The 144,179-nt window shown below is 41.8% G+C and overlaps 5 protein-coding genes across 5 annotated transcripts in view; 4 read left to right on the forward strand and 1 right to left on the reverse strand.

The window, feature by feature from the left end:
* Nucleotides 1–10,129: 10,129 nt before the first annotated feature.
* Nucleotides 10,130–48,972, forward strand: arhgap5 (Rho GTPase activating protein 5). The gene is made up of 7 exons (XM_080413279.1): nt 10,130–10,373; nt 18,070–22,054; nt 23,982–24,135; nt 40,070–40,147; nt 41,645–41,776; nt 42,999–43,104; nt 44,028–48,972. Exons 2-7 carry the CDS (start codon nt 18,296–18,298, stop codon nt 44,344–44,346), a joined length of 4,548 nt encoding a protein of 1,515 aa, XP_080269405.1. The 5' UTR covers nt 10,130–10,373; nt 18,070–18,295; the 3' UTR covers nt 44,347–48,972.
* A 2,702-nt stretch (nt 48,973–51,674) lies between these two features.
* LOC308074879 (uncharacterized protein) lies at nt 51,675–65,121 on the reverse strand. Its single transcript, XM_080414387.1, has 19 exons — nt 64,984–65,121; nt 63,614–63,740; nt 63,124–63,260; nt 62,386–62,561; nt 62,028–62,223; nt 61,151–61,389; nt 60,723–60,808; nt 60,443–60,504; nt 59,474–59,712; nt 58,577–58,766; nt 57,600–57,662; nt 57,335–57,455; nt 56,886–57,027; nt 56,254–56,406; nt 55,817–55,970; nt 53,980–54,923; nt 53,407–53,539; nt 53,129–53,198; nt 51,675–52,911 (listed from the first exon to the last, which is right to left on the reverse strand). Exons 2-19 carry the CDS (start codon nt 63,738–63,740, stop codon nt 52,577–52,579), a joined length of 3,567 nt encoding a protein of 1,188 aa, XP_080270513.1. The 5' UTR covers nt 64,984–65,121; the 3' UTR covers nt 51,675–52,576.
* Nucleotides 65,122–67,245: 2,124 nt separating this feature from the next.
* On the forward strand, nt 67,246–93,150 carry traf3 (TNF receptor-associated factor 3). Its single transcript, XM_080413774.1, has 14 exons — nt 67,246–67,554; nt 78,936–79,098; nt 79,380–79,557; nt 80,149–80,200; nt 80,980–81,084; nt 81,490–81,654; nt 82,385–82,465; nt 82,813–82,887; nt 84,514–84,606; nt 84,841–84,981; nt 85,718–85,892; nt 86,080–86,423; nt 87,168–87,359; nt 89,616–93,150. The coding sequence occupies exons 2-14, from the start codon at nt 78,939–78,941 to the stop codon at nt 89,649–89,651; spliced, it is 1,797 nt and encodes a 598-aa protein (XP_080269900.1). The 5' UTR covers nt 67,246–67,554; nt 78,936–78,938; the 3' UTR covers nt 89,652–93,150.
* A 5,612-nt stretch (nt 93,151–98,762) lies between these two features.
* On the forward strand, nt 98,763–135,691 carry ehd4 (EH-domain containing 4). The gene is made up of 8 exons (XM_080414723.1): nt 98,763–99,302; nt 109,891–110,067; nt 112,946–113,043; nt 122,302–122,468; nt 122,770–122,903; nt 123,626–123,737; nt 130,313–130,477; nt 131,368–135,691. The coding sequence occupies exons 1-8, from the start codon at nt 99,073–99,075 to the stop codon at nt 131,923–131,925; spliced, it is 1,641 nt and encodes a 546-aa protein (XP_080270849.1). The 5' UTR covers nt 98,763–99,072; the 3' UTR covers nt 131,926–135,691.
* Nucleotides 135,692–142,852: 7,161 nt separating this feature from the next.
* The window catches only part of sptbn5 (spectrin, beta, non-erythrocytic 5), a gene marked incomplete at its 5' end in the record, with an annotated part of 81,477 nt that continues 80,150 nt past the window's right edge, over nt 142,853–144,179 (forward strand). Inside the window, one exon of the mRNA XM_080414292.1 lies at nt 142,853–142,966. Coding sequence (XP_080270418.1) covers nt 142,853–142,966 — 114 coding nt within the window. The remainder of the gene's footprint in view (nt 142,967–144,179) is intronic.

Consider the following 144,179-nt stretch of genomic DNA (forward strand, 5'->3'; position numbering starts at 1 on the left):
TGAACATTAGGCAAAAATAACAATTTACTGTACAAGCTCACAGAATGCTGTATTGTGACGTGTTGTGAGCTTGTAGATCACCTATTTTCACCATTGATGTACAACAAAGTATATGGATTTAAGTGGTTAAGCGTCACATGAAACATTTACTTTACAGGTGTGCATTCACACATGCCCAGAATTTGTCCTCTGCATTTATTCCATCTCAACGCTTATAGGAGCAGTGGGCAGCCATTCTCTGGTGCCCAGGGACCAGCAGCCCCAGATCTAAGGACAATGCCTTTGCTCAAGGGCACCGGCAGGAGTATGTATCTAACATGCAAGTATTTCGGTATATATCGTCGCTGTTGGGTGGAAACGTATGTCCAAAAATGTATTTTCAGGAAATGGAAAAAATAAACTGTGTGGGCCTATTTATAAATATTGTGAAACAGTTGCATCTAGAGCAGATGACCTATTCTGACTCCAAAAGAAAGATGGGGGAAATGGTTAGATTACCTAGATAACTAACCAGATCTCTAATAATTATTATTGTTTGCATCCTTTTTCCTGTACCTCAAAGTATTGTTTTGTTATTGATATATTGAATATCCCATGACCACTTTTGTTTATTATTTCAGTTTTTTGCTTGTTTGTTTTTAGCTTGTCTTGTTCCTTTTGTCTCTTTGTTATCTGTGTTTGTTGGTCTTGCAAAATTTGGCATTGGTCAGTTGGTGTCTGTATATTAACACTAGTTTCAGTTGTAATTTACTAGAAGTTCGGCCCTCACGTCTAGAGTTCGACACCTTCGTGCCACCGCCGATGTGACTGATATGCCCATATATGGAGATTTATGTGTCTGTCAGTCCGTGTCCCTTTTATGGCCATATATAGAGATCTCCGTATTTGTCAGTCCATGTCCCTTTTATTCCCATATATGGAGATCCCTGATGTCATCAGTATATGCCCAATTGCCCATATATGGGCATGCTGATATAACTATTCATAGGGGTGGGCAATATGGCAAAAACATCACAATTCTTTTGAGGCAGAATCACGATCAACGATCGTATCATAATTATTTTTTCATTGTGTGTGCAATTGTAATAATAGATATGGTGAGCTACTTGACTACCCATGACAGTTCAGACACACTTAAACCATAACCTCTAAATGAGTTCACAACATAATAACGTAACAATATATGTTAATAGTTGTTAATAGATTATTAATTAACTATTAACATATTTGTTATGTTATGTTGTGAACTCGTTATTTAGAGGTTATGGTTTAAGTGTGTCTGATCTGTCTTGTAGGCTATAGTATACTGTGTAGTCAATATGTGTGGGCCTAGTTAATATATTATTATAGCATTATTTATCCGTTAATTTTAGAGGAAACAGTAGGAGCCTGTGTGTGTGCGAGCGTGCATACATGTGTGTACGTGTACGTGTACGTGTTTTACAGACTTCTCCCAGAGGTGGCTGTGAGTAACCTACAGTTTGCAACAACAACAGCCTGAGGCAACAATTCCACTTCCTGGTTATGATGTGATTGACAGCTGGCAACGGTACAGGAATAGAACAGTGGGATCGTGTCTGGGCCCGCCCACTGGCTCTTCCCACACAGTGGGAAGACTGAACGACAGAGAGAGAAGGAGAGAGGAGAGAGAGCTATTTTACTGCCTTTGTCTAACTTTCCTCGTCTTCTGTCCCCCAACACACACACTTTGTCACCTGCCCAGCAGATGGAATGAAAGAGTGATGAAGAATGATAAAGAATTAGAGATTGACCGTCCCTTCACCCTTTCTCTCCTGACTTTCCCTACAGACAATCGTTCAACTGTATTCACATTAATCACTTGAACCGTACCGTCCCTATTCTGGGCATATCATAATAGGCCAACATTCGGAGATTTTGTGTTGTGGGAAAAAAGGAGGGGGCCAAGTATAGAGCCATAGGGAACCTCAATCAACAAAGTATATGGGTGTAAGTGGTTAAACTGAGCGAAACACTGCTGCATTAACATGTAGAACAAACAGCATTAACGACAGTAACAACTCCTAATTCAAGCCGAAAAGACAATTTCATTTTAAATGTTATCTTCATGGAATCTCTCCTTTTCACTGTGGAGTACATTGGAGCGAGACAGTGAAATAGGGAGGGCAGAGAAGCCACAGGTCTCCAGTCAGATTTATCATTGTGTACAATGTTGTATGTGTACTAACTAGTTGGAGCCACTGGGATTCGGCTAGGCCCGAAGTTATATCATTTTAATGGAGGATGATGGAACACAGGGACTGAGAATGGAAGGTCATTGGTTCAAATGCCCAGACCAGCTGAGAAAACCTGCTCAGTGGGAAGTACATTGGTACCAGTACCACCACTGCTTAATCCATTACTTGACTTAATGGCTTTATTTTTTCCCCCTCCTGAATAATGTCTTGATATACGTTTAAATGTATTTAACTGGGGGGTTTGGGGGCTATTTACCCCACCTTACTTGAGAAATACAAGTGAGGTCCATTTTACACTGAGTTAAACACTCTGCTGTGTGTGCAGTGAGTGAGGTCCACTGTCCTGACTTCACAAGTTCACAGCTCCTGTATTATGGATTTACCATAGGACAGGACGAGAGAGAGAGAGAGAGAGAGAGAGAGAGAGAGAGAGAGAGAGAGAGAGAGAGAGAGAGAGAGAGAGAGAGAGAGAGAGAGAGAGAGAGAGAGAGAGAGAGAAGGTATAAATACACAAGAGTCTGGCCTGTGAGAGAGGCCAGTTTCCTGCTTCTCCCTGGCGGCTCTCTGTGTAACAATCAGAGCTGGGTGGACAGCTGAGCACACACCCAGAGAACAGAGTACGGACCCACACAATACACCCTGACCTGTGGGACTTGATGGAAATCTGCTCAGAATAGGGGCCCTGCATGGAGGATTATCATGTAACAGACTGGACAAGCTTATTCAGACTCAGAGTGGGATATGGATACCAAACCATGTGTCATTTTCAGCACTTTCCGTATGTCTGTGTTTTAGGAACAATACACTTGAAATGTGCTGTAAGTGATTTTTTTGTTCATACTAAACTATACTTTTACTATTTTTGGTTTTGTTAAAACATTAAAGCTCTACTCTACTGTATATTCCAATAGTACTCATTGCTAGTGTTTGTTCAGTAACAGGAGTCTCCTCGTCTCTCCAGTTCTTTAGTAAACAGAAAATAAATGTTCTGGTGGGACACTGATTGAGTGATTTAATACTTTGTTAACGCGTTTCTTAACAGTATGTAGTGCAGTCAAACGTTATGCTAAAAGGCTAACACAAACATTTTACTCAATTGTGGTCCATTGTACTCAATTCATCAGTACTTTTCATTCAATCAGGAGAGAGCACCCATTTAATTTAAAATGTATAGTGTTCCAGTTCCAAATTAGTATGCATATTATTATTTTTTGTTTCATCAATTCCAATTTCACCTTTTTACCCTGTATCCTGTATGAGTTCTCTCTCCTGATTTGATTAAATTGATATCCTGACTTGAAAACGTATTTTCTGTTAACTAAAGAGCTGAATAGACAGGGACACCCATGTTACTGAACAAACTGTAGCTAGCTGAAAATTATGTCCATTTTAACAAATAAATATCACAACAACTTTAATGTCTAAATGTTCTCTTCATGTACTGTATAATTTACATAATCACTGTTCTTATGATACTGTGAGTCAGCATCTGAGTCTGTGCATTCTTTTTCATGTTAACCACTTAATACTTTGTCATATGATGAATAGTGAAAATATTATATAAACAAAATCACAAAATGACGCGAAGTGAGCTTGTAGACCTGAAAAAAATAATAATGATGCTTCTTTTTATTTTTTTTACTTTGAAAATGTTATGTACTGTACATTATGTTTTTTAATTTACTGTCATAGGTGAGAATGTTTACTTGGAACATTTTCACCCCGGTGTCCCTCAAAATAGGGACACCAAGTTGAAAGTGGTTAAAGATTCTGAAGATTGTTGAAGTATGTGTTGAAGTAATCGAGGATTATCAGCCAGGTTTGGACTGGGCAGACTGGACTGGACATCAGTGATGAACACTTCAACACACCCTTGTGTCATTTTTCGCTCTTTGAATCATGTTTGCATCTAGTGTCTGAGGTGATGTATGGTGTTTGTTCACAGCTCATACTGTCCCGCTGTACTGAGGCCCTGTTGTCAGTTTTAATTCATGATGATTTACACTTATTCATGTTGACATCTAAGTCTATGCTAAGTCTATGACAAGTCTCACTGTTGTCTTGTCTCTTCCCCTGGTCATAGTTTGATCCTTTCCAGAGGCTGGAATATAATGAATGCACTTTAGATATAGATTTTTTTAATAGCTTATCATTAGTGTATAATTATCAGTCTTAGAGGTAGCACTTGCTATGCATCCCATGTGTATAACGCATTATACACATACTTATAAGGCATTATAATCTGCTCATAACCCTGTATAATCACATTTATAAGAGCTCATAAATAATCATAATGCTTTATAACCATAACCATAACACATTATAAAGCTTATTATAATGACTTATAAGTTCAAGTATAAATGCATTGTATTATGCTTATAACACGTGATGATTACATTTATGAATATTCATAACGTATAATGCAATCATAACACATTATACAGCATGTTATAATGACTTATAATGTCAAGTATTATAATACTTCATAATTGCTACCCACTTGGTAACATTTGCTATGCAACCCAAAATGTATTTTCATAGTTATAATCCATTATAATCAATCCTTTATTATCACTACTATAATGCATTATAATGACAGTTATAATGCATTATAAGTGATAATAAGGCACTATAACAGTGATTAAAATGCGTTATAACTTATAACAGTATAATAATACAGCATTATTAAATGATCACAAAGTAACAAATGGCCACTTATAATAACTTATGATCATAGTGTAATGCATTATAACAGTAATTATAATGCATTAAAACAGTGATTTAAAGGCGATAAAAATGTAATAATAACACCTTATAAAATGATCATAATGTCACAAATGTTCACTTTATAATAACTTATAATCACTGTATAACGCCTTATAAGTGATAATAAGGCATTATAAACGTGATAATAAAGCCTTATAAAATGATCATAAAGTAACAAATGACCACTTATAATAACTTATAATCGTAGTACAATGCATTATAATTGTAATACAGATAATCGGCTGGTTGTTTGGAACTGGACTCAAGGGCCACTGTGAAGGCCTAGCTGGGTTGTAAGGCCAGCTAGTCGACATCCTGACTATGCAATCCGTGATTAACTGGGTTGTAAGGCCAGCCAATCTCCTGGTACTCTGGAGAGAGTTAAGATGCTCTTCAAGCGTCGCTGAGGACACTCCCTTAACCAGGGCATCCAGCCACCCTTATACTGCTGGCTGTGCCCCTGATGTCACCACGGTGATGTCAGATAGTGTCAGACATCTCCATACATGGAGCTGCCCATGTCAGTTATGCCCAAATATGGGACCATGACGTCAGTCCTGGACGTGACGGCCATCTCCATATATGGAGTCTCTGAGAAGGGTTCGCTGATGTCAGACCCTGTATCTATCGCACGTCTTGGGTCTCTATGACGACTTCGTAGGTCGATCGTCTCCATTTATGGGGATCTCCATATATAGGCCAGTGCTGGCAAGTATGCCCTGAACGTTCGCAACAATAATAATGCATTATAATGGTTATGACACATTATAACAGTGATAATAAAGCATTATCAATTGATTATAATGGATTATAACTATGATAATTAATTTGGGATGCATAGAAACTGTTACCAATTTGGCAGAAATTATGAAATATTATAACACTTGATACTTATAAGTCATTATAAAAGGCCTTATAATGTGTTATGGTTATAAAGCATTATGAGTATTTATGAGCTCTTATAAATCTGATTATACAGGGTTATGAGCAGATTATAATGCCTTATAAGTATGTTCATGATGCGTTATACACATAGGATGCATAGCAAGTGCTACCCCACAGGGTATATATATTTTGTTCAACAAACATCTAGTTGTCTGACAAAACAATCAGACTGACTGGTGTTTATGATATAACTACCAAGGTTACCTAACATAACATTGTCTATGTTGATATTGATAGGGGTTTAGACATGTAGCTATAAATTAATATATCGTTGTTGTCGGGCAGAAACATATTTAAACTTTTTATGTTTTTTTTGGTAAATTAATGCCCTACTTCGTCATACAAGAGTGTCACACAAAACTTGTGAAAATAGATGCGATGTGAGCTTGTAGATGGCTATTTTCTTTCACAATTTTATAATGTTTATGTTTAAAATAATAATAAAAAAGGAACGGTTTTGGACATACAAGGTTTCTGCCCAACAGCAACGATATGTATTTTGTTCTCATGGTTTTTCCATGATTTAGTGTATCCCATTGACCGAGGTCCACATCCTATATTAAAACTGGCTTAAGGGAGGACTGGCCGGCCGGCTGGTGAGAGGCCGGTGGACTTCTAACTTCACACTCATGTCACTATGACTCAGCCATAACCAATAAGGAGTTCCCAATGCAGCTACGCCCAAATATGAAGTGTGTTGTCTAACCTCAATGTGTCGTCATGGCATCAGGCGCAAACAAATCAGTCAGCTCCATATATGGGCACAAAAGGGGGAATGCCCATATATGGGCATATACTGATGACATCAGCAATCTCCATAAATGGGCATAAAAATGACTGACATACAGAGATTCGGTTCGGAGATCCGGCACGTGCAGCGGCAAGGACTCGAGGGAGTGTGGTGCCCGTCGCCGAATAGTTCAGATATCCAGTTGTCCAGAACCGCAGATCCAACCAATATGCCCAAATATGGACATTCCAGTATATGGACATATACCGATGACATCAGGGATCTCCATATATGGGCATAAAAGGGACATGGACTGACAGATACAGAGATCTCCATATGGACACAGACAGACGGGTATAACGGGTGCTGAGAAAGCCCCCTGACTCAGGAAAGGAAAGGAACCCTGAAGCGGATTCAGGAAATACAAGCATTGGTGCAATATGATGACTATAAAACAGGCCAATGACTCTCTGCATTCTCTTTCATCAAACTAAAAGTAAAGATGAACACACAGGGCAGCTTAAAAAACTTTCCTTGGGCAAATCTCCTTAAAACCCCTCACACGCCAAGTAAAGCCCCTTAAAGGCATGAGCTCAGACAGAGCTAGAGGACACCCTGTCCCCCTCAGACAACCAAGGATGTGCGCTGCTGTCATCAGGCAGCTGAAAGATACTTGTGGAGGTTTAGAGTTCCCTAAATTATACCAGTGTTTCTTAACCACTGAGTTGTGACCCACAAGTGGGTCATGAGAGGATCTGACAGGATTGTGGACCAAGAACAACTCTCATGGAAGGATTATTGTGTTATTTCATTGACTGGGTCCTGACTCCTGACTCCACGTCCCAGTGTGACACTAGTTGACATCCTGGACTGGAGTAGAGGGCAAAGCCCTTGCTTAAACATGTCCAATCAGAATAGACAGGGTTTGATTTATATTTAAAAAAAAAGAAAAAACAGAGGGTGGGACAATTTTTTTTTTTTTTTTTAAATTGTGATATTATCAAACATAAGTATCAAACATGTCAGTCTACATTTCCCAAAAGGAAATGCAGTATTTAATTCAATCTGTCCAGAAGCAGGGATAAAACATATCCCCTATACATAAATAAAAAGGATTGAACAGAGGGAGCTATATCAAAAGGCATGGATTTCCCTTGCGCAAGTCACTGAATCTCATCACTCAAAGAGATACATACATGTTAAGTAGGGGCAATATAGGGGAAAACTGTTTTACTTGCACTGCGAACTAACAAAGCGACTTTGAGGCCACTGCCCCTGATGTTGAGTCACTGAATTGTGCCATGACACCAAAGGTTCGAAACAGCACCGAAGTGCCATTTGGCTAGGCGCTAAACCTCAGAAGTGCTTCAGGGACAAACTGTATTGTAACCTTGTCTTCTGTCTCATCAAATTTATACATTTAAGAAGTTATGTGTGTGTCTGCAGAGCGGATATATGCCAAAAGAGAAAGTGTAAGTCGATAATAAAGACATCTCCTGGACCCCTCCTGCCCCTTATGTGGAGTCTCACTGATCTGTGTCGGGACACCAGAAGTTTTAGACCCACTGACAACTTGATGTTCTGGATTCACGCTGGGGGGGGGGGGGGGGGGGGGGGGGAATGCAATGTCAGTATTTTACAAACAAGAAAGGCATGGCACATGAAAGTCTGACAGAAAATGAAAAATTTGCAGATTCCACACTGAGCTGCTGATGGTGCACTGCTTGAATGCAGGAGGAGGTATTGCCGTTAGCAGTCACTGCCTGCCAATGGCAGCTTTCTCCAACACCTCAAACATGCTACAGAGAATTATTTAAGACCACTTTGCAGCAGTAATGTAGCTGACAGTACACATATTGAGTATTTCCACATCTTTTCTAGGCATTTAGAGGCGCCCTGATTTTTTTATCCCTGGACCCAAACTTTACACCCAACTGCTCAAGCAGCGCTGCTCAGCTGTCAGCAGTGGAAGAGAGGACTATGTTTGTACCAGTCGACTTAGAAAGAATGGAAGCACATGGGGGGCGTGACCCAGGTAGGATGCGTAAATTATGTCAGACTTCCGTGCTCTATTAGTGACTGGTCTGGGTAGCTCATTCGGTAGAGCTCTCACCTTTGGACCACAAGGTCATGGGGTTGATCCCGGGAACCGTCAACTCGGTGTATGAGCTTGGGTGTTGCGCTCCACCTCAGCAATCCATCTCCCAGGGGTCCGGTCTAGTGCATCGTCGAAAGGGGATAGACTCCCACATTCTCGGCTCATACTGACAATATAAGCCTCTCCAACCTCCGGTACTTACTTACGTAGTAGACAGTGACTTGACTACATGTGAGGGAAAATTTGCATAATGACTAAATTAGGAGATTTAATTATAACAATGAAGGTGATAATGACGTAACATTTTATTAAAAATTAAATCAAATACAATACAGGACATACTTACAGTACAAAGACATGCGAAGTCACAAACAGCATCATCAACAATACATGGCCCAGGGGTAGCCTACAGGCTAATAACCATGGACAACAACAAAGGTCTTCATTCAAACGTGTTCCAAGATGCTCCAATATAAGTCCTAGGAGCCGAGGTCACAATGATTTTGTATAACAGCACAGTCTTTTTGAGTTATTTAAATATTTTAAGGATGATATTCAGTTCAGTGAGTTCATTCTTATGAAAGTGATAATGATGATAATTTTAGAATGTATGTCACAATTATGCCAGACCTGCACCTCCATGCATGATACATCATGACAGTGGTGGAAAAAGTACTCAATTTTTTTACTTAAGTAAAAGTATAAATACTGCAATGTAGAAATACTGTCCGGAGTAAAAGTACAAAAGTATTGGTATCGAAATGTACTTAAAGTACCAAAAGTAGAAAGTACTCATTATGCAGAAAGTTGTCATATAAAATGTATACAAATCTTTTGAAAATAGCAGATCTACAAGCTCACAATGCATTGTGAACTTGTAGATCGGTTATTTTCAAATGGCCGAAATGTATATAGGGCTGAAGTGGTTAATGTATGTTTTGTAATAATAACCCAAATCTACAAAGTAACTAGTAACTAAAGTTTTCTAATTATTGTAGTGGAGTAAAAGTACAATATTTGACTACTGAGATGTGAGTAAAAGTAAAAGTAAAACAAATTGGAAATACTCCAGTAAAGTAAAAGTAACTTTTGTAATGAAGTACTAAGTATTAAGTATTAAGTACTTAAGTAAATGTACTTAGTTACTTTCCACCACTGCATAATGACACATTTCTGTAAAAAAAAAAAAAAAAGATCTCTGACATAATTACATCACACTGCTGTGTGCCCTCGAGCCCCTGGTGGAAAAGTTGCAGGAGAGAGAGAGAGAGAGAGAGAGAGAGAGAGAGGGGGGGAGAAAGGGAGAGAGGGCGAGAGAGGGAGGGGGGAGAGAGAGGTGTAGCCTATCAGTCGCCATTACTGCCTGGCTGGGATGCGAGGGGAGGGAGCAGCAAGAATCAGCAGCAGGATTCGGGTTACAAACGCATACCACTAATAAGACGAAATATAGGGAAGGGATCCGTCTTTTGGACTACCGAAAGGCTACGCTTTACCTTCATATTGCCTCGGACTACCTGTGGAGACGTGTGATCGCACGGGGTGGATTGTAATAGAAACAATTTGGTTGGGAATGCCTTCTTTTCTCCGTGGTATCTGGAGCTGGGAGCGACCATGTTAGGTGGGTTGTAGGGGAATGCATTTGGAGTCGCGTTACGGCGAAATTGGTGACTGGTCCGAATTCTGTGACTTCAGAGGTTCATGTCCTGGCTCTACATTGTTATTATTACATTTAAGTTAGCCTTGGATCAAGACTATCATTGATGTATTTGATCGATTTTGACATTTTTATATCTACGATATGAAAGTAAAAGTCAGACTATCAAATGATCTATTATAGTCTTGATCCTAGGCTACATTTAAGTGTAACTTTTTTTTATCGTAGCAATAGCAACATGCATTCTGTAAGGGAAAGGGTGACACTTGATTGGGCTTAATTACTTTTTATCGCCATCCTATGAGAAATGTCGAAACAAATCTCATCTCTGCGCACAACTGGCGAGTTAGAAAACATCAAATAGCACTAATAAAAACGGACCTTTTTAAGGCTTTCGTAACATGATGAGCTCGAAACAACAGCTATTTCCCATAAAAACTCATAAGATAATTTGACACCTGGCTGTACCTTTTTTATAACAACAAATTCGAAACATTTCACAGCAAACATAACTCTTGAGTCACACAATTCGGGGGGTGTCAGATCTCGGTGTAACAACTGAATGGGACTGCATCGACTTTTTTTTTTTTTTTTTACATTAGCTCAACACTGGGTAAAAATGTGCCTTTGCCAAAGTAACCCAGCCCGTTGGGTCATCAACGTACCGCATCCTTGAAAAGACAGATGCATAACGTGTTATAACTCTTTATGAGGCCGGGTTTGTTTTTCACTGCATATAAAAGGCATTGTTCTGTAAAGATACTGCTAGCTCTCCTTCAGTGTTGCCATGTCCGCTTATTATAAGCCACGTTGGGCTTATTTTAAAGTGTAAAGTTGCTTGTCAAATATTGGTGGTTGCGGTTTTTTGGGTCTTGTTTCTAAAGTATAGTTGCTTATTTGGGCTTGTTTCTTAATGTAATTTAAACCAGTGTTTCTCAAACATTTTCAAGTCAAGGACCCCCAAATTAATATGTATTTGTCTGCGGACCCCATCTGAAAATAGTTTAACGATCCCACTTCTGACACCAATGTAACGTTACGTTACAATATACCCCCCATAACATGTTTTCAAATGTTCTTCCAAGATTGTTTTGTCAATAGCTGATGTAATATGTTTAAAGGGCGAAGGACTCGTTTCTTTTGGGCTTGTTTTCAGTTGAGGTTTCACTCTCAAAACCTGGCAACACTGCTCTCCTCTTGGCATGCTATATGGGCTAGCCCGGTGCTAACGGCTAATCGCTGTGCGTGAACGCTTTTTTTGGCCGAGTAATGAGAGCCGTAGGTCGGTCTGGGTCTCTACTCCCTCTCCAGGAGAAATTATGAAATAATCAAAATTTGTAAACTGCCATGAGAAATGACGTCTTTGCCATGACTGTAACATGGTGCATTGACGCAGGTTTAACCAACGCCGTTAACGTTAGCTCAGTTATAAGTGCCCTTTGCTGCCAAAAACTCCCATTATTATGTCCCCTCCTGGAGTCTCCCTTTCCCTTTGAATTATGTCATTTCAATCCCTTTTCCTTTTGAATAATGTCATTTCAATCCATTTCCCCTTTGAATAATGTCATTTCAATCCCTTTTCCCTTGAATAATGTCATTTCAATCCCTTTTCCCTTTGAATAATGCCATTTCAATCACTTCCTTTTCCTTTTGAATAATATCATTTCAATCCCTTCCTTTTCATTTTGAATAATGCCATTTCAGATCCCCTTTATCTATGAATAATGTCATTTCAATCCCTTTTCCTTTTCAATTATGTCATTTCAATCAATTTTCCCTTTGAATAGTCATTTCAATTCCTTTTCCCTTTGAATAATGTCATTTCAACTCCCCTTTCCCTATGAATTATGTCATTTCAATCCATTTCCCTTTGAATAATGAAATTTCAATTCCTTTTCCCTTTGAATAATGTCATTTTAATCCCTTCCTTTCCTTTTAAATAATGCCATTTCAATCCCCTTTCCCTTTGAATAATACAATTTCAGTCCCTTTTCCCTTTGAATAATGTCATTTCAATCCCTTTTCCCTTTGAATAATGCCATTTCGATCCCTTTTCCCTTTGAATAATGTCATTTCAATCCCCTTTCCCTTTGAATAGTGTCATTTCAATGAGCCTAGTTTCTTTTTGGAATATTATTTGTGTTATAACTGCCATCCTTTTGCCAAAGGTTTCCAACATTAACTAAATTATAATTTGTCCAAATGGCCTTTCCCCTTACACATTAACGTTAAAGTATCACATATGTTATTGTTTAGCAGTTCAAAACACATTTCACTTATGTTTTTAATAATAAGATGAGAGTAGAGAGTAGAAGGGGTTCGTTGTGCTTGGTCAAACCAGTTTGGGATAGCTGTCGCTGGTGTCTTTAACACCATGGGTCAAGATATATTAGCCATGAAGAAAGACACATAACATTACACCATAAATCTGGGGTGTGAACGGGCATAAATAATGTTCATGACTATAATTAACATTGTTTGGTTGGAGGTCGAATCTAGCTTTCAGACCAAGACTGGATGTATTGATATTGACAGGTTTTTACCTCAGCTCACCCTGCTTCAAAATGTGACACGTGTGTCACGATTTGTATTGGACTTTGTCTTTAGGCTACTGACATCAGCCTTGTTCTGATAACAGTGGTGACCCGTCTTCAAAACTGTCTAATGGCATAGTCATGTTGAGTTAACCTTTTCCATTATGTGATTTTAAATAGGGGAGTTAGACAGACAGGAAGAATAGGGTAAGACATATGACACAAACCAGGGATGCTGAAATGATGTCAACGCACTATCTACCTGCTCACCCCACAAGCACTTTTTGAAACATTCATAGAGCCCTTGTCCTGTCCATAGTAAATAACCTTAAACTGCATCTTTCACACTACCAGCGTAAACAAATCCCTTTGAGAAACTTCTCCACCCATTAAGACCTGATAGGCCGATTCTACAAATGCCTTCTAAATCGGTAGTTCTCACACTTTCAAGATTTTTCAAACAAAAATAGCAGATGTACAAGCTCGCAGCACGGCATGAAGTGAGCTTGTATATCTGCTATTTTTGAAAAGCCAATGCTTCACTTTCAGTAGGTTAAAGGGATACTTCACTTTCGGGTCGGGGAAACATTTAAAAAATATATTAAAAATAAATGAAAAAAGTAATGGAAAATTCATGGCCCCCTCATGCATTAGAGTGTCCTACTAATGTGTGAGGGGGCCTTTATTTTGCCATAACTTCTTTCATTTTTTTTATATATTTTTTTTTAATGTTTATTTTATGTGAAAGTGAAGTATCCCTTTAAGGTAACACTATGATAATGTGCTACATCATTTTGAGGTATTGTTAGGCCAATTTTCCCATAAATGTATCAGTAGTAGTTGTCTGGGTGGGCTAATATACATAGGGGCTGAATTTCAGTACAATCAATATAACATGATAAACTAAAGGAAATAGAGCTGTACCATATCTACATTGTTACTTGCCCAGCACCTTGCCAGACAATGTTTGGAAGTTCCAGTTGGCATGTGAAATGGTTCTTGAATGATGTTTTTATCTTAGATTGTGTAGTCAAAACGTGTCTCAGTCAGCTTAACCTTTTCCATTACTTTTGCACTTTGTAGTACAGTTTATTGTCTACTTGATATACTGATTGACAGTCCTTGTTTTGACTAGTACTCACCTCTGTAATTTATCTTTATTGATTAAGAAAAAAGAAAAAAAAACCTTTGTATAGCCGACTGTGTCATCTGTTAGCGCTCCCTGTGTCCTTCCTTATTGTGATGCTGTAGTGATGAGGACAACATGTTGTCTGAGCACACTGTTCTATGGCTGTACTTTTTGTACGTTTTAAGTTTATTGGGACATGGGTGTCAGCTACAGTAAATAACCTTTAACAGTTAATTCAGTCAATTTCCAGTTAGACAGTTGTTGCATTATGAATACATTCATAATGATTAAGTCATCTTGTCTGGACCAAGCTTTATGTGAATGTTTGAGCATTTTCAAGAATTCTTGTAAGTTTAAGGAGCATCGTTTTTTTTGTGTATCTCACATCTGTTCTGAACAAAATTACATGTTTGTGCCAGCACATCTTAGTTTAATTGCACCAGGAATCCACTGATGAGCAGTTTAACATGAAACGGAAGAAACTATGTTTTTGACCCCCCCCCCCTCAACAAGATAGACTACACTGTTTGACAAAGGTGTATGTAATGTTGCCAACTAGGGCATCATGCACCTGACATTGAGTGACTAGTTACAGGGTAGGTTGACAAACCTGTTGAGATCTTCAGAGCTTTGTTTACAAACACAGAAAAGCCTCTGAGAATAGAAAGGAAAAATAGTCTCCCCTTTCTCTGTAATAACTCACATTTAACCACATTTTGTTACACTCTAATTGCACTATTGCAGTGTTATTTCCCAAGTAAGGTGACTGTACACAGTACTCAGTTTTAAATTAAAGTGTACAAATAGGTGTCCATTTTTTTTTGTTTCCATTTATACACACATCACAGAGTTAAATCAACATTAAGGATTTTACTGTGCAGGGTTGCCATTCTGAGTAGTGTTTCCACACTGTGTATGAGTGTTTCCTAGCATCCAATCCTTTGTAAAAGCCTATACCCAACTTGCCAAATGATACCTTAATCCTGATCACAATGCTGCTTTTAGCTACTGGTGTCATAGTAATGTGATCTAGAATTAGGTGAGGTCTTGGCTGTGTACAGTAGGGTCATTGAGGAAGTGGTCGAGGTCTAGGACCTAAGAAGACCACTTCCCCAAACAACACTGTCTAGACTTCATCCTATGGTTTAGGATGGGGAAATTGTACATTTAATATTTGAAAACTATAGCTATGTGACTCGCTTATTTACTGTGATTTGCTATTGGTTACTACTAGTATTAGTAAATATAATGGTAGAATAAGCATCAGTCACTTGATCTCCAACATTACAAGCAACCATTCGCTAGTTAGGAGTAACTGACTTTATTATCTTCAGTTTCTACATCACCAACAACAAACCAATATTAGCATTGACTTAAAGAGCACATGCTATTGACCCCTATCCATTTGACAGAAAGAACTTCATAATATATCCTATTAATGCTGAGGCTTAGTTCACTGTAGTGTCTATTATAGCCTATTTCTAGACAGACGGTCCACCAAAGTATACTTGCAGGACAATATATTGACAATAAACAATACACTTTTGATGTCTACAGGCAGTACTTGTTAAATGCTAAATATCATCAGCTGCTTTCATTAGTTTACCAGATTTATAGAATTGAATAAGGCTTCTAAATTATTGTTGGTTGGCTGCCAAAGTGGGTGATGGACAGATACAGCCTGGTTGATGGACAGATATAGCCTATAGCGTTTGGTTAACTTCAGGCTTGGTATTGTAGCGGTAGTTGCTTTCACTGTGGCTTTTGGGTGTATTTTCCCTTAACTGACTTTAGAATGCGCATTTTGCTTGGTTTTATCAAAGCGTTCACAGCCTTGTGATGCAAGTCCCCCCCCCCTCTCTTATTTCCAGTCATGACAGGCTGAGAGAGAAATACAAATGACAAATGACATGCTCATGTTTGGTTCACTGACAATCTGATGTGTGCAAACTGCAAGCCACTCAGTTCTGCTGCCTCACACTGTGTGTATAAATACTGTATAGGTCTTGTCCATATGCATACTACTCACTACTTTGATTACTCTACTCGTCTACTGTCTGTAAGCATATCATGGTAACGATACACCCTGTCTATTTTGCTCAGGTGTGGCGATTGCAAGAACTCCATAGCCATTGTAGTAGTTGGTGGTTAGGTTAGGCCCATAAACTTGACTGACCTGTTGGTGTGTTTGCTCTGTGACATCATGTCATGTCATGAGACCTGTAACCCTACCAGGTACTGATCCATCGGGGAAACATTTCCTGTTGAAAATAGACCAATAATGTGTGCAGTACTGCAAAGCAGTGCTACATAACTAAATTAAGATACATTTATGTTTTGTGTTCCTCAAGTCATTAAGACTAATAATCATAATCTTCAGTTGTGATTTGTGATCAGACTTGTGGTTTTAATATTAGGCAAAATAGCTGATCATTTCAGCTGTTATCAAACAGGCTAAGCTTTCTTTGTACCCCATTCCCTTATCTCCATGTTGACGCACCCGATTGCAATCACTTCAGTCAAAGTGAGTTTTGCATAATTTCCTAGCGAAGATACATTTAATGAGTTCTACTGCCTGCTCTTTCCTTGCTTGTGAATCAGTTGCAGCAGCTTTCAGGTAGTTCCTAAAGGCTTTTGTGTGCACTTTAGAAAGTCTTCAAGGTCCTTATCCCTGTGCCAAAACTACAACACTGGTGACATTATCACCTAAGCCCTTATAAAAGCCGGAGAAAACCCACTGATGCTCTATCTCTGGAAACAAATAGCATTCTCAGCGGCAGCTCTCAGACCTGAAGAGTGATTTATACCTTGCATGCAGGTGTCCTGCACTGATAATAGCGGATCTGCAACGCATTGTGAGCTTGGAGATCTAAGCAACTAAGTGTATATATCAGGGCAGGCATGACGCCTGATAACAATAATGTTATCTTGCTGAAACTAGCTGTTCCAACTCATTCAGGCACAATCGTTGGCCTTTTGCCATCATTCTTCAATATAAAAACAAGGGCCACAATTCACCAGGAGTTATTAACATTCATCTGAGCTGCTTTCAGTGAACCAGAGCTACCTTGGTGTCACACTTATGCCAACGGCGTTGATAAAAGACAAAACTATGAACTGTTTTATTTTCTCTGTTTCATTCTCACACAGTGAAGCAAATCATTTCTAGGTCAGTGACTGTCAAAGGGCCGGAGTTGCATGCCATTTTTATCCTGCCTCGGCACAAATTGGTTGAAAGCACTTCTTTTTCTCCGCCAGGGGAAAAATGACACTGCAGAGCCAGGTCCTTGATTGAATTACTGCTCTCTTGCACTTACATAAGTTTTACTGTCATACTTTGATTTTGGTCCTGGTCCTGTCAAAAACCCATTTGACTTAGAATTGTTTTTTTTGCTCCCATGTACAGTAGTTTAATAAAAACATATTTTGTTGAGATATATATATATATATATATATATATATATATATATATATATATATATATATAAATAAAAAATACAGACATTTTTTTCTATATTTATGTAATATTTATATATTACTAGGTTCCATCTAGAGTTCTTGCACCGTCGATCCGGGCGGATCTGGAAAATCTCTGTATCTGTCAGTCCTTGTCCCTTTTATGGCCCTATATGGAGATCCCTGATGTCATCAGTATAGGCCCATCCTATACTGCTCTCTTGCACTTATATAAGTTTTAAGTATACCCATATTTGGGCATTCCCCATTTTGTGCCCATATATGGAGCTGATGCTATAACGACACATTGAGTTTAGACTACATACACGCCATATTTGGGCGTAGCTGCATTGGGAACTCCTTATATGGTTATGGCTGAGTCATAGTGACTTGAGCGTGACGACGTGGTCTGCTCGCCCGCCTGCCGGCCGGTCTCCCATTACCCAATTTTTATATATAGGATACGATATATATTTATAACAGGTTACGATTTGTTCTCCTCTTTTAAGTTTTCCTAATTCAGATTTATTTTCTCTTGCAGGCAGGTGATAAGAGAAGTTACCCAGCTGCCCTATCCCAGCTTGAAGAAGACCCAGGATAGAGAAAAAAAAGTAAATAAAAGCTGAAAGGAGAAGGATTCACCATTACAAAAGGGAAGAGCCATGATGCACCTGACCCTGCAGCAGCCACACTGACCAATGGAACTGGAATGATCTCTTTAACTTTTCTCCTGGGGTTGACCAAGTAGCAATGAGCGGGGCGATATAATGGCCAAGAACAAGGATGCTCGCCCCCCAACGTTTGCAGTCAGCGTGGTTGGCCTCTCGGGGACGGAGAAGGAGAAGGGGAACTGTGGTGTGGGCAAGTCCTGCCTGTGCAACAGATATTTGCGCCCTGACGCGGACAGCTACTACCAGGAGCACACCTCGGTGCTGAGCACCATAGACTTTGGGGGCCGCGTGGTCAACAATGATCATTTCCTGTATTGGGGGGAAGTGCTCCACCGGGGCGACGATGGATTGGATTGCCGGATTCAGATCATCGAGCAGACAGAGTTTATTGATGACCAAACGTTCCTTCCACATCGGAGTACCAACTTGCAGCCATACACCAAACGTGCTGCGGCCTCTAAACTACAATCGGCGGAGAAGCTGATGTACATCTGCACTGACCAACTTGGCCTGGAGCAGGACTTCGACCAGAAGCAGATGCCCGACGGGAAGCTAAACATTGATGGCTTTTTACTGTGCATCGATGTCAGTAAGGGCTGCAACAGGAAGTTTGACGACCAGATGAAGTTTGTGAGCAGCCTGTATTCTCAAATGGCCAAGTCCAAGAAGCCCATTGTGGTCGCCGCCACCAAGTGCGACGAGGGCGTCGACCAGCACCTGAGGGACTTACAGTCATTTGCTGCCAGCAAGAAGAACCTCCTGGTCATAGAGACAGCGTCACGTTACAGTATCAATGTGGAGCTTTGCTTCAACGCACTGCTCCAGCAACTTGACAAGACGCGTGGGAAGCCCAAAACCATCGCTTTTCTGGATGCCTACAAGACCCACCGGCAGCAGGTGGCTGCTGTGACGGACAAGTATGAGAAGCTGGTAGTGCAAACGGTGAGGGACTACCACACTACGTGGAACAAGGTGGTAAACTCGTTGAAGGGCCACCCAGACTTTGTGGAGTTCATCTCGCTGGAGGGCTCCCGGAAGGCCCGCAACACTTACACCAAGCACATCACTCAGCTGAAGCAGGAGCACATCAAGAGAAGGAGGGAGGAGTACCTGACCACACTGCCCAAGACCCTCAACAACCTCCTAAACAACCTGGACGAGATTGAGCACCTGACCTGGCCTGAGGCACAGGAACTCATCCGCAACCGGCCTGACTTCCAGTACTGGTTCGTGATTCTGGAGAACACACCGTGGGACGAGACGGACCACATCAACAATAGTGACCGGCGCGTGCCCTTTGACCTCTTGAACACTCCTGATGGTGAGCGAATCTACCAGAACCACGTCCAGCACCTGCTGTCTGAGAAGCGGAGGGTGGAGATGAAGGACAGGTTCAAGAAGACGCTGGAAAGGGTTCACTTCATCAGTCCCGGACAGCCATGGGAGGAGGTCATGTGCTTCGTTATGGAGGACGAGGCCTACAAGTATATCACAGAATCTGATAGGAGAGACGTTTACAGCAGGCACCAACATGAAATAGTCGAAAGAGCCAAGGAGGAGTTTCAGGAAATGCTTTTCGAGCACGCAGAGCTGTTCTATGACCTGGATCTGAACGCTACACCAAGCTGTGACAAGATGAGTGAGATCCACTGTGTACTGAACGAGGAACCCAGATACAGGGCACTGCAGAAACTTGCTCCTGACCGGGAGTCACTCCTCCTCAAACACATCGGCTTTGTCTATCACCCCACAAAGGAGACGTGCCTGAGTGGTCAGAGCTGCGTGGATCTGAAAGTGGAGCAGGTTCTGGCCAACAGACTAGTTCAGCTAGACCATGGCCGCTCCAACCTCTATTACAACAGTGCCAACATCGATAAGATCAATCTCTGTCTGCTGGGGAGGGAGGGGCTTGCGCAGGAGCTGGCCAACGAGATCCGTGCTCAGTCCACAGATGACGAGTACACCCTGGATGGGAAAATCTATGAGCTGGAGCTTCTGCCGGTGGATGTTAACTCCACACTGCTCTTCAGCCACACATGGGTCTCAACTTTCAAGCCACATGGCTGCTTCTGCGTGTTCAACTCAATTGAATCACTTAACTGCATTGGCGACTGCATAGGTCGGATCAGAGCTGAGATATCACAGCACAGGAGAGATCGGTTCGCTCAGCCACTGCCCTTCATCCTAATACTAGCCAATCAGAGGGACAGTGTGTGTAAGAACATGCCCATTCTGAGGCACCAGGGCCAGCAGTTGGCCAACAAGCTGCAGTGCACCTTTGTTGACATACCCTCAGCCGCTTTCCCGCGGAAGTTCAATGAGTTCCAGGTCAAGCAGGCCCTGCGTGCTGTCCTGGAGGGCCTGAAGCACAACTTTGATGTGATGAGTCCGTTGCCCTCTATCAAGGACATGTCAGAGACTGACCTCAGGATAGTGATGTGTGCCATGTGTTGGGACCCCTTCAGCGTCGACCTTATCCTCTCACCATTCCTGGACTCACACTGCTGCAGTGCGGGTCAGCCTGGCCAGAGCAACACGCTCATTCTGGACAAGATCATTGGTGACAGCCGGCGGAGGATCCAGGTCACTGTACTCTCCTACCACACCTCCATCGGCATACGCAAAGATGAGCTGGTCCATGGGTACATCCTCGTTTATTCAGCTAAGCGCAAGGCGTCCATGGCAACATTGAGGGCATTTCTCGCTGAGGTACAAGATGTGATACCCGTCCAAATGGTGGCAATCACAGACAGCCAGGCGGACTTCTTCGAGAATGATGCAATCAAGGAGCTGATGACAGAGGGTGAGCACATCGCCACAGAGATCGCTGCCAAGTTCACAGCGCTGTACTCACTGTCGCAATACCACCGGCAAACAGAGGTCTTCACGCCCTTCTTCAACGAGGTGCTGGAGAAGAAGGCTAGCATTGAGAGCGCCTTCATGTTCGACAGCCCCAACAGTTGTGCCACCTTAGGGGGTGCCGGAGAGGATGTGTTTCCCACCTCTCCACATGGTGGCAGCCACTCCCCGGCTTACACCTATTACCCTGACTCCGAGGACGACACGGAGGCTCCACCCCCCTACAGCCCCATTGGAGATGACGTACAGTTGCTGCCAACTCCGAGTGAACGCGCCAAGTCATACCGGATTGACCTGGAAGGGAACGAGTACCCAGTGCATAGCACGCCTGTAGGTGAACACGAGCGCAACCACAAAGTGCCTCCGCCCGTACGACCCAAACCGGTGCTGCCCAAGCCCAACGTGAAGAAGCTGGACCCCAACCTGCTGAAGACCATCGAGGCTGGAATGAGGAGCAACCGCAGGGCACCGCGGGGAACCCTGACTCATTCCGTCGATGATGTGGAGGGATCAGACAACTATGCCGACCCTGTGGACACGCTGCTGAAATCCACAGGCTACACGGATGACATCTACGCCGTGCCCGACGACGCACACAGCCGCATCGTCAAGATGAGGAACTCCTTCGGTGGACGGCACGCGCTCCACGGAGGAGGAGGAACTCTGGGAGGTGGAGAGGAGGAAAACGGTTACGAGCGAAGGATGCAGGCCGGGCGGCGGCCGTCGAAATACAAACACCGCTCCAAGATCCTGTTCATGAAGACCAAGGCCTACCAGAGACGCTTCCACTCGGACAGCGATGGTGAGGAGACGGGACCCGCCACCCAGAATAAGAAGAAGAAGGGGAGGGCCCACCGTGGCAGTGAGGAGGACCCCTTGCTGTCCCCGGCAGATCCCTGGAAGGGAGGGATAGACAACCCTGCCATAACCTCTGACCCCGAGCAGGACGACAAGAAGATGAAGAAGAAGAAGAAGACGCCAAAGGAACCTAAGAAGGTGAGTCACTCTGTCACATGGCTTTACATACACACTAACTGATGACAGCAACAGGATAGGGTTAGGGATAATAACTTCATGAATAAACTAATGAGAAGTGGGGTTCACTATTCATATTGTGCTATTTGTGACAAACTGCTGTTTGTTACAAAACACTCTTTGTTACTGTACATCTAGTTTCTAAATAGTATTTATATCCAATCCTCTGTGAAATAATGCTTATTAAAACACTTGAATTGATGACCTGACCATTAAAACATAATAAACAACTCTATTTGTATTTTTGTGCTAATAGCACAATAAACGATTTTGTCTGCGATAAACACAGACAAAAATACTTACTTTATACTTTATGAAAATATAATATAGGATAAAGGCAGGAACAGTGCAGTGCATCTATTATAAAGTGGTGGAAAGAAGTGCTCAGAAACAATGTTTAGCGATCAGTTGGGTGCTGCGTACTAAAATATCTGCAAACACAAACATGATGTGTATTACACTGTGGCCGGTGTATATATAGTATTTGGCCGGCCAAAAGAATGCTTAGTAGAAACCCTGGACCAGAGCTTCAGCCTGCCTGTCTTGCAAATTAGATTCACTTCAAATTAGGTCAGGTTTATCTATTCGGCGGTTTTCACAAACACACAAAGTACATGACAGGAAACAAAGAATATACATACTTAAAAATACAAAATAAAGTTGTTTTATAATGTTTTAATGGTCAGGTCATCAATTAAATTATGTGTTGTGCTTTTAATAAGCAACATTTCACATAGGATTGGATATAAATACACATTAGAAAGTAGATGCACAGTAATAAAGAGTTTTTTGCAACAAATAGCATTTGACATAGACATAGATATTTGTGTGTGTGTGCGTGTGGGGGGGAGTTCATTCTTTTAAACAAGCCTGGGACCCTTGTCTAGACCAAATTAATTTAATTGAATTATGCTGATTGGTCACAGGATCAAAATGATTAAGATTTGCTGTCACACACACGCACGCGCGCGCACACACATACAATGACTGTGTGTTGAAAATGGCGAGGAACAAAGACAACACAACTTACATGTGTTTGGTGTGTGTATGTTTGTGCATGCATGTCATGAGAGTTTTCTTCCTCAACACCCAGCTTAGAAGCTACCGTGAAGAATCTTGAACACACACATACACTCATGCACATACACGCAGAGTGGCACAAATCAGATAGAGCTAGTGTGCAAATCTGTGCAAAAACAGCCCCTGGAGCCACAGAGCTGCCATGAATATGGGCATTGTTGTAACATTTAAAAACCGTCTTTGATAATGGAAGGAACGAAGTGCAGAGAGAAGCTTTGCTACAAAATGGAAATTATTTATCCTGTGTCTTGGCCAATTAGAGAGCCCAAACCGCTGTGGGCTCCACAGATACTTTGAAGAACTGAGAACTGTGGGAAAATCAAAGCAGCCACCTTGTTTGCTTGCTTCACTTTGAATAACGTTGCCTGTGTTCTCTTGTTTCTTCTCTCCACCTCCCTCTCTCTCACTCTTTCTCTCTTCATCCCACTGGCTCTCCCTTTATCTATCCCCTGTTCAATTTGCTGTCTTTATTACTTTTCTTTGTTCTCTGTCTGTTTTTCTGTTGTCTGACACTTTTTTCCTGCTTTTCTGCTTTCTACCTTATATACCCTCCTGCATGTCCTCTCTCTCTCTCTCTCTCTCTCTCTCTCTCTCTCTCTCTCTCTCTCTCTCTCTCTCTCTCTCTCTCTCTCTCTCTCTCTCTTTGTGTCTCTCTGTCTCTCTGTCTCTCTGTCTCTCTGTCTCTGTCTCTGTCTCTGTCTCTGTCTCTGTCTCTGTCTCTGTCTCTCTCTCTGTCTCTCTCTCTCTCTCTCTCTCTCTCTCTCTCTCTCTCTCTCTCTCTCTCTCTCTCTCTCTCCCCCCCCCCCAGCCAAAATCAGGCAAACCCCCCAAGCCTCTGTACCCTCCCACCAGGAGGAACTGGGAGAGTAACTATTTTGGGGTCCCCCTGCAGAACCTGGTGACCCACGAACGACCTATTCCCCTCTTCATCGAGAAATGTGTTGACTATATTGAACGCACCGGTGAGTCATTAAAAAAACAAAACTTGTATTCATTCATTTTATTTTATTAGCTATTCCTGTTTTGTTTGCTTCCCTCAAAGTGTTCCTTAGTTAGTCTGATTTGCTTCGATTGTTTTTCAGCTAGGATAGTTGCAATTGAATTTTGCGGTTTTGTGTTCTTGGCAGGTACAGGTCTGCTAATGCTCTGATTCCAGGTACCTTTTTATTGGTGCTGTGTGTGTGTGTGCGGCTGTGCACGCACGTGCTTGTGTGTGATGGGTACAGTGTGTGTTAGTGTGTGTTTTATGGGTAAAGTGTGTGTGTGTGATTTAAAGGTACTGGTGTTTGAGGTTATGCAGTCAGTGTGAAATCGGGGCATCGTGTTCTGCAGGAGTTCTTGACCCGAGTGAATGAGGGAAGGAGGGAGCAGAATAAAGGTTGGATGAATGAAGGAGTAAATGCTGCTGTGGTCAGCCACTCAGTCAGTCATTCAGTGAGCGAGTCAAGTCAACCAGCTGGTCACTCGTACATTAAAGAGTTGTTAGTTTGCAAACTCTGGTCTGTCACTAAAGAAATCATATTATTTGTCAGGCAGTCTCACTTGCATGCAGACAAACATCCATCCAGTCAACCAGCCAACCGGATGGCTAGTCCTTCAGCGATGCCCAATAGTCAGTCACAGCCAGCCAGTCAGTCACTTAGCCATTCTTTCTTCCATCCATACTTTCTTCCATCCATCCAGTCAGTCAGCCAACCTTTTAGCCAGCCTCTGTGTGTGTGTGTGTGTGTGTGTGTGTGTGTGTGTGTGTGTGTGTGTGTGTGTGTGTGTGTGTGTGTGTGTGTGTGTGTGTGTGTGTGTGTGTGTGTGTGTGTGTGTGTGTGTGTGTGTGTGTGTGTGTGTGTGTGTAAGTAATGTTTATGTGTGTAATATGTGAGGCAGACTGGAAATGCAGTTGGCCTCCTGCCCAGCTGTCACTGAGGAATGTCTCTGCCACAGTCTGAGGAGTTCCCCACTGATGTCATGGCTCAGTCTGACACTTGGCAGCTGGTACACTATCCTACCTTACGCTATCTAGAGTGCATATCGTCGTTGTCAGGCAGAAACCTTGTATCTCCATATTTCATCTTTTAAAGGAGAATTCCGGACAAATTAAGTGTTATCTTTCATGTCTCGTTACTCACCTAGCGACGTAAAAAGTGGCGTTCTTTTTTTCCATATATTCCCCTGTCGTCATTTTTTAAACACCCTCCGTTGTTATAATGGGAGCGCGAGGGTTAGTGAAGTTCGTCTATTATAACCGACGCAATGTTATTTTTTTCTCTACTACGATTCATTGTAGAGTCTCATGATAGTCAAACATGCGCTGAAAATTCCTGCGAGCCTGCCGTTAATGGCGAACGATTTAACACTGAATGCTTGTTTCTTTCCAGAACCTGGCAACTCGTGTTTCAGAGAACCGGCAGGGGCGGGCAGTTCCGCGAATTGTATCCGAATAAAGTAACCTATATTCGGCATGGCCCGTTTAGAAGACTCCTTACTCTATGGAAGTCCTCCGTGCGTCACCCCCTGGTGGTCGGGGAAACGAACTGCTGGATTTTTTTTCTTTGTTTATCTCTGAATCGCCTACAATCCCTTTAACCCAATAAGACCTGAGGCCGATTCTACAAATGCTTAAAATCACTTAATTTTTTTTCAAAAATAGCAGATGCACAAGCTTGCAGCGCGGCATGAAGTGAGCTTGTATATCTGCCATTTTTGAAAAGCCAACGCTAAAATCTAAAATGGCAGATGCTTTCCCGGTTTTAATGGGTTAACCCATTAAAAACGGGAAAGCATCTATGTCATTTTAGACTTTTAAGTGTTGGCTATTCCAAAATAGCAGATAAGCTTGTACATCTGCTATTTTTGAAATGTTTTTAAAATACGAGAACTTCTGGTCTAGAAGGCATTTGTAGAATCGGCCTCAGGTCTTAAACCAATCGAAACCGGGAAAGCGTCTGTGTCATTTTAGCGTTGGCTATTCAACAATATACAAGCTCACAGCACGTCACTTCGCGCCGCGATGTGAGCTTGTACATCTGCTATTTTTGAAAAATCTTGAAAGGGTCCTTGGCACGAAAAAGTTTGAGAACTACTGATTTTAGAAGGCGTTTGTAGAAACGGCCTCAGGTCTTAATGGGTTAAGCATCTGAAGGCCAGGCCAGGCTTTGCAGTCCGTGTATCTGGCCTCTCGCCTGACTGACACCAAAGAATGCTCCTCTCATAGTTAGAGGGATTTACCACTGATGTCATCATGGACAGCGTGTCCAGAAACACACTATGTTGGTGTGAGAACATGGAAGATACACTGTTGAGTTGATGCAACGGTGGAAATGTATAGAAAACATGACATTATATCGACAATGATCGACCCCAACCCTCCCCTGGATAAATCAGAACGGTGTGTAGCGGCCATTATTTGACCTTTTTGACAACATCATATCTGCAATGTGCAGATGATGATGTGTCCCAATCATTATAGGCGAAGATTTTCAAACAGATAGAGAAGTGTGGATGTTGACTAGTAGTGTTGAGTGTAGTGTTGGTGTTTCTAGTATGTTCAGTCAGTGAAGTGTTGACTAGTAGTGTTCATTCAGACTGTGTTTAAATCCTCTCTCCATAGGCTTTGAAACCCTGTTGGATCTCCATGAGCCTCTTTGCGCCGTGAACAAAATGCAGAACTTCACTTGAGGCTCTGTGTGTGTGTGTGTATTTTGTATGTCAATACTGTATGTGACTATGTGTGTCTGCGTGTGTGCACGGATGTGTTGCTGTGTACGTTTGTGTGTATATAATGTGTGCATATGCCTATGGACTACACATGTGCGCATCCATGCACACTCACTTGTGTGCACGTGAGTGTGCCAGCCATCTGACAATGTTGTGTTGGAGATTTCATGGTCTGCACTGTGAAAGCCTGTTTAAGTCCCTGTACTGTGTTTGTTGGATTTAACGTCTTCCTACTTTCCTCAGAAACATGATTTGTAAGCAGCCGAGGGAATATCAGCCTTTTTACTACTAATATGTGCTCTTGGACTGACTTGAAAACTAAGATACTGAACACAAAAGAACCCAGGTGGTGATGGTACTTATTCTGGTAGTACAGATGTTAGGTGACCGACGTGTTATATAGAAACGTAACCACTTAAACCCTATATACTTTGTTGTACGAGAAAATGCAAAAATAGCCAATCTACAAATTCACATGCGTCACGTTGCGTCACGTTTTGAGCTTGGATGTCACCAAATGTTTTCCTATTTTCACCAAATGTTTGCCTGATTTGACATTCCCAGAATAGAGACGCTAGAGTTCATGCGTTCATGTTGTTTTTAGACTGGCCATTCATACTATTTTATTCTGTCTGCTACTGGCAGCTTTCATCAGCATCGCATGAAATCTAGCGAATGTATCCAGATGATCCAATGGGATGTTCATTCCAACATTATAACACCAATAACAATGTTACGTCCAAGTGAGAGAAGGCTAGTGGACTAGCATGCATGTTTGTTTGAGAGGAAAACGTTCCCTATTTATATACGTAGGCTATTTAGGTGGATTCAAGCCAGTTAGTCAGATAATTGATCATTAATTTAGTTAACTGTTAGCTTTTTCAATTGCACAGGGAAGCCAAGCCGTTATTAAACTCTGTGTTGTTCTGTGACAATACTACAAAATTGTAATTATCCATTTTGTATAAAATTCTACATGAAATGTATATTATGTGAGAACATTAGATTTAGACAACTCTCCATTCATAGAGCAATGAGTACTGTCTACTTAGTCAGAACTTTCCTGCCTGAAGCATTTCCAAAATGGCGCCCGAAAGAGACTGGCTGGCTTCATGACAAACCTGGTTGTTTTCTTGTCATTCTAAATGAACACTTTTCTCTTTGTCAGCTGGACAGGAGCTTAAATCTAACCTAGATGTGTGTAGTTTAGGGTTGCGTTGCCATTGTTCAAACGGTACAGTAGAGTTGTGAGCTGAATGTGTATGAGCATAATAGTTGTGATCTAATAGTTGTAAGGACTTCAGACAGCTTCCCTCCCTCACCAGCAGCTCTTTAATGTGGCTCCCTCCTCCTCTTCCTCTGTCGTTGTGAAGTCAAGGCAGCAGTCTCGATGTGGCATTTGGAAGTAGCTGATAATTAGGATGTGTGTGTGTACCTTAAGTGTGTGGTGTATAGCTAACACTATATCATTACAAAGAAGTAAAAGTTTGGCAAGTGGAGAAAGAAGGCTCTGTCGTTGAATTGGAGTCAAGTTCTGTCTTATCGCCTGTCGCCTTTGGATGTACTTCAGTGTTCAAACTCATCTCTGTGTTTGCTGTCGTTTGCTCAAATCTGGATGGGACCCGAATGAGAGCTGTGTGTGCGACTGCGTCTGTGTAAGTGTAAAGAAAGGTGTTGCAATGGTGGAAAATCCCTAGTTTAACCAACCCGATCTCCAGAGATTACCGTAACATTGCACGGAACGAGTGCACTTCATTCCGTGGATAGCCGCCTCGGAACTCCCGAATTGGGTGCATATGGTACGGCGCTGCCTTTGTGACAAAACCATTTCGGAGGCGCGCAGTCACAGGCGAATTGTCCCCCCGTGAAGGACCACCGAGGGAGCTAAGGCGACCGAGTTGCCGTCCTGAACGGTGGGACATTCGCCTGTGCCTACTCAGCGCCGTTTGAGTTATGTACCCATAGGCACAGAATCGTAAATTTTATTGTGCGGACTGCTCTGCTTCCGGGTTTTTCCGTGTTGCGACTGGTTACGCCCACCGTGGGACTCGCCGTACATATGCACGCAATTTGGGAGTTCCGAGGCGACTATCCACGGAATGAAGTGCACTCGTTCCGTGCAATGTTACGGTATTCTCTGGAGATCAGGCTGGTTTAACAGTTAATAATCAGTCCTTTTCTATTCTACAGATGTATGCTGTCTACTGGTTATATCAAAGGCTATAGAAGTACTGTTAGTGTTAATAGTACTGTTATTAGTGTTAGTGTTACTGTTAGTAGCAAGTGATGTTATATAAATACATTCTGTATTGAAATTGTAGTATCTTATGGCTGTGTCTGTACATAGAACTTTAACTCTGACATGACACAGACACACACAGCATGTTCTTAGCCTAAGGGCACCAACACACTGTGTGTGTGTGTGTGTGTGTGTGTGTGTGTGTGTGTGTGTGTGTGTGTGTGTGTGTGTCTTTTCATGCGTGCAAACATGTGACACTGCGTGTCGTGTCTGCCCTTTGAAGTGCAACGATAGATTCTGACCTTCCTCCATTTGTCCAGAGAGTCGTGACCACTAATCAATTATGATGTGTTCTTCCATCTTCTAATTGCTCACCTCAAGAAACTACAGTATTTTATACACAGATACTGTCTCAAACACTGTATATGGTTCATTAGTTTGGATATTATTTCAAAGGAGAGTAGGCAGTGCAATCTCCTTTTGTATTTTTGTCTTTTAATGAGATGGGAAATGCCTATTCTTGAAAGTCTCCTTTTCACGACCTCTAGGATCTCAGGAGTAATGAGTGTCCACTGTCTCTCTGGTTCTTGTGCTCTTTTTGCTGGTTGGTTGTAGCAGTGATCTAGGAACTGAAGCTTATGCTAATTGTGTTTATTTTAAGTTACTCTGTATGAGAGGCTCAGCTAAATAACATTACATGCTGGTCTATCATGAATACAAGTCGTTCCATCGTGGAGAAGACGACTTCCTTCAGTCTGGCAGAAAACTAACAGCCGCATGATGACTGTTAACAGTCTCTCTGTTAGAGAGGCTTTATTAAATGATTTCTGCTCCCCAGAGAGGTCAAATGGCGTCTGGAATGAAGGATGGGAGACAGGAGGAGAGGCAGAGAGAGAGAAGGAGGGAGATATGGGAGAGGAGTGATTAAATGGTCATTTGATGTGGATGTGTTGAGAGCTCCCACTGGCAGTTACCTATTGCCCACTTACAGTAATGTGAGGAGCGGGAGATGGAGAGATAGATGGAAAGAGAGACATGGGCTGTGGTTACACTATTCAATGCGACTCTGCAGTCTGTAAACTACAAGATCGGATCTGGCTGGCACTGTAATCCTATGAAATTGGAGAAGAAAAAACAGAGTCTGCTCACTGGATGAGGCTCCTATAGTTGATTTAATAAATGACCCCCAAGGTGGGTGACATTTGGAGCGTTTTGGCTCTTCCTCAGACCAAACAGACTGCTATCCGGTGAGCCAGACCACAAGCCAAGATGGCCTAGCTTGCATTGAGGTCAGAGTGGACAGCTATGTGGACACATTCCAGATCTTTTTTTCAGATTTTTTACTGTAATCCTTGTGACATCTTCCAACCACATGCAAATTCCTCTCCCACCTGTGTAGATTAGTGTTTTATTCATGTAGACCCAGATTGGGTCATTCCAGCACCGAGGAGCATAATAGCGGTGTAAATTCTCATCTCTGCTGCTCTGTACTCATCAACAAAGTGTCTGTTATGGGGTCTAGCTTCGTTAATTGAAATGTAAGGATTAGTTTGTAAGGATCTCTTTCTTGCACCAACTGACATTTTTCTGGATGTGTTGTGGAGGAACTTGACATCCGATCATAAATCCAAACACATACATGTGTGTATGTGTGCATACTTGTGCATGTGCGACACAGCTGAGCTTTGATCTGGTGCATCCAATCAACTTCAGAAAAGACTAAACGTAGGGGCATGGTGGCGCATTCGGTAGCGCTGTCGCCTCAAAGCTAGAAGGTCCTGGGGCACTGTGGGCGTGTCTTCTCCTCCGCGTCATCAGCGCCCATACCCTGGGTGGGGTTGGCGAAAGGGCCTACTCTGTGTGGAGTTTGCATGTTCTCCCTGTGTCTCCTAGGGTAGTTAATACCCTCACAAAAACATGTTTTTAAGGCTCATGGGAAAATGAAAGCCTTAAACATCTGTGCGTATTCTAGTGTTGAGTTTTCAATAATATCGATATTTCGGTACGCTCCCCTATCTCTCCCACTGAGTTGAGGGCGGTTGAGAGACAGTCAGTGTGTGCTTGTTCCATAGGCTAATAGCCCCGCCCTCCCCTGTCTCTCTTCTCCCCCTCTCTCATTCACTCAGCTGGAGCTGACGAGCGTGTCTCGTTGCCCGGCCGTCAGCGCTGCTTAATCCGTTTTTTGATTGATTGATTGAATACTTTATTTCGAAAAGACATGGAAACAGTACATGGAAGTGCAATTCACAATACAAGGTCCTCTAAACTGGATCGCTCATAAAAGCACAATGGCTTATTTAAAATTATAAAAACTCAAATCATCATGACATTAAGAAGACAGACAAATATACACTACTATAAGCATGTTGCTCGTTCATTTATTTGCTCCAGGTGTGTAAGCTCAAAAGCTCATTTAAATGGGCATTGGGCAAATGCAGAGCCTCCGTGACCGTTTTGGTTGACAAAGATATCAGTAGTTGAGCGCTGTTTGGCAATACTTGATGCTACAGAACATGCTAGTGATTGCTAAGTGCGAACAACACATGTATGCTATAGAACAGATGTCACTGGTTACAATGTGGAATAAAAACGAGGGACGCTTCCCTTTCAGCCATCATCAGGCAACAGAGTTTCAAGTGATAGGAAAGAAATTTGACTGATCAGAAGTAAATCAACTTGGATGCTGTTGTGCTTACACACGCACACACAGAGTGTGTAAGACAGTGGTTCTCAAAGTGGGGTCCGGGGACCCTCAAGGGTCCTTGAGGGATTTCCAGGGGGTCCCCAGCTAAATGATAGATAGTTAGGAACCAAATTGACCCTTATGGGTCTGTAACTCTTAAAGTTGTACAAATGTAACCAAATGTGGTTCCATTTGTACAGTTGAATTAACATTGATTTCGTGCATAAAAAATGGCAGATGTACAAGCTCACAACACGTCCATCCGAAAGGCATTGTAAATTTGTAGGTCTACCTCCCATCATCATGTTTTACCATAAACAGCAGCATGACTACTGATTGAAGACTTTGAATTCATATCACATCAACATTACATCTTACATTGCTCTAGTGGTTTCGCACTTTCACCACGCACATGTCGGGTGGTTAGTTATGAGAGAGAGAGGGAGGGGGAGGTAGAGAGAGAGAGATTAGTGTTTCACTGATTTAGTTTTTCACTGATTAATTTACAAAAGTTGTGCGTAGCAATTATGTATTGGTAACCCTATCCCATATGGGTTGGGGTTCGCTATGGGTATTCCTAACCTTACTCCTTATCTTCGATGCCAAGTGTAAACCTCATGCCGAAAGCGTTCCTTTTTATTACGATAAAACAAAAATTAGAGCTGGAGACATTTGCGCTTGAACACACGCTTGACCTGACACACATCATTTGGTATTAGGTTGAGTTATGAGAAATCACCTTCCTAGTTCCACAATCAATTTCTGATGAATGGACATGACAAACCTTTAGACACATATCAATCAAAAGACAATGATGTGTAGTAGAATAACGAGTCCTTCCGTTTTATATCGTATTTTAACCATTATTTGTTACTACTTCTAACTCCTAGCATTTACCCTGTCTGAAGCAGTAAATGTAATAATCATAATGTCATGAAAAGAAAGATTTAATGTAGGAAAATCTGTGTCCACATGGAATCGTGGATTAAATGGATGTGTTCAAATGTACACACATCATTATTAAGTTGTTGTATGTTAAAGACTTTGGCTTTTTTTTAAATGAACATGACCTGTTTTTTTCCTGTGGGTTTATTGTTTCCATGTCCTGTTGTTTACTGTGTTGTCCAGATCACTTCCTAGTTGTTTACTGACGTTTGTTTCCTGTTCACTGACTCTGAGCACACCAACATATCGTCTCTGTCGGGTGGAAGTCTCATATGTCCAAAACTGTTACTTTTCAGGATTCAAATGACAAAGTATCCAAAGTAGCAGATCTACAAGCTAAAAACGTGTCGCTTCACGCCACGTTTTGAGCTTGTGGATCTGCTACTTTTGATACTTTCGTGTGACGCTGTAGTATGAACAAGTAGGACGTTAATTTACGAAAAAACAACATTTTTGAATATGGAGATAAGAGGTTTCTGCCTGACAGCAACGATATAAATCGTGTGTGTGTGAGCACGTGCGGCCATGTCAGAAACACTTGTCGCCTATGGCTGCACATGAGCATCTGTCCACCTTCCATTAGCCTGTCTTGGAAAGAATCCTATCTCTCTCTTTCTCTCGGTTCTTTCTTTTCTTTGCCCTTAAGCCCTGGAGAAAGAGACTGAAAGAGAGAGAGAGAGGAGAGAAGACCGGATGAAGAGAGGTTTATGTGTTGCCGTTTTGGCGAGTGTGTTCTGTCCTCATTCTCCCTCTCTCTCTGACTCTCTCTCCATCCTTCCCTCTTTCCCTCTATCTCTCCATCTCTCTGTGCCATGTCTCTTCTCTCTGATATCTCCCTCTCTTTCACTGCCTTTGTCGTTGGGTTCTCTCTCTCTCTCCCTCTCTCTCTCTTTCTCTCTCTCTGTTATTTTGATAGCAGAGGGCCAATAGAGGGATTAGATTGTTCAGTGGATTGGTTACGGCCCCTTGTGTGTGTGTGTGTGTGTGTGTGTGTGTGTGTGTGTGTGTGAGTGAGAGAGAGAGTGTATGAGTGAGTGTGTGCTAGTTGCTGGAACGGTATTAGTCACGTCCTTTCCAATAGTGAATACCCTCAAGGCAGGGAACCAGTGTTGGGGGTAACTCGTTACAGTAACGAGTCGTTACTGTAATATATTACCAAATTGCGGTAACGGGTAATATAACGCGTTACCGAAAAGCCAATCAGTAATAAATTAGAATTACTATTATAATTAGCGAAGTTACTTGCCGCATTACCGACCAGGGTCCCATCGTCCCGTCCCGACGTAATTTGTTCCGTATTTTCATAAACATCCCCCCACTGTCCATCAACACTGAATTTAACAGTAATGAACAAAATAAAACACAAGGAGAAGGCTAGTAAGTTTGTCGTAGGACCCAGGTTGGACCTCCTGGTGCCTTCCACTCTGTGCCATATGTTCAGTCTGCGCCGCTCTGTGCTGCTGCCCGCACTGTCGGGTGGAAACGGTAAACAGAAGACTCGTCACCCCTATTTCTTTCGCAGACAAGCGGTTCTTGTATTCCAAGGGGCCAGCTTCCTGCTTTGAAATTGAGTCGACATAGGAAGAGAGTTCAAGTGACAGTTCATATGAATGGCCTATAGTTTCGCTGTTTTACCCCTGCTGGTGTCAGAAAGAATTTCTCTTAATGCAAGCGGATGGGTTTTTGACGAACTTGCTGGTAGGTGGTAGTGCTTGTTGGTTAGGTCAGGTGTATTTGTGTGTGTTGTGTCTTGATAAGAAATGCATACTGTCCTGGGCCAAAATGTGTGTGTACGCGCACGCACGCACATGTCACTAGGGGCCATGCTGTGTTGACTGTAGCCAGAGCCACCTGGCTCCAAGGCAGTCAGCTGGTCTAATTGTGTGTGTGTGTGAGAGAGGGGTTTTGCTCAGGCTATGAGTCACTTCCTCCTGACTGCCCTTTCTGTGTGTGTATTTGTGTTCAGGGCATATGTACTGTATTATGCGTGTATGTGTGTATGGTATCCATTCTACTCTTCCATTAGCCTGTCTTAGAAAGCCCTTCTGTTGCTCTCTCTCTCGCTCGCTCGCTCTCTTCTGCTGCTCTCTTTATGCTCTTTCCTTCTTATTTTGTATCTCTCCTCCTCCCACCATCCTGTGATCTTGTGAAATGTATTGAGCTGTCTAGGTTGTTAGAGAACTTTCAACTTATCTACCCATACTTTGCTCTCTCTCACTCTCTCTTCTGATGGTCAGAATAGCATATCATCTTCGCACGCACGCACACACACAAGTTACCATACATGACACTCTTACGGTCAACCATGCATACGTCTGTTATCTCTGATATCATTAATACATATTCTGTCACTATATAGAGTATACGTTCTAATTCTGACTCGTTTTATGCATGCACACATTCACATTCTAACACATGTTCTGTCACTATATATAAGTTCTAATTCTGACTTTTATACACGTGCACACACACACACACACTCCCTCTCTCTGTATGTCTCTCGATCTATCTATCTCTCTTTCTCTCTCCAGGTATTAATTCCTGGCAGCTCAGAGTGTCTGAATGAAGGGATCAGTGTTAAGCTTTTAACGTCCCACGGCCATTATCCTGTGTTTGTGTGTGAGTGTGAGAGAGCGAGAGAGAGAGAGCATTTAACAGTGAGACAAATAATAAGTGTGAGTTGAAAGTATTGTGTGTGTGTGTGTGTGTGTGTGTGTGTGTGTGTGTGTGTGTGTGTGTGTGTGTGTGTGTGTGTGTGTGTGTGTAGTTTGATGGCTGTAATGTTAATGTTTATCAGTAGTGCTGACTGAAATTTGACACAGCAATTGTTATAGATGGTGCTGCTAACTGCTAAGTGTCCGATGCAGCAGTGCTACTGTATGTTGTGCCAAAATCCCAGCCGGTCCATTAGAAAGGTCAACGAGGAGTCAAGTACAAGAGAAATGTGGGGGGAAAAACATTTCCAGTGTGATTTCATATGTCTTTGAGGAGGAAGGCTCTCTCATGGAAACAGGTTGCGTGCCGGTGTCGTGCCTAGTAAATAGCAGCTTTACAAGCTCACAACGCGTCACCAATGTGATTCGTTGTGAGCTTGTACATCTGCTATTTACTGCATGCAACACCAGCGTGCAACTAAATATAAATCGGGCTTTAGCGGGCATACCAGGTTTAGGTAACTATCTGCAACTATCCATCATAATCGGTTACTTTTTCGATTAATCGAATAATCAAAAGGCATGTTTTTTTCCTTGAGCAAGACGCTGAACCCCTAATTGCTCCCGATGAGCAGGTTGGTGCCTTGCATGGTTTCCTCCGCCATCGGTGTATGAATGTGTGTGTGAATGGGTGAATGTAATGCTCAATCTATGTAAAGCGCTTTGGATAAAAGCGCTATATAAATGCACCATTTACGATTCACCGTTTACTGCAAATTGCGTGGCCATCCACCCAGTAGCTTTGGAGATATATTGTCTGGGACCAAAGTGTTGGACAGACGGTCGTCCTGAGAGCCCCTCTGCTAGCAAGGCCGAAAAGCATCACATTGATGAAGTGTGCGTCCAGTATGTAGGTAACTGCAGACCGATGACTCTATTTATAAAGACAGCCCATCTGTCCCCTGAACACCTGACACACACAACTTCACCTTATCTAAGCTCCATTTACCACAGCAACAGCTCTGATCAAAAATCTCTACTATAGCTCCAGTTTGTGATGTTACTTGTTACCAGGGCACACAACAGATTTGTTGCGTTGTGTGTCAGAGGGGACAGACACAGAGATACCAGTGTGGGTTTTGGAGAAATTATAACCCATGCAGCGAGAGATTTCTCTCCTCGGCTCTCTTCTCCAACTCCTTTCCTCACCTCTCTTACTAGACCATTGATCATTCTCCTTCTATCCTTCTCTCTTAAGGGGTTCCAGGGGGGTCCCCATCAAAATCGGTATAACCACTGTGACCACTGACCATATATACAATGGCTTTTTGAAAATAGCCGATCTACAAGCGTGTGGACCTGATTGGAAGCAGATGCTGCTTTACTCCGACCTGCTGGAGTATAGACTGTGTGTGTGTGTGTGTGTGTGTGTGTGTGTGTGTGTGCATGGATGTAGTTACTTTAGCTGCCGGGACATTAAATCATGCGCACACACACACACCCCCTCCCAAACACATACACACACATTCTTTGTTTTAAGGCACACACATTTTTCAGCATTCACCTACCACACACACAGGTTTGTATTGATTTATTTCATTGACCCAGGGTTGCAGTGGAGGAAGGTCATTAAATTAACACACTAGCTCACAAACTGATGACTTGGCCAGACACACTGTGTGTGTGTGTGTGTGTGTGTGTGTGTGTGTGGGTGGGGTGCAACCATTTAGTCATATACATACAGCACCTTCCAGGTACACACACACACACACGTCTGGTGCTCACAGTAGGGGTTTGTCTGTGAGCGTGCGTACTATATGTGTATTAAATTCAGCCACACACACCCTAGGAATTATCAGCAGCAACATGGCATTATTTTTTTAAAACAATATTTTTTACAATATGATATATCAAAATCATCTCTCTCCATTGCTTCTCAAATATAATTTAGTGAGAGTTATTATAATGCCTTTAGTGTAAACAACATGTACAGTATGTTCAATGAAGAATGATGTCTTTAAACCAGGTATTGACCCTGAAGACAACATATTAAACTGATCTGAACACACACACACACACACACACACACACACACACACACACACACACACACACACACACACACACACACACACACACACACACACACACACACACACACACACACACACACACAGTTGTACGTGTGTGTGTGTGAGAGAGATGGTTAAACAAAGATTAAAATTAGACCAATGAGTGACTTTCATTTATTGAAGGTTCCTTCCTGTTCCTACCCACAGCAGATGGTTGTCACGGCAATAAAATAACCGTGGCAACAAGCCAGTGGCGTGAGATGTGTGTGTGTTAGTGTGTGTATACAGTATGTATGTGTGTGTGTGTGTGTGTGAGAGAGAGCTGGAAAGAGTGAATGATGACAGAAAGCTAAAGATAAACAGGGAGAGAACATAGAGAAGAAGAGACAGTAACTCAAGACTAACTAAGATGGACACGAAGAGGAAAGTGTGTGTGTGTGTGTGTGTGTGTGTGTTGTGAGTCAGGATATAGATCATATCTCAGTTGGAGGTCTTATCAGATTCTACCATGCAAACATTAACTCAACTGTTATTTCCTTCTGCCAGGGTCTTGGTGTGTGTGTGTGTGTGTGTGTGGAGGAAGAGTGTGTGTGTGTGTGTGTGTGTGCATGAGTTTGTGCACATTGTGTGTGTGTGTGTGTGTGTGTGTGTGTGTGTGTAGACAGCAGAACATGACATGATCTCTGGGCTCAAACAGTTTTTAATAAAATGCAGTAACAACCTCATAAGCACAACATTCAGTCCAGATTAAGTGTGTGTTGAGTCAGTGCATGTATGTTTCTGTATTTTACTGACAAAGTCAGTGACAAACAAGTTGCTCGTGCACACACACACACACACACACACACACACGTGTTTCAGTTGAAGCAGGTTCTTCATTAGACTGAAATAATGTGTGTTGATTTAACTGCTAAGACACACAGATGCTATATCATATTAACGCACACAAACACACACCTGCTCTCCCACACACTCAAACACACATAAATCCTCACAGACAAACACACTCACGCATAAACACCAACAGACTGTGTTGTCACATAGAAACACACTGCCTTTCACCGATGTGCAAAGCCTTTGGGGCACAGATGCTCTTCCCACACACTTGCAAAGACACAGTCTCCCCCTTCTCTCTCTTCTCTTCTCTTACTTTCTCACTCACACACACACACACACACACACACACACACACACACACACACACACACACACACACTAACCCGGAGCTGGTCCTGTGTGTGTGTGTGTGTGTGTGAATGTGTCCTGTAGTTACAGTAAGGAGTCTCTCTGTCCCACTGTGTCAGGAGGACGTGTCCTGACTCGTCACAGCCTGCTAGGAATGCTGGGTAGGCAGTGTCTGAGTACACTGTATTATGGGTGGGGTTCTGCTGCATACAGGCATACTGTACACACATAGCCTGGGACCAGACGAATCTGCGAGTGCAAAAAAAAAATTGTACTCTGGGATTTGGGTCTGGCACCGCTCCATAGAGAATCCATTTCCTGCTCCAGAAGACGTGGGTAACCAATCAGGGCCCAGTATTCGAATATGGGAGACTGTAATTGGTAGTTGGTTGTAGGTCTAACCAATTGCGTCGAGGGCCATCGTTTTGATCCCGCCCCTTGGGAAATAAAACGTCCTCATGGAAGCACCAGACTCATATCCACGCAGTGATATAGTCTAGCTACGCCAGGCTAGTACACACACACACACAAACATATTATATTGTGCATGCATGTTGGAACAGGCATACACATACATACCTACACATGTACACACACATACACTTCTTAAATATTTGGACGTATTAAATGTACATATATAATACTATGTCCATATGTTGAATTAGAGTTTGAAATGACATGCCTCTGCCATGTGGCCTAGTTCCCTTTTACTGCACTGAATCATCACACACACACGCACACACACGTGCACGCGCGCACACACACACACACACACACACGTACAAAGACAGATACTGCATCCTGCAGCATGTGTTGCTGCAAGGTCACTCATACTGCAGTGTGTGTGTGTGTGTGTGTGTATGCTGTCAGAGGACAGAGGCAGCACCCTGTGTTAATTAGATCCTTGTTTCTGTGACCACTGTTCTTAGATCAGCTGTTTTGAATTTCTTATTGTTGTGTAGAGACCTGCTGCAGTACAGCTCTCTCTCTTCTCTCTCAAGTTAAAGTTGTGTGTATGTATGTGCCGGTCATGCAGATACCCATGTTGGACTTGACATTTGTGATGCATTTTCAACGTAATAACTCTGGGTACGACAGGCAGAATGAAAATTCAGTCCAAATATGGACATGCCCGACGTCAGCGAAATCGACATTAACTGGATGAACTGATTTACTCAGTATTAGGGGAATACAACATTGGTTGTTATGGAGGTGGAACCTGTGACCTTTCTGTTGCAAGATGGTCACAAATCACTGGGTTAACCTGCTAGTGACCAAATTCCCACAGTGGCCATTTTGCTCTTACTTTACTTCATGTTTATTTGGTCAGTCCCTTTGATATAACAGATTAACTAATGTGATGTATGCATATTGACTGACAGGTTTGTGTGTTTGTTATGTGCCTAGGTCTGACAACAGAAGGTCTGTACAGAGTCAGTGGTAACAAAACCGACCAGGACAACATCCAGAAGCAGTTTGATCAAGGTAACACACACACACACACACACACACACACACACACACACACACACACACACACACACACACACACACACACACACACACACACACACACACTGGGAGCGAACAGCTCCGCCTCTCATTCACACAGCGTTTGTCTCAACAATTGACTCTTCTCATTTCTCAACTTCAACATACTGATACACGTGAGATTACACAGAAAGTGCTGGAAAGTTAGCGCCGCAGCGCTCAGCGACATCTCCTCTTCGTTGTGCTTCTCTTCTCTTGTAGGCTGCAGAGGTGCTTTTGTTCAGATCAGCGCTGCAGAGGTTCCTTTGATCAGTCTGTCAATGAAAACAGTCTCTCGACAAAAGTGTTGGTGACTGGGCCGAAGGATACTAAAGCATTCATTTGGTGTAATTGCGTGCTTGAGCAGTGCTATCCGTTTTGTTGTGACGGGAATCACAGGATCTGCGTTGTCACTGAGCTCTTTCTCACCCGTGGCAACAAAACACAAAACTCATCATAATGTCGGTCCATGTACAGACCGGTTTGCTGGCCCTGCAAACCTCACCACACCTGGCTGACGCATTGATTTATGTCACTCTCTCTGTCTCTCTCTTTTAATAGTGACATTTTACAACAACATTAACCAATGACATTTCCCCAAGATCAGCATTTCTTCCCCTTTTTTAAATAGAAGAGGGTAACTGCAGCGAGAGCATTAAAGGAACTTCTATTTACCATGATCATCGACATGCAGGACATTCTTCTGTTAATGCGTGACATGGGACAAACATTACATTTTCGAGACTGTCCCGACAGGTGATCTCTACTGTCAGTTCACAAAGCACGTTTGTGCAGGCCAAGAGGAGTGCTCGTTTTGGTTCAATCAAAGTCTTGTTTTGGTCAGCCTGGAAGAATTATTTGCACCCGCACAAATGCTCCTAGCTATATTTTGAGGTCACATACATTAAATGTCGGGAGCAAAGCGGTCACAATTTCTACCCTCTCAGATATCCTCCTGTTTTTTATATACTGTCTGTAATACTCGATTTACTGTAACAGTCAGGGTCTCAAGCTGTGCAAATCATGATCATCTTCAGTATTTATCCCATCAGTATGTAGGTCGGTGCATCGCTGCAGTGTTTCCCTCGGGAAATGAGGACAATAAGCTTCACTTCCACAGCAGAGGAGCAGCTAACAGAAACACAACTCTGTTCCTCGCTCCCATCTCCTCTGTTCCTCTTTTCTCCTCCTGTGCCCTCCTCTCTCTTCTCCTGCTTTTCTCCTCTGCCCCCTCACTCTCTCCTCTTTTCCTCCCTCCACCACCACCCTCTCCTTCCCATCTCTCTCTCTCTCTCTCTCACTCACTCACTCACTCACTCACTCACTCACAATGAAATGCCAAAATATCACCAAATCAGTTTAGCCAAGCACAATGGTAATGATACTTGAATCACTAACGCTTTCCTTCCTGTGTGTGTGTGTGTGTGTGTGTGTGTGTGTGTGTGTGTGTAGATCACGGTGTGGACTTTGTGGTGATGGACATAGCTGTGAACGCTGTAGCTGGAGCACTCAAAGCTTTCTTTGCTGACCTACCTGACCCCCTCATACCCTATCACCTCCACCCTGAACTGGTTGAGGCCGCAAGTAAGTACACAGACACAGACACAGACACAGACAGACACACACACACACATCAATCTCTGATCTGAGCATTAAGTACACACACATCCAGACACCAGATAATAATACTGGGTCAGTTATATATAAATATGTTCCCAGCGATTAAACGTCTCCATGCTGATCTCCATTTCTCTCTCGGATGACATTACTGTAGGTGGCATCATGAACTAGTGACCTATGACCTCTTAACGTCCATTAGAGAGACCAACCTATCACTGCCTCCTCGTTAAGATGATTGATGGGATATAAATGGAATAAATGTGTGTGTGTATGTAGGGTTAGGTATATGTGTGCTATCATAAATGTATTTGTTTATGCCTCAAGCCTGTGTATATGAAAACAGTAAAACCCAGAATATTAATTTAACTGAGTGTACGAATGTAACCAGATGTCGTTACATTAACACTGAGGATTTTACTGTGTAGTTTGCATATCAAGTGTGCTTATTTATGTCTGTTTGTGTGTTCCTGCAGTTACGCATTTGTCGCTTGTATGCATACACACATCAATATATATATATGTATATGTATGTGTATGTGTATATATATATATATATATATATATATATATATATATATATATATATATATATATATATATATATATATATATATATATATATATATATATATATATATATATATGTATGTGTATATATATATATATATGTATGTGTATATATATATATATATATGTATATATGTATATATGTATATATATATATATATATATATGTGTGTGTGTATGTTTCTCTCTTCCTGTTTGATCATATTTTGTGTTTCCGATCAGACGTATTGATCCAGTCTGTGGTTCCATATGAAGAGTACAATATGAGTTGAGAGTGGTTGAGAGGTTGTTAATCATTGCTTAATTAATTAGTTCATAAAGTAAATATATTAAATACATTAACATGGGTCATGCATTGTATTTATGCACATTGTTTTTACCCTCCAGGCTTTTGTTGGTGTGTTTGCGTTTGTGCATGTATTTCTGTCTGTGTGCATTTGCGTTTGTGCCATGTAAGCATATGTGTGTGTGTGTGTGTGTGTGTGTGAGATGACAGCGTGGGAGTAGTTTTGGCAGCATTGTGTCCTTTGTCTTCCAGAGTGTATAATTTCCCTTCCCAAGAGAGACGTGTAAAATATATCTTCTTTTCTCTCCCTGTCTCTGTGTGTGTGTGTAACAGAAATCGTGGACTATATTGAGCGCCTGCAGGTGTTGAGGGAGATCGTCAATAAGTTTCCTCCTGTCAACTACCTGGTCTTCAAATACATCATCGCACACCTCAACAGGTAAGAGATAACACACACACACACACACACACACACACACACACACACACACACACACACACACACACACGCTACTAACATCACACACACTCTCGGTCAGATATACCCTCACTAGTTGGGTTGCAGAAACAAAATACTTTGATGTATTCACACACACACACACACACACACACACACACACACACACACACACACACACACACACACACACTTAGATGTGTTTGAAAACACAAACGCCAAATCCAGTCATGCATGATATTTATCATGGACTTAGTTTTCCATATGAGTGTGTGGGTTTAAATCCTCTCACAGCCTGCTGTCACTTGTACAGCTGCAGAGAGCAGCTCATGTTTTCTCTCACACATCCTGTCATTCACACATGATTCACACCAGAGTGTTCTACTGTTGACCGCTGAAGCATTAGATGTTTATTACCCTGGTTCTCAGCGTCTTCTCATCTCATGAGGAGAAAAGCCTGGAAAAGAGCTACAGCCGAAGGTGTCTATAGGTCCGTTGTATGTACTTCCCCCGGGAAGCTGTGTTTTTTCGACTAATCACGACACAGTTTTCATGCCCTGGGAATGTAAACAGATCTGCAAAGCATAAACGTAACTTCCTTGGGCGGTACTTCCTTTTTACTTCCTTTTTGCATCATTTTATTAGTGATTATTCTATCGATGTTTTTTCAGATTAATCAAATAATCTAGAAGCTTTGGTATACAAATTAATTTACAACTTGAGCGTTATTTCCTTTACTTCTGCTTAGACACTTTCAGTAGCAGTTCTTGTCCAGCGTAGATGTTTATCTGCCTTGCTGAAGGGCACATTGGCAGCAGTGGTTGTATTTCTATCGAACTTTATCTAACTCACTGTGACCCCGTACCCTTCTGTAACGAATAACATGGTTTATCTGTGCCATCCAGGGTGAGTCAGCAGAGTAAGACGACCCTGATGACGGCGGACAACCTCTCCATCTGCTTCTGGCCCACGCTGATGCGTCCCGACTTTGAGAACAAGGACACCCTGTCCACCACCAAGCTGAACCAGGCCGTCATCGAGTCCTTCATCCTGCAGAGCGACTACTTCTTCTACGGCGGCGAGATGGCGGAGAGCTCCAGCAGCGAGGGGACGCCGCCCCCCCACTGTCACAACATGGTGGAGGCCCTGCTGCCCCTTCAGCTGCCACCCCCTCTTCAGCCCCAGCAGATACAGCACACCCTGCACCCAGACGCCCTCATATAGAGACAGGCCAGAGGCACTATTACATGGCTAACGGGTAACGTGTAGGGAGCTCCTGCGTCTTAATGGATTCAACGGGCCCCGCTTGGCGACATTCAACGGATGGATACAGGGATATGGACACACATATTGACCTGTTGGGTGCTGGGATCGAACAGGCAAGGTTCTCTGTCCGGGACAATGTCTCTCTCTCTCTCTTTCTCAATAACCACTACATGCCCCTTACCTCCATCAACACTGGGTGGAGAATAGACCCCCACCCCCAACCCCTCTCGTGGATTATCTCATCCATGTGCCAGTTGAGTGAGATTAATTCCCAGATTAAGAACCACCAGTACAGAACGCCTGTGGAGTTGGTCCGTTTTTTGATTGACCAATCAGAGCCAATTGGAATGCAACACCCACTTCCTTATATGGATACAACACCATGTGGAATTATGATCATTATCTGGATTTAATGACTATATATCTGGGATGACTTGATCTGGCCTGGCCTAGGATGAAAATCGGAAAACAATCATGGTCTGTTTCTAAGCTCTGTGGATTCTGGGCCATGGCATTTGTGCTAGTAGGCTGTTAAATTTTGTACCTTTAGTTAGGCCTATAAATGAATTACTTTTATCTTACCTTTTATCAATGTTATATTATGCTAAAGTTTCTCATTTGGATTGTGAGAAATTAGAAGAACTGGAGCCTAAACTACATCAAATTTGGGCTCTTACATTATCTAGATTGAATTGATTGTGCGTGACACTGTACAAACCAATCGGATTCAGGTAACGCCACACCCCGCCCAATGATTTTGGACCTTGGACCACATAGTAAAGACAGGTCTGATATTTAGACATCTTGTGCTCGGATACACGGAAGGCTTAACCTTGAATGCAGGCTAAAGAGTTGCCTCTCCTCGCCTCAGCTCTCATAATAACATAGCACATAGATGTCCTTTGCCTCAACACCTAGCCCCACCGATAGGCTAAGTTCAGGCCCCTTTGCTTACCCAGCTACTCTAGACCCAGGCTTAAGGTCTAGATCCCAGGCCAGGCTAGATCCAGGAGATGAAAAGATTCTCCAAAGTAGAGTCCTCCATGACTGCATCTCAACTGGGTAAAGATGACCAGAACAGTCCCTTGTTCTCCTCCAAAGGCCACTGATTCAGCAACGGACTGACTGATTGACGGAAAAATGGATTCACTGACTGGATGGATGCATAATTAGCTGACTGGTTAACTGATAGGTCAAATGACAGACTGGTTTACTGACTGTCCTATCAGGCTCACATTAACTGACTGGCTGGTTATTTGACTGACTGAGTGGGTTTTCTGAACAACTGACTGTCCAATTGTGTCCCGGTTTCTTCCCAAACCTCTCGATCACCTTCCGGTAACTTCTCAGAGATGGGTGGGCTTGACCTAAACGTTTCCAGAACCTTCTGGTTCGATAGAAATCTGGACACATAAAACAGTCACACGCACACAGGAGGATGACTTGCAAAAGTATAAGGAAATAAATATATTTATACAAACAAGTTATTTTTTGCGTTGGGGGATTTGCTTTTGTTTGAAATATAAAAAACTGCAACCATCCCCGACTCCCTTCGCCCGTCACATCAAACTTTGAACTCTGACCCAAAAGGACAGCACATGCACGATAGATTTTTTTTAAAGTCCCATAGACTGAGTTTCTTTTTTTTATGTTCCGTTTGTTTCTTTTGTTATAATTTTTTGCAACAACATTTTTTTTACAAGTGTGATTTTTACCGGGGATGTGTGTGTCGGTGTGTGTGTGTACGTAGGTCTTTGTATCTGTGTGAATTGATCTGTGGTCCTACTACAACCTCTTCCTAACGCCTCACACTGTCCGTCTGTCTGAGGAGATGAACACGAGGAAGGGATTCAAAAAGAGAAAGAGTAGAGACAAGTTGGCCTGCAAGAAGCAGTGAGAAGCAAACTGGATGTAGGAGCAGGTGGATGAAAAAACCTCACCCCTCTCTCAGCCTGCCTGTTTGACTCTCAGCACTCCCAACTCCAATAAGATATAAATAATAATATGTCTCTAGTTCTATTTTTTTCTCTGAAGGGAGGATCCCACTATGAACACCCCCCCCCCCCCCAAATGATGGCACATCCGAGAGGAAATACCTCTGTCGCAAAGCATTCTGGGTCTCGGTTCTGTTTCCTTTTGTCTTATTCTTCTTCGTTAGTTGTTTTGGGGGAGAGCATTTGATGTCTGATGGATGGATGGGCCAACTCGTTTGTCTGTTTTCCAGAAGAATCCTATTCTCCTTTGTTCCTCTTGTTTTTTCGGTCGTTGTTCCGTTGGGTTTGTTGGAACAAACTTTGCATGTCTGTTTTCTGATAAATTACAAACTGTTGTTGAGAGTAAAAAAAAAAAAAAGACTTCAAAACCCATTAAATACATGCTGAGCTGAATGCCAAGCGCTGTCATTCTCATTGCATTGATTGTTTGTTGGGTTGAGGGAATGCGTGACGAAGATTTTCAACTTTTTTATCGATTTGTAATTAGTTTCTTTTCTTTCTTTTTTTCATTTCTGTCATGCAAGATGCCAACTCTTTAATATCATATGTTTGATTATATGTCTAATAGTTTCCCCAAATAGAGGAAAGAAAGTATAAGTATATATATATATATATATGTGTATATATATATATTTTATCAGCGGCTGATTTAGCTGATGTTGTGAACCAGCGCGGGGTACTGAACTTTCTCTGTAATCCAGTTTAAAACAAGAGGCTCTAATCCCATTCCGCAGCAGTTATGATGATGTAAACTAAAACCCACTGCTGGTTTTTCTTTCTGTTCTGATGGAGAGACAGTAGGGTTAGTGGGAAGGTGGGTCCGATTCCCCTTATTGCCTTTTAGAGAATAGAAAAACTGTTTTTAGTGTAGATGGATGTTTGAAAATGAGGGGAAACTGATTTACACTGGAACTGAAAAACTGACATTTTTTGTGAATTACTTTATTCATCATTACAATCTGTATTAACCAATGGAAAAGTACTGTTTAGTACACAATTATACTGTTTTAATATATGAAAATATTACTTAGTTGTGTACATACCAACACATTAAGTATAATGTGTACACAATAATGTACGTTTTTTTCTTTTTTTTACTTACGCTGTGTTGGTACATCTTTGTAAGCAAATTATCTATTGAGAAAAATGTCATTGAATTAAGTATTTAAAATACCTCAAATTCATATTAATACAGGGATAATGCCATTGTAAAGTGTCACCCTTCTTCTAACCCTGTTAGACTTAGATGTTTGTACCATAAAGATTGAGTCAAATGGGGCTAAAAATAAGGTGTTAGTTTTTCGTTTGTTCCTGTGTAAATGCAGCCATGGAATGACACAAACACAAAGTGATGGTTATTTTGAGTTGGTGTTGATGAGATAAAAAATCAAATCCTCTGGCTCTGTCCCATTTCAGAAACTCGTCTCCTGCCTCCTTAGTCACTCTTTTCCCCTTAAGTGGATGCTTTTATCCAGAGCATCCCTTTAGCCCTTCAAGTTTTTATGACCAGTTGGAAATTAACCCTTTGCATGCTGTGTGTGTATGTAGGACTAGGTGATTGGACCCCGAGAGGGCCTGCAGGGAACAAATCACAGCTTTGTAAAATATGTGTGGAGAGAGTTTAACCCCTAGTAGTTCTTTAAGTGTGAGTGTTTAGTGGTTCTGAGCGCTCAAACCTTTTACCCAACTTGCTTTGTTACTCAGTGAGTGACCAAGTTCAGGTGCAGGTGTGTGTGTGTGTGAGAGAGAGTAACATTCACATGTACTGTATGTGTAGGGAAGAGAACAAGAAAAGATGAGTGGATAAGAACACTCTTGAGGGGGATTTATATTTTGAATGGAACCGAGCCAATAGTCCATTCTAGGTTATGTTATAGACTTGCATGCAGAAGGACAAGGGCACATTGTAAGGGATGCGTTTCTGGAATGGATTGGAGCCCATGCAGCCCATTCTGGATTATGATGACATGGGCTCATTCTAGGGGACAAATATCTGGAATGGAACGGAGCCAATAGCCCATTCTCCAACACAATGACACGGGCACATTTTAGGTGTCAGATGTCTGGAATAGAATGGAGCTGACAGCTCATTTGTTGACCATCAGTGTTATATAAGCACATTATAAAGGGGATAAATATGTAGATATCATGAATGGAATGAAGCTAGCAGTCCACCTCTATAGGACACTCAGTTCTAGACTCTGAGGACAGGGGCACATGGAAGGGAACGTATGGAGGAATTGGAATGATGCCAATAGAGTTCTTGAAGACTTTTGTCGCCCCTTTGTTGGGGGGGACAAAGCGGGTGGGCGTGAGGTAAACTCAGCAGCTGCTAGTTAAGATAAAAGATTAACCAGTTATTCTGTAGTTGTCCACAAAACAATCATATTTTTTATTTTATTAATCATTTTGTTCATAATATCCATGCTCGTTTCAAACCGGTGTACAAACTAGTTCCTCCAGATCTGAGCTCCGTCATCCACTCTGTATCATAGTAAATAAAAACATGACCTTTTGAGAAATGGAAAAAAAAACGCAACTTTTTTCTTCTCCATAATGTTTCCAAATAAAGTTTCTTTTTTTTCCAAAACTCCTGTGTTTGGGTTTGTTACTACTTGTCAAATCAGAATGTCACTGTGTTTTATACCCCTTGCCAGTAACTCTGAGACTATTGACTAATGCTGAGAATTTTTTGGCCCATATGTCTACAAACAAGTGGATTCCCGAACTCCTGGTGTCAAGTGATGTATCTATCCCATCATAATCAAAATAATATTCACAGAAAACATTTGACCAACAGTGTGCTACAGTCAATGGAGAAACTCTGCCCTTAGCTGGAGGATAGAGATGTACTGATTCCATTTTTTCCTTCACGATTCCATAACAATGTTGGACACGAGTACCGATCCGATACCAGTGTGTAAATGAAAAAGAATTTAGGGCAGTGGTTCTCAAAGTGGGGTCCAGGGACCCTCATGGTTCCTTGAGGGGGTTCCAAATGCACTCATTTGTACACTCAGTTATGGGGGTCCGTGAAATTAAAAAGATCCACTGAGAACCACTGATCTAGGAATAAATTAAAAAAATCCATTAATAATTGTTAGTGCAGTTACATGTTTGCAAAAATAATAATGTAAATAGTACAGTGAGAGTATAAAACAGTCTTGCAACATCAATGTGATAAATTACATTATATTGGATAGGCATAGACTGGCATACTCGCGATACCGATACCAGTATTTTATTTAGGTAGTATCGGCAGCTTTTCCGATATCGGAACAACTCTACTAGAGGACTTGGGTTAAGTCCGGTGTGCACTCACTATGGTGCCATTGAGCAAGGCAGTGGCTGATCCTGTGTTGACCTACACAGAGGGTGGTCAAATAAAATTAACCCTTGCACAGTTGCACATTAACACTGTCAGAATCAACCCAATGTAATTCAAATAAACGTAATAAACTAAAAGAATAAAATGGGGACAAAACCAAAACTGATTAGATGGCTACAGAGGAGTTAAATTGTGATCATATTCATGCAACCCCTTTTGAGAGTCCACTCCTGCAATGTTTAGAAGGCAAGCGGCGCCATCTAGTGGTCTCAAACTAACTGAAAATAAAGTGTAACTGTCAGTTTGTGGGGAAACAAACAGGTTGTTGTATTATGCCAGTTATAGTAACGGTACTGAAATAAAGTGCTCGTTATCCACTCGTTGATCCGGAATCTTTGTAAAAGCTTTTTACCAGCTTCCAGCCTAGTAGGTTAGTGCAAACACCAGAGTTTTCCCAACTAAAAACAGCTACCAGATCCTCCCAGATGCATATCCCTACAACCTGGAATCAAGCCTATTCAACTCAATGTATTTGCTATTGAAAATGCCCTCCAAGTGTAGGGAATTCAATGAAGCCCTTGATGTCAGAGGAATTACACCATATTAAGATCCACATAGAATATCGAGGGCTTGGAGCACAAAGGTGTGTGACATTTTTGGCAAAACTGATTTTTTTTATATAATTTTAAAGGTCTCTATCAGGGGTAAAAGGTCATTATAATTTTTACTTTTTATAATAAAGGCATGGTCAGTATCATGTCATTATCATGTCATTATCATGGTAAGTAGCCTATCATGTCAGTATGGTAAGTATCATATCAGTAAGACCACATCATTATAAAAGTATAAATTGCTATGTTGCTTTTGTTTAAATAATTACAATCATGAAAAGTTTGTTTTTGCTCTCCTGTAAAATTCTGAAAATATCACTTACATCCTTTGCGCTCAATATTTTCTCAATCTCAGTGGAAATTGTTTTTTTTTAGATTTGAGGTAAATCCAAGTGTCATAGCAGCAACAGCAGTGAGAATAAAACACAGGAGAGGTAGGAGTCATGAACCAAACAAGATAAATAAGAATAAAACAATATCGTGCCCAGATATCGGCAATGGATCTCTGAATGAGTGAACAGTCTATCATTAAATATAAATGTACACAGTGAATTATGAATGAATATACATCTATCATGTACCTCCATCACCAGAAAATACATGAATTAACTAAATTGAATTAATTAAAAACAAAATAGGCCTATATCAAAATGTTACTTAAGTACAGTATTGTGTAAATGTACTTGGTTACTTTACTCTACTGATACTTTGAGTGTTTACGTTAGCCAAGGATTGTGCTATGGAGGTGACGGCGGAGGACCCTCTGTACCTCTGATACGTCACAAGTACGGATGTTTCTATTCATCCAGTTTGTCAAGAGAAGAAAAGCTTGCATCTTACAACCAGAAATCCCCAAAATACTCAGGCACAACACATGCCACATTTGATTGTCCAGAGAGGAGTAGTGTCAATAGACAAATGAAAGAGAAAAAATACCAAATGTGTAGCACTGCTTCTTTGTTGTTGTTCTTTAGTTGCCCTCCAATGCAATAGGTTGTTTAGGGCAGTGGTTCTCAAACTTTTTCATGTCAAGGAAACCTAAATTAATGATTATGGCCACAGACCCCCATCTGAAATGGTTTTGTGCCAGGGAGGGAAGAGAAGTTTTGCGTTAAAAAAAAAGAAAATGATTCAACATTTTCCTAACAATTTTGAGATTTTTCCAAATTTGTTAAAAAATAGCAGATCTACAAGCTCGCAGCACGGCACCAAGTCACACGCTGTCAGAAAAACAGGCCCATTTAGTTTTATTTGTACTTTTCTTACTCCTATCATTCTATTCAATATTGCAGCATTGAACGTTACACAAATCAGACAATGAATTATAAATACAATGAAACAATTTAATGTATCTATACATCGGTTTATTATCAGGCATCATGTTTAACACAAACACTTATGCATTCCTATATAAAAAAAAAGTGAAGGGGCAAAAACTCAATCCAATATTTTCTACTTAAATTAATTTGCATGATGTGTAATGACATCTTGAAACTAAATTATTCACGGAAACTCCTGGTGGGAAAGGGAAAGAAACCTTCATTGGCCAAGTACATTTGTAAATACAGTACTTTTAACGTGTCCCCTGCATTTAAACCCACACAGTAAAATCCTCAGTGTACATTTTCGACCAGTCCGTTTGTCCATAGATAAATGAACACTGGGGATTTTACTGTGTATCTTAATTAGAAGCAGTGGGCAGCTGTTGATTAGCACTCGGGGAGCAGTTAGGGGTTCAGCGTCTTGCTCAAGGACACTTTTGACACATTGACGGGATAATCTGGGATCGAACAGGGAACCTTTTGATTCCAGGACACCACGCTACCTCCTGAGCCACTGCCACCCTGGTGTAAAACTAAACCCTGTATACATGCATTTATACAGACTCTTGACTAAGTGCACCCTGAAATGTTATATTTTATATACAGTAGGGTGCCCTGTGGCTCTGCACCGTGTGAATAAATTATGAATACCATGTAGCCATCTACTTACACGGCTCCATTATAATCAGGCATGTTTTTATTTCATGCGAACATAATGCATTACTGTTGCAAAGGTGAATGTCCCATTTTTTCAATGACCTATTGAATTCTGTATTATCACATATTCACATTGTGACCCAGCTCAGCTAGTTTTGTGCTGGATCAGTAAACGAAGGATTTGCTGAAAATGCTCAATCTAGACCCTGTGGGCATCACAGAATTCCGTAGGTCACCAGTTTCTGTGTAACACCATCACGGCTGTCTTTCAGACATCTAAAACTCCAGTAGGTGTGTGAGTGGTTCTGAGGAGGTCAGGACTATCTCCTGTTTCTGACCATAGGTCCCATGTTCTACGGTGATCCCCAACGCTGATGTGGACGCATGCTTCTCCACTATGTTCTTGCAGGCAGAGACCAGCTTGGCGTACAGCTGAGCACCCCACCACATCGCACATGCCTTGTCGTACTGGAGCCGCTTTCTCTTGAAGAGCTGCTGTTCTCCGACCAGCGAGTCCTGTGGAATCAGCAGAACGCTGCCGGGGAGTTCTAGAACAGAAGACGGACGCTTCAAGGTGTTCCGGAACAACTTGGCTTTCATCAGAGTGTCGGCTGTTGGATGGAATATGATTTGACTTGTTAAGAACTTGTTTAGTACTACTGGTATTTATTTATTTACATTACCTGTAACCACTCAATGAAATACAACAACTTCTGGGTAATGTATACGTCATCAAATGCTTGCATCGCATGCGGTTTCTTTTCTGAAAGCAGCACAGTCATATGAAATATAATTTAAGTCAGCTTGGATTTTTTTTATTTATCTTACCCATCTCTTTAACAATGTCCTCTGTGGCTCCCTGGAAGAAACACAAATAGACCACCATTCCCTCCTGGATCTGAGGACAAAGGGTATATAGGACACAGCAGACATGAAGTGGTCATGAAATGAACACAATTGAAGTTTGGCGCTCCTATCTTAGAGATTACAAAGAGATTACAAACAGATTCTGAATGGATAGACTGACAGATGTCTAGACAGAGAGACACCAACCACATCAAATTCCATGAGTTGAACATTGACGTTTTAGTGATTGTATTGTATACCTCTGCCCACTGAGCCTCTGCTCCCTCCACAGCCGGTTTCACCTTCACCCTTGCCTGAGTACAGTGCTGCACCATCACCCTGGCCTGCTGCATCTTAACCTCCCTTATAGGTTCTAGGTCAACTGGTTGGTCTCTACACAGACAAATGGACAGACACACAAATATATGGATTATTTCATCTATTTAACAACTTTCAACATGACTTCCCTATTTTGGGCATGTCATTATTGGTCAGAAATATATCTACAATATCAGATATATTTGAACAATTATGGGTAGGGTTTAAGTGATTTCGCTGAATTCAAATGTGTACAATTACACAAACAGAAAATATAGTATAGATTAACACAATCAAGTAATGAGTAAAAAGTGTATAATGTTGTCAATTATTAAATAACTATGTTTTTTAGTAATTGTATATTACCATACAAACATAGCAGAGTGATATGTCATCAACAAAATGTAACAAGCTCCAGAGCTGCTGTACTGTGTATCAGCACTCATGCAATGCCTCTTGCCCTATCAAATGACTTATTAACCCAAATTCACTATCTGTTCTATATATTTACCCACCTATTCTCTTCGGTTTTTAGCCTCTTGATGGTGTCTGTCCAGACAGACTTGGAGACGGTCCACGGTTTGGTTTTCTGGGACCCAGCTGATTCCAACACAGAACCAGACTTATTTCTCTTAGCTGGTGACTTTGTCTCTGGACCCTTTCTCTTCTTGGCTTGGGCCACCCTGCTGACCTGGGTTTGTTTCGCTTTTGAGGTCTGGAGTTTAGCTTTTTGGGTACTGGCTTTTGGTTTAGATGCGTCGTTTCTCTTCTTCTGTGGTAGTGTTTGAGAGCTGCGTTTTGGGGTTGCCTGTGGCGGGGCTCTGGGCGTGAATTCAGTTTGAAGACTGGGTTGAGGTTGTATCTGGGCAGGGCTTTGATCCTGAGTTTCAGTCACGCTCACCTCCGTTTGGACCTCAGGTTGTGGCTGGGAGTTCGTCTCATACTCGGTTTGAGGATGGGTTATGAAGTGGAACTGGAGGGGTTGCTGATCAGGGGCGTCGTTCTGGTCCTGAGCCTGAACTTCACACTCACTTGTCTGCTCATGGATCGGGTCGGCTTGTGTCTGTATTTGAGTCTGGGAAATGATCTCGAAGTGAACTGGGCTCTGGGGCTCGGTGCCGCTTTGACTCTCAGATTCGTTCTCCTCGGTCTGGATTTGGGGCTGTGAGGGGCTGACAGGCTGCGTGGAGACTCTCCGAACCACCCAGATCAGAGAGCTGGGAGGAGTTGACGGGGAGGAGGGGGAAGGAGGTGCTTCGGTCTCGTCGGAGCAGTTGATGGTCGCGAGTTGGATGTCGGGTGTTTCCGTCTGGGAGGGAGTGGTGATGGTGGCGTCTTCGGACTGGGAAGGGGTGGAGCTTGGTGGTTGAGGCTGCATGGAAGTTTCTTGTGTGGAGGTGATAGAGATGTCAGGTTGGGAGGGGGAGGGCGCAGGGATATCTCCTGAAGTCTGCTCAGTCTGTTGAAGATAATAATAATATTACATCAAACTTAAGAGAGCTTTTGTTTTTTGACTGAATACTTTATTAAAAGGATCCCTGGCTAATAAGCCTTATATGCCTTATAGATTATATTCGCCCTATGTAACAAAACATTGAAATGAAAAACACATTAAATGTTTTATTTCTTTTAGAAATAGTATGTCTTTCACTCAATAGGGACCGCTTCCGTCGCAAGTTGATGATGTCATTTGTCCATCTGTGGTCCAGCCCTATGGAATGCATGTGCTAATGAAAAACAACTTCATGCTTCGTAAGGTTAAAGGGGTAGTTCACCCCCAAAATGACTTTTTTTCTATTGATTCCTCACCACCTGGAGCCTTGAATTCATGGATTTTTTTTTTGTTTTTGTCACATTCCTAAGCCAATAATTTGATTATAATAAATTTGTCCCCATTGATTCCGGTAGGAGACACAAATGCATTTGTGTCTCCTACCGGAATCAATGGGGACAAATTTATTATAATCAAATAATAAAGGAAGGAATGCGACAAAAACAAAAAAATATCCATGAAATCAAGGCTCCATGGGGTGAGTAATCAATAGAAAAAAAGTCATTTTGGGGGTGAACTACCCCTTTAATATGACCATCAAAGCAATATTTAATCCGAATATTTAAGGTGTTTTTAATTTTACATTTTAGGGGCAATTATAATGCATTAAGGCATGTTTGGCTTATTAGCCAGGAATCTATTTTACAGTTTACAATGATTGTTAAAAGGATAACACAAAAAGCCCTAGGGGCTTGTTGTGGTCAATTGTGTGTGAGAGTGTGTGTGTGTGTGTGTGTGAGTGTGAGTGTGAGTGTGAGTGTGTGTGTGTGTGTGTGGAAGGAGCAGAGAAACTGTCAAACCATTCTGCTCTTTGATTGGTGCTTTCTGACATCACCCTCCTCCTCCTCCTCTTCCTCCTCATCATCGTCTTCTTCATAACTATCTTTGTCATCATCATCATCGTTGTTGTTGTTGTCATCGTCGTCATCGTCGTCGTCGTCATCATCATAGTCACTGTCCGGATGAAGAGAAAGGGAAATTGTGAGTGTTCTTGATTAAATGTCTCAAGCTTCTTAACCACGTAAGCCCTATATTCATTGACCAAAGTCCCCCAGAGGTGTATGCTAGCCCTCCACCTCTTTTCCCTCTACACCAAATATCTTAGCCAATCTACAAGGGCTTGTAGATCTGCTAAATTTGTAGAATGTTGGCCCCCCCGAATAGGAATGCTAAGGTTCAAGTGGTCAAATAACTAGATCAATACACATACCCTCTCTGTTCTCCACCCATACTGTACCTGTTGGCAAGGGAGTCAGAAGGGATCTGTGGGGAACCCAGACTCTGGTTGGGGTCTTGTTGAGGTTCTGTCTTCTTGACCTTTTTAGCAGAACATTGAGAACAGTTGTCGATCCAGCGGACCACATCTGGTCTCATTGTCTTCCAGAAACACCTGGAAAAAAAAAATCACTACAGTATTTTAACTGCACGTGGAAGAAATGTAAGTGAAACAATGTACAGTACTTGCACTAAAGCACACTGCCAAAAAAAGAAAACAATCCTGCCCTACAGATATTACTGGTAGACCCAACAGGCCAGAGGCCACACACAATTCAGTTTTTTGGAAATGTCTCCAACAGGGGTCTTGTGGGGTCATTGGACTCCACTTGAAATCAAACCCCCGGGTCACTCCCATTTCCATTTTTTCATCAAAAGACTTATGTAATTATGTCTATACTTTTAGTAAATTAACAAATGCAACAATCTAAAATAAAAGATGAAATCTAGTTTAGTAGTTTTTTTTTTGTATAACTATTAAATGTAACTTTTCTTTTGGCAGTGTGTATAGCACCACAACACTTTAGGGATGAAGTCCAAGCTGCCTCCATGGCGGAGGTCTGCAACTACTTAATCTACAACAGTTAGCGTTACCTCTCGTTGAGCAGGCGGATGCATTTATCAAGGTCAAGGTGGTTTAGTTCGTCATGGTAACTAACCAACGCCATCTCCACCTCCTCTCTGTTCCTCAGAACACGACGAACACGATTTCCTCGAACAATATGCAGCTCATCATCTGGATGCAAGAACACCACATTATTATCACACGTCAGAAAAAACTGAAACCTCTGGTCTGTCCAACGAAAGAAAACGGCACTTACAAGATATGACTAGTTTGAATTTTCACATCAACATGAGTTAAACGCAGCAATGCTACACTCCTCTAATAATTGATTCTGATTCTAATGCCTAAATAAAAACAATATTACAGTATCTGGTTGGACCACCAGGGTGCACCACGCTTCTACCATTCTTGAAATTATTAAGACAGTAATTAAATTATTTGCTCATTTAAGTTTGTTTCCTTTAGATTTTCTTTGTACCTTTGATGATAAAGCTCTTGGCGAATCTTCGCAAGGTGTTTTTTTCCACACCGTTCAGTCCTGGAGGGTAGTGCCCTCTACGAAGGTAACGCTCCACCGCATCATACTTAGCAAAGAATATCTGCACAAATAACACAAAGGAAAATAAGGCAACAAAATGTCTTGTGGCATTTACTGTAGCTGTGCTTTAGCTGATACATAGCTTCTCTGCAGCAGCTGATTAACGGGATTAAAACCTGTTAACTATTAAACAACGGGTCAGTACCTGGTCTTGGGTCGTGACTGCTTCCAGTGGAGGCGGCTGGGTTGGGGTGATTCTGGCTTGGTTCTGCAGGAGCATGGTTACACGTCATTCCTGAGGTGTAAGTCTGTTTTGTGTCATGTATCACTTGTGTAATTTACTACCAGCACTTGATAAGCCACAAACATCTTGATAGATTCCCATAAATTAACTAAATTCCAGTCAATGCTCATTTAAGGATGAATGAATGATCTGGATCTCAACTCTCAACCACTCTATGGCTATGGGCTATGTTCAGACAGGGGGTAAAAATCTGACATATTTATCAAATTCAACCTTTAGTAAATAGTGTTATTTACAAGTGATATACTCAGATTTGTGTGTTCAGACATCTTTTAGCACTCATCTTTTAACCCTGCATTGGTTGCTGAGGTAACAACAAAAGCATGCCAACTACCTATAATGCTAAATGGTGCCAATGTTTTCCAATATGGAGCCAAAAACTGCAGGCTAGATTAAGAATGGAGATATGTCCTCTCTCCCTTCACGCCATAGCAATATCTAGTAGCAGTGCAGAACCTCCTCCCTCATTACGGTATGTTGTCTGGTGCAACGGAGGAAGTTCATATATGCTGCAGTTCTGAAGTCATGCCTGCCTGGCATGGTGCTCTGAATTTGGTGCCTTGCGACAGTTCTGACTCGTTCTGACTCGAGTGGCTTATGAATGCTTTATGAATGTGACTTTCACAAATCAATTGTTTTTTGTTGTTGCTTCTGCTGTCCAGACTGTCAAGCAATCTGATTCTGGATGTCACAATGCCAGTCTGACTGAACATAGCCTCTGTGCGCACATCATACTGGTACATTACAGACCTTATTGCCACTCTGTGGGTTTGAATCGGCATCATCTTCCCCTTTAGCTACTCGTCTACAGTCTCTTTCCAGTCTCTCTCCAGCATGAAATTAATACAATGAATAATAATCAGGTGTTGTCTCCTCACCACAGGGTCACTGTAGATGAACAGTGAGGGAACAGTATCTGGGTGGAGGCAAACCTCTCCCTCGCTGCGGTCGAAGCAGTCCTCTGTAAAATGAGATGAACACACAGAGGACCAGAGACTAGGATGCCAGTGTGGTCGACCCAGGTTCCTCAGCCAGCGAGTCAACAGAGTAGGGTTGTCAACAGGAAACCTACAAATAAAACACAGGTCAGGGATGCGCTTTATGTTAAGCTGGCTTCGCCCCTACTACAGTTGGTTTTCTATCCTAGCAGGACCGCTAGTACTGCTTGTTTTCTATGCTACCAGGGCCCCCAGTACTACTTGTTTTTATCCTACCAGGACTCCTGGTACTGCTGGTTTTCTATCCTAAAACTTCTGGCCTTCTATCCTACCAGGACCACTAGAACTGCTGGTTTTCTATCCTACTCAAACAAAGCCACTTACAACTTGACCAAAATATGAATACCAGATTTTTTGTCCCTTATTATGAAATAAAAAGTTTCATTGTATTATTACATTTTTGTATTGTCTTTTGAAAGGAAAATATGACAGCAATAACAATATGGGGGGGGGGGGGGGGGGGGGAGAAATACGTGATACTAATACAAATATTTATAAAAAAATTGAAATAAAGTCTGTAAAAAAATAAAAGATGTATGTTTGGGTCCAGATAACTACTGATGAGCATTTACCATGAATTTTACAATGACAATAATAATATTGTCTAAATGTATTGCATACTAATCGACAGATTAATCACTAATCAAAATAATTTGTCTGTAAGGTGGAAACCGTTAAAGATCTGCTACTTTTGTGTGAAAAAAAACACAAAAAGATAATAGGTTTCTGCCCGACAGCAACAAATTGTTTTGTGATGACGATGAGGATGTCCCATACTTGTGGAAGGTCATGCCCAGTCCTCTCTCTATGGGTCCAGAGTAGTTGGTACAGTTGTAGACGCTACATCTGAAGCGTCTCTTCTTGGGTCTGTTGATGCAGGTGTCACAGGTGGAGACCCAGGTGGCCAGGTCTCGGCTCAGCGTGGCCCAGTAGAACTGCTTCACGATGGACCGATGACACATACCCTGACCCCGGTGACCCTGGTTGTCATGGAAATGACGCATGACCGCTATTACCTAGAAAAAAACAAATGATACGATTGGTGGGTTTGTTAGATTGTTTTTCACATGTATTTGTATTACTTCTGATGGTTTTACCATTTTTGGGCGGTGAAACCGCCCCTATATGTGAGGTTTGGACATCGACATTCGCTGCACTATGATTGGCCACCATTGTACCCCCCCCACCTATTGTACCCCCCCAACCCTGCGCTGTGATTGGCCACCATTGTACCCCCCTAACCCTGCACCGTGATTGGCCACCATTGTACACTATGGTGGCCAATTCAGGACTATTCAGGACTGTGATTGGCTAGTGAACACATGACACATGTGCATAGCCCTATAAATAGGTCTATGCACTTAAAAAAAACACATTTATGGTTTTTTTAAAGTTAGGGGTGTACAATGGTTGGTCCACAATATTACTTTTCTTTAAGTGAACTTCCATCACTGTGATGACCACTGTGACCACACCGCCCACTTCACACTGGGTGTGATTTTTTTTGTTTGTTTACTTTTCCATTTTTTATTCTTTGTAAAGCGGTATGTGGCTGATGAGATCACCATCACCATCATCATCATAACCAATCTTTCAAGGAACATTAATTTATACATGCTTGACTAAAACCTGTGCAAACATGAAGCAAGGTGTTGCTGTATAGAGAACACATGCTCAGTAGTGCTTCCCAGGATGAACAGATGATCAACAGTTTAAAAAGGAAATTTAATAACTGTACGATTGTACCTCATCTCTGCTGCGTAGGACTTTAACAGGAGGGGAGACCTTTGTGTACATCAACACTCCGTCTGAAACACAGATGATCAATTAACAGTCATTTTAAACTAGCTCTTTAATTAATCTTGGGTTAGGGATAGATAGATCTAATCGTTTCAATGTTAACTGATACCAGGTCAGTGATTGAACATCAACAACAATGAACAAGTGTGTGTGTGTGTGTGTGTGTGTGTGTGTGTGTGTGTGTGTGTGTGTGTGTGTGTGTGTGTGTGTGTGTGTGTGTCCTTACTGATCACACCGAAGCGCCTGGAAGCTCTTCTAAGGATAAAAGTATGACTCTTCGTTTGCTGAGGTATGATTCCGTGTTTCAGATACCTGTAAGTGACAACATGAGAATTAAAAAAATGATCCACATGATTTGATTTTTACTTATTGTGTTTTCGCCCCTTTTGGCTGTTAGTAAAATAACATGTTGAGGATGGCTGGATTTTCATGAACTTGGCTTCCCAAACAAGATTACTTTTTGGGTCCAAAAGGTCAAGGTCACAATGACGGACGGTGGTGGTTCAGTAAAGTAGAGCGGTTGACCAGATATTGGTAATACTCGGTCTACTACCGCCAAGAGATGAATAACTTTTGGGTCAAAAGGTTCATGGTCATGACATAACTGATCATATCATAGTAGTATTGGTTTCAGCATTTTGTGTACTCAGTTACCTCTCTATGTTGTCGTACATAACGAAGCATGGTTCCGAGGTCTTCCTCAAGCCAGTCTGCTGCCCCAACTGCATGGTTCTGTTATTCTCTGGAGGAGGGAAGGCATACTGGTGTTCTGGAAGATCCATTCTGGGTTCAGGGCGTTCTGTGGTTTCTATGGTTTCTGCAGCATCCGAGGCAGCGATGAGTTCCTCCAGGGAGGAGATCTGGAGGGAGTCCTCCTCTGCAGCGATGGGCAGCTAGAAACAAACAACACAGACCATTATGGACTAATAGCAGCAGGTACTGTAACTAACATATTATCAATTAAATCTACAGAGAGTGTTGTACTGCTACATGCATACTGGGGGCGGGGGGGTCATGTGAAATTTTCCTGAATGAGGAAAAAAAATCTACAAATTCACAAAATCTGTCTCTGTCTTCCTGACTGTATCTGACTGTCTGTCCGTCCCGGGGCAAAACTCGGGCACCGTTTGACTGATCGACTTCAAACTTTGCTTTGAATGAGTATCTTTCTCTTCTTCGACGTGGCTGAGGCATTGTTGCGTGAAGATGGGATACTGGCCGCAGCAGCTACTGAAGCCAAAATGCTGTGTTGCTTGCCGTGTAGCCTATGCGAGGAGTGAGAATGCATTTGCATTTGGGTATTGGTTCTCGACTTGCATCGTTCCTGAGTAGGTATGAATCATTATTCTGACCTCAAATCACACAAAATTGTTTAACACAATTATCAAAACAGGAAAAGGGGGAGGCAGACTCTACTATTTGGTGTAGCACAATTATTTGTTTCTGGTTTTGAGAACAGAATTTGTCTGTATTCATCCCAGCAGCAGACCACACAAAATACCCAGTCCTAACAGGCGTGTACTGTATGTACCTCATCCTCCTGTAAAGTGGCAGCCACGATAGTTGGAACAGCGTCTGGTTTCAGAGTCACTTGACCTTCGGTGTCGACCAGAAAACAGGAAGCGTCAAAGTGTTTGGCGCAGAGACAGGACAGAGTCCGCAAGGAGCCTTTGTCTCTCTGAGCCACAGAGAGCCATTTGTCCCGCAGCTCTGGGTCTTTGGGAAACCTGGTAGAGAGGCACACAGGCAAATTAACTTAATCTGAAGTGGAGGTTAACAAATTATGAACAAGAAAAGCTGAAACTCAAAACTGAACAACTTCTGAGCAAAACAGAGGAACTAAAGACGTCTTAAATTCATTTGATACAAGAGAAAGTTAGTTAGTGTACCTGTAAAAGGTGACAGATTCTGGGTTGTTCCAGCTGTTGCTGTCACAGCAGTATGCCAGACACTGCTGTCTGTGAGGTCCGACTGTCTTATGCAGCTGAGCCCTCACCCGACACTGGGGACACTTCATCAACCAGCCCTTCACAGCCTCGGTGACACTACTCCAGAAGTACAGAGACTGGACAGGAAATCACACAGTCATTTACAACATAACGCACTCTTGTCAATACAATGAGAGAAGTGTTTTTACCCGGTGAATTCATCTTTAATAAGGAGTACCTGAACCAAAAAAGACTAATTGTCTTTTACACAAAATTCATTACAATTATGATAACCATTCTGGAAACCATTTGTCATATTTTCAATCTGAATTCCCTCAAAGGTTGAACTGATGTTTCATTGAAGCATTGTATTCTGGCTACTGCAGAAGTGTCAACATATATATATACATTTATTTATTTTTTCCACTCTTTTCTTTGTACCCCTGGGCACTGTGAGTGTTGTACGTGGTCTGTGTAGATTAGTGTAACCAGCTGGGATTGTGTAGCGGGTGGGAAGGGGTTTATGTAGGATGAATGTGGTGCTATGTACTGTCAAGGAATTATTTTTTTATTATGATAATAATAATCATAATAACATGAAATATTATTATTTGCCATTGTCTAGTAAGTGCACCAATACCTGTCACTATCCAGACAGATCATTATAATAATTATTATTATATTAATCATGAACCTCACCAATATCTGTTTGACCATCTTCTGTAGGCCGGCGTGGTCGTTGTCTTCATGGTAACGTGTCAGGATCTCTACCATCTCCTCTTCACTCCTGACCACTTTCAGGAGACGACCTTTAAATGACTTCCACAGACGCTTATCTGACAGACAGACAGACAGACAGACAGAGGTCAAGGGATTTCAATGCAAAATCCAACTATGTAGCTCACACACTTCAAAATAACCTTTATCAATGTAATGTCAAGAATTTCTAATGAATTAAACCCTATATAGTTCAATGACCAGGGTCCCCCAGGGCTCTATCCTTGGACCCCAATTTTTTACCTCTACCTCAAATATTGTCACTGAAAGATCTACAAGCTCATAGATCTGCCATTTTCGCCTAATGTTCCCCTATTATGACATGCCCAGAAAAGGAACGGTCGGGTTCATGTGGTCAAATGATAAAGAAATGATGAGGACATAAAAGCCAGGGCTTCATTTTCTTACATACCTTTATAAATGAACTGTTTGCTGGCTCTCTTGACGACATGCCTGGCCGCCTTTGTATCAACCTCAGGAGGGAAGGTTCCTGTGCGGACATACTGCTCTACCCGATCCAGGAAGTCAAACCCTGGCATCTAGACATGCAAAAAAGGGAAAACAGATTAATAGAGCAAGAAGGTCAGAGAGATGTGCCAAAAACAATCAGCATTGCTGAGTGCATATAATCTAATGTAGCACAGGGATTCAAACTTTTCCAATGCCAAGGACCCCCAAATAGCCATAGCCTCTGTTGCAACCCCTATACAAGCTTGTAGATCTGCTATTTTTGAAACATTATATTTAATTTTTAATTTCCCTGTCCATTGACTCCATTCCACTAACCCGACCCCTGGCGTCCCCCACTTAGACAACCTGTGATCTGAGCACAATGCACATATTAAAAATTATACATCGACCATATAATATGAGTAGGACACATTTTTAAGATTATTCCTATAAAGTATCGTACAATTCAGCAGGATTGGCAAATAGGACAGCAACAAAAAAAATTAACTACTTAAACCCCATTATGGTTGAGCGGAGTCCCTCAGAGCTCTATTCCAGTGTATTTTCTATTTTCTGTTATTGTGGGGAAAGCTTTTGCTGTAAATAGCAGATCGACAAGACAAGGCGTTGCTTGTCGATCAGCTATTTTCTGCAAAGGCTTTCCCCAATATGGATGCTGGGGGTTAAGTGGTTAAAATAACTATATTTTTAATATTAACAAACTGATTTATTTCATAAACGAGCAAACACAAAACGTTTAATTTGTTAAGCTGTCTTGAATTGATAAAGTGGCTATCACCTAGGCCTGTTACAATATTACATAATAGTCTAATCACAATTATTTGAGATAATCGCAATTATTTTTGCATAATCGTTATAATAGTCCAAAAAAACATTTTAAGCAGAAATAGCAGACCTACAAGCTTACAACGCACGCATTGTAAGCTTGTAGATCTGCTATTTCCCCTATTTTTTGTATAAATTTATTAAATATGTCAGTCAAATATTTGTATATTTTAAGTTATTTGTCATGTATATGCCCAGTGGATTTTTTTTATTACAAAGCCTAAGAGGCAAACAGAAAATGGATTTTGATTCATATGTTCCAATGGTCAATGCAAAAAACACAATTAAATTGTTAATCGCAATTATTTGTATGACAATTAATCGTCAACTTAAATCGTGACAGCCCTACAACCACCTCTATAACCTAAATAACGTCACCCGACAGTCGGGAGACAAAAACTGGTGAAACACCGATAGCATTTATCTACCAGCCACTCCGTCGCTAGCGTCGTTATTCAAAGAGGATTTTGTTCAAAAACCACAAACCTTGCAAATAGTCAGTCGTGCCGTATGTTAATTTGAATATTATTCACCCTAATCAATGAATAAGATAACTAATTGATACCTAAAAGGAACGTCGCGGTTATAACAAAAGTTGTGATAGCTGTTGCAAAGCCTAACCCCCTACCGACTTCCGGTGCTGTCTTTCCGCTTTTTGGAAAACAGAAGAGCGCCACCAGGTGGTGTGGAGGTAGCCTTGGCTCAAGACTATGATGTATTTTATCGAGTCTGACTTTTACTTTCGTATCTATGATAGTCTTGGGCTGCAACCCCCAATTATCACTGAACATCCGCGCGGAAAGCCCGTACTTCTCCGTACATGTACAACAAAAATATATAAAGTGCTGACCCCGTAGCCCCGGATGTTAACTCAACATTAAGAACCATGTGCTCTAAATTAGCACGTTTTCTTTCAATAGATATGTGTTTCAATCCCGCCTGTGCCGGATTCTGTTGGAAATTCCCTTTATTCCTCAATGGGTGGTAGTGATGGGACGCATCCGGTGAAATCCGGAATTACAGACAATGTAAACAGGAAGTAAACGAGGTGGGGGAATGGCGTTCTGGCACAGACGGGATTGAAACAAAATATTGAAAAAAATATGGACTAATACATTGCTCAAAGACTCCAAAGGGTTAGGTAACACTTGGGGCAACAGTGTAAGCACTTTATATTTTGCATTTGTACACGTTCGGAGAAATACGGACTTTACTGGTGAAGGTCCAGGGCACTCAGGGGGTGCACGGTGCAGCCCAAGACTATCATAGATATATGCAAATGTCAAAATCGATCATAGTATCTTAGTCTTGATCCAAGGCTAGTGTGGTGCCGTGGTAGTAATAACAAACTATTCATTTGTGGGATATTGGGAGGATTGAGTTATAATCGTCGTAGAGTAAGTGATCTGTCCATCTCAGAATCACCATTGTACAAGTTAAGTTTTCCCTGGTTTACTTATTACTTAAATATAAAAGTGGTAAAGATAATATATGAATATATAAAATTAGAAAAAAAAAGAAATACTTTTGTGTGCCTTTTTTGTTTTGTTTTTACCCAATAGGCAGGAACTGCCTCGTATTTTCACTGCTAATCGGCTGTATTGTCTATTGTGTGGGTACATATATTAACAATAAATCAATAAACTACTTTAACTTGGCAGGTAATTTATTTATTTATTAACATGCCATCAAACAACATCCAATCCATTTTTGTAACAGCAATACTATTTGCCAGGAATTAAACTTAAACTTTTTCTGTGCCCAAACAATTCCTGCCGTTTGGTTTTCTAGCTCGGAGCAATGAAATATTTTATAGTTTCCAACATTTATAGTGGAGATATCCCTAACCTGCATGCTCTCTCGCTTTGTCCGTCTGTCTGTCTGTATGACACACACACACACACACACACACACACACACACACACACACACACACACACACACACACACACACACACACACACACACACACACACATACACACACACACACACACACACACACACACACACACACACACACACACACACACACGCGCGCGCACACACACACACACACACACACACACACACACACACACACACACACACACACACACACACACACACACACACACACACAATTCAATTCAATTCAAAGGGCTTTATTGGCATGAGAAAACATACGTTTACATTGCCAAAGCAGAAAGCACAATACAACAATACAGCAACACACACACACACACACACACACACACGCACGCACACACGCACGTCGCACGCACACACGCACACACGTGCACTGCACAGCACAGCACAGAGTAAAGTGTGCAGTGGTTCTCAAAAGTGGGGTCCTTGAGGGAGTTCCAGGGGCCCCCCAGCTAAATAGTTAGGAACCAAAGGACCCTTATGGGTCTGTAATTCGAGTCTACAAATGGAACCAAATGGACCTGTTAGGGTCCATTTGCTTCCATTTGTACACTCTCTGAGTTAAATCAACATTGCTTTTTCAATATAAATTGGGGTCCCACCCAGAGATAGGAATGCCATTAAACGGGGGTCCGTAGCCTAATGCATGTCAAACTGGGGGTCCTTGAAATTAAAATGGTCGAGAATCATCACTGAAGTGTATCAGTAGTCAGTAGTAGTAGTAGTAGTAGTAGTATACTAGTAGAAGATTGAAGTGTCGCCCCCCCGTGGCGGCTGGCGCGCCCTGCAGCTCTCTCTCCTTGGTTTTTCATGACGGGGATTTCCTGGGCGGAAGTACCCAAAGGGGGCTTTCCAGCCTCCTCGTAACAACACTGCTCCTCCACCAGCCAGGAGGAGCGCAGCCCGTTTCAACTATACCGTGGATTATTTCTACCACCCCAAAAAAATCCAGCAGTATTTTCATTTTTAGCCTTGTAGCAGCAACCATGGCGTGGTGTGTTGGAGCAGCGGAGTGTAAGTGTGTGTGTTTTGAGCGGACGGGACGGTGAGGGTCCCAGACCTTCCAGATTGATCAGCCACAAGCTCCTGCGTTGTGAAATATTCACCCCAGACTGTGGAAGGATCCACCGCTGCATTGGTCTCCGTTCATGTGAGTAAACGATGCTGCATTGGCCGCTAATGTGTTGTATTGTGAACAATTATAGGCTATGGAAGACATTTACTGGGTAGAAGATCAGTATGTAATGGCAACACACACTGAGGAGAAGAAGGGTCCATCCAAGTGTGTGTGTGTGTGTGTGTGTGTGTGTGTGTGTGTGTGTGTGTGTGTGTGTGAACAACAGACAGGGGGGCTTCGAATTAAGCAAGGCTTAGGATGAGGTAATGTCATACAGCCATTGTGGTTGGAGCTGGACGAATCCATCCATCCATCCAACCAGCCAGACAAAGGCTGTCAGAGCGGCTCCAATCACCACCACAGTACTACACTGATCACTGTAGTAGACAGTACTACACTGATCACTGTAGTAGACAGTACTACACTGTGGTAGACAGTACTACACTGATCACTGTAGTAGACAGTACTACACTGTGGTAGACAGTACTACACTGATCACTGTTGTAGACAGTACTACACTGATCACTGTAGTAGACAGTACTACACTGTAGTAGACAGTACTACACTGATCACTGTAGTAGACAGTACTACACTGATCACTGTAGTAGACAGTACTACACTGATCACTGTAGTAGACAGTACTACACTGTAGTAGACAGTACTACACTGATCACTGTTGTATACAGTACTACACTGATCACTGTAGTATACAGTATTACACTGATCATTACGCTGTAGTAGATAGTACTACACTGTCTGATATCACTACAGTACAACACTGATCATTACAGTGTGGTAGACAATGTAGTAGACAATACTACACTGCTCATTACAGTGTATGATGTCACTACATACTACACTGATCATTACAGTGTATGATATCACTACATACTACACTGATCATTACAGTGTGGTAGACAGTAGTACACTGTCTGTTGTCACTACAATACTGATCATTACACTGTAGTAAACAGTCCTGCACACTGTATGATATTGATACAGTACTACACTGCATAATATGCCTACAGTACTACTGTCCGATATCACGACGGTATTACTCTTGTCTAGCATAGATCCCGGACCGATCGGTCTGGCCGATATATCGGCCATTATTTGGCTTTTTTGACAACATCAGTATCGGCAATTATGCATGTCATTAGGTGAAAACATTCAAACTTTAAAAAAATATTGCCGATCTCACAACACGTTGCGTTGCGACACGTTGTTAACTTGTAGATCAGCTATTTTTTGAAAAATGTGAATACAGCCTAATTGGTTATTTGTGTTTATTATTATTTGTTTGTTTGCTTATAACTTAATTCTTCGAAGATGTATTCAAATCCAAGTTTTTCTAATTGCTTAGAAAATTTTAGCAATTTTTGTCAAAATATTGGTAATCGTGGTTTAGGACTCTTCCAAAATCACTATCGCCATCGGACCCAAAAATCGGGCATCGGTCGGACCCTAGTTCAAACACAAGATTTTTCAAAAATAGCAGTTGTACAAGCTCGCAGCGCCGCACAAAGTGACGCGCTGAGAGCTTATAAATCTGCTATTTTTGAATAGCCAACGTATAAAATATGGATAAAGTGGTTAAAATGACTGTGATGCTGTATTAACACATTTTGCTGGGGACCCCCTCAAGAACCCCTGGGGGTCTCCGGACCCCACTTTGAGTACCAATGGTCTACAGTATTACTACACGGTCGACCAGGATGCTCCAACAATCACACACTCCCCTTATGAACATTTTAACAGCTCTGCTCGCATCCATGAGGAACGTTAAACTAACCAGGTGGGAAAGGATAACAATTCTTCCTGTGTCCCTAGAAGTATGAAAGACAAGTGCTATTCATACCATTACATAGATTACAAAAAGAGAGCGGAGTACAGAGGCCTGGCATTCCCAACCTATGTAATAATAATAAAATATCATATACAAAACTGCATTGCAGGTACAGGAATGTATTTGATGGAACAAGGCAACAGGCACTGTAAAGTCTAAGCTAACGTTAGAAAGCTGAGGTTGGATGTGAGTGAGTGATGTGGTCAGTTTGAACTGGAGTAATGACAGGCAGGTCAATTGTTCTTTCAGGTCAGATGAAACTGTATTCATCCTGAGGGAGGTTTTAGTTGTTACAGTAGCATTTTAAAGACAGGCAGGTGGACCACAGAGAAGCTGTTTACTATCAAACTCCATGACGCGTACACAGCAGGATCATACGTGTAGGTAGGGAACATTTTACATATTGTTATTGTCATAATGCAAATGGGCATTTTTGGAGATCAGCGAAGGCTGTGTTAGGATACACAGGCACTGTTTGTGTCCTTTGTTGTAGCTATGATTTGAGCCAGGCTGATATATCAGCAATGACAACATCGATATCGGCAATTAATGAAGCCGATGTGTCACAATTTGTGGCCATATCGTTTTAGGTGAACATTTTCAAAAACTTTCAAAAGTAGCCAATTTACAAGCTCAGCACACTTGACGCATTAACTTGTTGATCGGCTATTTTTTTATTTTATATTTTTGAAAAACCTACTCTACTCTCCAAAATCGGGATTGGCATCGGAACCAAAAATATGGTATTGGTCCGTCTCTACTTATAATTGGCTCCAAAAGAGTATTTGTCACCAATGTGTTGTGATTGGAACACTGTATCTCATACAGTCATACACAGTGTTCCTTCATCAGCATGACACTGAGGCCACTTGCTGATGAGGCACTATTGTTATAACACGGCTTTGTCCTTTATGTGTGCATTTATTAAGGTAATTTTTTACTCTTTTATCCGCAGCAATTTACAGCAGCAGTGTAAGCTATAGTCCATAGATCAGCAACATTGCGGAGAACGCAATAGTAAGAAGTACAAGGGTCAGAGAAATGTGTGCTTTAAGAAATTACTTGAAGTGGCTACTGATGGCTATTGGCTATGGATGTTTCTAGCTAATGCTCTTCAGTCAGGTGACGAAACAAAAAGTGCTGCATCCTCAGCCTGACTGACTGGCCAGACCTGGAGTGCTGTGAACTCGAGAAGTAAATCTGATGGTGACCCATATGTTTGAGTCACAGCTACTTTGACACACTCATTATTCAAAAATAAGAGGTTCATCTTTAGCTTCTGTTCCTCAGGAAGACCACATGTTTTGCAACACCAGACAGTTGACCTTCTACCTCACCTCATATGTATGCATTTCTGCTATCTAATTTATAGTCTACTGACTGAATAGATGTTGTATCTAATGGAGTCTACTGTCTGACGGGATGTTAGTCTACTGTGTGAATGGATGTTGTGTCTAATGTATAGTCTAATGTATGAATGGATGTTGTTTCTAATGTATAGTCTACTATCTGAATGGATGTTGTGTCTAATGTAGCTTACCGTCTACTGTCTGAATTGTTGTGTCTAATGTAGCCTTAAGGTCCTTACACACCGGGGCGATTTGTTCGTGCGAATAATACGCTTTTTTTAAAAACCTTATAAAGTCAATGCAAGCGTACATGGCGCGAAAAAGCGGAAAAGCGAAGCGAAAAAGCGTCTTTTAATTATTCGGAACGAGTCCGAATTTTGCGTATATTCGCCACATTCGCCGGTGTGTAAGGACCTTAAGAGTCTAGTGTTTGAATGGATGTTGTCTTTTAATGTAATGTTGAACTATAGTGTACTACACGTGTCCATGTAGATCATCAATCGACTTGTATTATTAGCATAACAGTTTCATGTTAGGGTTGTATAATTATACATTTTCACCACAGCCTGTAGTGCACCAGGGAATTGGTGGTAATACGTGTGTGTGTGTGTGTGTGTGTGTGTGTGTGTGTGTGTGTGTGTGTGTGTGTGTGTGTGTGTGTGTGTGTGTGTGTGTGTGTGTGTGTGTGTGTGTGTGTGTGTGTGTGTGTGTGTGTGTGTGTGTGTGTGTGGTGTATATATATATACAGTATATATATATATATATATATATATATATATATATATATCCAGCCATATTTGCTATCCTGATGTCATCACAATTTCAAAATCATGATCTTGAACGACGTGAATTTGTTTCAAAATATGTATAGTTTTTGGGTTCATATGGGTTGTGTGTTTAGCTAATTGTGTTGTTGTTCATTTAAGTTTCCATTCATATAAATGTGTCGTAGCTACAGGTCCGTTGTTCCTCCATCAGGGGAGGATGTTAGGAAGGGGGATTTTCTGTCAGCCAGCAGACAGATAGAAGTGCTGCCTTGATAATACAACGTGTCACGTTAGATAATTTACAGTAAGTGTGTTTTTATTGCGAGGTGAACACTTTCATTTTCACGTTTACCAGAGAGCTGTTCTGTTTTATGACCTTTTTCTTTTGAGAACCTACGATTTAGCTTACATCCATACTTGAGCCCATAATAATATGCATCGAAAAATAAACAACTCGGCAATTAACTAATAGAGGAAAAATATTAATGACTGTAATTCAGGCCTGCATGTATTCAGTTCTTCGTGAAATTCCCTATCTCCTTTGTTGTGGTTGAGACCCGCCTCATCTCCTGAACCTGTTTAGTCTGGGATCAAATCCCACCGGAACATTTTCTCCTGTGTCTCCCCTACACTGACTCCCTCTCACCTATCCTGCTGCCTTTCTCAATGAACACAAAAACATAGCTGACATCAGTGGGTCAACTAGTCAGGCTGACCTCGAAAGAATGAACATGGAAGGACTCACAACATATTTCTGCTGCTTTTATTGACCATGAAGCAAGTTTGGAAAATTGTATTAGTTGTATTAGTGATAACCCCAAGAATTGTGTTAGATATTGTGACACATTTGTCTAGTCGGAATCAGTCAGTCAGTAGGTCAGTCAATTAACTGATAACACTAGTCGGTCAATTAGCCAGTATGTCATTCATCCATTCATTCATTCATTCATTCATCCAGTGAGTGGGTCTCTCAGTCATTCCATCAATCAGAATGATGACACAGAGAATTCCCCGTGGGGAGTAGTTTAGTTTTTGTTCAGTGATGTCATGGTACTTTTAGCAGGGTAATACCATGACTGCTACTGTTGCTTCCCTGCTCTTCAAAGACGAACAACACTACAAAACACTTCCTGTGTGGTTCAAAGGTCACAGGTCAGCAGTACCAACTTTTACCTTTCTTATCAGCAAAAAAATAGTGTAAATGCTACAAAAAATATGTTCAAATAATCCATTTGTTGGGACAGCAGATAGACAGTGTCTAGAGCTCATGTACTTCACTGCTGTTGGGTTTGTTAGGCTGAGTAGAATGGTGTGTTCATATTACTTCGCCTGGAGCTGAAACTGTAGGAATATAGTCAGTCTCTCTCACTCTCTCTCTCTCTCTCTCTCTCTCTCTCTCTCTCTCTCTCTCTCTCTCTCTCTCTCTCTCTTCTCTCTCACACACACACACATGCTCTCGCTTTTTGTCTCGCTCTTACAATCTCTCTCAGATGTACCAGATAGATAGATTTTTATGTGCAGTGTTGTGCAGTTTTGTTTTCTGCTATTTAGCCTAATAGATATATTTTGATGACCATCATAAACATTTTCACTTTCAGAAGTGTAAAGGAATATTTACAAAAGAGTAGGCTAATTGTGTCAAAGGTTCTGTTCTGAAAATCTGATATTAAATTAAGAATGCAGTGAACAACCAATAAAAATAAACACACACACACACACACACACACACACACACACACACACACACACACACACACACACACACACACACACACACACACACACTCGATATACACACACAAATAAGTAACCAAATATACATAAGAAATAATAAATACAAATAATATCGATATGTAATAACTATATATATATATATATATATATATATATATATATATATATATATATATATATATATTAGTATATATATATTAGTATATATATATTAGTATATATATTATTATTATATATATATATATATTATTATTGTTATTGTTATTATTATTATTACAATTAAATATTATTTGTATTTATAATTGTAATGCATATTTGGTTACTTATTTGTGTTTTGAAAGGCAGCAACTGTTTTAAGGCCAACAAAAGTCAAAAATACAATAAAATCTCAAATTTACGAATGCTCATGTGTTTTTATACATCCATAATGTTCCGGAATAAATTTACGGGTAATAGTCCAATCGTGTAATCGTGGTTCAGAATACGATTGTACCATCAAAATCTGTAATTGTTGCATTCCTCTGTTGTTTGCCACTTAATGCCTTGCCACATGGAATGGGACCGCTAACCTTGGCTGTGATAATCACTTTCAACCTGGGACCCTATTTTGGGCATGTAGGTGTTATAAGTTATAAGTGATTATAGTCATTAGAGCTTGTAGACGAGCTATTTTTGCCGCTTGACACCGTTCTGCGACGAAGCATAAAATCGGGCTTAAGTGGTTAATGAATTTGTGTAAAGTGACGTCAAAGTCTTTGAGTAAGACAGTGAACACTTGACTTGCTGAGTCAAACACTCTGGATAAGAGCGCAGGATAAATGAATCAGAAAACAATACCAAGTTGAAAACTGTGAGATGTCACTACTCTGAGGTCACCTACAACTGAGAAAGATTCTCTTTATTTCTGACAACTCATGATTATTCATTTAGACAGTGTGTGTGCATGTGTGTATGCACATCTCTGTGTGTCTTTGTTATACTTGTATTTTTCTGTGCATGTTGGGGAATACCCTTTTCTTGCTTCCAGTGTTTCAGCAGAAACACATTATTTCCGCTTCGCTCAAACTTACTATCTTACCAGAACTGTCATTTGGTTTGACGTAATTTCCATTTTTTAAAGAACGAAAAAGACTAAGAAATATTTTTGATCGAGTACTCGAGCCACTGAGACTTTCAAGAACAAAAAGCCAAATCACTGAGACTTTCAAGAACAAGAAGTCAGATCACTGAGATTCACCAACAATGTATGCATGTATTTGCATACTCAACCTCAACAGCACTGATGTTTGTCTGATGATTGATTTGACAGACTTCCTACTTTGCACTATAATTTGTTGATGCCATCCATGTAGGCTATGTCTAAGATTAGATTAGAATAGATTAGATTACATTTGATTAGATTAGACTGTATTTTATTAATCCCAGAGGGACATTTTTGTGTTTAAAATGTGTATGCCATCAATAGCTAAATCATAATTTAGTTAATTCGATCATATTTGTGGTATGTGCTACCATTTGGACTTGCTTTGGGTTATTTTGGTCAAGTAGGATACTCCTCAGTGAACATGCTTGTTGTTAAAGTGCATGACTTACCAACATTACCTTAACCAGTATAACCTACTGACCTCTAGTTGATCAGAATTATTAACCAGCTAGTGTTCATTGGTGTTCATTTAATACTCAAGAGTTTTGCAATGCTAGTGTAGGAGAAGCTGGGATGGTATGGTTTGGATGTTATCTGTGTCAGTGCTTTAAGATGTTCCTCAACTGGTTTCACACTCAAGAGCCACAGTATATGAACTAAAACTGTATTCCCACGGTATCTGTCACCTTCTAGAGCCCCAGCTGAGGATGCAAAATATATCGCAAATAGGCCTATATTGAAAATCCCACTATTGCTTAATGCACTAATCATGAGAACATAACAGAATTACAACCGTTTCAGTCCACTAACTTTCTACTCTCTAAACACAGCGTTGTGTGTCGCTGTCAACGTCCAGGTACACGTCAGAGGAAATGCTTTCATTTGAATTAAAAGATTAGCATTTCACCTCCCAATGTTTTCAACACAGTGAAGAGATGATTTACAGTACACATCACATGCCGGTCATGTTGCTCTTGTTTCATACTGCCCCACCCGACCCAGTTGGGGCTTCCCACCTCACCCCGTTGGGGTTTCCCACCCCCCCCCCCCGAGTATGAAACGAGAGCAAAATGGCTGCTGTGTGTGAATATTGGCAATAGTGCTGCTGTTGATGTATGTACATTTAGTAGCCCTGGCCCTTGTGTATTTGTATATCGTTGCTGTTGGGCAGAAACCTCTTATCTCCATATTTTAACTTTTTGTGTTTTATCGTAAATTAGTGCCCTACTTGATCACACTACAGCATCACACAAAAGCATCAAAAGTAGCAGATCCACAAGCTTGAAACGCGGCGCAAAGCGGCACGTTTTGAGCTTGTAGATCTGCTACTTTTGCTAATTTTGAATTTGAACCCTGAAAAGCAGCAGCTTTTCCACCCGACAGAGACGATATGTTTTTATATCGATGTGTGTTGTGTGTCTATGCTTATGTCTGTGTTGTCTTGTATGTCTGTGTATAATTGTGTGTTTTTGCATGTGGTGTACGTGTGTGCATGTGCGTAAATTAGTTTTGTGCTTTCTCTGTGTGTATAATGTGTGCATGTGCTCTGTGTTGTGTGCTCACACACACGCATGCGCGCGCGTGTGTGTGTGTGTGTAATTGCAGTGTGCTGACTGATTGTGGAAAAGCCCCTAACATCCCAGACTAACCCACTGGACAGGAACTGGGCACTGACCAGCGTGTGTGTGTGTGTGTGTGTGTGTGTGTGTGTGTGTGTGTGTGTGTGTGTGTGTGTGTGTGTGTGTGTGTGTGTGTGTGTGTGTGTGTGTGTGTGTGTGTGTGTGTGTGTGTGTGTGTGTGTGTGTGTGTGTGTGTGTGTGTGTGTGTGTGTGTGTGTGTGTGTGTGTGTGTGTGTGTGTGTCTACACATGCTGTCTGTGACTGTCTCTGTACATTTGGTCTTTGTGTGTGTGTGTGTGTGTGTGTGAGAGAGAGAGAAAGAGAGAGAAATCTCTTCCAGGAGGCATACATTACCTCTCTCCATCTTTCTGTCTGTCTGGGGCATGTGATGACAATGTTTTGGGGTTGTGTGTATGAAAAGGCACGGGGCAATGTAATGGGGGAAGGGATATAATAAAGGACTCTCATTACATTGTTACAATGCGACCAGAATAGACAGGTTATATGGAGACAAATCATTGGACAGTGAACAACACATTGAAAAGTAGTGTGGTACATTGTCATCACCAGTGATGGAAGAAGTACTCACATGTTTTACTTCAGTAAAAGTATCAATACCCTATTGTAGAAATACTCTGTTACAAGTACAAGTCTGGTATTCAAAATTGACTTAAGTACTGTACAAGTGCAAAAGTTTTCTAAATTTGGCAAAAACTTTAAAAAATAGCCGATCTACAAGCTCACAACGCGTCACAGTAACTTAGTAACTAAAGCTGTCAAATAATTGTAGTGGAGTAGAGTAAAAAAAGTTCTATATTTGCCTTTAGATGTAGTGGAGTAGAAGTATAAAGCTTGTGATTTGTGTGTGACCCTCCCATTTCCAATGTCAGTAAGAACAAGGAGAGCCTGAGAATTCTGAAGAGATTCTGTCTATCGATGCTCTCTGTAATCTGCTAAGTATGATGTTGTTAATTCCTTGTGTCAGTTATGGTTTGTATCACCAGTCAATCAATGGTTGCAATTTGCTAAGTAAATGTCAGATTTTGGCTGCCCCACAGTTACTTTGAGAATCATTTGTGAGAGGAATTAAGCTCTGTAATGTCATTGATATTACGGCTACACAAGTTGACAGTCAATTGTACATGAAACTGAAAAGTAATGGGATATAGGATGAGATGTACACAGCTATATATCTGGCAGATGTCTGACCATGACAGCATAGTATCAGGAAAGAGACCGCAGACCTGTGTTTGTGTGTGTGACGCTCCGCATGAGATGGAGAGAGAGAGGGGACAGATTGGTCTCTCAACCCATAAACATGCATGACATATTTAATGTTAAATTCAGAAGGGATTTCGTAAACAAATCACGTTCAAATCCTGCCTTACAGTCCATCCATAACCTTGCTCGTATCCTATAGCCTGGTGGGCTGTTCTCTGCGATTATTAATTCACAAAAATGACATGTATTTTCAATATTGTGCACAAGAAATATGACACTGATCGGCCAAGTTGTATGTGACATTCACTGCGGAAAGACACACACACAGACAGACATACATACAGGGGGAAAAAAATGATCTCCTGGCAGAGATAATGAGTGTGCATTACTCTTAAGTTAGTAACTTAGCGCCTACTGTTCCGTTGTACCTACATCAGCTACAGTGTACAATAATTATTTGATTATGTTATTCTGGGACAGAGCTGCGACACACACACACACACACACACACACACACACACACACACACAAGCACACAAGCACGCTCTGTCATTGTTCACCAGTGTTAGGTTACACATTACGTTTTACTTTAAAGAATACGTTATGCATTTCTTTACTTAAGCTTTACTCACAACACTTGCTCAAAATACTTCTATGTATCCTTTAGTTGGCATGGATGTTAAGCAGTACATCCACTAGAGGGCAGTTCAGAGTCAAAAGTTTGCTGACACATTTAATTTAACCAATGTCCTCCCAGCTGTAATAACTGTTTGTCCCTGTGCCAGATTGAAATTACATCATGTTTAAATGTTCTCGCCAACACGCAGAACCTCTCCTCAAAACGTTCGCAGAACCTCTCCTCAAAACGTTCGGACACTTTTTAAGTCTTTGTTGTATCTATATCATGGGGCTACACTACCCCCACAATTTCCGGTGGTACTGCTCAGTTTTGTCCATATCCATAAGCTTTCAGAATGCAGAGAATGGACAGGTTCCATCCGTGTACTGTCTGTATGCATTTAAGAGAGAGAGAGAGAGAGAGAGAGAGAGAGAGAGAGAGAGAGAGAGAGAGAGAGAGAGAGAGAGAGAGAGAGAGAGAGAGAGAGAGAGAGAGAGAGAGAGAGAGAGAGAGAGAGAGAGAGAGAGAGAGAGAGAGAGAGAGAGAGAGAGAGAGAGAGAGAGAGAGAGAGAGAGAGAGAGAGAGAGAGAGAGAGAGAGAGAGAGAGAGAGAGAGAGAGAGAAAGAAAAGTCATATACTGTATTTTGTAACATTGGGGATGAACAGATAAACAGAGCTTAGTGTACTGTGGGATTTCCAACTTTCATGTTGTCTCCTCTGCCCTGACATTCCCTCCTGTCAACATGTAAATCATCAAAGCATTTATCTTTATCCAGCATTAATGTTGTGAAGGTGATTTATGAGCTAGCTGACTGACAAGCTAACTACATAACTAGCTAACCTTTTAGCTAACTGCTTAAAGCTACAGTCCGGGGAATGTTTTAATGACAATCCTTATGGTAGAGTATATTATACAATATTATATAACTAGTACATCTGCAGTGGTTAGAGGTGGTCTCCCTTCTCTTCCACTGAGAACGTTTGACCCTGGTGTCAGGTAGGACAGCACACATACTGGTTGACAATTATAATAAAGTTATTTGAATCAGACACTAGATGCTCCACCATCTTTATTGTAGTTCGGACATGGTTTCAATGACCGCTCTTCTCCTCAGGTCATGTCAGGAGGGAGGAGTGCTGATGGAAGGGAGGTGCAGATCCCTCTCCAGCAGGTGGCACCATCCCTGGCCACACCCCTTTCCTTGGCTCCACCCCTTGCACCACCCCCTCATCGCCCAACCAATCCCTGGCCGTCAAGCGAACCCACAGGACCACAAGGTAACAAATTGACCCGTCCTTGTTGTTCTATTAATAATAATTACACCTATTTCATTGCTCAGGGGGGAATTAAGTTCTCAGCTTCACCCAGCTGATTGCTGCCCAAGTGGTCAGACTTTGAGCTCGGGAGGGGGGGGGGGGGGCAGTTAGGGGTTAAGTGTCTTGCTCAGGGACTCCCCGACAAATTGCAGTGGTCGGGAATCGAACCTGGGACCCAGACGGCCTCGCTACCCATTCAGCCTAACAGTCTGACCCGTCCGTCCTTGTTGTTCTGTTCCCAGGTGGCTCCCAGGGGCCGGACCCCGGCTTCCTGCCTCTCCACGGAGGCTTCAGGGACCATTTTGTGTTGACGCCTGAAGCCAAGTACTGCTGTGAGGCCTGTAGATTGGTCCTGTGTCAGCCCAGACAGACTGAATGTGGACACCGCTTCTGTGAGACCTGCATTAATGACCTGCTCAAGTAAGGAGAGACAAAGGGAGGGATAGAAAGAGAGGAGGAAGGGAGTGAGAGAAAGATGGATGGAGGGAGGGGAGAAGTAGAAGGCGATAACTGTTTGTCCCTGTGCCAGATTGAAAGATGGAGGAAATGAATGCAGAGAAGGGACAGGCTCCGTCCGTGCCTGTATGCATTAAACTTTAAACATATTTGGGCATTAAGAAAGAGAGAGAGAGACAAACAGAAAGCTATAGGCAGAGAGATAGGCATACTTACCAACAGATTACAGGACATAGAATATGATACAAAGAACCCTGATAAAAAGTAAAATAAGAGTAGCAACTGTGAGCAGAATGACAGAGACGAGAGACACCGAACTTTGTGGATGAGAAAGAAAGATGTGATATGTCATGTTTTGAAGGAGATGATAGTTCTTTACGTCACAGGAAGCAGAAATATCAATTTTGAAAAAGTAACTGAAAGTCAAAACAAGTAATTATGAAACTCTTCTTCTTTCTTTCTTTCTCTCTCTCTCTCTCTCTCTCCTCTCCTCTCCTCTCCTCTCCTCTCCTCTCCTCTCCTCTCCTCTCCTCTCCTCTCCTCTCCTCTCCTCAGTAAAGCTAACCCAGTGTGTCCAGTTGACCTGGACCCTTTATTTAAAGACAAGGTGAGAAATGTTTGTCAATTGTCACATTTAGCTGGTAATACTGTGAATGCAGGTTGTTGCAAATAAACGTCATTACTAACCATGTAGCATATCTCTTCCATCCCTCCATGGCTAGTCGTTTACTAAGCTAATTAAGTACTGAATTAGCTAAGCAACTGACCAGCCACCTAACCAGTTATTTGGGTTACTTGGGGCAACTCAGGCAACTCCCCTCTCTGTAGTGTACATCCCAGTAGTCCGAGTCATTAACCCATTCAAACCGGGAATGCATCTCTGTCATTTTTAGATTTCTTTGGGCTATTCAAAAAATAGCAGATCTACAAGCTCATAGCGCTTTGAGCTTGTAGATCTGCTATTTTTGAAAAAATCATGAATAATTTTGCAAATATTAGATTTTTTTGTAACTAAACTCTTTGCTTCTGGGGGTCCCTGGAACTAAATATTTAAAAATTGTTCGCTGAATTTCCCCCCAAAAAAATAGCAGATCTACATCTGTTATATCTGTTATTTTTGAATAGCCAAAGAAATCTTAAAATTACACAAATTATGCTTTCCCGGTCTTAAAGGGTTAATCCAAGAACAGAACAGATTGTATGGGGGCTTTGAATTTCCATGTCTGACATCCAGTTACGTTAAAGTGAAAGTAATCACTATGAACTAACTACAAAGCTAACTCTATTTTGATTACTTAATTTCAAGTTGACTTACCGTAGCTTTTATGATGCTTTGCAGAACAGAACATGCTACATTAGCTAACACTTCCATCCTTGTGGTTGTAGATCTTCCGTGATGTGTGTTGTCATAGAGAGATCATGGCTCTGAAGGTGTTTTGTCGAAGTGAAGCTAACGGTTGCCAGGAACAGATGAGTTTACATCAGGTCATGGTAAGGTCACAACACACACACACACACACACACACACACACACACACACACACACACACACACACACACACACACACACACACACACACACACACACACACACACACACACACACACACACACACACACAGGTTTCACATATAACGTTTCTGATACTATTTCAGATTCACAATGTCGTATTTTCTTGACTTTCTGTCATTTTGTCTGTCGCTACGTATCTTTTTCTTCATGCAAACTCACTGCAAACTCTTATTGTCTTTATTTCAACACTCCTTTACCTTCCTTCCTCCTCCTCATCCTCTCGCTTTATTATTATTCTTGTTTTTGATTGATTGTCTTCATTCTACCTTCCTCTACCCCCCCCCCCCCCTCGCTCTCTATCTCTCTGTCTGTCTCTCTCTCCAGGACCATCTGAATGTGTGTTCATTCTTTGAGGTCCCCTGTCCTTTGGGTAAATGTAAAGAGAGGATGATGAGGAAGGACATTCCAGATCATCTCAGCTGGAAATGTAAACACAGAGAGACAACATGCGAGTTCTGCATGCACAAGATGGCTCTCACTGAACTACAGGTAAATAACTACAAACACTGGACCACAAGTAAATAAAACTACAAACACTGGACCACAAGTAAATAAAACTACAAACACTGGACCACAAGTAAATACAACTACAAACACTGGACCACAAGTAAATAAAACTACAAACACTGGACCACAAGTAAATAAAACTACAAACACTGGACCACAAGTAAATACAACTATAAACACTGAACTACAAGTAAATAAAATAGAAATACTGGACTAGAGGCACCCCAGTACCATATCAAGGTTGAGTCTTTGTTCAAATTCAACCCCAGGCTCTTTGCTGCATGTCATCCCCCCTCTCTCTCCAGTCCAGCCTTTCCTGTCTCTCTACTCACTGTCAAATAAAGCAGAAAATGCAAAAAGAAATGTTAGTTAAAACATTTTTTTTTAAATAAAACTACAAACAAGATGACTTCCACAGAGCTAAAGGTACGGTGCGTTCGTGTCAAGTGGTTTCTGGGAAGTTTCTGACTTTTGAGTAGGAAAAATCCACACGAATGGTCCTCCAACACATAACTCCTGGTCGGTAACTTGGGGATTTCTCAAAGCTCTGATTTCTCTGGACTGTAGTACTGTGACATTACAAACACAAGAAGCACTGTTGTGTGTTGTGAAAGATGCCAGACAAACGCAAGTTTATCTCGGGTGTCTATTTTGTAGGAAGTTCCAGTTCCCATTTGGCATGAATGCACCATAAATGTGTGTGTTATTTCAGAAACACAAAGAGACGGTGTGTCCAGCGTTCCTTGTAGCCTGTCCGAACCAATGCTCCTTCAACTCTCTGCCCAGGAGCGAGGTACAAACGCACGCACGCACGCACGCACACACATCATCATCATCATCATCATCATCATCATCATCATCATCATCATCATCATAGCATAGTTTACCAACTGGGGGATAGTGAACAATGTACCAATATTAAGGTCATTATGGTACTAACCAGTAAAGACCAATGGAACAAATTACATTAAAAAACGTGATTGTCTATTATGTCAAAGAATTGTTGGTGCAGATGTGGCTCATAGATACATTTTTAAACCTGTCATGATCTTTGACCTTTAAAACCCGTTTGTCTTTGTAGTGCAGGATTGTGTGTTAGTTTTGTTTTAATGTAAGATATCCTCTGTGTTTGTCTCTCAGCTGTCCAATCACCAACATGACTGTCCCAAAGCCCAGGTTGCATGTCCCTTCATCCGCTACGGGTGTACCTTCAAGGTGAGGGATAGGCAGACACCTTCTCCTACAGTCAGTCAGTCTGTGTGTCAGTCTCTCTGTGTGTGTGTGTGTGTGTGTGTGTGTGTGTGTGTGTGTGTGTGTGTGTGTGTGCGTGTGCGTGTGCGTGCGCGCGTGCGTGTTCATGTTTATTGGCAATGCAATTGTTGGACTCGGACATTTGACACACAGCAGCAGAGTTTGTTCAGCTGACACTTAACAGACTGAAAGGGTACATTCCAACCACAAAAACACTGGCTTTAGCTACTGCCCCCCTAAAAGTCCACAATTCAAACCGTCAGTCAGAGAACCCTCAGTCGACTGACGTTCTCTCAGTTGAACTTCCCTGTGTTTCCCCCATGTCATTGTTGAGCAAAGTAGGAAGTGTAAATATTTACAAATCTTTTTAAAAGGTTCATTTTATCAGAAACACAATGCAACATTGTGACACACACACACACACACACACACCTTAATGAAACTCCAACTCTTATAGTCTTGTTTTTTGGCAGTAGACATCACCCTGTTTCTTTTTCCCACCATTGGTAAAACCCTTGGTCAACATTACAGTCTCGACTGCTGTGTCATTGTCGATTTGTTCAATAATTGTTCACCCTATCAAGTCGATGTGGTTCTCCAAATAAAGGGGAAGGGGAATCTTTTTTGCTAGTTAGATATGACTGTCATTAGATATGACTGTCATTACGCAAACTCACATTTTGTCAATGGAATATTGCTGACACACACATCAGGAATGCCACATCCACACTGACGGTTTCATCTCACAACGCCGGGAGATTCCATTAGCGCATGCATGGAACTGAGATAAAACAACTGCACTGGGTAGTTATAGGTTGACTGTGTCAGTTAACCTCAAACCAATAGCCTGAGTGTTCTTGTAAAACATTGCTGTAGGCCAAAAACCTTGAACTGTATGTCCAAAACCGTTTCAGAAAATTAAAAAAATAACCTGTGTTCCAATGAAACCAATGCAGTTATTGAAACTGTGCACGCACACTCCCAGGAATGTTTCAGATCGGCCTGTTATAGCGCCACCAAAAGGCCGATTTTTGCAAATACATTTGTTGATATTACTCCTACAGATGTTGTCCAAATATCACGCAAATTGGTACACATTATCTCTATAGTTATGTGATCAAGATGGATTTGTTTGATTCTTCATATTCCATCAACATTGCTGGCCCACAATAACCTACCTGACCTGGCGGAGACCTGTGCTCCGAGGAGCACTTTTTCTTGTTTAGTCTCAAGCTCTTGCTAATAATTTTAATTGGTTAAATATTTCTTTCTGTCATGTTCATGTCTGTTTGCACCCCAGATAGTTTTTAAGTTGCTTGATTCAGTATTTAGATATTGGATTTTTAATTCATTCAACTTCAAACAACATGTTAGACTAATTGAAAACACATCCCTGCTTCTGGACTAATTTTTTGGTTAGTTATTTCATTATGTCAATATTTACTTTAATGTAATGTTGCATCAAGGAGTCCTGTAAGTCCATGCATGAATGTTGTGAGCTTGTAGTTTGGCTACTTTTGTCTGACACTGTTATGCGATCAAGACAAAGCAGAAAAGCAACAGTATTTGTATGTGTGTGTGTATTTGTAGGGTCTGAACCAGACAATGAGGGAACATGAGTGCAGCTCAGCAGCAGAGCATCTGAGGCTGATGGCAACCAGAAACGCTACGCTGGAGGCCAAGGTAACCATAGCAAACACATCTGACAGTCTCAAGTTTAGTGTCATAATGTTTCAAAGGATAAAAAGTTGAGCCGCACACTGTTATTGCTCCCTTAGCCAGTTTTTATTTTTTATTTTTCAATTACGTTTTGAGCCCGTGCTCTTCTTCAGACTGCCATCGATGTATTGTTTCGCCTTGTTTCAAGACTACTAACGCGAGTGTGTGTGTCTGCATGTGCGCGCGTTTTTTGTACAGGTGGAGGATGTTAAAAGTGAGCTGTTGGAGCGTTATAAAGTGTTGCCAGGTCTCAGCAGTCGACTGTCGGATCTGGAAACGCTCAACGAAGAGCTGAGAGAGAAGAACAGGCAGCTGGAGCAGAAAGTATCTGCCATGCAGGTACACAGCTGCTAGTACACAGTACCACACAGCCTGCTACACTAGAACAGTGGTTCTCAACCTTGACAATCTCAAAAGCGTTCGCGGCCCCTCCCATCTGGATGGTGATCGGATGGGTGGGGCCGTGTGCATTTTCAGAACATGTTTATTTTAATGATCAATCAATCGATTGATGTTCCGGCTTGGATCATGTTCTGTACTATACAACAGTGGTTCCCAAACTTTTTAGCTCAACACCCAAAAGAGAAATATCTACAAGCTCGCAACGCGTTGCCTCGCGTTGTGAGCTTGTAGATCTACTATTTTCACTACTTATTTTATTTATTTATGGAAATTATTAGATTTTATTTTCATTTTATTTATGAAATACTTTTGAAATTTTTTGGAATTGTTTTTAATTGATGAAAAGTTGTGATTTGTTCTCTTTAAACTTTTTTTAATCTTTTGAAATAATATATATAAATATATATAATTTTTTTTTTAAATGTAGGTAACGGAAAAGCCATAAAGATTGGTCAGCGAACATGGGTCGCTGACTGTTTAGGAAACAATGCTATTCAACATACTACACACACTACTACACAAGATACAAACTGCTATGCAAATACTACACAATGCACTACAACTACTACACAACATTATGTGCATATAACATGCAATATTACATAATCTATTTCCGCGTGTGTGTGTGTGTGTGTGTGTGTGTGTGTGTGTGTGCGTGTGTGTGTGTGTGTAGAAACTCATGAGTTCTCAGTCTGAGAAGTTGTTAGAAGTGGAGTTGGAGCTTCGTTCTCTGCGTCTGGTGAGGGAGGAGGTGGAGAGCCTGAGAGGAACACTGGACAACGTCCGAACACGTTTGTCCTCCCTGGAGGGTGGACGCACTGCTACAGGAACCTCAACACACACACTAGGTCTGTACTGTATATAGTTTTAGACTGATGCTAGGTTCTTGGTTTGTGCTGTTCTGTGCCAGGGGCACAACAGTTGAACTAATCGATTTAATCGATTATAAGCCACTCGTAACACCAACTAAATCTAAATGTCTACATTTTAGCATTAATAAATCAATCAATAATTCCTCAACCCCTCCCCCCACAGGATCCCTGGAGACGCAGCTGAATCGCCACGATGACATGCTGAGCGTGCATGAGATCCGGTTGGCTGATATGGACCTTCGTTTCCAGGTCCTAGAGACGGCGAGTTACAACGGCACGCTCATCTGGAAGATCAGAGACTACAAGAGGAGGAAACAGGAAGCGGTGGCGTCAAAAACACTCTCCCTCTACTCCCAGCCTTTCTACACGGGGTACTTTGGATATAAGATGTGTGCCAGGGTGTATCTGAATGGAGACGGCATGGGGAAAGGCACGCACCTCTCTCTGTTCTTTGTGGTGATGAGAGGAGAGTATGACGCCCTGCTACCCTGGCCTTTTAAGCAGAAGGTATGAAGAGGGGGAGGGAGGAATGACAATTGGGGGGGAGGTGGGGGGGGTGTACCTGAATTTTTCACCCAATGCTCTTCTGTTCGTAACCACACCCCCAGGACAACAGACGTTTCGGAAATATCATTGGCTGATCTCAATGTCACAGGCTGAGAATGGCGCAAAGCCAGAAGATGATAACCAAGGACCGTCAGTAGTCTATTGGTCTCTTTCAGACAAGAGACCTCAAAAGTAGTTTGTCCTAATGAGTTTTTGCATCACTTGACAACAAGGTAGGCGCGCCAACAGAAGCAGGCTTGAGCCCCTTGGGGTCCGTCCAAGTGAGGTGTTAGTTGAATTAGCGCGGTTTGAGTTGCATACCGATAGGGCTGGAATCAGTAGTAATTATTTTGAACTTTGAACTTTTGACAATGAATGTAGACTGAATGGCTAAATTCTAAATGGCTAAATGGAAACAACTGTGATGCTGTTCCACTGTCTGTCTTGCCTGGGGTGTGTGGCATCAACCAATGAAGTGACATTGAATGAGAATCACATGGGGCGTGGCAGTTGCAGAAGCGTGTTGGGTGAAAAAATGATGGATGAAGTGATGGATAGATGGGGAAGGGAGGAATAACTGATGGATGAATTGAGGGAGGAATGACTAATAGAGGGATGGATCCGTGGATGACAGATGGAACAAGGTATAAACCTGTGTGTCAGTCTCTCTCAGGTAACATACATCATTGTCTCTCTGTCATCCAGGTAACATTGATGTTGATGGACCAGGGTTCGACCAGGAAGCACCTAGGTGATGCGTTCAAACCAGATCCTAACAGCAGCAGCTTCAGACGTCCAGCAGCAGAGATGAACATAGCGTCTGGTTGTCCTCTGTTTGTGGCTCAGACCGTCCTGGAGAATGGCACCTACATCAAAGATGACACCATATTTATCAAGGTATTAACATGATGATAATTATATTGATAGGTGTTTTTTTTACAAAGAAAGACCCAGAAAATGTGCGGAAGCTTGTACAGAAAAGATCTTATAAAAAATCTTTTATAACTTTAGGGGCACTGTAGCTTAGTGGGTAGAGGCCGTCTGGTAATCACCGGATCGCTCCCAGCCCGCCCAGCATATGCGTCTTAAGGTGACTCTCCATCAAACAGACTCGTTCAGACTATTTCAGACCAGTGGCGTTTGGTGGAGTCTAACGTTGACCGGGCCAGAACCGGGCCAGAACCGGTTTGACGGCTAAACTGGTTTTTAATGGCCACTCATTAACAATTCGGCCGAATGCAAATGAGCCCCACTTGAAAACAAAGGCAACTTTCTGTGGTCGGCTACAACAGAATAGGGTGAGGGGCTGCTAATGTTGATTTTTAGTTTTTTTCCCCTGGATCTTGCCCCTACACAGGGACAAGCTGGGTTTACAGACCGGGCCATGGCCTCGTTGGCCCCAATGACGATACGCGCCTGTTTCAGACTACTTCAGACTGCAACAGACTGGTATTTGGTTGGCAAAAGTTGGCATTTAGTCTGTCAGCCGACTTGCCCATTGAGATGCTAATGCGTTATAACTTCCAGCCCAATCTGGGAACCAATGGCCCAAAAAAAAGGAAAAACAGCGCCCTCTGCTGTTCTTGAGAGATTACTTTCAGCCTAGCCTGTCAGGTTGCCAGGTCTGCTTATTATAAGCGACTTTGGGCTTGTTTCCCTGATGTTCCCAGCGTTTTTTCATTTTTTCTTCACTGACGTGCAGTGGTGTAAAGTAACTAGTACATTTACTCAAGTACTGTACTTAAGTACAATTTTGAGGTACTTTTACTTTACTGGAGTATTTCCAATTGTCTATACTTTTACTCCACAACAATTATTTGAAATGTTTAGTTACTAGTCACTTTGCAGATATAAATCAGTATAAAACATACATTAACCACTTTAGCCCTATTTTAATAGCATATCTACAAGCTCACAACTTTTTGCGATGCACGTGTTCTGAGCTTGTAGATCTGCTATTTTCAAACATTTTAGTACTTTTACTTTTGGTACTTTAAGTACATTTTTATACCAATACTTTAGTACTTTTACTCAAGTAAATGTTGAATTCCGGACTTTTACTTGTAACAGACTCAGAGTACATCTATTGCATTGATACTTTTACTCAAGTAAAACATTTGAGTACTTTTTCCACCACTGCTGACGTGTACACAACATTTTTGAAAACGGTTATTCGAATAATCAAAAATAAATACATACATTTATTTATTGAAATTAACGCCCAGAAAATAGCCAAAACTAAGCACATTTCGATCTATAAGGCCAAATCTAATTTGAAAAAAATATATTAAGAGTATATGAAAGCCAATTAAAATGTTTATGCTATTGGAATCTTACACACCTGCTCCCAATAAATTACATCACCACAGCGCAAAAGTAGGTCAAATCAATCAATCTCTCTCTCTGGGAGCGACAACGAGAAACAGTGAATGTAGGTTTTCATAGACATGGTCGCTTGTTTCTCTCACATAATCTGGCAACACCGACAGCCCTCTGCGCTGTTGTTGTCACTTCTTCTCTGCAACATGGCTACTCCCAGTCGGGCCCCAGTCGGCCAAAGAACTGAACATGTTCGGTCGGCTCTGGGTCGGCCGAAAAGGTCCCGACGGACCACCCGACGGACCCCTAACCGACTGGACGACTATATCGAACACTTCCCGACGCCAAGTTGGTCCAAAGTCGGTCTGGTGGAGAGTGGGCTTTAGTGTCCCTGAGCAAGACACTTAACCTCCAATTACCTCTGAGCACCCATCAGCTGGGTGAAACTGAATCTGAATTTCCCACTAGAATGGTATACCTTCCTTCCTGCCCTGTGATGTGACAATAAAGTTGAAAAAAACAAAACAACAACCTGGGTCTAATAATGGCATGCTTCATGTGGATCTTGGACTTCATGTGGCCAGTCTTTGACGCCAGTTGTTTATGACGTATCTATGACATATGAGTCCATATTTGATTTCTGTCTGATTCGACCGCCATTCATAGCCATGACTTGGCTAGTTACAGTAGACGGTAAAGCAGTTGTTATAAGTTAAAAGTATTGATGATTACATTATACATTATACATTATACTGTAGTATGTAATAGTTACAAAATATTGTGTGTGTATTATTATTATTTGTGATCCAATATTGTATTTGATCATCTTTACAGGTTACTGTGGATACCTCTGACCTCCCTGACCCGTGACCTTTACTTCTGACCTCGCTGGTCTGAGATCAGCCGACCTGTCACACCCACCGAAGCAAAGCATGATGGGAAGGATGGATGGAAGACAGGAGGACACATGTCCAACTCAAAGGGAGGGGGAAAACGAATGGATGGATAAAAGAGAGAGAAGGATGGTGAAGTAATGATGAAAGAAAGCTCTAGAAGGAATGGAAAAGAAGAACAAACACTGACTTGAAAGAGAGAGAAGGTTGGATGAATATACGGATTGGAGAGAAAATGAAAAAAGGGGCTTGTAGGAAGGGGGAGAAAGAACGGTGGCTTGGGGAAAGTATGGAGAGAAAGGGAGAAAACGAACAGAAAGACGAAAAGAGAAAAAGCAACTGTAAGAATGACAGACAAGGGAAGTGGAGAAGATGCGAAAGATGGAAAAGAAAATGTAAGAAAATAAAGTGAGAGGGGGGACTTCATGCAGGATCAGATGAGGACCCATGAATGAGGACCTAAAAGGGGGCAGGGGGGTACATGCGGCTCTGATGCTGGCACGGACAGTCGCTTGGTATCTATATGGCAACGGGGGTATTCGTCCCTGTGACATAAAGCTCATCTGACAGTGTTGCGCACATGCACAGGCCTTGCAGAGGTCTTGCATGAGTGTGTGCGTGTGTGGACGGACACACACACACACACACACACACACACAGGCCACTGTCACTGATCAACAACATAAACCCACCAAATAACCATATTCAAACTGCGGCCATTTTGCTCTTACGTCACACTCCCCTCCGAGTATGGCGGAAGAGCAAAATGGCTGCTCTATGAATACGGTCATCGATAAACGGCAGACAAACGTCGCTCGTCTGAGAGACGGCCGCACTGGAGGGGTTTGGAATCTGAAACCAAATGGAACGCTCTGAAACGGAACACGGAGAACTGGAAGGCAGAGTTCTAAAAGATTGAAGAGACATTCTGAACAGAAACCAGTCCGCTGAAACCAGTGGACTAATGCTTTGTTATTTTATACATCTATATTTAATCTTTGGAAGGACAGAGTTAGTCCAGATTGTACAATGTCGCTCATATTCTCATATGGATGGACCATGTTACCCAGCAACAGCCATGGAACTGGACTGTGGCGCTAGCATGGCTGCCAGTTGAGACTGTTATGGCCGAAATGTGCGCGTGTGTGGGTGTGCACGTGCACGTGCAGTTCTGTCTTGACACATGCTTGCCTTCCAGATACAACAAAATGACTGTTATTGAAAATGGTGTGTGTGTGTGTGTGCGTGTGCGTGTGCGTGTGCGTGTGCGTGTGCGTGTGTGTGCGTGTGCGTGTAGCTGGTGAATACTGGTTATAAGTTACAACTGAGATACTGAGATAAATACGGAATGTAGTATGTGTATGGGAGTGCATGCGGTGTCTGTAAACATGTATGTGTATGGGTGTGCATGCAGTGTCTTTATACGTGCCTGTTGGGATTGTGTCATTGGTTGAATCCTTTGTGTGTGTGTGTGTGTGTGGGGGGGGGGTGTATATGTGTGTATGCCCGTGTCTTGCCAAGCTTACTGTTAATGATATAATATTCATTGTAGATTTTGATATTTCATCAACAGAAACAGGCAGACCTTCCTGTCTGTTCATCAGAGTGTTGACAGGTGAGGGAGGGGCCAGGGTACGGAGGAGTACAACACAACACAATACAATCTCATCTTGTCTGGTCCTGAGTTGTACATGGACAGCGTTACGCCTAATTTGAGCTTAATTTATACTCTGTCATACGATGGTGTCGCTTGCATTGTGAGGTTGGCAGAGTTATTATAGTTTTTGAAATATTAATTCGTTATTATTTCGTTTTTCGGTCTGGTGTTTGACTTTAGCTTAGTTCTAGTGTAGTTTAGTTTTTATATAGTTCTATTTTTTTTACTTTAGTTTTATTTTGGTTTCATTAATGTTTTCCCCTTTTAGTTTTAGTCTTACATTTTGTTTTCTAAACTAATAGTAAACTATAATAACCTTGGTAGATTGGCAAGTGACACCGACATACCACAGAGTACAAATGATGCTTCACTCGCTGGCTGTTCTGATGGCTGCCATGTTGCTGCCCTCCTCTGTTGGCTGTAAATAGGAAAGCATTTCCTCTGTAACCTTACAAGTAGGTTTAACTGCTTAAAGCCCTTAGTAAAACGGACCTGAGTTGCAACTGCGCACTTTGTCTGCTCTTGTTTCCTTCTACATCAAATCATTTTGCCAGAAAGCTCACAATGCGTTGTGAGCTTGAAGATCGGCTATTTCTGGCGAATGTTCTATACCCCAATAGGGGTTCAAGTGGTCAAATGCTATAGCAGGGTTCTGCTGTTGTTTTGCAGCAAAGTGTTTTGTATTAAGCAAAACCACAAGCTGCTTTCTGGTTCTACTCTTGTCATCTAGTGAAGACAGTACAGATCAAGGTTATTATAGTGTTGCATTTTTCATTAGCATATATTTATTTATTTTTATTTTTATTTTTACTTTGATTTCAAATTCATTTTAATTTTTAAAGCGTCTCTGCTAGTTTAGTTCATTAAACAGTTTCTTAAACATAGCACAGTTTCAGTTATCGTGAAAGCTTTGTTTTTATTTCTGTTAACTAAAAACTTTTTTTTCCAGCGCTAGTTTTTGTTATTTCATTTTAGATAATTAACTATAATAACCTTGATACAGATACAGTTATAACCATAATGCAGGAGTCACAGTAATATCAAAATATCTCAATAAAACTCAAATGGAATATATGTAATAATATGTACATGTATTACAAATACAAACGACAGAACTTAGTAGGTGTTCCTAATAGCAGTTGTTGAGGAGAATTCTGGCGCCAACGTGGAGTAAAATGGTGGAGCAAACATTGCTCCTGGTGGAAGAAGCTACCAGGGCTTCACTCTGTCTGTGCATCTCTGGTCAGAACTAGCAACCTCATGAAGTTTATGAACATGTTTGTATCTTTGATCTTTGGTATGTTTTATATACATTGTTTTTATAATGTTTGATTACTGATGCTGTGCATCATTTCATATTTGTCTTTTTATTTTATTTTATTTACATTGTTGCCCTTGCCTTCTTGAAAAAACAGACAACAGGAACCTGTTTAAGGAAACATGGGATTTCCACTACACAGAAAAGTATCATATAATATATACCATTATAAACCACAATATGTATAATCTATACTACCATAAACCACATGACTCGTGGTCATTTACTTTCATATTCTGTAAAATTATCATATAATACAGTTTAGTACAGTCTCAGAGAACGTTTTTATAAATGAGACCAGGTCCCAGTATATCCAGTGATTCCAGTCTAGCCAGAAGGGTTTGTGTTGTTGTTTTTCCAGCAGGATTGGGAAGGACACAGAACTGAGGCCGAGGTCGTACATATGTACGTACGTACGTACGTATGTATGCGTGTTGTCATGGAGATTATTATTTGCACAGATTGTTTATGGATGTGTGATATTAAAGATTATTAAACAAATGTACATCTGTCTTTCTTGTTTTAGATAATGCTGCACGAACAAACAAAAACAGAAGCTTAGCAGGGCAAAGTATTAGAAAAAAAGGAAAAGAAGCTGGTGTGGAGGATTTGTACTGCATGTGATACAGCTACTGACCGCTAGAGGGCACAGAACTCCTCCTGGTAGAAATACATCTAAAGGTTAATGTTTGGAGGAAAAGAATATTTCAGGGTTTAGTCATGCATTTGGTTCAGGGGTTAATGAAGAAATACAAAAATCTCAACATTTTCAATGGTTTTGTTTGTGTTGTTGGCAACAGTAATGGAGCACAATTGTTAAATAAATGTCCAGAACACAGTGATGATGACATTAGCCTATGTCAAATAGCCAGGCCTAACTGTCTACCTGATATAGACAGTACAGTGCTGATATTTTCTGCATGTTCAGTCCATTCTTCTAACAGTCTTACAGTCTACAGCTATCCGATTGCTTTTTCCTGGAAAAAAACTATTCTTTCTATAAATAAAAGTAAGCTCCATAGATTATTCCCTCTTTCAGAGTGTGACGACCCTCACCCACCCTGCTTGTTGCTGCTGCTGCTAAGGCTGCTAAGACTGATTGGCAGGGTGGAGTCTGAGGGATCATCTGGTAGATTGGGGCACATCTGGCTATTCATGTGCCTCACCTCACTCACTCTATTTCCCTCACAGGTTGCCTCAGGTCATGGGTTATCTCTTTGGTATACACCTCATCACATTCACATTGCACATACACCTCCACCCATACATTGCTGACACACTCACCTTTATTGACAGATTCTGTAGCTATGTTCTTTCCTTTTTTAATCAATTCAATTGTGCCTTGTGAGCCAGTTGTAATACAGAGCAACATGTAGTTTTTTTTGTTGCTAATGTTTAAATAGCATAGTTCATTGTTTTCTAAATAGCATACATTTTTGTTTATTGCTATTAAAATCGCATACATCACACCACGCACAAACACAAACATTTTAATTCCATAATTTGTGTTATTTTATTTTTTCATATTTGGCTAACTGCTGGCCCACAGAGATATCATGTAATTGGCCCACTGGTTTCTCTCATCTGAACACTGGCCATTTTCATTTTTTTTTATAATTAACTATAATAACTTTGATATAGATACAGTTCTAACCATAACGCAGGAGTAACAGTGTAGTACAGATAATCGGCTGGTTGTTTAGAACCGGACCCAAGAGCCACTGTGAAGGCCTAGCTGGGTTGTCAGGCCAGCTAGTCGTCCTGGTACTCTGGAAAGAGTTAAGATGATCTTCGAGCGTCGCTGAGGACACTCCCTTAACAGGGCATCCAGGGTCCTTTATACTGCTGGCTGTGCCCCTGATGTCACTACGGTGATGTCAGATAGTGTCAGACATCTCCATACATGGAGCTGCCCATGTCAGCCATGCCCAAATATGGGACCATGACGTCAGTCCTGGACGTGACGGTTATCTCCATATATGGAGTTTCTGGGAAGGGTTCGCTGATGTCAGACTCTGTATCTATGACACGTCTTAGGTCTCTATGACGACTTCGTAGGTCGATCGTCTCCATTTATGGGGATCTCCATATATAGGCCAGTGCTGGCCAGTATGCCCTGAACGTTCGCAACAAACAGTATTATCAAAATATCTCAATAAAGCTATGTAGGCCTATACTATAATAAATATAACTCACTGAATCTGTGTGTGTGTCACACAAAATCTGTCCCTGGCCTAACTCGGACAAACTTGGTGTGTGTGTCTCCCATAACCCTGAGGTGTGCAGAGCCGATGTAATGAGAGAATTCTTTGCCATGCTACAAGTTTCCTCCACGCTCTTTGTCTTCAGTTTTCTTATCCTTCTACTGGACTCTGACTTCTACCAGGCGGTCACACAACCATTCTCCTCCTCCAAGCTGGTCATGGTGCCTTCTATTACTGTGACACTGGGGGGAGTAAAACGCTAGTCAGGAATATTCCCCCTTACTTTGGTTCAGCTGGAGCTTCTCTCAGACCCATGAAAAGGTTTCTGGATGTGTTTGCCCTCCTGAGGGTTGGATTGTGCTGCTCTCCTTGTCATGGATCACATAACCGTTCACTTGGTGGACATCCAGTCAGACCTTCCAGTGAACCTGCAGTAAACACAAAAACACAAAACACAATGTTCATTCAGAAAACATTGAGGTTGAGGCATAAAGACAAATATGAAAGATTACTGTAGGTATTTAACATTGACCTTAATATTTGGGTACATTAATATTGAAATCTTATTTTGGCAAACAAACAGGAAAAGGGCACACACCAGTATTGATGAGGTGCTGCTGACCTTGGTTAATAAGTCTAAAAGTGAAGAAAAGGCTGCATACTCATAGCCACGATGGAGGTAATTTATTGATACCAACGTTTCGACCTGGATAGGTCTTCTTCAGGGATTGACAATGCAAAAAAAGAAAATAATAATGTATTTTGACATTTTTAACTGTGCATAGATAATTGTTTATTGTTGCTCAAATAGCGTTGGACGCAGGGATTGCCTAGTTTGTGCGTGCCGTGCCTCATGCGCCACAAGTTGGTGACATGGTGGTGATGTTACACCAGGTAACAACGTCTCTGATTGGTCGAGCTAGCTGTTTACCATGGTTTCCATGGTTTTGTTGATTTATTTCATCCTTAAAAGGCGGGTCACAGACGCCCAGCAGTCACATTGAAATCCAGTGAAGCAGCGTGTCAAGGCAGCTGTGAGGGGACAGCCCGTGTCCTGAGGGTGGTGAAGATGCGTTTCTTTGGCAAATCAAAGAGTACAAGAGATTTCAGCACTCCACATCCATCATCTCAAGCCCAGGATGGTGAACCTCGGCCTGACGATGGGACCTTAACTCCTAAGAAGTTCTGGTCTTTCAAAAAAGTGGACAATGCTTCTGGAAGGAGACAGGCTCTCTCCATCCAGTCTCTCAGAGAGTGCAGTCAAGACACATTCAGGCGTATGAGGAAGTATCCAAGCTCATTGCATCAGCTCATGCAACCAAGTAGCAGTCCAACCGCCTCCAACATCACGCCTGGATCCCTCAATTGGAGGACAGGAGAAACAGACCGTTGCATCAAGGAGATAAAAATGTCATTGGAGATAAATGAACGGGAGCTGGAGTGGAAAGACAAACTGATTGAAAAGCTCCAGGAAGAAGAGAGGAAGACTGGAGAGATCAAGAACCGGAAAACAGAAAAGATGTTGGAGGAGGAGGAAGACTGTTTAACCAAGAAGATAAATGAATGGGAGTTGGGGTGGAGGGACAAAGAGATTGAAAAGCACCGGGAAGAGAGGAGGAAGCTCCAGGAAGAGAGGAAGAAACTGATTGAAAGGCTTCCAGGTCTCCATGACATCAAAGAGGAAGACAGAAAATTGGAAGATGTTAGAGATACTAGATCACAGCTTTATTTAATGTGATTATTATTAGTACCTGTGATCATTGTTTTATTAAATATCACTGTTATTACCTGTGATTATTATAGTATTATACTGTATATTGTTATTACCTGTGGTGACAGCAAATAAAGTTCAGTGAACTTAACAGACTACACAGTGAAATCCTGAATGTTATTTTAACTTGACCCGTAATATATGGGTCCTGTTACGTGTAGCATTTTAGTATTTCTGTAGTGTTATAATAAATACACAGCCACAGTTTGGCCGTATTGTCCTCAGAAATTTTCGGGCATGGATCCCTTCCCTCTTTCTCTTACATCTCTTCCATGTTTGAAGTGAAACATGGAAAAGAGGTTTTCCATGTGGAAACATCTTTTCACATGGAAAATATGTTTTCCATTATGAAAACATCTTTTCCATGTGATACATGGAAAACATCTGAGGTCCTGAAAATGGAAGAGAAGATGGAGGATGTTCATGTCCAAAATAGTCTGTTCAGCCAAAATAAAATAGACAAAATATAACAACTGTAAGAATCCTGACCAGCAAAATGTTACTGCATATGCACATAGTGAAATAGAAGTGATTTTTCATGTATGTATGCGTACCTGCCTGCTGCTTTTGAACATTTGACACTGCAGTTAAAGATATACGATATACTATGCCTCTGTTCTTGCACACTTTTGATACTGCTGCTAAGAAGATACCTGTCTTTAAAAGGTTCATAATACTGCCACTCTGCCAGTCTGCCTTTACCTTTATTTCTATCTCATCCAGTATGTCGTATTAATGTTAGCACTGTCTCTGGAACACGTCCCACCAACATTGTACCCGTCCTGTCCTGTATGAGTAAGTGACAAATAAACACTTGTGATTTTTATTCTTGATACTAGCCTCTGTCCACCAGGGGACGCTACAACAGCATAATTAGTGAGTAGACTTATTAGAGTATTATTTAACCTATAATCACTAATACTATAAACTGTAGTCAGTGTTACTGATTCTCCATGATACATTTTCATTATCCTGTAAATCAGTATCATCATTTGAATGTTTTGTTTTGAATTCCATAAAAAGTCCATATCACTCAGATAGCCTACATAAATCACACTTTGTCATTAAAACAACATGTTCCAGTAGTATCCCATAACTTTTCTCCCGATGACATCATTGGGAGGACTAGCTAAATCTCTCTCTCTCTCTCTCTCTCTCTCTCTCTCTCTCTCTCTCTCTCCCCCTCTCTCTCTTCAATTAAAATGGTTGTAGTATTGGCATGGTAAAATGTAAAATATCTCATTATTTATTGAATATAATTCTCTCTCTCTCTCTCTCTCTCTCTCTCTCTCTCTCTCTCTCTCTCTCTCTCTCTCTCTCTCTGTCTCTCTCTCTCTCTCTCCCACTCCCTCACTGGTTTACTTTGACATTGAGAGAGTATATTTTCGACCCTCTCCCTCTCTCCGTTGCCCTGCCTCCGTTAGTGGCTGCGTCACAGCGGGCAGGGCGGTGCCCCCAGGTAGGCGCGCCAGTGGTGTGAGCGCTTACACGCGCGCGCGCACACACACACGCACACACGCACGCACGCACACACGCACTTGGAACCCCCCCATCCCAAAACACACACACACACACACACACACACACACACACACACACACACACACACACACACACACACACACACACACACACACACACACAACATACATCCCTCTCTCTGACTCTCTCTCTCTCTCCACCAGTGTTGCCAGGTCTGCTTATTAAAGCGACTTTGGGCTTGTTTTGTAAAGTTTTGTAGATATTGGTAGTTGCGGGTTGCGTTTTTTGGCTTGACTAGTTGTTTCTAAAGTGTAGTTGCTTACTTGGTCTTGCTTCGGATGCTTCCATGTTGTTTAAACCAGGGTTTCTCAAACATTTTCAAGTCAAGGACCCCCAAATGAATATGAATTTGTCTGCGCCTCTGCGGACCCCCATCTGAAAATATTTTATGCCAGGGACCCCCATACAAGATTTGTGTTTTTCTTTTTTTTATTGCAGCTCGGCTATTTTCAAATAGCCAATGTATATGTTTAAGGTGCTAATGTTCATAGTCGCTTCTTTTGGCTTCTGGGCTTGTTTTCGTAGACCTGGTTGCTTGGTTCCCTCACAGAATCTGGCAACACTGCTCTCCACACAGAGTCGTGTGTGTTCAGCATCAGCAGTAGTAGTTGCGGTCAAACAGCCAGGAGACCATCAGGTGCCACGTCCAGTTCCTCCAGTTGCCAAGAGCGAGAGCAGAGCAGAGCAGTGCAACCTCCGAGTCCTCCGGGTAGTTAACACTCGCGGCGCACAACAAACGGAGGATTTTTTTTGTGTGTGTGAGAGAAACCCCCCGGCGCTGCTGCTGCTGCTGCTGACTGGAGACTCTAAGGAACTACATTACACACAATCCTTCACTTCTGCTTTTTTTCTTCTCCCCCCCTCTTTCTCTCTCTCGCTCTACGGGAGGTGAACCGCGGTGTCATTATGTTCAGCTGGGTGAAACAGGAGCAGGGAGGTCGGAATAAAGAAGGGGAGATGTACCAGACGGTGACGGAGGGTCTCCAGAGCCTGTACACTAGGAAGCTGCTGCCTCTGGAGGAGACCTACCTCTTCCATGACTTCCACTCGCCGGCGCTGGAGGCGGCCGACTTCCAGAGCAAGCCCATGGTGCTGCTGGTGGGCCAGTACTCCACCGGGAAGACCACCTTCATCAGGTATATTATACACACCTGTGAGTGTGACCTGTCCTCCTCACCTGCAGTGGTGGAAAAAGTATTCAAATTCTTTACTTAAGTAAAAGTACCAATACTGCAAAATAAAAATACTCTTATTACAAGTGAAAGTCCATAATTCAAAATTTACTTGAGTAAAAGTACAAAAGTATTGTCATCAAAATGTACTGAAAGTACCAAAAGTAAAAGTACTAAAATGTTTGTAAATAGCAGATCTACAACAAGCTCACAACAGTTGTGAGCTTGTAGATCGGCTATTTTCAAATAGCCTATGTATAAAATAGGGCTAAAGTGGTTAATGTATGTTTCATAATATCATCATTTATATCTGAAAAGTAACTAGTAACTAAAGTTTTCAAATAATTGTAGTGGAGTAAAAGTACAATATTTGCCTCTGAGATGTAGAGGAGTAAAAGTACTGAAAATGGGAAATACTCCAGTAAAGTAAAAATTCCTCAAAAGTGTACTTAAGTACAGTATTTGAGTAAATGTACTTAGTTACTTTCCACCACTGTATATTATACACACCTGTGACCTGTCCTCCTCACCTGACCACCGTGTCATGACGCACTACGAATAGCCCTACACCTATGGTGGTGTTGTTTTGTCTTAGACCACGTTAAGTAATAAGTAATAACCAGTGGTGGAATAAGTATTCACATTTTGTTCTACTTAAGTAAAAATTATCAATACTGCAATGTAGAAGTACTCTGTCACAATTAAAAGGCCGAAATTCAACATTTACTTGAGTAAAGGTACGAAAGTATTGGCATCTAAATATACTTAAAGTACTTTTCAAATGTATAAAAAAGATCTTTAGAAAATAGCCGATGTATAAGCTGAATAAAAAAGCTACACCTGTGGTGTTGTTTTGTCTTAGATCACGTTAACCCAAACCAATCCTGGTCCAACACAGAAGTAAATGTTGCATCATCATGTAATGAACATAAAGTACATGATATTAAACGTTGGAGAACATGCTTGCACAGTAAAAATGAGCGGGTATAAATATTTATTTGTACCCTCTCAGAGTTACAAATGGATCAATAAACAGGATTTACCTATGCATGATAAGGCCAAGGGTGTGTGTGTGTGTGTGCGCACGTTTGTTTGTGTGTGTGTGTGTGTGTGTGTGGTGCCAACAAGAGAGAAATGTGTGAGAGAAATGTGTGTAGTGTAAATATCAAGCATATGTCAGCCTCCATAGAGGCAAAACTTAAAGGGATAGTTCACCCCCAAAATTACTTTTTTCTATCGATTACTTACCCCATGGAGCCTTGAATTCATGGAGATTTTTGTCGCATTCCTAAGCCAATAATTTGATGACCAGTGGAGTCATCGTTTAAGTTATTGGCTTAGGAATGTGACAAAAACTAAAAAATCTCCATGAATTCAAGGCTTCATGGGGTGGGTAATTGATAGAAAATAAGATTTTTTTGGGGTGAACTATCCCTTAACTACCAATGAGGCCATTATTAGTTTTTGTCAGGCCAAATTATTCAGACATGGTAAGACAAGTGAAATGATACAAAGGAAAAGCTTGTTAACAGTTTATGAACCCATGTTCTAGCATTTCTGTGTCGCTTTTAGTGAAGGTGTTATCCTTGAATTAAAAATGAAACCTTAACCAAACCCTTCTCTGTTTTCTTCTACTGAACCCCTGGGGCTCATCTGTTACCCGAGCCCCCCTGTTTATATTTCTACCTGGTGGGGGTGTTTGCATTTCAAACCTAGAACTGATTCTAAACTTTTACTGTCAGCTACAGTATGGAAACAGCTGGAGGCAAGAATGTAAAATAAAGGAAGAGAGAAGCAGAGAATGAGTGAGTAAGGGAATACCTCTCTCTTTCCCCCTCGCTCTCCTCTCGCTCTCTCCAAGTAACCTCTTGACTTTCTCAATTTCAGTTCAATTCAATTCAGCATGCTTCATTGGCATAAAAGTTAATAACAATATTATTAAAAGCTTTAAGATCATATATTATTCATACATTTGATACACACTGTATGTGTGTGTGTGTGGCGGGGGGGGGGGGGATTCTTTCTCTCTGTTTTGTTTGTTTATTAGTTTGAGGTCTGATCCCCTATGTTCTATTGTTCAGTCAGCGACGACTGCTGGACCAGACATGATCCTTCCTTTCTCCTCTCATCTAGGGACTGGACTGTGTGTGGGTGTGTGTTTATGTTTGTCTGTCACTGTGAGTGTTTATGTTTGTGTTTATGTCTTTTTGTGTGAAGTGTGCAGTGAACTTGCGTAGGCTAGCCTACATGTGCTTGTATTTGTAGACATGGGCACCAAATAGTTGTGGAACATTTTTTGAGTATGGCGGTGTTCACCTGAGAACCTTTTTTGTATTAGCCCATTAAGATCTGAGGCCGATTCTACAAATGCCTTCTAAAGTAGTTCGGAAGTTCTCACAATTTCAAGATTTTATAGAAATGTTCAAAAATAGATGTACAAGCTCGCAGCACGGCACGAAGTGACGCACTGTGAGCTTGTATATCTGCTATTTTTGAGAAGCCAAAGCAAAAATCTATAATGACATGTCTGATGCTTTCCGGTTTTAATGGGTTAGTATACAACTAACTTTTTAATATTAAACAGTCTGAACTGCAGATTTGTGAAGGGACAGTACACTCTGAGTTAAATGAACACTCAGGATTTTGCGGAGTAACCATTCACCGCATGGTCAACAGACTGACCATGTCCAGCCCACTGTGGTCTGATTACACAGAGAACACAACCATGACGTTGTTCAGACAACCAGTTCTGGTGTGACTGTGTGCTTGAGCTGAAAGCTTTACAGAGTGGGTGGATACCATGAGGGCTGGCCACCAAGGTACACACACACACACACACACACACACACACACACACACACACACACACACACACACACACACACACACACACACACACACACACACACACACACACACACACACACACACACACACACACACACACACACACACACACACATACACTAGTGGTGGGAAAAAACGAAATCGTGAACGTAACAGTTTCAAGAAGTGAACGTGTTCGTTCACGGCAAAGAACTAGTTCTTATGAACAAATCGATCATGACCGACCCATCACTAACACACACACACACACACACACACACGCACACGGGTGGAGATGGGCGGATATAACGCTAAAAACCAAGATAATGTTGTTGTGGTGAATTTTCATGATTAGCATACTTGTGAATATCCTCAAAAGCAACTTAAATTGTATATGTATATTAATTAGACCAAAAACCTGCTGCAGTCCTATCTGTCTTGACAACAGCCTATATAACGTTACACACACTTGAACACACACAGCTGGGCTGGCCTGATAGTATGCCCTACTGAGAAATAGGTTAACACGCCCCTTTTTGGTACACACACACACACACACACACACACACACACACACACACACACACACACACACACACACACACACACACACACACACACACACACACACACACACACACACACACACACACACACACACACACACACACACAGGTTGTCACCACAATAGCTGCCTTTTGTTGCCCATGCAGTAATGCTTTGTTTTGTTAAACATGCAAATGTACACATAGCAAAGTGGCGCACACACACACACACACACACACACACAGTCTTTACAATTTCCTTGGTCTGGTTGGTTCACCTGCGTGGCTAGTGGCTAGATGGCTAACCGGCTGTGTGTCAGACGCCTGAGTAATACTTGCAGATATACAAGCTCACAATGGACTACAACCTGAGGCATTATGAGCTTGTAGATTGCCATTGTTGGTGTGTGACACCTGCAAGCAACAGTACAGTGTAACTCAGGCATTACAAGCTGGATGTGCCACTGGTAGGCTACAAAGTACAACCTGACAACTTGACCTCGGACCTTTTAATAGAATCGCTTCCCAAATACTATTTAATGCAGTCATGGCGATCACCTAGTTTTGTTTAGCAGACCAATTGTACTAGGCACCAAACAAACACCTCTTGTCGACCGTTTTTCTCTGCCAAAGGTGTTCTAAAGCGCTGACCTAGGTGCATCTCAAACAACTGACTTGCGTCATCAATTTCCAATGCCTTCCTTCAGTTCATACATCTGTGTTGCACAGGTCAGCCGGTTTATTTAGCTGATGGCGTACTGTACTGTACCATTTTGATGATTATAGTTGGTTTCGTTTTCTTTGGTCATTGTGTTCAGATTTCCTAGACAAACCGAGATATTGAACTTAAGGAGGCTTATAAACATAAACACTCTCCAAGATATCCTGGCATGGATAATGCCACTCCCCCGCAGCTAATCATGATTGAAAACCGTCTCGGACTTGCTTTCTTACAGATAAATGTATCTCTGACTCTGAAGCGCCGTTTATCATCAATGTGTGTTCCCAGATACTTAATAACATCTAACATTCACAAGCCAGCTGGTTACCTAGCTAGTGCAGCAGGCTTACAGAGTTACATTACAGCCGCTAACGGGTGCCCTGCCTTCAATAGAAGATCATGTTTAGACTTGTGGATACAGTATGTGGCTGTTTCAGTGGTTCTGAACACAGACTCGATCTGGAGTGTTCAGACTGAATGACCTCCAACTAGAGTTACACACATCATCAGTGACCTTATTGTGTGTGTGTGTGTGTGTGTGTGTGTGTGTGTGTGTGTGTGTGTGTGTGTGTGTGTGTGTGTGTGTGTTCATACAGTATTTGCTGGCTACAGACAACTTGCTGGTTGCTATGCAAGGTGAAGGAGATGGGTGTGTAGGGGTGGGATCTGTCACTCTGGGAAGTCTCACTGAAGTAACCATGCTAGTTTTGTTTATTAATTGTACCACATAGTTCATTCAAAATCACAGTATTTACACAAGTTATTCTCTATGGAAGAGATTTCTGCAGCACTTTGCAACACTGTGCATGTGCGCACACACACACACACACACACACACACACACACACACACACACACACACACACACACACACACACACACACACACACACACACACACACACACACACACACACACACACACACATAGGGGTTCCGCCCTGCCCTGAGGAATGTTATGAATCATGGGAACTTAAAAAGAATGCTATGAATCATGGGAGCTGAGGCCAATGAAGTGCAGAGTCGACACATTTAATCTGTCATGTGCATTGGTTGAAATAAAACCTTTATACAGAGTAAAACAGCACAGGTTATTGAAGTTGAGTTGAAATAAGAATTTTCAAATTTTCAAAAATAGCAAAAAAATCTTCTTCAATTAATTTTAAAGTCAAGTACAAGATTTTGTGATGCAACCCCCCCACCCCCACTCCCAGCCAAGAAAATCATTAATAACAATTAAGCAATGTTTTGGCTATCACTTGTTAGTAGTGATTTATTACAGAGACAAATAGACTTCCAGGCACAGAGTGAGTTCTGGTTCATTCATTCATTCTGGTTATCAGTGAATGTTGGCCTCAGGAGTTTGAATGTGACTGCATGTGGAAATCTTAAGCTACACTCACTGTGTGTGTGTGTGTGTGTGTGTGTGTGTGTGTGTGTGTGTGTGTGCGTGCGTGTGTGTTTCTCTGCTGTGATCTGTTTGATGGCCCCTGACCTTGTCTCCTTTTCCGACAGGATGGCACTGGAGGAGGGATTGAGTAAACAGATGGAAGTGGGAAGGAGGGATGGGGGAGACCGAGGGTTAAAGAGGGTTGGGGGGCAGGGGGGGGGGGGTGGTGGTGATGGAGGTAGTGAGACATCTATACCAGTTTGTACCAGTCTACTGTACAAATGAATGATCTGCTCTAGGATCATTGGGTTTAGGAAGATAGAAAAGTCATGAATGATGGAAAATGTAGTGATGGGCATGGTGAGAGACAGAGAGAGAGATTGTGTGAGTGTGTGGGGGGGCCATGAGTCATTCATTGATGGGAAGTGGGAGGAGGAAGGACAGAATAGATCAATAGAGAGGTTGAATGATGAGTGCTGATGAGCTGTTACTGGATATATATAGAAAGAGAGAGACAGAGTAATGGCCAATTTATGCTCAGTCGTACGACAGTGTCTTGCATCTGCAACACGTTGTGAGCTTCTAGATCTGCTATTTTAAACCCTGTAGCACTTTGAGATTCGCAATAGTGGTGGGAAAAAAACGTTCATTTCAGTGAACAAACAATTTCGTTCACGTTCACGTTCACGGCAATGATTCGTTCAAATGATTCGTTCACGTTCTCGTTCAGTAGCGCTATTTTCTAGTGTAAAACACCATCGCGGGAGCGTTTTTTTTACGTCGCGTGTACAGCCCGACCTCCCGTCCTGTGTGCGGGGGGAGGGGATGGGGGCATGAACGATAGCGTGAACGTAACAGTTTCAGAAAGTGAACGAGCTTGTTCACGGCAAAGAACTAGTTATTTTGAACGAATCGATCATGAATGACACATCACTAATTCGCAAGAATGTAAAGTGCGTTATAAATAAAATGCATTATTATTATTATTTTTGGCGTGTGACACTATCGTTCAATCAAGGGCTTACAGAGAAAGTGACAGGGTATGGGAGAGAGAGATATATAGAGAGAAACATTGGGTTTTGGTATCATGTTAACTGTTATAGCCTTGACATTAGGGGGTTTGTGTGTGTGGAGAAGGTGATGGTGAAGTACCTTGCTCAAGGACAAATTGAAAGGGAGGGGGGATTGTCTCATTCCCTTGGTGCATGGTTTCCCCAGTATGTTTGGGGATTCAAAATGGCGACCGGATAACCTCAATAGCCAAGGTTGTTTTTTTCTGTCTTCTGGTCGGCTGGCACAACAGGAAGTACTTGGACAGGGACTCTGTGCCGCATTCCATTTCTCTTGTCTTTACAGCACTTCCTTCCTTTTCTCACTTTTCCTTAACCCTGGAAAAGTCATTGTGAGGTCGTGAAGGTCGAGGCAGAGATGAAAGGAAGGGGAAAACTAGTTGTTTTTATTTTAGTCTGTCTAAACATAGCTCTGGTGGCAAGAACCCCAGACTGCATCAGAGCAACATCACATACAGTCACTCTTTCCACTACTGCTCATATCCTGCTCAACATCCCTGTCGCTGCAGTAAAACCCTGAATGTTAATTCAACTCTGAGAGTGTACAAATGTAACCAAACGGATGCTTACAGGTCCGTTATGTTCCGTTTGGTTAAATGTGCATGCTATAAATTGATAAATTAAGGATACTAGCATAGTAAGCATATTATTCCATATGACAGAATTATGATGTATGAGTTGTTAAAATACATCAAAACTGTTTGTAAAGTGACTTCATAACTCGTTAGGCTATTTGTGGGAGAATTAAGTAATCTAACTACGCAGAAAGGTGAATGCATAGTTTTTAAGTTTCTTAGCAGATCATTAAGCAAGCAGACCGCATCTTATCCTAACAAGGCCTCTGCCTTCCCTCCCTGTCGTCTGTTTCTCTCTGCTCTCCTCTCTATTACCTCCCTGCTCCCTCCCAAACTCCTCTTGTAAGCAGTATTTAACCTTTTCAAACCACACCCTCAAAGACGGTAATCTCCACGACCGAACTACCCCCTCTGGCATGGGCATACCGGCCTCTTTATACAGATGTTTGGAACCCTTATCCTCCTATAATTTGACAAACCTCTGTAACTCTGTTTGTTTGTTTGTTTGTTTGTGGTGGTGAAGCTGCCCGGTTCTCCTCAGTGGCTGGAGCAATTGGCCGTGTATGCGTGGACACGCACGTGCGCATGCACGTTGGGGAGGCACGTGTCACAATGTACATTATTTGTGTTTGCGCGACGCCCGTGTGTGTGTGTTCGCGACGGGCCGCATGAGTGTGTGTGTGTGTGTGTGTGTGTGTGTGTGTGTGTGTGTGTGTGTGTGTGTGTGTGTGTGTGTGTGTGTGTGTGTGTGTGTGTGTGTGTGTGTGTGTGTGTGTGTGTGTGTGTGTGTGTGTGTGTGTGTGTGTGTGTGTGTGTGTGTGTGTGTGTGTGTGTGTGTGTGTGTGTGTGTGTGTGTGTGTGTGTGTGTGCTCGCGACGGCTCGCGCGTGTGTGTGTTGGCGACGGGGGACGGCTCCGCCTGTTAGATCTACATGCGCGGGTGTTTGTGTGTGTTCTGTGCCTCCACGACGGGATGTGCGTGTGTGTGTACACACTACACAGTACAAACTCACTTTCGATCCCTGATAAAATGTCTGTTCTCAGCGCATAAGCCAAACAGCACACTTTGGGTGCTCATATCCCCCTACGGGTATGGTCTAGTATCCCTAACAAAAGGAGTAACACCTTCCTTACCTTCAGGCTACTTAGATCAGGGGTTCTCAACCTTTTCAGGCCGCGACCCCCAAAATAATGATATTATTTCCCGCGACCCTGCGGGGGGTCCCGAATTTTTTTTGCGGTTCTGGGCGGATTGGGTATGTTTTTTTCCCGGTTTTTGGTTACTTTATTTCGGTTTTAGGGTTAGGGTTAGGTTATTTAATTATAATAGGTTATTTGAGAATTATTAGGGTTAGGGTTAGGGTTCCTAATGTTAATAATGAAATATTTTTTTCTTGAATTTAGTAAATTAACTGATAAAACATGAATTAATAATAACATAAACAAATATTTTGTAAAAAATAAAATTATATATATTATATTATATATTATAAAAATTTTTTTTCACATTCACCAAAATATCTGGCGACCCCCCCCAAATTATTTGGCGACCCCCCTGGGGGTCACGACCCCCAGGTTGAGAACCACTGACTTAGATCACAGACAGGCTTTCAGGGCAATGTATGGGCAATATTATGGGCTTGGAGTGAATGGAATATTGACATATTAATAATATATATTAGTAATTTGATATTTGCTATTACGGTAGCTTTAAATGAAGATTCAGGAGTTAACTCCATATGGGTCCATATTTACACTTTCAGAGTTACATTTTGCTGTGAAGAGAGGTGACTGTTTGGTTGTTGGACCACACACTGTATACATTAACTCATCCTGGAACAGGAGTTCTCTAGTATATCTTCAGTATACTGTCCAGTCAGCCATCCTTCAGTGGCTACGTGGAGGACAGGGGGTGTCAGCAACAGCCTGATCTGAGAACAGTTCCGGATATCAGTAACGGCATATTTACAACTGGTTTCTATGGAAACTCTACCCCTTTCTGTCTCTGACCTTTAGTTTGGTCTACTGTGCCAGCAAAATAAACTGTGGTGTGTGCGTGTGCGTGCGTGCGTGCGCACGTGTTTTCTGAGTGCGCACAGTGTTGACTCAGTACCAGGATCCAAACAATACAGAAGGAAAGGGAGGATTCATTGTTCTGTTTGATTTATCTCCCTGTCAGTCTGCCAGTCTTTCTGTTGGTCTACAACTCTGCATATCTGTCTGTCCGTCTGACTGAGTGTGTCTTTCTGCCCTCTGTCTGTCTGTCTGTCTCACAGTCTTGCTTCTGTAAATACTGTTTGTCTCACTTTCAGCCTGTATTTCTGTCTGTCTGATCCAGTATTGAGATAATTCTCAGGTCTGTGTATAAGTTATAAAGACAATGCAAGACAGGTCTGTATATATATACAGAGAGTGCAGATAGACAGGTCTCTGTATGTTATACAGACAGTGCAGAGAGACAGGGTGCATTAGACAGGCCTGTCCATGTTACAATTTTCTATTTAGTCATTTAACAAACGCTCTTATCCAGAACGAGTGCAAGATTGAAGTAAATGACATGAACCCTAGTCAACAAACGACTGGGGAAATGGTGCGAATAAATCTATTAAGTGCTACAAGTAACTAGGATACCAGGTAAACATCAAACCTAGCATCAGTCTACTCTAAACAACATGCCATCCAAATAACTTGCTTAGCATTTGTGGTCAAGCTAAATAAAATAAAAATAACATACACAACATGTGAATAAATCTGGATTGTATAACTAGCATCTATCAAAATAGGAACCAAGAAGTGATATGAGAATGAGGAGTTCTAGTGGCGAGTGTTAAGACCGCAGCAGAAATTGGTAATCTGTGTATGTGTGCATTAGACAGTGCAGAGAGACAGCTCTGTGTACTTTAGACAGTCTGTGCAGATAGACAGCTCTGTGTATATTAGACAGACTATGTAGAGAGACAGCTCTGTGTGCAGTAGACAGACTGTGCACATAGATAGCTCTGCGTATATTGGACAGACTATATAGAGAGGACAGTTCTGTGTAGAGTAGACCGACTATGCAGAGAGACAGCTTTGTGTATACACAGACTGTACTGTGTACAGAGACTGGAGCGTGTGGCCATTACATTAAGCAGCACATTTACCCCGGTTAGCAACTCATAATGTAATAATGCGTATATAATATAGTAAAATTGCCTAACACATGTTGTACAGCCAGTATATAATGTAATAATTTAGAACGATTGTCAAATAAATAATGCAGTGGGTACGACGGCTGAATATCCACCGCCTAACTTCAAACATTATGAACAGTCATTATGTTATGAGTAACATGGTTCAGTCATAAGGCATCACTGTAAACAATAATCACTTCCAGAACTGATGATACAGAACACTTATTGATCACACCTCTCTTTCTCTCTCACAGGTATCTGTTGGAACAGGATTTTCCAGGGATGCGGATTGGTCCAGAACCAACGACAGATGGATTCATAGCAGTGATGTACGGCGAGAACGAGGGTGTCATCCCTGGCAACGCCCTGGTTGTCGACCCCAAGAAACCATTCAGGAAACTGAACGCCTTCGGAAACTCTTTCCTTAACCGGTACGAGCACACATAAGCACACACAAGCACATACAAACACACCCAAGACCGATCATTCATCATTGTCAATTTCCAAGATTACTGGCTATCGTGTGTGTGTGTGTGTGTGTGTGCGGCCTGGCATCTGGAATGTTCCATGACCTCACAGTGGAGCTGAGAACCCACAGCTCTGAGATCAGATGATTAATTTGTTTTTTTATCACAAAACATTGTTAATATTATAAACATGTGGTTCTACTGATAAGAGGTGGCAGACCGCGAGGTTGTCGCTGCTGAATTATAATTTGCATTTAAAACCTAACACACAAACCAAACACCTCAATCAAACAGCCAGTCATTCAGTGTGTGTATAATATGAGGCTTCAGTTTTGAGGTGTTAGTTTTGATTGTTACTGATTGATTACTTCTTGTTCAGTATGACAGCCAACGACACGGTCTGTAAGTGTGATACACACACGTGCATATACGCACACACACTACATACTGTACATAGGCCTGTAAGTGTGATACACACACGTGCATACGCACACACACTACATACTGTACATAGGCCTGTAAGTGTGATACACACACGTGCATATGCACACACACTACATACTGTACATAGGCCCCTGGGCCTGAGACTGTCTCAGAATGTTTTGTACTAGGCTACTACTACCTTTCAACCATAGCTATTCTTTTCATAATGTCGAATGGGAAATGTATTTGTCTCATTAGCAACAACTATGCAGTAATGTTGAAGAAAAGGAACTTTGAAAGACACTTTATGATAAACCATACATTATTTTAGACCTTTCCAGCACAGAAAAGAAAGAAGGAACTGAAATCTCAGCCATATATGTATTACCATACATGAAACTGCATCAAGTGCTGTAATCAGTATTATAATTTGTCTCATCAGCAATAATTGCACATCAATGGCAAAGAAAGGGAACATGGAAAGACACGTTGGACAAACCACAAATCATTTGACTTGACTTTTCCAGCGACAGTGAACTGAGAATAAAAGGGACTGAAATCATCCAACCATGTGTACCATCTTCAGCTTTGTGTGCAAGGGGCAGGGACAGATCAATATAAAAAATATGAGGTATTTATTTTGTTGACATAAAAAAGTAATCAATCAAATAATCTCTAAAACAATAATTGATAGTTGCAGCTCTATAGCACAATACATAAAATAATTGTGCTGTACTATAATAATGAGAACATTCCATTGATGTCTATTGACTTTATGACTCTATTGTTCATTCACTAACAATTTCTGATCTTCCTGATCTTTCTTGACCCTAAAACCTGACTCTAATCTTTCTAATCACATCCTCTGACATTTTTGTCCTTAGAAGAATAGAATTACAAGACAACACAGACATACAAAGACACACACATAAGCACACTGAAGAAGGATCTGTGCCGAAACACATAAGCATTTTTCTATAGGTCTGAGCCAACTAAATATAAGTATTTTGTCCTCCTTGACCTGAAATTTAAGATTTACTATCTCTTTCATTTTGGTTTTAGCACTTTACCGAGAATGGCATTGTGGAAGCTCAACCTCCTTTTTAAACATAGACATACACACTTGTTGGCCTGTCAACTGGCACAGTGTACAAACGATGGGGTTAAATTTAGCAGGAAAACATGCAGACTAAAATGTATTTCCTGAAATATTTCAGAAGATGATAACAGGAGAGCCCAGCCACTTGTTACGCAAGGTGTGTGTGTGTGTGTCTGTGTGTGTGTGTGCGCGCGAGTGCGTACGTGTGTGTGTGTGTGTGTGTGTGTGTGTGTGAGCGTACCACAGACATTCCTTACCCAGGAATCCAGGTTCGTCCTGTACAGAGGAGGAACCTGCTTCTACAATAAGTTATTGTTTCCGTGGGGGAAGTGTTTGTGCGTCACACCACATGTCAGTATGGAGTGTGTTTGTTCCCATTTGCCAATTTACCAGGCCCTGCTCTGCTCCAGAGTTCAGAGGCCAAGTTACATTTATAGCAGCTACAGTGGCACTAAGTCATGTCCACATTTAAGGCGGAGCTCCGTTTGTCTTCAAAGTAGAAATGTGTTCTTTATTTAGACCAGAGATGGAGAGAATAGTGCTTTTATATAGATCATTTAATCATGTATGTTTAGATGTTATCTCTACGTTTGAATGGGAGGAACCGCTCTGTCTCACTCCACCTCTGTCACTATTGTTAATGTTTGTGTTGTGGAGGTGTATTGCTGAATTATGCTTTCTAACACTGGAGGACACATCCTCTAAGAATTAAATTACATAAAGGACCCCTCATTCCCCCCATCTTTAACTACAAGCTCACAACGCCTTGTGAGCTTGTCGATCTGCTATTTTCTGCGAAAGCTTTCCCCACAATACGGATGCTGGGGTTTAAGTGGTTAATAAAAACAGCAGAGGATCCTTCCAGATTCAGACAATAGGCTTGTGCACACGCACACGCACACACACACACACACACACACACACACACACACACACACACACACACGTCGACAGACCGTTATAGATGTGTGAGGTCATGATGTAACTGTTTTAATGAAGCGCACATACACACACACACACACACACACACACACACGTCGACAGACAGTTAAACATTGTGTTGTGGTGTGAAGAATCCCAAACTGACCAAAACGTCAATATTTGATTCACAATTTGATTTATGAGTATTGTTTATATCTGAGACATAATCTGTTATCTCTCAAATACATTTCCTTGTGACTCTCATGCCTGTGCATTGACTGTGTGGGTGTGTATTCATTGTGTGTGTGTGTGTGTGTGTGTGTGTGTGTGCGTATGTGTGTGCGTATGTGTGTGCGTGTGTGTGTGTGTGTGTGTGTGTGTGTGTGTGTGTGTGTGTAGGTTCATCTGTTCCCAGATGCCCAATCAGGTTCTTCAGAGTATCAGCATCATTGACACACCTGGCATCCTGTCTGGAGAGAAGCAACGCATCAGTAGAGGTTTGTATGAATCAACCTGTCGGTTGTAGGAGTGACAGACAGTAGGAAAGCTCAGAGGGAGACGGTGTAGGAGATACAGACAGACAGCGGGAAGCTGAGGGGGAGGCAGAGTAGGCGATACAGACAGACAGTGGGGAAGCTGAGAGGGAGACAGTGTTGGAGAGACGGTCAGTCAGTAGAAAAGCTGAGAGGGCCTGTGTGTACACACACACGCACGCACGCACGCACGCACGCACGCACGCACGCACGCACGCACACATACCTTCTTTCCTGTTCGTTCTCTGCTCTCTTTCTTTCCCCTGTGTTTAAAGAGGATGTGAAAGCAAAAAGTTACATATAAACCTAAAAATAAATTCTGTTAACCAGATAATGTACAAAAAAGTAAAACAAGAATTTCTTATTCTACTCTTCATACTTCTGTTCTTGTTCTGTCACTTCTTCCTTCCATCTTTTCCCATAATTTTCCTAAGATCACAGGAACATTATGTGCTCGGTATGTCTTGGATCTGTGTAATCCATTCTGTTGTTTTATTGTAATGTTGCTGATCTATGATGTTATCATTTTGCTCCTTACTGCTGGTTAATTGTAATGTTGCTGATCTAGGATCTGATCATTGTGCACTTTATTAAGTCTTATTGGTTGACTCACTGTAATGCCAGCAATCTTGAAATTGAAGATTACTATAATGTTGCACTTGATGGGATAGTTTCTGGGGGGTGTTGGGTACATGGCACAGGTTTACTACAACATGGTTGCTAATAGTCTCCGCCAGACCGAAGGCATGGCAAGAGAGTATGTTTTACCCCCTGTCCGTCCGTGTGTCCGTCCGTCCGTCCGTGTGTCCTGTCCGTCCGCGAGCAGCTAATCTCCGGCACCGTTGGCCCGGTCGCTGCGAAACTGTACACACACACTCCCTGGATGCCAATTCAGAACCTCTGCCCCCAATTTTTCACATGGGCCTGTTATAGCGCCACCAGGAGGCCGATTTGTGTAAAACCCATTGTTTTATATTACTCATACAAATTTTATCCAAACGTCATGCAAATCGGTACACCATAACTCTTTAGTCATGTGATCACCACGGATCAGTCCGATTTTCCTTATTCCCTCCTGATTGGCTAAGGTTGGCTTCCAAAGTTTGCAGGATTGCTCCGTTTTGAACAAAATGCCTCAAATCATGAACGTGCACATTCCCACTATAGGCAGAGGAAAAAATGCCACTGGAACATTTTCAAATCAGCCTCATGCTGGTGCTATAACAGGCCGATTTGCGTTTTTAACTATAACTGCACCGATCTGCATCAAACTTTGCACGCACACTCCCTAGAGGCCAAGGAAAAACATATGCCCTGCATTTTTTACTTTTGCCTTTTATAGCGCCACCAGCAGGCCGACTTATGTAAAACACATTTTTTGATATTAAGCCTTCAGATTTTATCAAAAGTTCACGCACATCGGTACACATGATCTCTATAGTAATGTGATCAAGATGGATCAAGGAGCACTCTTTCGAGTTTCTAATGAATCTGTGTCTGGATATGAAGGCTGAGTGTGTTTTAGAGGCAGGTCCAGTCATTACAGTGAGTATAGTGTGACACAGGTGTGTATGTCCCAGTGTGAACAGAGTCAGATGAAACAAGCAGCTGCAAATAAACGTTTAAGACAAAGCCATTATGAGGAAGGGAGAACTTCTGTACTGAATCAGTCATCTGGACGTTGTGGACATGCTAGTGTTCACACTGGGGAGATCACTGTTGTTTCTGTAGAGTGCGTGCGTGCGTGCGTGCGTGCGTGCGTGCGTGCGTGCGTGCGTGTGTGCACAGTATGTGCGTATTTGCTGCCTTAGTTTAAAGGACCATAACAATTCAATACATGTCATTGTCTATTCATAGCTTTAGCTATATATATATCATACATAAACAGACCATTGTTCCATTAATGGCTTTATTTTTAGAATTTGCATGTTTACATTTTCTCCATGGTCATTGAGCTGTTACCGAATTGACCTGAATAATGGAGTTGGCTCAACATACTTGCGTGGTTAAATAAGTCATGGACTTGAAATTGGACTTGAAAAACAATCTTTTCTCTCTAGGTAGGCCTACTATTTTTGGATAGCCTTTTTTTTTTTTTTTTCCTGTTTTTATATTTGCAATCCGTGGATCGAACAATGTACTAACTACTCCAACGTCCCTCCCACCCTCCCTCCCCACAGATGAGTCCAAATTCCTAGATAGCCTGGCGATCTTAGCTTCTGCTGCACTACTAGAAAGCCTGGTGACGTGAGGTTACCAAATTCCACACCATCTTCTCAATCCTTTTGGAATCACGGATAAAGATAGCAAGACAAAGAGGCAAAGATAGCACTTAGGGGTGAAGATTTGAGTGGATATTGTAGAATAGTGGCCAAGGCCTCAAAAATGGATCGTCAGAACTGGGTCAGTTTCGGCCAGGTCCAGAACATAATTATGTAACAGACTCTCAAATGTGGCTGTGGACCCCCATCTGAAAATATTCTGTGCCAGGGACACCCAGAAGCAAAGATTTGAGTTAAACATATATTAACAAATTTAGCTGGGGACCCCCTGGACCCACTTTGAAAACCAATGATGTAAGAGACTGGCGGATTTTGTTTGCACCTATCAGGTTGTGTCTAAATGTGGATTGATTTGAGCACATTTCTCTTTAAACCAGTGAATTCTGTGTACCACTTTGAACTGGATTACGCCATGACTTGTGCAAACTGAAATCCATCCTCTTGAACGCCAGTATCCCTATTCTGGGGGGAACGGTTGCCAAAAATGCGAGCCCACCTGTGTGGTCCTTTAAGCATGAAGGTCTTAGGTTAATAGGTTCAAGCCTGATAAGAGTCAACTCAACAAGTGTGTCTTATCAACAGCCAATATCCTCCCTAAGTGCCCTTGAACAAGGCACTGAACCACCAACTTGTTGTTCGCTCAGTGTATCTCTGGATAAGAACATCAGATAAAAGACTGATAGCATAAGATGGAGAGATAGAGGGAGGCTATAGCAGTTGACATTACAGGGATGGATGGATGGAGGGAGGAATGAATGCCTACACAAATGATGTTGGGATGGATAAAGGATACTTGAGTGATGGAGGAACAGAAAACGGATGGAGAACAATGGAGGCTAGATTCTGAAGGAACACTAGAAGCCTGCAGCTAAGGAGGGGTGATGATGGAGGGAGGGATTGGCGGATAGAGGGAGGTGTGGAGGGCGTTCCTCCATCTGGAAGTGTTTAGTTCAGCTGAGGATGAATTCCTCCTGAAAACATTCAGCAGTCCAACTGAGTCACACCGACACACTGACTGACTGACTGACTGACTTGATGGCTGACTGACTTACTGATTGGCCTAGTACTGACTGACTGAGTGGTTGGATGGCTGACTGAGTGAGTGACTGATGTCGTTTCTGATTGGTTGGCTGACTGAAAGATTGGCTTAAGTCTTGAGGTTTTTCCTGCATATGTAATTTCTGTGAAATTTCAGATTTTTAGGAGTGTTGTTCATAATGTAATTCGATGAGATGTCATTATGTTGCATTTTTGTTGCTAATAGACTGCCCCATGGGCATTTCTTGTCAGCTCATTTTGGTAGAAGAATCATCCATGAGAACACACACGTTACTTTGACATATTGGCAGCAATACAGGATTTAGTCTTTTGGTTGTACTTCCCTTAAGTTCTTTTTGACAGTTGATGAATACAGTCTGGATTGTTGTAATCAATAACTTCACAACATGAGTGAGTGGACATACAATTAGACTTTTGGACTCCACTACACATGCAAAGTTAGAAGAGTTAAATGCAATGTCACTTGATGTGACATCTGCATAATTTGTGTCGTTAATTCCAATTGGCATTATCACGCCAACATATATTTGATGTTTTAATGTTTGATGTTTAAATGTATATATTTTATTTTCATCTTGCAATTGCAAGACCGTAGGGAGATGATGCATTGTTGATCGGGGCAGCTAAGCCAGACTACAGTCACTGTCACGCAATGTCACCACCCAAGCCCCATTTTCAGCCAGGAAAAACCCTGTGTCTGGCTGTCTGTCATTCACTTTGAACCATTTTCTGAACTGGACTTGTACAATATCTCCACTGTGTACAGTAGTAGGTACAGGACATAGGCAGGGTGAATACATGTTGCGACCTGGTTCAGTGTCTGTCTGTGTCAATGTTGCTGTGGCATCCCAGTCCTCTGTAGGACATAAATAGTCACATCTCTTCCAGTTTGATGTGTTCTAATGTTAATCTATGAACTGAAGCTTCATCTACATCAGCAGCACTCATTAGTCAACAAACAAATGTATAAGAGTAGCCTGGCTCCAGACCATAGACCCCGCCCACTCTCTTGAGTGGACTGCCACGCTTCAGTCTGATAATCAGGCTAGTATAAGAGTGAAACATCCTTCACTTCTAGTTTGTTGTACTTGTTTGATGACTGCATGAAACTGACAGACATACGTGTGTGTGTGTGTGTGTGTGTGTGTGTGTGTGTGTGTGTGTGTGTGTGTGTGTGTGTGTGTGTGTGTGTGTGTGTGTGTGTGTGTGTGTGTGTGTGTGTGTGTGTGTGTGTGTGTGTGTGTGTGTGTGTGTGTGTGTGTGTGTGTGCGTGCGCGCTTATCTTTTCATGTGTGCAAACATGTGACACTGCGTGTCGTGTCTGCCCTTTGAAGCGCAACTATAGATTCTGACCTTCCTCCATTTGTCCAGAGAGTCGTGACCACCAATCAATTATGATGTGTTCTCCCATCTTCTAATTGCTCACCTCAACACAGAAACTACAGTATTTTATACACAGATACTGTCTCAAACACTGTATATGGTTCATTAGTTTGGATATTATTTCAAAGGAGAGTAGGCAGTGCAATATCCTTTTGTATTTTTGTCTTTTAATGAGATAGAGTGGGAAATGCCTATTCTTGAAAGTCTCCTTTTCACAACCTCTAGGATCTCAGGAGTCATGAGTGTCCACTGTCTCTCTGGTTCTTGTGCTCTTTTTGCTTGTTGGTTGTAGCAGTGATCTAGGAACTGAAGCTTATACTAATTGTGTTTATTTTAAGTTACTCTGTATGAGAGGCTCAGCTAAATAACATTACATGCTAGTCTATCATGAATACAAGTCGTTCCATCGTGGAGAAGACGGCTTCCTTCAGTCTGGCAGAAAATTAACGTGTGTGTGTGTGTGTGTGTGTGTGTGTTTCATCCCAGTCTCTGGTCTGCAGACGGACCCACTGACCTCCTCTCTAATGTATGACATCACTGCAAACGATGTCATTGTGTGTCTCCCTGCATCTTTCTTTCTTTCTTATTCTCTCGCTTTCTGTCTTTCTCTCACTTTACTGTACATAGGACAACATTTTGTGTGGAATCCTCCTTGTAAAGCCATTTTCTCCTTATGATTTATACACTGTCCAGTACATACATTTGTTGCCTTTCAACGGATTTCCAGTTATTAGTCATAGGGGTGGCAATTGGCATGTCTATAACGTCTGCAGAACTTGGCTGCCAATATTCTCTGTATCACTGTAGCAGCCTACCACCACCCAGTTATGTATTCTGATGTCACTGGCTGGCCGAAGAACTACAGGCAGAGTTTCAACTGCATGTGCCTGTGGACCATGGAGCAATCGTGGAGTAACCCAACCGACTCATGACGAAACATATTTGGATGTTCAACTTCCATTGTATTCGTTCTGCAGTCTGCAGATTTGTAATTGACTGTAAATATACAGTATGTCTCGCCAATGAGAACCTTATGTGCAGTGTGCACTGCATGCTGGTACAGGGAAGGCATAGTCAGTAACTCTTAGAAATGGATGCTAATGTGAACTTGTGCAAGCTTGCACATTGTCAGCGGAATATTGCAGATATGACATCAATCAGCTGGAGCGGTATTGCAGTCATTGTACCGCACTGTTGTGACAAAAAGAGAGCTGAGCCAGAAGTCAAAGCTCTCAATGTAGCGGTCAATCTTAGTTCCTACTCTCGCCTATGGTCATGAAGTGTGGGTAATGACCAACAGAATAGGATCGTGATACAAGCTGCCGAAATGGGTTTTCTCAGACTGGTGGCTGGTGTGATAGGGTGAGAAGTTCAGTCACCTGGGAGAGACTCGGGAGTAGAGCCGCTACTCCTTCACATGGAAAGGAGCCAGTTAAAGTGGTTCAGGCATCTAGTATGGATGCTTCCTGAGTGTCTCTCTAGAGAGGTCCTCTGCGCATGTCGCGCTGGGAGGAGGCCCCGGGGCAGACCAAGGACCAGATGGGCGGACTACATCTCCACGCTGACTTTGGAACGCCTTGGGATCCATAGACATATAAAGGTAGACGCCTCCTCTGGCTCTGAAGCGTCTGTATGGCGGACGCGCTTCCGCTTCCGGGGGGGCAGCTGGAAATTTCCGCGTGCGTCACAGAAGGGGGCGTTCAGTAGGCCAATCAGAGGCAGGTGGGGGCGGGACAACTAGATTCTGACAAGTCCTGGAAAAGACGCGCTGTGGTTGGCCAGTAGTCAACACGCTGTGATTGGCCAGTGCCCGTTCCCCCTGGAAATATGGCGGCCACCATACCAAACAGGTCGTTCCAACGAACTGCAGAGGCCAATGAGGTATCTAGGTTTCTATATCTATGTTGGGATCCCCCAGCATGCCCGGGAAAGGGAAGTCTGGAGCTCTCTTCTGTTGCTCCCACGACCCGGCTCTGGATAAGAGGTTGATGATGGATGGACATCAGCAATGCTAGCTACACCCACAGCGATAGTTTAAGCACACAATAACTGTGAGTCTTGATTCAGCACCTACATCAGGGTTCCTGCAGGTCCTTAAATGGTCTTTAAAAGAATCTGGAATTTAAGGTATTAACAGAAGTTTTACCACCCACTGGCCCGCACTCCCATTAGCCAATTTCAATATAGGAAGACATTATTGCAACATTTATTTGGGTCTTAAATTACATTTGTTGAGGTCTTAAAAGGGTCTTAAAAAGTCTTATATTTTACTTTCAAAATGGTGCAGGAACCCTGTACATGGAACTCAGAGAGAACTGGATATCGGCAGGGTGTATCGGATCGAACCAGAGGCCATAGTGTAGTGTGTGTTTTTGTTCCAGTCCAGAGTCGTACTGTAGTAGCTGAGGTCATGGCAACAGGAAGTATTATTGTTTGAACCGTGGCGTTTCCTTTGTAAGAAGGAAATAGCTATGAAATAATCAGCGGTCTTGGAATAATGAGCTGGTCCTGAGTTAGGAAGACTGGAGATGGAATAGCTGATAGTGATTTTACTCCACAGAATGGAAAAGTGAGTTATTTCTTTAATATGGGCCTGCAGGATTGTACTCAAGGGGATCATTTCATTTGACATTTCTGACAGATATACAATGAGTAGCAGGTAGGGTTCATTGACAGAATATATGACTGTTGAATGTGTGACCATGTGGTTACAGAACAACACCCTTGCACATAATTTGCTGTCCTCAGTGTGTTTCTATCTGGAATTGTTCTATTCTTTACCCAGCTATAGTTCACACATTGGTCATTTCAATTTCACTCGTTTAGCTGTGTGACAACAACTTCACCCAAAGAATAAATACAAATACATTGTATAATTTAGGACAGTGTGAAAATGTTCCTGAGATGTTGACATGAGATTATGGGGACGAGTCATTATTGGAACAGAGATTGTAATCCAGTCAGTCAGTCGGTACGGTAGCAAGGTTAAATTTCTTGGCTCATTGTGACAGACTGTACTTACTGTTTATAGGCCACGCCCCCCCTCCCCAGGGAGAACAGAGCTGTGAACTGGCGACACTCGACACCTATGCTGTAACCCGATCCTAGGTCCCGCCCATCAGTCCTTCTTGTGTTAGACTCCCTTGAGTCCTTCATGAATAATTCATGAAGGGAGTCTACCATGCCACAAAGATTTTAGAGGGTAGTCATCTTTCCATAGCAGGTTGAAATGGTGCTCACCTGTGCGTGCGTGCGTGCGTGCGTGCGTGCGTGCGTGCGTGCGTGCGTGCGTGCGTGCGTGCGTGCGTGCGTGCGTGCGTGCGTGCGTGCGTGCGTGCGTGCGTGCGTGCGTGCGTGCGTGCGTGCGTGCGTGCGTGCGTGTGTGTGTGCATGCACATACACTGCTGCTGAAGTCAGTCAGTCTGATAGCCGAGTGACTGTCTCGTATCCTCCATAACATCCAGTTGGCTTCATTGCCACTCACTGTTTATTCTGTTCTCTGAACCACTAGTGTGTGGAGAATTGTTTTGTTTATGTTTGTGCGTCGTTGCTTGCGTGTGTGTGTGTGTGCTTTATGTGTTTAATTATAGCATGATTGTTTGTGTGTGTGTGTATATTGTTTATGTGTGTGTTTGAGTGTCATTTAGTTGTGGTTGTGTGTTGGTATTGTGGCTTGCGTGGTGTGTTCCATTTATAGATGGTTTGTGATGTCATCAAATTGATGTGGGTTAAGCATGTTTCAGTGAAAGTCTGACAGAAACAGCACAACGCCCTTGGGAACCAATCACCCTCTGTCTGAGTGTATTTTATATACAGAGCCTGTTTATACAGGCAGTCTGTAGGCATAGAAACCTTCTAACAGGATTATTGTCATTTTTTACATATCGGGCTGGTGTCATAGACAGAAATGTTTCTGTTCTTATGGCCAGTCACTGTCAGTAATGGTTTAGCTAGAAAAGCAGCCATATACAGTACAGTTGTAACACAAGGTTGTAGTGTATATTGTGTGCTGATGTGTATACTCTGCATGCTATGAGTTGTGTAACTACAAGGAGAAGTGAGAGCAGGGACAGTTCTGCTTCCCGTCACATTGTTATTGGGTAACATTACGGACAGATGTAGCATATCTCAATGTTCTAAACTTAAAAAATTGACAATTAAACCATTTATTATAGACTATGGCAAGCAATACCCTTGTTTTATGGACTGAAACAAGGGTATTTCTAATGTTATTATAAGTATTATAGTTATAGAAAGTATAGAAAGACCAGCAGCTTGACGAGGTGCTCAGCGTCTATTTTGCACTGACACATTCTGACACGCTGAGTGTTGAAATATGTTCTACTCTGGGTTTTTAGGAGAGCACCTTGTGTTTTCAGCTGGGAAAAAATACTTTGGTGGACACACACAGCCTAATATACTGTAGGCACACTGTAGACAGAAGGTAAAGCTAACAAAAGTGATGCAAACAGCTCCTCTCTCTCTCTCTCCATTCCAGGTTATGATTTCTCTGAGGTGTTGCGTTGGTTCGGAGAGCGGGTGGACCGGATCATTCTGCTGTTTGATGCTCATAAACTGGACATCTCTGATGAGTTCTCTGAAGCCATCAAGGCCTTCAAAGGACAAGACGACAAGATCCGTGTTGTCCTCAACAAGGCTGACCAGGTAGGATAGGATACAGTAGAATTTAATTTGTTTAAAGTTCAAGTGTTGTGGAAAACAAGTTAACCACACACTGCAATAGAATAGACCCCAACAACATATGATGATGATTATGATTATTGTTATGATTATTGTGTTATTTATAATATAATAAATACCAATACCGCAAACCAATATTATTGGTTCGTGACTTCATGCAAAAAGAACGGTCCCAGTGAGAAACCAGTTGAGTCCCTGTCACACATAACTGTTGGGACCAGTATGAACCTGATATGACTCCCCTCCTCTTCCACACCTGTGTCAGGTGGACACCCAGCAGCTGATGCGTGTGTACGGCGCCCTCATGTGGTCTTTGGGGAAAGTGATTAACACACCTGAGGTGTGCAGAGTTTACCTGGGCTCCTTCTGGGCCAAACCCCTACAGTGCACTGAAAACAGGTAGGCCGGACACACTATCCTACTCACCTACTGTACCAACCAACCTATCTATTTATTTACCTATGAACTTACAACTTACCTATTATAACTGATGTACCTACTAACCTACCCGACCAATTTCTACCAGAGTAGGTAGAAATCAATCAATTTATTCATTCTTTCTTGGCCACGGCCCCAGATATCTCTGATGCTGCATTCACACTAGCAGTTACAAAAGCTCCAAAACGACCAAGCGTGGCCAGCTACATTGGTGCGCTGCTGAGTCGCTGTTGAAGTGTTGCTCAAGCCACACTGCGTCAATGAAAAGGGTAGGGTTAAATAGCACATGGAACTGATTACTAGCAATAATGAGTTTTCTTCCATTTACGGGACAGAGCAGGAATCTTGGGGAGAGAAGAGATGAGTGGAAATAGAACAAAAAAAAATACGTATGATTGATTGACACTTCACTGTGCTATTGGAGTGCTGAAAAGAGATGAAGCCATCTCAACTTTGATTTGTAGCGCGTCACGCCCGTCATGCAGCAACAAGTGTCAGATAGTTTGTAGCGTCATGTTGCTGAATTCCATTGAAAATGACTTTTAGCCTGTTGTCGCTGCTAGTGTGTGAACACAGCCTGACAGCTTCTTTGAAAACGGACTGCCTGCTCATTCATTCAAGAATGCATCTGTATGTTAACTCTGCTAAAGCCTCCTCCTCTTCCTCATCTTCTTCCTCTGCAGGCGTCTTTTTGAAGCAGAAACCCAGGACCTGTTCAAAGACATCCAGGGTCTTCCGCGCAACGCAGCACTCCGAAAACTCAACGACCTCATCAAGAGAGCCCGCCTGGCCAAGGTGAGAGAGAGAGAGAGAGAGAGAGAGAGAGAGAGAGAGAGAGATGTTTTTGCTATATTTAATGACTCACCTTCTGCTGACACAGCAGGTTCGAGTTGCATACCAGTAGGTTTAGATTTAAAATCATCCTTCCTCGTCAACATGCGATACGACAGGAGAGCACCCATCTGTCGCATGGACAGACTTGGCCCCAGCACATCACCCGTTTGACCCAACTGGTTTTTAGATGTGTTGTCAGCAACATTAAGGAGTCCCAAGGATCAGATCATTGATATAGTGAGCACACAGTATTTCTGTGATCCTAAAGCCGAATGGTTAGGGCACATACCACATAGGCTCTAGTGCCCAACGAATCCCCGGTTCAGGGCGGATCATTTGCTGCAAGTCACTGTTCTTTTCTCTCCCAGTTTCCTGACTCTCTCTGATTGACAAAAAAGCCCCCAAAAGTATCAAAAAAGAAAGAAAGAAAGATGATGGGAGGAGGAAGTGACAGAACCAGAACAGAGGAGTTGAGACGTGGTGCTAGCTTCTCTTCCCTGTGGTGTTAAACAGTTGAGTGATGTGTTTGTCTTCCTGTGTTTGTTTTGGCCTGCTGCAGATTTCACAGTTCGGGTGGCAGAAACTCATATCTGTGTTTTAAGCCTGGCTGTTCAGGAAGACCACATGCTGGTCTCAGATCAGTACAGAAATATACAGGGGTAAAGGGCCAAGATACATGTACCTCTGGAAATTTGTTTAAAAAATTACGTGGGCTTCAACGTATTTGTGCTTGTCTGTGATCAGTTCAGTACCGAAAATATACAAGTTCAGTCCCAGGAAATGTTTTGGTGAACAGTAGATAAATCTCAGTATTCACACAGTGGATTCTAAATTAGTTAAATCTCAGTCTTTGAAGGCAGCTCTTATTGACTCTCGCCTCTTTTCTGTCACCCAGTGTTGTTTTCAAAGCAGTTTTTCCTTCAGAGAAGTACTTCCTACAGGAAACTTCCATTCCCTCATTAGTTCCCTATGCAACAACAAACGGCAATGGCCACATTCCATTGTGTAATGATGCTTCCGTCCCATGTGTTTAATTCTAAGGAGACGTTTCTTTAGTGTGCTGGTATTTTTACTTATTCTTGAAAAATGTGTCATCACCTAAATTGGAACATCCTACCTTAATTCCGTTGATCACAATCTAAACAATAAAAAAAACATGCTCTGAGAACGCACTGATTGGCTGGCTGCCGTGTTAAATGGTCAGATGGGTGGACCGCAAACGCTTATGAGATTTTGAAGTGGGCCCTGATCCAGAAAAGGCTGGGAACCGCTTTTGTACTGTTAGTAGGGGGCACTAAGTGAAAAATCGTTACGCGGCGGATAAAAGCATGAAATTTGATACAGATGTCCCTTGGGTCATCCTAAAACATCCTAGAAGGGGTGCCCAAAAAAATCTTAAACAGGAAGTGAGTTATGGACAAAATCCAAAATGGCCACCTAAACTGTTGACCGTTGACTCAAAAGACACCAAAAGAATCTCCAAAAAGCATAAAATGTGGCACACATGTCCCTTGGGTCATCCTAAGACATCCTAGAAGGGGTGCCCAAAAAAATCTGAAACAGGAAGTGAGTTATTGACCAAATTGAAAATGGCCGCCTAGTGTTGTCGATTGACTCAAAAGACAACTAAAGAATCTCCAAAAAGTATAAAATGTGTCACACATGTCCCTTGGGTCATCCTAAGACATCCTAGAAGGGGTGCCCAAAAAAGTCTTCAACAGGAAGTGAGTTGTTGACTAAATTGAAAATGGCCGCCTACAGTGTTGGCGATTGACTCAAAAAGCCTATAGAATCTCCAAAAAGCATACAATTTGGCACATATGTCCCTTGGGTCATCCTAAAACATCCTAGAAGGGGTGCCCAAAATAATCTGAAACAGGAAGTGAGTTATTGACTAAATTGAAAATGGCCGCCTACAGTGTTGAAAGATGATGCAAGATACCTAAAGAATCTCATAAAAGCATGAAATGTGGTAAAACTTCCCTTGGGTGATCTGAACGCATCCTACAAGGGGTGCCCAAAAAGGTTTTAAACAGGAAGTGACCGCCTAAAGCAGTTGACACAAAAGAAAACATAAAGGGACGTCATAAAAGTGTATAATTTGGTACGTACATTGAGTGCTTCTTAAAATATCCTAGAAGGGGTTATTTATTTGTTTGTTTGCTTGTTTATTAAAGTTTTTAGGAAGGGACCATGTTGAAGAAATTCTAAATGGCGAAATTCTCAATACGACTGTGCATAACCTGCCGTATTTTGTAGTCTACCTTCTGTTTTCATTTCTACATCACTTATTTATTTTACTTTCTGCATTATTTTTTTATTGTACTCTTTGAATCTTCTTTATTTATCTAACTCATTGCATATTCTTATTTATCTAACTCTTTGCATATTACTCTCTCTATCTTATTTATTTTGCACTCTACATCTTCTTGCTTGTTTTACACTCTATCTTCTCATGTATTTTCTTCTTGATCATTACTGTTTTTTTGTGATTAGTGTTTAGTAACTACATGTATTCATGTGTGCCATTTCGCAATTACCAGCACATTGGCATAATGCTCTGCAAGGTCACCCAGCATCCCGGCATCTACACTTTCTCGAACAGAAGGGCACAGCTTTGCAGCCACACTTGAGTTCTCTACAAACTTAAGCAGCCTCTGGCAAGAGTGTCCATAAAGGTGTCCACGAATCAGCGACTTTAATCCATCCATATTTGTCAGGAGATGGTAGAGATTGCATAGCTTTCAGGCTTCTGGACCAAATGCCAGATTGGCTGCTCGATTTGAATATTGTAGCAGTGCAGCCCGTGTGGGAGGAGTGTTTTCCATTGAGAGACTATTAAAACTTTTTTTGGCACCCCTTAGGAGGATGCATTCAGATCACCCAAGGGACATGTGTACCAAATTTCATGCTTTTATGAGATTATTTTTTATGAGTGTCTTTTGCATCATCTGTCAACACTGTACACGGCCATTTTCAATTTAGTCAATAACTCACTTCCTGTTTCAGATAATTTCAGGCACCCCTTCTAGGATGTCTTAGGATGACCCAAGGGACATGTATGCCAAATTGTATGCTTTTATGAGATTCTTTAGTTGTCTTTTGAGTCAATCGACAACACTGTAGGCGGTCATTTTCAATTTTGTCAATGACTCACTTCCTGCTTAAGATTTTTTTGGGCACCCCTTCTAGGATGTCTTAGGATGACCCAAGAGACATCTGTATCAAATTTCATGCTTTTATCCGCCGCGTAACGATTTGGCCATTTTTGGTGGTTAGTACCCCCTACTATGTAGGATGATGAGGGGTACTGGTTCTCGTTGCTGAGTCAGGTTCAGCATGTGGCTGAACCGTGTTGCCCGGATCCTGTTTTCAATTCTGTGTCTTTCAGCAGATAAAGAAGTGAAACTCCCTGGAGGAGTTTGAACGACTGCAGCTGTCTTAGAGCTTGTTTTTGTTTTGTTTTTAATTGAACTCCCGGAACAGAGGGGAGAACAAATCCCTGGGACTAAAACCAATAAGAAATTGGACACGTATGTGATCGCATGGCAGATGTTCAGCAGTACAGCAGCACACACACACACACACACACACACACAAACTCTGTGGAGAGTGGACCTTATCTCTTCCGTAGTGTTTCCCTCGCTGGGCAGACAAACAGGAATCTGGCAACACACACACACACACACACACACACACACACACACACACACACACACACACACACACACACACACACACACACACTGGTGAGACCATGTGAGCTTATCCAGCGTTCTCCAGACTGGCCTGACTGAACTTTCCTCAGCTTCTCTCTCCTCACCCTCCCTGCTTCAAAATGGAATGTATGAGACACACACACACACACACACACACACACACACACACACACTCACACTCACACTCACACTCACACACACTCACATATACTGTATCTATGCATCCACATCAATTCACAGCAATATATCCATCACACATTCACACACTCTCTCTCTCTCTCTCGCTTTCTCTCTCTCTCTCTCTGTGTAGCTTAGTAGGAGCTTAACTTTACTGACCACATGTGAGACATTCCTCACAATCCACTGAACTACGCTACTCTGTTCTACCCCCACCTCCATCTCCCTTCTATTCTTTCCATGTTTCATCCCATGTCTAACCTCCCTTTCCTTGTCTGTGTGACATATTGTAGATATATTATGTACTATGGAATGTGTACTGTGGTACTTTGACCTGACTGTACATTGTATCACCTCGTTTCCCTCTCTCCCCCTCTCCTTCTCTCTCTTCCTTCCCTCTATTTCCCTCCTCTCTTCCTCGCTTATTTTCTATATCCTTCTCTCCTTTTACATTCTAACTTGTACATATACTGTATATACGTACATATATAGTTTTCTGCTGTCGGCCTTCCTTTTTGAAGCACCTTGCTCAAGGGCACTTTGGGTATTAATTGTTGAAGGGAGTAGAGAATTACCCCCAAACTCTGTGTGTGTGTGTGGGGGGGGGTATGGTTGGTGACACACTGATTAACCTTTGACTTTAGCTCTAAGGGACATTTTTGGTGAGGAAAGCCGATTCAGAAAAGCCATACAGAATTGCATAGGAATTAACCACTTAAACCCTATATACTTTGTTGACTGGGGCTCTATCCCCTCCCTTTTCCCTCTACACCAAATCTATTCCCCAAAAATAGCCAATCCACAAGCTCAAAACGCGCTTTAATGCGTTGTGAGCTTGTAGAATGGCTATTTTTGCCAAATGTTCACCTAATACGACAACGAGTTTTTGTGGTTGATATTGCATTCGGCAAGTGATATGTGTAAAACAATGTTTAGGAATTATGAGTATGTCAAAAAACTGAAAACTATTGTGTTGTTGGGCACAACCGTTGCTCACCGCATTGATACCATCTGATATGAACTGAAAAATGGCTAAATGTGTTGTGCTGTGTACTGATGGTGCAAGAACCACAGCTGGTTAAAAAGTAGACTAATAGTGCTTGTAAAGGATGTGGCTCCACACGTGATGTGGACACGCTGTATGCTACTCACTCAGGGAGTCACTTGTTGCCAAAGATATGACTGCTGAAGTGTCAGATGTTATGGATTCGTCATGAAAGCTGTCAATTTAGCCAAAAGAGGCTTTTCTCTCATTTCTACTCTGAGCTGCGGCGGGAGAAGAACACACTGCTCAGCTTTACCAATCTGAGGTTCGATGGCTTTCACACAGAACAGTGTTGTCATGCTTGTTAGAGCAGGGGTCTTCAACCTTTTCAGGCCAGGGACCCCCAAACTGATGGGGTGATGGAGCAGGGACCCCCTACCTCGTAGGGTAGGGGGGCCACCACATATATCGTATATTTATGTATAAAATTGGGTTTTATATGAAACAATGGTTGCCTGCTCCTATACAGGTTGTCCCAGTAGTAGCCATGGTTCACATGACTCTCGTCTGTCACAAGCGTCATGACGCTACGTGTTCCTTTTTTTTTAGAAAATTTTACATTTACAACCAGTACATCTACATAAACGTTCAGATTTCAAATTTAAAGTGCTGACCCCCCGGCCACGGATGTTACAAGTTAAAGTGCAAGTTATCTTCCGTATTGTTCAATAAAAAGCTATTTTCCATTTTCTGTTTTTTACATTTTTTTAAATAATATATCATGGTGCAATACACCTCCCAACCGATTTCGGTTTAAATGGCCAGCGATCGGATTGAAAAGCTTTTTATTGAACAATACGGAGGATACGGGTACTTAGACCAGTGCGCGGGGGGGGGGGGGGGGTTGGGGGGCGTGGGTAGCACTTTATATTTGAAATCTTTCGTCCTTAACGTTTATGTAGATGTGCTGGTTGTAAATGTAAAATTAAAATATGTCATGTTATGTTTAAAGAAATGTTTGTTTTAAAAATGTTTAAAAACAAAAATATTGTTTAATCAAACAACAATTTCGCGGACCCCCTGCAGTACCTCCGCGGACCCCCTGTTGAAGACCTCTGTGTTAGAGTAACCACACCTATTCAGGAGTTTTTACTTCTTCAAAACCACAAACTAGAACTGGCTGCAAATTTCAGTGATGTCAAAATGCGTCGCTTCACAACGCTTTTTTAGCTTGCAGATCTGCTTCTTTTGATGCTTTCGTGTGACACTGTAGTATGATCAAGTAGGGCGTTCATTTTTTAAATATGGAGATAAGGTGGTTTCTGCCCGACATCAGTCATATGTAGTAGGGGGTCCCTGCTCTGTATCTATATCAGCTAAGGGGTCCTTCTTTGACCTGAAACATGTTCAAGACCCCTGACCTATATAATAACTAGGTATTGGCAAATAATAGAACAGCTAGGAACAGTCTGGTATGACATTACATAACTTTACTGTAATGCAGCCTTGTAAACCAGGAAACACAACACTTGCCATTATTATGATATTACGATAATCCAAAATTCCAGGTGATATCTAGTCTCATATCACAATATTACCATTATGTCAATGTATTGCCCAGCTCTACAACCAATCACGTCTGTCATCCTTTCCAGGTGCATGCATACATCATCAGCTATTTGAAGAAGGAGATGCCATCTTTATTTGGGAGAGAGAAGAAGAAAGAGGAGTTGATCCTCCGCCTCCCAGAAATCTACACCATCATCCAGAGAGAACATCACATCTCACCTGGAGACTTCCCCAATGTCACCAAGATGCAGGTACAGAGTTGCCAAGAGTCATACTTAATTACACGTGGGTGTCGCACACCAAAATATCTTATCCACAAGCTCACACCATGTCGCGATAAGAAGATACATCTGTTGACAGACAGACTGACACACACACACACACACACACACACACACACACACACACACACACACACACACACACACACACACACACACACACACACACACACACACACACACACACACACACACACACACAACACCATGCAGGTGCTTGTTGAACTGTGTCTAGAGAGTCAGGCCTGTAAGGGGAGGATGACCATGTGTGTGTGTGTGTGTGTGTGTGTGTGCGTGCGCGCGTCACTCCCTAGCTACAGATTGTACTTAATGGACTGAATTTTACAGAATGTTTGGTCCCCTGGTGAGACATTTAATCCTATGACCTGTTAAAAAAATATAGAAAACTTTCTCCTCATTCACTTGCTCTCTCTGTCTCTCGCACGCACACACACACACACACACACACACACACACACACACACACACACACACACACACACACACACACACACACCTGTGTTCTGTAGTATTTGGCTCCCTGTGCAGAGACGTATCTCCTGCTCTGTGGAGGTTTCAAAAGTCACTGAGGGATTATGTTGCAGGACACAGTGTCCGTCTGGACCACAACTCTGTTCTTGAACTGGGTCTGGTGGAACCAGCTGCTGTTTTAAAGTTTGGTTCTCTTGCCCCTGTGTGTGTGTGTGTGTGTGTGTGTGTGTGTGTGTGTGTGTGTGTGTGTGTGTGGTGATGATGATGATGATCTGTTTATGACACATGACAGTGTAGTCGTGTACATTCAGATGTATTAAGGTCTAAACTTAAACAACAATCTTTCCCTCCCTCCCTCCCTCCTCTAGGACCAGCTTCAGCACTACGACTTCAGCAAGTTTCCATCTCTGAAGATGAAGTTGATAGAGTCTGTGGACAAGATGTTGGCCCATAAGATTGCTGGCCTCATGGCCATGATCAGAGAAGAAGAGTCAAAGGCGCCTCCAGCCATGGTGTCTGGCGGGGCGTTTGAGGGTTCTCAGGACGGTCCGTTCGGTCAGGGTTACGGCGAGGGGATCAGTGACGGGAAAGACGCGGAGGACTGGATCGTGAACCGAGACAAACATCGCTACGATGAGATCTTCTACACACTGATGCCCGTCAACGGAAAGATCACCGGCGTTAACGCCAAGAAGGAGATGATGAACTCGCGCCTGCCCAACACGGTGCTGGGCAAGATCTGGAAGCTGGCAGACTGTGACCATGACGGCATGCTCGACGACGAGGAGTTTGCTCTCGCTCAGCACCTCATCAAAGTAAAACTGGAGGGCTATGAGATTCCCAGCGAGCTGCCCATGCACCTGATACCCCCTTCGCACCGCAAGAACCCCACTGCCGACATCCTTTACAACCATGACGAGGACTAGGCAAGACACCTAGCCTGTTGGAGGCCCCAGCTAACTGATGCTAACGTGCTTGTTAGCATGCCTAGCCAGCCAGCAAAGAAAATGCCTCATCCATAAGTATAAAATGCTGACACAACAAGAATCTCATGATTATTGTTTTCTACAACCATGACAAAGACTACCAGACAGCTAACTCATTTGCCTGTTAGCATGCCTAGCTAGCCAGCAAATCAATTAATTAAACCAAAGAAACAAAGTCCAACCAAAACAACAGCAGCCACAAAGTGTATCTAGCTATAGTTTTTTTTCCTACTTGTTTTGTTCTTTTATTATCATGTAGCAAGAACCCCACCACTAATATAGTAGTCTACTACCCAGCAAGTAATTCTATCTTATTCACATGCATTAATTCGACAGCAAACTCATCACTTAAAACAAACTTATCTAGCCAGCTAGATAGATGATTACCTAGCCAGCAAACATAACTCATCAACAAAAGGTTGTTGTGGGACATTTCCCAGAATACCACCATTAACAATTCACCAAGTCACATTTAACCAGTTAGCTAAAGTCATGAATAGCTAAGTTGACCAATCACAAAAAAATCCAATCGTCACAATATTTTACTACCTACTGGTCAGAAATCTTTATTAGTTGAGCCACAAAGCAACACAAAACTATTGTAATGAGGTTGTCTGTTTGTTTCGATGTGTATATGTACTATGTATGTCACTCTGCAAATTTGTCAACCTGAGGGTGCTGAAATGGCTCAGTTATGCACACCTCTAGGTTGCCTTGTGTGTAGAGGAGAAATTAGAGAAATTTCACTCTACGTATATTAGTTTAAAATATTTCAAAACATGAAAAACATTGAATATGGGAATGAATCTATTAACCAATTCCTTATCAATGTGAAATAAATGTGTATATTTTAATTATTTCATTTTTTGTTTTACTGATGTATTTCGATGCATTGTGTTTGTTATTTTGATAGATCTCGGAAATATGACCGAAACTGGATGTTTTCTGACTTCTGAAGCTGAATATTGCCTTAATATTTGTATTTGTCTCAATGTCAGGATACCAGGGCAGATATTTGTTGTGATGTAGGAGGGCCATCTTTTCTTAACAACAATAACAATAATCAACCATTTATTGACATCACACCATCTGTACCTGTGCTTACAGGGCACGTTGAATCATCCCTATTCGGCACCAGTGAGCCTATTTGGATTATCTCTAAATCCAGTTGCCTGTGCCCATCCTTGCTGAGGACAATCTGGTTTTTAATATTGTCTGTGTGCCCTTGGCACACACTTGCCGGCAAGTTGGCGCATGTCCTTCAGTCAAATCCCTCCATTGCCTTCCTCCTCTGTCTTTCTGTGAAGGACAGGAAATTGTATAAGTCTTGTGTGACGGCATGTGGTTGATGCCATGTGGTTAGTGCACATACCACATAGACAGAGCAAGTTGTGACATTATGGTTGATTTGTGACCTGTGTCTCTCTCTCACACACACACACACACACACACACACACACACACACACACACACACACACCCTACTCTCTCTTCCCTGTCTCTCCACCTTGTAATATCTATCCATTATAAACAGACTTACACTAAAACAATGACTGGTTTTTATACCATGATAATGTTCTCCGGTCATCTGAACCCCCCCCCCTCCCCCCTCACCTTCGGAGTCATGAACCAGGAAGAAGGGTTCATGGACTTAATTCAGTCAGGTCAAAGGTCATTCCCTGTCCTGTTAGCATAGCAGACGAACAGGAGGAGATGACAATGGTAATGATAGTGCCCCCCCTGTCCCAGGCTGTTATAATGACCCCTTAGGGAGAAACTTTCTGAAATGATGTCCTAGTCAACATATTTGCTTTGTTTTTTTTGTGTGCTGCAGTTTCCACTTGGCGTGGTGACCTCAGACCTTACCTGATGCCATAGCATCCTCCCTGTATACACAGTAAAATCATGTGCTCATATATACATTTGTACCTCTTAAGAGTGTACACATTTAAAAATACACTTATGATGCTGTATAAAGCCAAAAATATGTAACTACCAGAGTAGGAAAACTGAGAAAAAAATAATATTTAAATGTGTATCTTCTGCTGTCCTGACCATTACAGTTTTCTGTACCAACAATATATTATTGTTGGTACATACGTAGACAGTGTATCATCATAGCATTTCTAAGTTTCATTTCTGTTTATATGAAATCCAAACCCTGGTCATGACATGTACCCTTTAAATAGGAACTACACTCTGGCAGTAAACTGGGTTAGTTTGCACTAGTTTGCAATGCTGGCTACACCCCAATTGTGAGGTAATAGTACCTGTTTAACCACTGACACCAGAGGTAAAACAGTAGGCTTCTATTACATCACAAGTAGGGTGAGGCACCTGTGGGACATCCTACCTAAGTCATTTACTTTTTTAAACACACAAAGTGTAGTTAAAGCAGTTTGTCTTTGTGGGGCAGCATAGTCCTCTGTCACTCCTGCAAACCCAAGCCAACGAACGGCAGTTTATTTAAGTACAGACTTATCAACCTTGTTTTCTTTACAATTCGTGTAGCAACAGTGCAAATCTACAAAACACAAATTCATAGCAGCTGTATTTCAAATCATCATAGAAACATCACAACTGTGGTCATTTCAACATGTTTGATTCAGAGTTTTAGTTTTAAATGACAGGCTTCCTGGTGGTCTTATGATGGGATTGTTACTTTCCTTGAGGATCCTGCAGTTGGTCACAGACAGTTTAAATTCAGTGCCTTTTGTCTGGAAGAGAGTGATATCTGTGATCAATCCAGAGCTATCAATAGTTTGCTCAGGCTGTATTTGTATTTTTTACAGAAGTTATAATTGTGGGCCTTTATTATGTAACAGTGGTCTCTATAACTTAACTAAAGTCGTACCAAGTGTATCCTTTTGGGAATGGATGGTCACACTTTCCATTGCTGTTACGAATGAAAAGCTTCTGCTAAAATTTCAAGTATAGTTGTAGTTGTGATGCCCAGTGGCCTTAAATGAAAGTTGCCGTGTTTAAGTCTTTAAGGAGTGTTTCTAGTTAATGGAAGGGATGCATTTCTTCAGTCTATAGACTATACCCTTATTTTCTCCCTTAATCCTTGAAAACACTAGAATAATTGTTATACTGTGAAAAGCCTTGACATTACATTTAACGACTGATTTTCACAGATTAGTCAGTGACAAGAACACTCCGTCATGGAGGTGCACACACTTGCCGACGAGCAAGGATTGGGCATCACAAACTACAAGATCACATTCAGATTTGGCCATATTCTAGTTGTAAAAATCAATTATGTTTGATGTAATCATGACTGCTCTGACTTGTCAGAGGCTTGATCGGAAGACAAGATTTGAATCCTAAACCCCACACACATACATGTGCCTGTCCATGGTGACCTGCCCTAATTTGTACAGACCAAGGCAGATCTTGAATATCAGTCATCATGGCCAAACGGGGGTTATTATCGGTGTTAAGCTTGAATTTGTGTGTTCTTGGCATTATTGAATGGGGACATTTCCCAAGCCTGCTTTACCATGTTATCCTGTATACAAAGCCTGGGCAGAACAGTCAGCTTTATTCAGATCAGTTTTCACCAATGTTCTTTATGTAAAGATGCTTTATCTACGTCAGGTCGGTTACTGACGCTGTACAGCAGGATGTTCTTTTTGTTTTGTTTTTGCAAACAGCTTAAATGAGGCAACTATTTGAATGTAAAAAAATAAAATTTCTATGAATATATTTAGATTTTGATCTATTTTGTATTGTCATTTGAACGTATTAGTGATACTCTGGTATCTTTATGCTGATGATGCAACTATTACTCCCTCGTGCTTTCACCTTCATCACATTCAATATTGATGATCACTAATCAGGAGTCCTTTGTCCACAGCTTAATGCTGTGCAGGCTATTGGTGATTCAGCAGTGAGTTTAACAACTTAACAGAATTTCATGCATTTATTTAATCTGACTTGTTTTGATGAACAATATAAACTTGAGTTTGTAGGCCAGTGTTGATTCACCAGTGTGTTAAATAACTTTACATTATCATTCAACTTTTTATACTGATGCTACAGTACAGTACACTTATCTACCTGTGCTCAAGTAACATTTAAATGTATGCAGTCTCATATCCTTTCATTTAAGACACACCTTAGATAAATGTTACTATCCTCCCTTTTAAGATAAGCACTTAATAATTGTTAGAGGTTCAGTGGCAAGGTTGCTTCCCTAAAAAAAAAAGAAGGTAAATAGATGATACAGATATTGTCAACCTTGATTTATTTGTGCTCATATCCTTCCCTTTAACTCAAAGGCTGTTGCTGTTAGGACTGCAGTTGGGCGCTGTAATTTATTTCAGCCTCTATCCCCCCTTTAAAACAAAGTAGACACAGTTAGCGGACCTCGAGAAGACAACTCAAATTTATTTTGATTCACATCCTTCCCTTTAAGACAAACAGCAGACAGTTATTGTTGCGTAATTTCCTTTCTTCCCCTGTGGGAGGAGTGTGTATGTGTGTGTGTGTGTGTGTGTGTGTGTGTGTGATCCAGGGTGGAGTGTCATGATGCAGTGGAGGATGGAGTGTGGGTTCAAAAGTTCTTCCACTATGTTACTCTACTCTCTGTCTCTGTCTGTCTGTGTCTGTCTGTCTGTCTGTCTGTCTGGCTCTCTCTTTCTCTCTCTCTGCCTTTCTCCACATTCCCCCTTATTTGTTCCATTGTAAACAGAGGTTAAGCATCTGGGACGTTGTACATTGCACTTTTGTGAATAACAGCCGAATATTATACCGTTTCATATGTCTGAATCAGCAGGAATGTATATATTAGAATTAAATTATATCCAAACCCATTCTGAGTCTTTGCAGATGTGTTTTTGAAGGTTATTTGTAGGTATTTTTTGGAGTGATTTGAAGAGGTTTGAGTGTCTGCTGCTGGCACAGTATATGTGGCCCGGTTTCCCCTCTCTGAGCAGTTCTCTCTACTACTTCAAAGTGACTTCTGAGGAAATGTAAGCAAGGAAGCATTTTTCACAGAGGAATAAGGAATGTTTAAATTAATATCAACACTTTATTGCCTGCCTGCCGACATTTGACTGATTAAGACCATCCAGACCCAGTATATTGTTCCCTTAGGTGACCCGAGATCCACCACAGTCTTCATTCTAGTTTCCCTTTCACTATATGCCTTTTACCATGTACCTTAGAAGTCTTACTTCTCGCCATTACCGAATTGTTCCTATCTTTAACTAATTTGAAATGCCTAAATAGGTATAGCGTATACTGTAGTAGATCTCAGCCAGACTTTACTAAATGCTACTGTCACTCATGTTGAAAAGGTGTGGTAAAACTGAGACATAGGCATGGGCAATTAACCCTTATAAAAGATTATGGGTCTATAATTGTTAGAACTACTCCACAATCTAAATTAGGCTTCCTCAGTAAAGATTTCACATCAGCAGTTTTTAAGGCATCCAGAACAACCCGCGTGTCAAGGGATTACAATGTTTATAATGCATTTGAAATATTGACCCTCTTAATGAGTGAGGAACCAGGTCAAGACAACAAGTGGAAGATTTGGTCAGCTACATACCTGCAAAGTTCTGAGTGCTAGTGTGTAGAGATGATGTTTGTGCATTTTCGAAAGAATGTACAAGCTCAGCACTCACTCACTCACTTTCTGCTGCAGTATCTTCCACTTTTGGACCACGCATTCTTATATAGTGTGCGTATAACATGTAATAATACAAGTACATTTACTAAAGTACTGTACTTAAGTACAATTTTGAGGTATTTTTTTTACTTTACTGGAGTATTTCCAATTTTCAGTACTTTCACTTTTACTCCACTACATCTCAGAGGCAAATATTGTACTTTTACTCCACTACAATTATTTGTAAACTTTAGTTACTAGTTACTTTGCAGATATAAATTATTACATTATAAAACATACATTAACCACTTCAGCCCTATTTTATACCTAGGCTATTTTCAAACATTTCAGTACTTTTACTTTTGGTACTTTAAGTACATTTTGATACCAATACTTTTGTACTTTTACTCAAGTACATTTTTAATTCCGGACTTTTACTTGTAACAGAGTACTTCTACATTGCAGTAGTGATACTTTTACTTAAGTAAAACATTTGAGTACATTTTCCACCACTTTTTCTACCATCCCTCTTCCTACTGTCCCATCACCCTGTCAGTTAATAAAGTCCTTTGCCTTTTACTTACAGTAATATCTCTCCGTCTCCACTCCCTGCATGCTAGATTGCTGACTTTATATCCTGGCTACGTTGTAGAATAATTGCTGTCTTTGCACTGTAATTGCTCAACCATGCAAGCTTGTGGTGTTATAATTCATCGTACGACGGTGTCGCTTGGCAAATATAGCCGTTCTACAAGCTCACAAATAAGTCGTTGACTGTGTTTTTATCCATGAGAAGCATGTTTTTCTTTTAATCATAACGTCTAATAAATAAAATAAATCAATCTCACAATGTGTTACCATTACCTGTTGTTTGACAAATTATCATGTCTCTCAAAGCCTGCTGTTAATTGTGAATTATTATTTAATGTGTGTACAGTACATGGACAGCATGTATGTTGTCAATAGCTCTATATCAGGGGTTCCCAGCCTTTTCTGGATCAGTGCCCACTTGAAAATGTTGACCACAGACTGCTGTGTTAAGTGGTCAGATGGGTGGGCCGCAGGCATTTTCATAGCATGTTTATTTTTATGATCAATCAATCGATTGTGTTGCAATCTTACTTTATATTCATCACAACGAAAACACATGTTTCAAGGTTTTAAAGTAAATACAAATGAAATTACATTATATTTTTTTATACTAATGTTATATTATCATTCAAATCTTAGTGTTTTGCCAATTATTTGGGAACCCACTTGCAATATCCTCATGGCCCACCAGCGTGCCCCGGTCCACAGGTTGAGAATCGCTGGCATACAGTGTCAACCAGCATTATAATAGCGGTAATAACTGCAGATATGTTGACCTTTAAACCCTGTGTCAGTCAGGTGGTAAGGCCTGCTCATGCAGTTAAGCCAATGGCTTCAAAGTTCACAACACACACACACACGCACACACAGACACACACACACGTATGCACGCACACACACACACACACACACGAACGCACGCACGCACGCACGCACACACACACACACACACACACACACACACACACACACACACACACACACACACACACACACACACACACACACACACACACACACACACACACACAAACGTGCACACACTCATACAGATGCACAAGCATACACTGCACAAATACATATTAAACGCATAGACACCAACACTCTCACGCACACCCACGCACGCGTGCGTGCACACACACACACACACACACACACACACACACACAGTTAGGACATTTGGACTCGACAGAACTGTAAATCTCACACAAATTGTTTTACAGCGGACGGAGGTGGTGTATGAGTGTGGGTGTGAGTGTGAGTGTGTGTGTGAGAACCTCGTCAGTGCTGTCAGTCTGTCTGAGTTTGTGGATCAGAATAGAAGAACGGGACCCTGGGCTTTAACAGGAAGGTACGTTGAATAACCCTGTTTCCTCTGTATGTGTGAGTGGGTGTGCACGCACGCGTACGTATACGCACACACACAGAACACTCCTTCCCTAAAGACCCTCTCTTCTACATGTGTTTGTATAGGAGACTGTCGTCTTTGTGTGAGTGTTTCCTTGAGTGCTTATTTTGTTTCTGTTTGTTCCTGTGTGTGTGTGTGTGTGTGTGTGCGTGTGCGTGTGCGTGTGCGCGCAAGTGTGTGTGTGTGTGTGTGTGTGTGTCTGTGTGTGTGTGTGTGAGTAATAGACAGTAATAGATTTGGATCTATATACAACCCTAGGTGTATATTCCTGTTCTTAGAAGCACTACTTCTGTTTATAAATCTTTTCCTCATCTGTAATTTATTTCTTGTCTCCTGGGATTGTCTTTGTCCCTCCTGTTGGCCTGCACTAGCAGCAGTAGGCTATATCTGCAGTATGTCCTGTCAAAGTTATTTTAGAATGATTGCATGAAAGTATATTCAGAGTTCAGACCAAAGTATAATGTGTGTCTTCGCACGACAAACCTTAAAGCTTCACCTTTTCTCAACCTTGCATAAATACAGTCCTCACTAAATACCATTTCTGACTATTCTCACTATATCTCAGACGGTTGCGGATAGCTTGAAGATTTGCCAGCCATCATTGGCGAGGATTCCAAACATCATTATTTATTAATTTCTATCGCTACTGTACATCCGTGGCTATTTTTATGTTTATGTGCTGACGTAATAGTAAGATAAAGGCCGTAGTAAAATGATTAATAGATTAACAAGACTGCAACAAAACAATTAAGCAAGCATCAGGAAGGTTAGATGCACCAAACTGCTGCCATTAGGCGGTTAAAACTGCTTTTTTTGTAAAGATTGGATTTGAAAAATGTTTATGGAGCTAGCAAGCCTGAGCTCCAATGTCAGAGTCTAGGGGCTCTGATGGCGAAGGCCCGGCCACGTACCTAGACTTAGGAACAACTAGTAGATTACAATCAGAGGACCTCAGAACGGAACGGACACAGAACGAGTAGACACAAATGGACCATAGTATCATCTTATAGTGAGCATTAGTGAAGGCCGATATCATGGAGGTAGAAGAAAAAGAAGTATGTCTTAAAGAACATAAGTATCACCAACTGAAACTGTCACCTTGATAAAACGTTGAGATGTTGTGTGTCAAATAGCTAGCTTGTTTCTCATGTAGTCTATTGATGGAAAGCCTGTAAGACTGTCCAGTGCTGGCTTTTACTGTCAGTGGGTCATGAGTCACGAGTCATGACCCACGGTTGGGTCATGAAAACATTACACCTTGACTTCAGATGAGAAGCTGCTGTTTTCATAAGAGTTCACGGCAAGTAGGGAAACTCAGTGTGCTGAACAGGACATGTGGGGATGCAGCAGAAACAGGCCAAATGATCATTTTGGTTTCCAACCCACATATTGTACAATCCTGGGCCACTCCTCAGCAATGAAGGCTCATGTTGTATGTGTCGCATCAGATAGAAGAGTTGTAGTTATCTGTTGATTGTATGCTAACACATGAGATGAGATCTGAGGGTCCATATGTGTTGGCATCGCTCCAAGGACACGAAGATCAGCAACTTCTGCTGATAGAGTCATAAACACAGTCACAAGCAGACACAAGCAGAAGACACACGCGTGCACACACACACACACACACACACACACACACACACACACACACACACACACACACACACACACACACACACACACACACACACACACACACACACACACACACAATTTATATGTTTCTAACTTCTTATCTCTCTATCCCTCTATCAAACATTCTCCTACTGTATATCTCACACTTTCCCTCTCCTAATCTCTCTCTCACTCACTCTCTCTCTCTCTCGATAGGCTGCACACACACACACACACACACACACACACACACACACACACACACACACACACACACACACACACACACACACACACACACACACACACACACACACACACACACACACACACACACACACCCAGTGATTATGGCACTGACAATGGGTAATATAAAGTGCACAGAATTTTTACAGCTGTGTTCAGTAACTTGTGAAGGAAAACTGCCCAATCGGCAAAAAGACTTAAAAGGAAACCTGACAATCTATACCACCCCCCCCCCCCCCCACACACACACACAAACTAAATTGTTTGAAGGCACTGAAGCCTTCTGATTTTCAGATCTTGATTTTAAAGTCATTCCTTTGAGTCCAGTAACAACAATCGTTTATGTGTCTCTATTCATACAGGTACAAGCAGCGAAATGCAGGTGTGGGAAGGTCTGCAGTACTGTGCTAACAGCAACATAACAATAACAATAATAAAGTAATAATAAAATATGTAATAATCAGATAAAGATACAGGTAATAAAGATAAAGCCCCATTAGGGATTTCTATAGCAGCAATATAGGGAAGTTGGTGGAGTAGTTTAGTGTCCGGATTTATAGACTGTAGAGTTGAACACATAGTGGCTTGCTGTGGTTTCGCCCAGTATAATGTCTTTTGTCTTCTGTGAATATGGAGCTGACTCAACATTTCTGGTGAAACCAAACTTAGCCAGGCCAATTCTTGTGAAATCAAACAGGGGAATTATTTCATGTGAAAGAGGAACCATGGGCTACTATCGGTGTTCCCCCTGAGAACACCGAATCACAGCTGACAGAACATCCTGTCAGAACCTGTGACAACATCTTGTGAGGCACTGTTGGGTCCCAAACCAGTGCTTGATAAACAATGGTACAATCTGTCCATATGCAGTACATTGGAAGTCAAGTAGGCTATCAGTGTCACATTGATCCGCTGTCAGTATTTAATACTATGGAGATTATTTCAAAGGAGTAGTCCACCCAAAAAAGGACTTGTTTTCTATCAATTACACACTCCATGAAGCCTTGAATTCATGGAGACTTTAATTTTTGTCGCATTCCGAAGCGGCAAAGCCAATAATTTTATTACCGGCGGGGTCTCCAACAGGACACTCAAAGAGTGAGTTTCCTGCTGACTGATAACCAGTCATCAAATTATTGGCTCAGGAATGTGACAAAAACAAAAAAAGAATTCAAGGCTTCATGGGGTGTGTAACTGACAGAAAATAAGTGATTTTTTGGGTGAGCTACTCCTTTAAGCTCCGTAGCATCTACTAACTCCCCCTCTGATAACCTTCCTTTGTCTCCCCCTCACTGTCTCTCCATCTCTCTCTCTCTCTCTCTCTCTCTCTCTCTCTCTCTCTCTCTCCTTCTCTTTTTCCAGCTGAGCAGCCCAGCCAGCCAATCGGGATGGAGGGAGATGAGGATGGGGCGGGGCGAGTGCGGGAGCTGCAGGAGCAGCGAATGGCAATACAGAAGAAAACTTTCACCAAATGGATGAACAGTGTCTTCTCCAGGAATGGGGTGAGGAGGAGAGGAGAGGAGATAGAAGAAAGGGGGAAGAAAAGGAGTTGAGAAATATATTAGTAGAAGTTCAGTCAGTCAACTCTTGGATTGAAAATACATATTTAATGAGCATAAATATGGTCATTACTATCTATAAGCATATGTTGGTGTCAAGGCTCTGCATCAGTTCATTCATTCCCTGTATAAGTATGAAAATGAAAAGATATTACAGGGAATTAAATAGCAAGACCCCCCCCCCTTAAGAAATCAAATAGAAACCCACAGGTGGATGCTGGGGTGGCGGTGGGAATGCAAAAAAAAACTTCATAGAGCAAAGCAGCAGCACAGCAGAGCAGCAGCAAACAGAGTGAGCAGCGAGGTTTAAATAGCCCACCCCAATCAGTTGAAGTGTGCATGTGACTTATCACGCATTGCGACGCGTTGTGAGCTTGTAGACCTGCTATTTTCAAACATTGGCATTTGATGCCAATACTTTTGTACTTTTAATCAAGTAAATTTTGGATTCTGGACTTTTACTTGTAACAGAATATTTCTATATTGCAGTATTGTTACTTTTACTTAAGTAAAACATGTGAGTACTTGCCATAGTACAGACAGTCCCTTCCTGGACATCATAGATGTGATGTTATGGAAACAGGTGCTCTCTATTGCTGTACAGGTATACAACTAACTGTGTGTACAGGTAAAGATGTTCCATGGAGGCTATCAGCAGGTGTCTGTTTACAAAATAAGGCCCCAGGCTGAGTTTTATGTGTGTCTGCAATGTCTGCAATGAAGTGGGACAAGCCAACCGTCCATATTTCGGACGGGTGTAAGCGTCCGAAATATGGGATATACTGCACACTGACAACTCACTCATCCCTTAGGCTGAAGCCGTGCAAGTTGATAATCTGTATAAAAAAATGTGGGAACCACTGCATTAAACAGTGTAAGTATTATGTGTGGGGCGTGCCTCCTGGTAGAGATTTGTGCTCCACTAAGCACTCCTTACTAGTTTGTCTATGCAACAGAATGCTAAAAATGAAGCATCGTGTTAGTTCATGCAGGGCACGGGAGTCATACACCACTCAGCTGTAATCAGCTGTCTGTCTGCTGATTTGTTTTTCAATCAGCCACACTTTTCTACACACCAATCACAGCTCATTCCCTCAACAACGCGGTCCGTTTAAATATGGCTCCCTCCTACACTGGATATCTGTTTTTCAATTGC

This window comes from Gymnoscopelus braueri, assembly GCF_963280865.1.
Source record: "Gymnoscopelus braueri genome assembly, chromosome: 19".
Classification (NCBI taxonomy): domain Eukaryota; kingdom Metazoa; phylum Chordata; class Actinopteri; order Myctophiformes; family Myctophidae; genus Gymnoscopelus; species Gymnoscopelus braueri.

Coding starts and splice junctions, on each gene's coding strand:
- arhgap5 (XM_080413279.1), top strand. CDS start 18,296: ATGGCCAAGAACAAGGATGCTCGCCCCCCAACGTTTGCAGTCAGCGTG. Junction 40,148..41,644: donor CCAGAAGCAGTTTGATCAAG/GTAACACACACA, acceptor GTGTGTGTGTAG/ATCACGGTGTGGACTTTGTG. Junction 41,777..42,998: donor TGAACTGGTTGAGGCCGCAA/GTAAGTACACAG, acceptor TGTGTGTAACAG/AAATCGTGGACTATATTGAG.
- traf3 (XM_080413774.1), top strand. CDS start 78,939: ATGTCAGGAGGGAGGAGTGCTGATGGAAGGGAGGTGCAGATCCCTCTC. Junction 79,099..79,379: donor CGAACCCACAGGACCACAAG/GTAACAAATTGA, acceptor TTCTGTTCCCAG/GTGGCTCCCAGGGGCCGGAC. Junction 82,888..84,513: donor GCTACGGGTGTACCTTCAAG/GTGAGGGATAGG, acceptor GTGTATTTGTAG/GGTCTGAACCAGACAATGAG.
- LOC308074879 (XM_080414387.1), bottom strand. CDS start 63,740: ATGCCAGGGTTTGACTTCCTGGATCGGGTAGAGCAGTATGTCCGCACA. Junction 57,028..57,334: donor CAAGAGCTTTATCATCAAAG/GTACAAAGAAAA, acceptor TCTTGCATCCAG/ATGATGAGCTGCATATTGTT. Junction 55,971..56,253: donor TCTGACTCCCTTGCCAACAG/GTACAGTATGGG, acceptor TCATCCGGACAG/TGACTATGATGATGACGACG.
- ehd4 (XM_080414723.1), top strand. CDS start 99,073: ATGTTCAGCTGGGTGAAACAGGAGCAGGGAGGTCGGAATAAAGAAGGG. Junction 122,904..123,625: donor CTACAGTGCACTGAAAACAG/GTAGGCCGGACA, acceptor CTTCCTCTGCAG/GCGTCTTTTTGAAGCAGAAA. Junction 130,478..131,367: donor CCAATGTCACCAAGATGCAG/GTACAGAGTTGC, acceptor TCCCTCCTCTAG/GACCAGCTTCAGCACTACGA.